Raw genomic sequence first — 125,997 nt, 5'->3', positions numbered from 1 at the left:
TACTGAGGCAAAAGACGAAACAGATGGGTGAAGGACCAGGAGGTGAGTGGGGAAAGATTCTTAGAGACCGTGCTCAACGGGCCTTTTAAGGAAATGTACACACAGCTGCAAGCCTCCATTTCATGTGGTACTTTGTGTACCCTTACCTGGTGTTGCAGAAGCAGAAACTGAGGCTCAGGGTAAGCCAGTCTCGGAAACAATTTGTCTCTTCTGAGGGGTTCTAGTAGAACCAGGAGACCTAGGAAGATGCCATGACAACCTGCACTGCCTGGCTGGTCTCCACCTACTACTCTCCTTTCAGTGTTTGGGCTCACCCACATACCATCCTCGAGCCACCCTGACCCTGTCAGGCTTCCAGACAGCTGAGTGGCCACACATGATCTGGAGAGTGAGAAATAGCTGGGTGAGGACCACACTGTTGCCCCTATGAGCCCTGTGGAGCCAGCAGGGCATGACAAGACAGGCTTGGGGTCATGTGGTATCTGCTCTCTCAGCCACTGTTCCAGAACACCTCACTGTGGGGACACCAGACCTTGAGCAGAAACCCACTTCCCCTTCGGCCTGGGAGCAGGCAGCTGTGAGATAATGTTTACTGAAAACAATTCAGTGCTATAAAGCTCTTGATAGGGCTCAGATAAGGGCTCGCTCACTGAGATACCATGACTTTCACACCCCCTATGGCTAGATGCCTCTTCCTGTTCCCCTGCTGTGTCTCCCGATTCTGGGGCCATTAAACCACCAGCCAGGAGGGTGAGAAGTCTAGAAAGAATTGTATGTAGATGGATGGCAGAAGTCCTTAAAAAGGGAAGCTCTTTTTTCTTGGAGAGACTTCTCCTGAGAGACTTCTCTCTCCTAAGCGGACTTGGAACCTCCTCCTAAGCTGACTTGGGAAGCATAAAGTTTTTCTTAAAGCAACCGACCGGTCTCTGTGTCATCTATCCCGACCACCTGGCTACATTCTCGGATGCAGGTCGCACAGCAGGTACGACACCTCACAACCTAGTGGGCTGGGTGGTGTTGCAATACTTCTTGGTCCCATAGTAGGCACAGGGCTCCACTCACTCTGGCTTTCAACCTCTTGATTTACCTCTGTCTCTGTCTTTGCCTCCTGTTTGTCGAATCTCTCCCAATCTCTAATGGCCTCTCTGTCTCTGTCTCCTCTCCTTCCCTGCCTCCTCTCTGTCTGTCTCCTCTCCTTCCCTGCCTCCTCTCTGTCTCTGTCTCCTCTCCTTCCCTCCCTCCTCTCTGTCTCTGTCTCCTCTCCCTCCCTCCCTTCTCCCCTCTGCCTTCCCTCCCCCCTCCCTCCTTTTATTTCAGTTTGTCTCTGGGTCTGTTCCTCTTCTTCTCTATTCTCTCTTCTGTTTGTCCCTGTCTCGGTCTGTCTCCCCACTTCTGCGCCCGTGGATCTTTCGCCCTCACTGTCCCTTTTCGTAGCTTTCTATCTTTGTCGTTTATCTTTTTGCCTATCTTTCTATCTTTTTTCTGTATCTCTGTCCCTTTATTTCTGTCTTCCTTTGCTCTGTGTCCTTGGCTCTGTACCCCTCCCATTCTCCCTCCCTCTCTCTCTCTCTCCCTCCCTCTCTCTCTCTCTCCATCCACTCTTGGACCCAGAGCAGGTTCTCAGGAACCCGGTGCTCAGGATTAGACACTGGGAAGTTCTGCCAGCCCAGTCGGTCCTCCAGTGAGTAGGTGGAGAGCATCAGGTTTCCAGTTTGCCTTCCTTTCCTATTAAGACCCAGGAGTATGGGTTGGGATCTTAGAGCCCTGGTAAAGTTCTGAGGGCTGGGAAGCCCTGAGAGGCCAGGCCAGGATCCAACCTGGAGGCCAACAGATGCTGGGAGAAGTGCAGCCTGCATCTCACCCAGCCCAGCGAGGGGATTGGGAAGGAATTCCGGGAATTCGCTAGGGGGGAGAGGGAGGGTTGCCAAGGCAGGCAGGGGGATGCCTGCAGGAGGGGCTGAGATCTCTCTTCTCCAGCTTTCTAGGGTTGACAGAACTGTTACATCTCAGACCAGCAGAGGCCATGATGGCTAATGTTCCCCAGAGGGACATTTTCTAGATGTTGGGCACTCCAGAACCTCACATTTGCAGCTATCTCAGGCCAGTCTCAGCCCCTCGCTTGTACTAGTGGACACAATCCCAGCTCTGCCTCTGGTCCTAGAATATCAAAGGTAAATGGGAGGTTCCCTTTCCAGGAGAGGTATTGGGCTCAGATATCAAATGAACCAGGTATCAAAGGGAGGTAAGACCCCCCCATCCCCAAGATCTGAGGAGGTCCTGGAGCAAGGCCTGGCCCTGGGCAAATTCCACAAGACCCTTGGGAGTAACCTGAAGGGAGCCGGCTAGATTACCCTGTGCCTGTGTCCAATGGGGAAGAGTGGAGGAGCTAGGGCCATACGGGTGCTTCAGTCCTACTGAGGAAGGGCTTCCAAGACTAGTTCCCTAGTATGCCTTCTAGGGGCTCACGAGAAAGGGCTGACTTCCTGGAGTAGGGACTATCTTCAGAGTCAGCATGGTTGTGGGACCTGCAGTCTACTTGAAAAGGGCTGACTTCCTGGAGTAGGGACTCTCTTCGGAGTCAGCATGGTTGTAGGACCAGCAGTCTACTTGAAAATTCCTTCCCCACTCCTCCATTGATAGTGGGAGTGCAAACTTGTACAGCTGCTTTGGAAATCAATATGGTGGTTTCTCAGAAAATCAGGAATCAATCCACCTCAAGATCCACCAATATCACTTTCTGGTATATACCCAAAGGACGCATACTCACAATACAAGGACATTTGCACAATTATGTTCATAGCAGCATTATTCATAATAGCCAGAACCTGTAAACAACTCAGATGCCCCTCAACAGAAGAACGGATAAAGAAAATATGGATAAAAAAACATTTACACAATGGAGTACTACTCAGTGATGAGAAATAATGACATCCTGAAACCTGCAGGCAAATGGACAGAACTAGAAAATACCATCGTGAGTGAGGTTACCCAGATCCAGAAAGACAAACGTAGTATTTACTCACTTATAATTGGATATTAGACATAAAGCAAAGGATAACTAGCATACAGCCCCAGAGAACCTAGGCAAAAAGAAGACCCTAAGAGAGACATACATGGATCTGCCTAGAAATTGGAAAAGATCTCCTAAGTAAATTGGGTCCATGAGGGGCATGGGGAGGTGGAAGGAGAGAGGGGAGGAGAGAAGGGGAGTAGGGAAAAATGTATAGTTCAATAAAAACAAGGCTTAAAGAAAAGAGAAAGAAGATACCTTCACTTTAATTGGAGAGTCCCAATCCCTGTCCTAGTTAGGGGTTAACCCCACTGACTGCAGGAAAGGGACGTATCTGTGTGCTCTTTCAGAGGGCCTTCACTCTCAACTCGGGGATTGCCCCTGGAGCTATCCTGGGCTAGTCTTTACCAACAGGCAGTGCTGGGCTGTGTTGAGCTGGGTCCTGAGCAGAGGCAGTCAGACGGAAGCAGGCATTGAGAAAGCCTGAAGATTCCGCCCATCCTCACCCCTTTCCTCCCCAGCAGACCTCTGATCATTCCAGGCTCTGCGTGAAGCCCACCCCTATGGGCTGAGGCCAAGGCTGCTCTGACCAATGTGTGTGTTCCTCAGCAACATAAAAGAGCTGTCTAGAAGAAGTAAAAGGACCCAGGCTGCACTATCAGAGACCTTGAGGAGGGTTCAGAAGGTGGAGGGTCTCGCCCAGGGGTTTCTGTATGATCTCTGAGCTCCCTAAGACCTTCTCTCCCCCACAGTGACCTCCACAAACCCAAAGGATTCTCATCTTGGCTCTGCTCTTGCAGGCCATGGACTAGCCCTCATCTCAGGTGTCACCGGGTGGGGTTCCCAGGACCTTCCAAACGGCACCCAGAGGGCAGGAACAGAAGGGGTCCCCAAGTGCCTGCTCTTTCTGATAGCCTGGAGCCCTCCTGCATGGGGCTGAAGTGGATCTGCTCCAGTGGCTCGCCTCTCCTCATCCCGCTCAACACTCAGTTTCTCTTGGAAACAGCAGAGATGAAACGGGAATGAGAAGGATGGCAGTGTCTTCTCCAGCATCTCATTGTCCTCAGAATCTCTGAAAGCTAAATCTGCCTCTTTGAGACACCACTCAAGGAGTGTGATCTATTGGATTATAGCAGACTTTTTTCCACTGGAGAATAAGCCAGACAGGGAAGCCACAGCTGTGGGGTGTGGCAGAGGGTGTACACAAACAGATGCACACATATATGTAGACAGGGTATCTATCCACAGCTCTGTGATTCTGCACACAGAATGAGTGTCCATCCCATACAGAAACACACAAGATCCACAAACTTGCACCCAGGGCATATGATGTCCCAGATGCATAGTACATGCAGATCACAGGTGTCCACCCTTAATGTGAGGTGTTTGTGAGGTTGGATATCTACACATCATGCTCAGTGTCTGCAGATGTACACCCAACACACAAGATGTCCGTGTATGAACCTGGGTTTCACAGCACCCAGGCTGCCTACTTTCAGCATCTTGTTGAATTGCTGGCAGAGTCTGGAGCTGGGTGGATGAGGCAGGCAAGCACAGGAAATAGTTTAGTAGCTCAAGACTCTATTTGACTTTGTTTATGCATACCTCCCTACTAATAATATACTTGACAGCCTAGTTCCTTTACTTGCGTGTACTGTGTACCTCTCTCTCTCTCTCTCTCTCTCTCTCTCTCTCTCTCTCTCTGTCTCTCTCTCTCTCTCAACAATGCATCTAGCAACCTAAAAAAAACCCCATCAGACATTCGCTTCTATAAGACTACATGTACATCCCTCTCTCAATAATAATGTAAGCTTCTTGGTCCCTGATAGCCATCAAATTTAGAGTCTCTATTCAAATGTATTCCCAGTGTATCCAGGTACTAAAAATGGAAAAGACGATCTGAACTGACTTGGAGCATATGAAAAACAAGGCAAACTGTGTCCTTTAAAGTGAAGTTTTAGGACTGACGACATGGCTCAGCAGCAGTGAACTCATTGTTCAGCCTGCAGGACCCACATGGTGGAAGGAAAAATCAACAACATGAGGTGTCCGCTGGTCCCGATATTCATTTGTGATTATGCATGTGTGCTTGTGAGCACACACATGTGTATACGTGTACACACACACACATAGAGTTAATAAAATTAAGCAACCAAATCAACAACAAAGTGAGCCAGATGTGGTAACATGTTCCTTCAAATAAGGAGGCAGAGGCAGAGGCAGGCAGACCTCTGAGTTTGAGGGCAGCTTGTGTGATCTATATAACGAGTTCCAGGCCAGGACTACAAAGTGAGATCCTATCTCAAGAAGAGAAGAAGAAGAAGAAGAAGAAGAAGAAGAAGAAGAAGAAGAAGAAGAAGAAGAAGAAGAAGAAGAAGAAGAAGAAGAAGAAGAAGAAGAAGAAGAAGAAGAAGAAGAAGAAGAAGAAGAAGAAGAAGAAGAAGAAGAAGAAGAAGAAGAAGAAGAAGAAGAAGAAGAAGAAGAAGAAGAAGAAGAAGAAGAAGAAGAAGAAGAAGAAGAAGAAGAAGAAGAAGAAGGAAGGAGGAAGAAGAAGGAAGGAGGAAGAAGAAGAAGAAGAAGAAAAGAAGAAGAAGAGGAGGAAGAGGAGGAGAGGAAGAAGAAGAAGAAGAAGTAGTGAAGGAAGGAAGAAAGAAAGAAAGCCAAAGAAACATGCTTTTAAGAAGAATTTCCTAGTTAACATTTTCTGTTTATGCTTAATTATGTATTCAGGTTATTAAAATTAGATGTATTATGGAAAGGGATATGTGCAATAGAAAAATGATTATATGACCTAATCTATCAGTCAAAATAGAGAACCATCCTCACTATGCCCCTAGTAACCAAATTCTTGGTTACTTCTCTTGAATCGCGTAGAAGAACTCACCAAACACTAACTAGTGCTTTACGTTTGAATAGTTATCTTGCTATGTTTGCAAGTCTCTGTGAACCCTTATTTTCAATTATTTGGATAAAAAGAACTGAAAACATTGACCCTGGCCCTGACCCTAACTACCAGCATCTCCACATGAACACCTTCTCATGGATTTGTCACACCTACACTCACATGCAGCACCTGGGCACATAGCACCTGGTGTACTCACCAGCAACTTCAGAGAAGTATCTGAAAGCTTGGAGCAGGGAAGACTTGGGTATGTTCAGGGAGGAAGATGGCCTCATCCCAAATGTGGGAGCCATGTCTTCTGGACTTCCAAAGCCTAGTGGCTGCCTAGTGCTATAGGTGTGGCATAGAGGCCACTCATGTTGTCCATAGAGACAACAGGGTTTTCATTTCCATCTGATGAACCCATGGGGACAAGGGACATTGCTTAGACTTGCTACCATGCTCTCTGGTAATGAAAAATGTACTCTTGACACTTGTTAAAGACAGACTTAGAGGGGGCATCCCAGTGGGTATAGGGCATCCTAACATGGCCTGGCAGTGGGAGAAAAGATGAAGCTGTACCTTGAGCACATTTAGGTAGCAAATTACATTCAGGAGCAGGGGAGGGAACTGGCTGGGGAATGACTAGGAGGGAACATCAAGTAAGGGGACCCTGGCCTAGCCCACCTGACAGGGTCTAACTAAGAACCTGTTGGTGAGCAGACAGCATCTGGGGCTGGGGATCAAGAAGCCAGTCATACATCCAGGCCACCAGATATCCAGGGTGGGGCTTCCAGCCTTGACAGGTTCTCAGTAAACCAGACATGCAACAGTGTATGCAGTAACATAAAACCAGCTCCAAATAACAAGAGTTCTTAAAGAATGTGGCCACCTCAGCATGCCTCTCCACCTGCAGATACCTCAGGCTGTGTGCCCTGGGCTGAGCAGCAGTTATCTGGGACTCCTGTGTCCAAACTTTCCTAGGCTCCACTGCTCTCTCCCAGAAGACACTAGCCCTGGAAGGACCCCCAGCTTGTGGAGAAACCCTGGAGCATGCCAGTCTCATGACCTGATGGTTGTCAACTCAGAAGTACAGAACAGAGGGCAACCGTCCAGTGGTTGCTGGGATGGCTGGTGACATCTATTCAGGGCATTTTCCTCAGTACTCCCTATGTGAGATCCCTCTGGGAATCTCCTTGGTCAGGGACTATCTCCCAGTATCTAGGCCTCAACTGCCCACCAGAGTAGGCTGAGAGACAGAGGGTTGTTTGTTCTCAGGAGGGCAGAGATGAGGGTTAGAGGCTTGAAACTCTTGGATTGCCTGGCCCCTCTGGGCTGCTGGGTCTGATACTGCTATGGCCCCCCCATCCTAGGCCTCAGTTTTCTCTTTCTGTCCTTTTGCCACTCATCTGCCCCATCTTTCTTTTGGGGGAGGGGTCATTTGATCTTGTGCAAGCCCCCTGGTTTGGGGCTGAATAGACACATGGATTAGCAGTTAAGAACACTTACTGCTAAGTTCCCAGGATCCACAAACACCTAGAAGTCCAGTTCCAGGTGATCCAAACACTGCCTCTGGCCTCCTCTTATGTACGTGTGGTATATACAGACTCATGAAAGCACAACATATACATATAATATAAATAAATGCACTTTTAAAAGACTCCTGGGTCTAGTAAAGTGGACACACAGAGCAGGCACAAGTGGGGAGCCTTGTGGGGGCCCAGGATGGAGAGGCCTCTGGGGGTGAGTGACCAGATGTCTTTCCAGGCAGTGCTACCAAAGGAGGAGCTCTGAGGTGTTCTTTGCATTGCAAGTAGGAACTGACAAACCACAAACAATACTTGGGCTAGGAAGCCAGAGGGCAGGAGGTCTGAGGTAGGCAGCTCTCAGTGGCTTGTGGTCCTAGGAACCCATGACTGAAGCAAGAATGCCATCAGATTTCTGAGAGTGGAGAATATTCTGGCCCTCCTGGAGTGCCTCCTGCACCTGTGTTTAGAAACAGTGGCCACTGAGTTTCCTTGAGTGTGCATCGGGCTAGGGAGAACATACTATGCTGCTCTAGGGGAACATCACTGGGCCTGGGACTGGTGGATCAAACTGTCTCTTGACTGAGGGCAGGGCCTCACAGGGCACACGTGGGAGGCCCCAGTGCTCCCACCTGCCCATCGCCAGACCACTGGTCGCAATGCCAGACCTCAAACTCTCCATCCCAGAGCTCAGTATCTGAACATGATCCTCTGGACCTCCTCACTCAACATCCAAGGTCCCCTCCTCAAGAGTTGTGACATATGCCATTTGTCACCTCACTATACTGCCTTGCTGCCTCCACCCAGTAAACATCAAGGTCATCTGGTACCACTAACATATGTGGTGGGTGTCATGGCCCAAGCTGGGGAAAGATGACCCAGAGAGTCACAGGCACTAGTGGAAGACAGGAAGACTATCTTCCCTGGTCCCTGGCACTGACCCAGGACAATGAGGAGCCTGGGACTTAGGAGCAAGTGCAACCCAAAGGTCAAGGGAAGTTCTTTAGCTACCCCAAGTAGCAGCCTGTCCCTTATCACCAGCTGTGCAGTGGGACTCTCCCTGGCACCTCCTTGACCCCAGGCTGCTGCTGGATCCCCTGTCCTCTCTGTCCCTGCTCCAGTCTCCACCTTTTCCCTTCTCCTCACAGTCCTCACAGCCTGTCTCTGTCACTCTTCTGCAGTGTCTCTCCCCCTCTGACTCTTCTACTCTGTCACTACTCTGGCTCTACCTCTGTCTTCCTCTGGCCTTCACATCAGGATACCCCAGGCTGTCCTGTAACTCATGACCACCCTTGTCCCTCAGCCTCTCCAGTGCTGGAACCGCAGGTGTGAGCCATCTGTCCCCTCTGTCCCCATCTCCTCCACTCTGTGTATCCCTGATCTCTCAGTGCTCAGGACCCTGGCTGTGACTCCCTCTTGATCTCCCAGTGTTTCTATGTCTTTATGGCCATCTGCCACACACACACACACACACACACACACACACACACACACACACACACACACACATGTCTCTCTCTCTCTCTCTGTCTCCTCTCCTGTGTTTCTGTTTGTCCCCCTTCTCTATCTGGGTCTTCCTGTCTCCCTCCCTGTTTCTTGGTATCCCTACCTCCCTTTTTGTCCCCATTTCTCATCTCCGCCTTTATGCTGGTCTTCTGTCTCTGTTGCCCTACACATCCCTCCCTGCTGGTTCCCAGATGGCCTCTGGGACGAGAGTGATGCGGGGGAGGGCAGTGCATAAGTGGTCCTGTTGTTGCAAAGCTGCCTTCATCTCTGGCCAGGAATTTGAGATCGCAGGGCAGAGGGGAGGTCATATCTATGCTGCCCACTAGGGGCACTGATAGAAGTGGCCTTCAGGTAGGTGGCAAGAGGTATCCAATTCCACAGTACCTGTGAGAGAGAGCATGGCCCCGCAGAGACCACATACCCTCCTCTTACTGCACAAGTAGACCATCCCTGTCCAGAGAGGGACTAAGAGCTAGGGTTGGAGCACAGTCACGAGGGACAATGTGCCATTAATCTTTCAGTTCTCCCACAGACACAGCAGGCCAGCACAGCAGAGCCAGCCACCTGATGCAGAGCCGCAAACGTCAACACTCACCAGAAACTCTATCCTGTCCCCATTCCTTCATCCTTGTTCTATGTACTGACCCCATCTACCCTCTCAGTGTCCCATCCCTCATGATCTGAGGTGAGCCTGCATGTCCTTTGGTGTCCCATTCCTCATGCTTTGAGGTGACTCAGTGTCCTTTTAATGTCCTGTCTCTCATTGTAGTGGTTTGATGAGAAGTCCCTCACAGTCTCGGATGTTTGAACACTTGGTTTCCAGTTGGTGGCACTGTTTGGGGGCACTTAGGAGGTGCAGCCTTGTTGGAGGAGGTTCCCATAAAGTCAGACTCGGGAATTTAAAGATTCCATGCAATTTCCAGGTCGATTTCTCTGCTTCCTGCTTATGATTCAAGATGTGAGTTCTCTAACCCTGCATGATAGCCTCATGCCCCTTGGGAACCATGCACCACAATAAATGCTTCTCTCTATAAATTGCCTTGGCCACGGAATTTCATCCCAGAACAAAGAGGTAACTAATACATTGTCTGAGGTGACCCCACATGTCCTCTTGGTGCTCTGTACCATGTGTTCTGTGTTCTCACAAGTCCTTTCAGTGTCCTGTCCCTCATCTCTGAGGTGAATCCACCCTCTTGGTGTCCTGTCCCTCATGCCCTGAGGTGACCCTAAATACTCTCATTGTCCACGCCTCCATAGCATACTCACACAAGGTAAACCTGAAAGAGTCTGGGCATCGGGACAAGCCTGGGTCTGCGCCCAACCCTCAGTGAGTGGGGTGTATAATGCTAGTGTCTTTGCTGGCTTCAAGGCCTCTCACCAGCTCCCTGGCTTCCGGGAGTTGACATTCTGGAAGATAAGTCAGCCATAGAGCTGCCCTGCGTCCTGGCACAGCTGAAGCTCTCTCTCTCTCTTCCACATCTCAGTCCATTGGAATGAATCCAAATCTCACAGGGATCTGGCTGTTTCAGGATGGTACCCAGACAGAGGGACCCCGACCCTTCTTTCTACAGGCCATGGAGCAAGAAGTCTAAATGTACCCTAAGCTCTCTGAGCCCTCTTGGGGAATCCCTCAGCTGTTCCTTCTGCAGCCCCAGAGATGGTTGTACCCCCGCAGCTGTGAGGCTCCAGTATCTCTCCTTGCTGAGTTCCCTCACTGAGGGCCTGGTGCAGCCCCAGGCCAACTCAGCCCTCCTGGCCAGCTCCCCAGACCCTGAGTCAAGCAGTGTGATTTCATCTTGGGAGAATCCAACAGCGTATGGCATTTACATAAATAGTCCTCGTGTGCCCTGCCCCCATAACCAGGCAAAAAGAAAGGCCTGAGCCCTGTGAGGCCAAGCCTCCCTCTGGGTTTCTCTTTGGCTCTTGGCAGCCAGCCCTTTCCATTGTCTCTCTCAGCCTGAAAAAAGGATGCATGACACTTCCCTCTGTGTCCAGGGACCCTCTCCCTGCAAGCAGCCTCCTTGAGGACATCAAGGAAGACCGAGTCCCAGCCCTCAGTCCTGACCAAGGCTACCTGCAGGTAGCACACTGGAGTCTGGGGAAATTGACAGGAGAACAAGAAGACCTGGGCCTCAGGAAGGTCCAGCTGGAACAGAGGAAGGGAACATAGGAGGATCCACTGAGAGGCTGATGCCCCAGGTTTCTTGACTGAACCTTCATGGAGAAGGCTTGATAGGAGTGGGAAGGTGGGTTGAGCCTCCAGGCACAGATGCACGGTGCAGCCCAGGCCTAATCCTTGCCCAGTGTGCCTAGAAATGGAAGGAGAGGTTGTGGGGGAAGAGAAATCACTGGATGGGCAGGGCCAGTTCACTTCTGAGTCTCTATCCCCAGGATCTCCCCCTGTCCCTCTCCCCCTCCCCTTCTCCTCCATCTTCCTCTCCCCCTTCTCTCTTCCTATTTCTGTCTGTCCATCTAGGTCTCCGTCTCCCCTTTCTCCCCTTCCCCCCCCCTCTCCGCTTATCTCCATCCCCCTGTCTGTTTTTCACTTTCCATCTCTATCTCTGTATCCATCTCTCTGTCTCTCTCTCTCTCTGTCTCTGTCCTCCATCTCTGTTTCTCTCTGTCTCTGCCTCTCCGAGCCATCTCTGTTTCTATCTTCCTGACTTTTACTGCCTCCCCATCTTTTCCTGACGGTCCCTGTATATCCATCTCTCTGAATCTCATTGTCTGTCTCTCTCTGATTCTCTGTCTCTATTGCTATGTTTCTGTATCTCTTTCCTACTGTCTGTCTCTCTCTGCATCTAGCTATTTCTCCATCTCTAGCTCCCCATCTCCCTGTCTCATCTCTCCCTGACCCTCACTATCTCTCTCCATCTCTCTATGTCTCTGGGTCAGTCTGCTGGACCTTTGGTTTAAATAGACATGCCTGGAGAGATGGAGCGGGAGGATAAAGGGAGGCTGGCCAGCCTGGGCTTGGAAGAGGCTTCAGTAGGATGGGGCTCTTAAGCTGGCTCTGGTCCCCAGGCTTCACTCCCAATCAATGAAATAAGTGCTTTCTTTAAGAACATTCATCCTAGCCGGGCGTTGGTGGCGCACGCCTTTAATCCCAGTACTCGGGAGGCAGAGGCAGGTGGATCTCTGTGAGTTCGAGGCCAGCCTGGTCTACAAGGTGAGTTCCAGGACAGCTTCCAAAGCCACAGAGAACCCCTGTCTCGAAAAACCAAAAAAAAACATTCATCCTGCAGGCCTGGGGACAGGTGCTGCCAGACAGTGCTCCACTGTCCCACTATGACCCGAGATGGGCACAGCCTCAGTCCAAGGCCCTAGAGGGTAGGGTAGGCGTGGGTGAGGTGAGGAGACTGCCCTGTAGAGAGATCCTGTGACCTCAGACTCATCTTGAAGGGTGATGAAGCAGTAGCTAAGGGGGGCCCCAGCAGAAAGGGCTCTGTCTGTCTTGTGACTCACAGGTCTCTGCTGTGACACTGAGACAAGGCTGTGGCAACCAGAAAGGGGTAAGCATGAGCCTCCATTTGAGGAGGTGCCTTAAAATTTCACTCCTACCATCTCGAAAGATTTCAGCTTCCCCTGGCAGAGCGGAGTTGTTACACTCGGCTCTCCACTCTCAGGAGCAGAGCTGAACTGTTGCGACGCGGGCAGAGCCGATACACTGGAGAAGCCTTTCCCTGAAGCAGGGCTGTAAGCTGCTATGCTTCCTGTGGCCTGTGGTGGTCCTTGGCTCCCGAGCTCCAGGATACCTTTCCACCTGAGCTGTGTAACACTCAGTATGACTCCTGAGCTCCAGGATACCTGTCCCGATCTGATCCAGCCTGAAATGCCTACACCTCTCCCATGCCTTAGGGGTAGCTTAGGTGGGGTGGGGTGGGGCCCTATTTTCATTTTGGGCACCTTCCACATGGAAGGATAGACACAAGGAGAAATGTCTGTCAGGGTGAGTAAGAATCCTCATTGTTAGAGGAGAGGATAAGGTAGCTGGGCCTGGAGGTTCTAGGGTCACATGTTCACGGCACTTGGCAAGGCAGTGTCTACCCAGACCCCAGGTGGGCCATGTCTCACAGGTCTCAGAATGAATCAGTTTTCACAGCTATTGCCAATAGAATGGACAGCAGCCCCTGTCTTTCTTGTGTCTCTGACATAAAAGCATGCATTGAACTACAAACTGGTAGAAAAACACAGGAAGATGCCACGTCTGCCCCACTGTCCCTAGCATAGCAAACAGGGAGTCATATACTTGGCTGCAATGGGTGGGTTACTGATGGGGACCATGTGGCCAGGCGCCCCACAATAAACCTTTACAACCCCCTCTGCCTTCCTGGGTTTCACACATTCACTCTCCATGTGTGAGCCCTGCTGAGTTATTTGGCATAGAAAATGTACCCAAGGGCACCATAAATGTCATCAGCAGTAGATGCTATCAATGACAGCTACCAACATCCAGAGCTGGCCACCCAGCCCACAGCCCTGTACTGGGGCCAACTGGGGGCTGGGTGGGGACAGCTCATCACTCTGCCCCTCTTGCTGTGAACCTTCATGAAGCTCTAACCATCTCTGGGCTGGCCTTGCCAATTCCCTTTACCCCCACGTGGGGATCCAGTCACCTTGGCCAGAGCCCAGCCACCACAGAGGGATACAGATCTATGTGGATGCTGGGTCACTGAGGACCTTGGGGCTCTTAAGAAATGAGTCCCAGACAACCACAGAGCTCTTGTTCCTGACCAGAACCACAGTTCCTTCCCCATGAAGCAAGGTCTCCTACCGGCCACAGACCAGCCCTCATAGTCCCGCCCCCCCTTGGGGTGCGTAGGGCAGAGTAGATAGGACAGAAGGGAAGTTCCTAGTCCAATTCCCAGAAGCTCCTGGACCCGACTCCAGGCAGCAGCATATACCCCAGGACACCTCTGACTAAACTCCAGGTAGCAGCATACCCCAGGACACCTCTGACTAAACTTGTAGCACTCAGCCCACACTCTACCAGCCTTCACTTCCTCATGGGACCCAAACTCCTGGCCTGGCTGGGCTCCCTTCAGCAACCAGCTGTAGACATCTGCCCAGCTTCCTCCACATCACTCCCGCCTCTCTCTCAGCCAGGCCCAGGCTGTGCATCCTAGCAGCCCACATTCCCAACTGCATGGGAGGCAGGTGGTACAGGGCTAGAGGGCTTGTTCCAGGCTTAATAGACACAAGGTCCTCACCTTGAGCCGGTGGTGTAGTCTGAAGGACACTCTGGCCAGTTGTGCAAGCAAGCAGTGTGAAGCTCCCACTGCTATCAGTGGACAGGAGTCTAACGTGCTCCTACACACTTCCAGGGGAGTCCAGGAGGCCGTATCTCAGCCTGCCTCTTAGATGCAGGTGTGTGCCTCTCGGGGTGAGCTTGCCTTCAGAAAAGGACCCCACCAGTGGGAGGAACAGGAGCCTGTGACCCTCCCTAGCTCTTACCCTAGGGTGAACCCCTCTTAACACAAGGCTATGGGCTCCCACAGCCAGCTGGCACCACCTCCTCCTCCTCCTTGGTCAGTCAGTGGCTCCTCAGCGGCACTATGCATGTGGCCACAGCCTTCAGCGTTCTGGCTGGAGCCCACGGGCCAAACCTCACCACAGCTGGGCTCTCAGCTAGGAAACCCTGTCACTGTTGTCAGCAGACCATACCTCCCCACAACAGATCCTTGTCCCCTGCCAGCCCCTTCCTCATCCTCGTCATGCCTCTCAACCCCACTGTCTCCACACCAGGCCTCCTCTGCAGCAAGGGTGGTCTCCTTCTCTCCGCACTCACGTCCCCAGATGGCCCTCCTCCAGGTATGACCTCTCACTTGTGTCCTCTCTTTCTTACTTACCTTGGGGCGGTTTATTTTTGTGTGTTTGTTTTTGCTTTTCAAGACAGAGTTTCTCTGTGTAGCCCTGGCTGTCCTGGAACTCACTCTGTAGACCAGGCTGGCCTTGCACTCAGAAATTAGCCTACCTCTGCCTCTTGAGTGCTGGGGACTAAGGGTGTGTGCCGCCACCACTCATCTGAATGTGGTTTACAAGCAGTGGAAGCATCTTGTCGTTGCTTTCTTGTTGCCTCCTGAGGGACTCTGCAGTGGACAGGATCTTCTGTTCTGCTTTGCTTTGTCCACCAAGGAGCTGATTCCTCAGGATCCTGATGTTAAGAGGTGGGCCCTTGATGATCCCAGTGGGAAGTGGCTGGCGTGCTGCCCTTGAATGAATTAAGGATGTTTTCATGGGATCCCAGTTTGTTGAAGCCAAACACTGTGTTGGGATAGAGTTATGACCCACCCTTCTCCCACTAGTTACCCTATCACCACTCTGGTGACCTCATGCTTGCCAAGCTTGGCCAATATGGCAGTTCATACCGAGGATCCATTCTCCCTATCAGCAGCTTCCCAGGCCTATGCCGTTCTGAGCTGACCCACGGTCTGTTGCTCTGACATGTTCACGACTCAGTGTGTTTCCATGCCATGACAGGGGCTCCATGTGTTGGGCTCACAGAACCTCTTCTCCGTGTGTCAGTGTAGGAGGGTCAGTAAGGCTCGGTTACCAGGAGGCTTGTGTGAAGATGCCTGGGGACAGCTGTTCCTCCTGTGGAACACACTTCCCTCCATGAAGTGCATGTTCTTAGTGTTAACACTGACATCCTTAATCTCAGTGTTTGCCCTAGGAAAATATGCAAGGTTCTTGATAAGTACTTAATGGATCCATGGATGGTGGATGGATGGAGAGAAAAGAAGGAAAAATACAAAGAAAAAGAAGTAAATACAAAAGAAGAGGGAAAATTAGAGAAAGAAGAAAAAAGAGAGGCCTATTAAAAAAAAGAAAAGGAGAAAGAGAAGAAGAAGGGATGGGAGGATGGCTCAAATCAATAGCTCTTGCTGACTGGCCAGTCAGCCTAGGTTCACTGGGAAGCAATGGAAAAAGACACCAGACGCTGACCTCTGGTCTCCACACACTGACGTGGGCAGTCACATCTGTACACAGATATGCAGCACTCAATACACTTTTGGGGGTGCCTGTCACTCAAATGAAAAAGAGGGAGAAGGGATGGAGAGGTGTCTCAGTGGTTAAGAGTGCTGGCTGCTCTTGCAGAGCAGCTGGCTGATTCCCAGCACCTACATGGTAACTCATAACCAGCTGTAATTCCAGTTCCAAGGGATCTGATTCCTTCTGCTTCTTCAAGCACCAGGCACACACAGTGCACGCAAACACCTGTGCACATAAAATTAAAGTACATTTTTAAAAAGAAGGGGCTAGAGAGATTGCCGATGGTTAAGAACACTTGTTACTCTTACAGAGGATTCCGGTTCAATCCCCAACATTCACGTAGTAGCTCACAACTGTCTGTAACTCTAGATACTCTCATCTGCTCTCCACAGGCACATACATATACATACATGCAGGCAAAACACTCATTCGTAAAAAAAATAAATCTTAAAAAGGAAAAAGAGAAAAATGGAACAGAGGGGAAAAGACAAAGGGAAAGCGAGTAGAGTGAGACGTGGGTGAGGGTGTCTCCTGGGCACGGGGTTCAGCTGCTGAGCCCAGCCATCTCTAGGAAGACATCCGGCAAGGACACAGTCACCATCTGTCCCAGCTCCCCGACCTCAGATGGGCCAGCGCTGCACACCAGCCTTCTGTCTACAGCCCAGATCTACTTTTTCCATGTATGTGTGTATGTGGCATGTGTGTGTGTTCTGACATAAAGGAGTGTACATGCATGATAGTGCTCATGCATGTGTATATGCATGGCCATGTGGAAGCCAGAGAGTGACAGTAGAGGAAACAACTTTGCCCACTACTTGGTGAAAAGAGCATCGCATGGCACCCCATGGTACCCATCAATATAAAATTAATGTTGTTTTCTGTTTTATAAAAAGCTATCTTCATAGGTGTGGCTGTCTGGGTAAATGGCTATTCCTTGAATTATCTAGGTTTGGTGGTATCTTGGTATGGGGGATTGAACCCAGAGTCTCACACGGACTAGACAAGCACTGTACAACAGAGCTACATCTCAACCCTCGTCTTTAAAAATTACTTATTTATTATTTTGAGACAAGGTCTCACTAAATTGTCCATGTCAGCCTCGAACTCTTGATCTTCCTGCCTCTGTTGTAGCTGGAATTACAGGCCAGCATCATCAACCTGCATACTGTGCCTCATGCCCAGAGCTTCAAGTAGCCATCATAGAGAAAGGTGGTTTTTGTTTTTCTCAACAAAGCCTACTCAAACAGATAATCTTTTTAAATTTTAAGAATCTGTTTATTTAGCCCGGCATTGGTGGCGCACGCCTTTAATCCCAGCACTCGGGAGGCAGATGCAGGCGGATCTCCCTGTGAGATGGAGACCAGCCTGGTCTACAAGAGCTAGTTCCAGGACAGCCTCCAAAGCCACAGAGAAACCCTGTCTCGGGGGGGGAAGACTCTGTTCATTTATTTGGGGGCTGGAGATAGTCCTGTACATGTAAGCACATGGTATGTCCCTGAGCCACACCCCCACCCCCAGCCAGTGTTCATTTGTTGTTAGTCACACATGCAACAGAAATAAAGGGTAGCGTTTGTTACATCAGCTTCAGTGTATGGCTTCCCTCCTCAGGACCTCAAGATAGCTGCCGTGACTCTGCCACCAGATCTGTTCCAGACAGAAAGTGGGTGAAGGGTGAAGTGCTCGGCACGAGGGTGGCCTCTTAGCATCTGCTCTTTGTCTGCTCATTAGAGAAGGGACTTTCAGACTCGTCATCCCTCAGTCAGAAAGGGGGCAGGTGGCCACTGAGGCTGGCAGGTGGCCAAGAGAAGTTGACCGAGTTGTTTTTCACTTTATCTGTGTGTGCTTCGGCATGCACACGGCATGCACACGTGCCACGGCACACGCATAGATGCCAAAGGACAATTTGGGAAAATTGGTTCTCCCTGTCCACCTTGTGGGTTCTGGGGATTCAACTCAGATCATCAGGCTTGGTGGAAAGCGCTGAGCCATCTTAGGGTCTGAAACTTTCCAAAGACTGTATGATGTTCAAAAGTTTTGGCCGTGGGAGCGCCTCAGATCTCCGGGTTTGGGATTTTCCGGGTAGGGATGTTTACCCTATCCATGAAATGTCCTCTAGTCCAAAACATGTCTAACCTCTGAAAGTCCCTTTAGTCCCAAGGTCTCCAGGTGAGGCGTGCTCAGTCTGTGCAGCATCCTGAATGAACTGATCATTAGTGACACTAAAAACCACAAACACACAGGGTCCTCGAACAACAGCATCTGGTCCTGGAGATGACAGAATCGGGCTTCCTAGTGTATGATCTTACCTTTACCAGAGCAGAAGGCCCCAGAGGAGAGGGACTTCCTTATCAGGTCCTCCATCCCACGACCAGAGAAGAACAAGAGGAACATGACAGTTACCCTCATGCCAGTGGAACAGGAGCAAACAGGGACATAGCGCCTAGATCTCCAACTTCTCTAAGATGGACAGAAAAATGGTAGATCTGTGTGTGTTCTGAGAGCAGAGAAGACCCCACTGTGGCCCAGCTTGGAGGATTTGGTCCTGGAAAGGTGGGTCCTCCATGGAGTGCTGCATTCATGCTGCTCTGTCTTCTCCCACAAGGAGGATCTGGGTCTATAAAGTTGGAGGAGTCAGGCAGTGATGGCACATGCCTTTAATCCCAGCTCAGGAGGCAGAGGCAGAGGCAGGGGCAGGGGCAGGGGCAGGGGCAGGGGCAGGGGCAGGGGCAGGGGCAGGGGCAGGGGCAGGGGCAGGGGCAGGGGCAGATGAATCTCTGAGTTTGAGGACAAACTGGTCTACAGAGAGAGTTCTAGGACAGCTAAGGCTACACAACGAAACCCTGTTTTGAAAAACCAAAAAAAAAAAAAAAATTGGAGGAGAGTCTCGTGAGGGAGTTGCCATCCTATGCCAGTCACATACCCCAAGGTCCTGTGCCTAGACCCTTGCTTTACCCCAACCCAACTACCCTCAGCTCCCACAGGGCTCTTCTTATACCCCAGGGCATGCTTCCAGGGGTCCTCTCTGAGCCCCCCACCCTGCCAAGCTCAATGTCTCTCTACACCCCAGTGCAGACCTCTGCCCTCCCTGCCTCCCCTCTCTCTGTTCCTCCCTGGAATGCCCTCTTCTCCTTCTGCTTCCCTTCCTCTCCTCTTTTCTCTGCCTTCTCATTTTTCCTCCCCTCTCTTTTTCTTACTCCTGCCACCTACTGACAGACGGCAGCAGGAACAGCCCTGCACCCCTACCTAGCCCTAGCCGTTTCCATGGATCTGGGCCCAATACAAACAGCCCAGGACCCCCCACCTTCAGCCTGGCCTTGGGAGTAGGGTTGGGTGGGCAGATGAGGTCATTGCCACAGGCCCCCCAGCAGGCCAGCAGGCCTGTGAGGGGAGGAAGTGTTTGTTTGCTCATGTTTCCCTGGTAACTTGTTGGACCCCTCCCCCACTCCCATCCCTGAGCAGGCCAGCAAAGCTGCGGACAGGACCACTGCCCTTTTCCAGGCCATACCTTGCTGTGCTGAGACCACAGGTCGTAACTCTGAGCTGCCAGGAAGGGCCTGTAACCCTTAACCCTACTTCCAGAGGCAGAGTTTGGAAAATGGAGACAAGACCATCCCTGCCCAGGGCTGAAGATCAGCCTAAAGCTCCACCTGCTGTCGCTGGGTGACAGCACCTCCCTGGGGCAACAGGTTGGGGTCAGCTCCAACCTTCCAGGAACAGAGCCCAGCCATCCCTGGCAGGCAGTGGATGGAGGACTGGGCAGAACAGTGCCCCAGTGTGGCTAGTCTCCAAGCAGTTCCAGGGTCTAGGGCATCTGCAGGTCCCATCTCCAGTCCCACAGTCAGCAGCAAGTCCCTTCGTGGTTCTCTTGTGTGCTGAGGGATTATGGAGAGCCCCACAGATAGAGGGGTCTCCCAGGTTGGACCAGGTCAACCCAGTCTCCAGTATTCTCGGGGAGATGCACGGGGCTTGTGTGTGTGTGCATATGCAGACAGGCTAGACCCCTGATGCCACCTAACCTGCTCACAGCCTTCTACTGTCAACACCTCCCACCCTAACCTCCCCTGACACGCTGCCTTACCATGAGCAACCTGGGCCAGGAACTGGGGACAGTAAGGACCCCTCCTGGGGTCCTCATGCTCAACACATCCCAGGTAACCAAGGACTTATGCAGGTCATATGGACTCCAGGGTCCAACCTACTCTTTTCCCTTTTCCAAATCTGTCCTTTATCTGCCTCTTATTCCTCCCTTTCCCCCTGCTCCTCCTCTCTCTCCTCCCCATATCTTCCCTTTCTCTCTCCCCTCCTCCATTTCATCCCCTCAGTCCCTCCTCCTCTCCACCTTCATCTTTGGTGTCTGAAGTCAGTCTTACAGGCAAGGCGGGATCCAACCCAATACCTTCCCACTACTGCACACTCAAGCCTTTCTGAGACATTACCTAAGTGCCTTCTTACCTAATCCTCCAGCCATCTCCCACACCAGCCAGCCCCGCTGGGAGGAGAGCCAGATGCTTGCCCCGGCCCCAGTCCTAGCTCAGGGAGTTGCCTGGTTGGTTTCTGGCTGGCCCCTAGTACCTGCATGTCCTGTGTCTCTACGAAGGACCCTGGGGCCATACCATTGAAGATCCCCGTCTCCTGGGACCCACCCTTGTCTGTGCTCACTTGCTAGCGCTCATGGTCAGATACCCTGCCCTGTAAGGATTGCTGGGGAACCTCTTCTCCAACCAAGAGTAGGAAGTACCTTTCAGGATTCAGGGTGTCTTATCCACTTGAGGAAGTAACTCAATGGGAGAGGTCTTTCTTCCTGCCCCAGTGGCCAATGGGAGCCCATCCACTGAGAAAGGCAGATGGAGGTGGGTCTAGACCTCACGGTGGTGGATGGCTGTGCAAGGCAAAGCCTGTATAGGCAAAGCCTGGGCCAGGAGGTGAGCTTCAGCCAGCACTGTGCCTTCTTTACCCATACGCACACAAGCTAACATGCACCCAGACACACTGTACACGCAGACACAATGTACCACACATACATCCACACACATACATGTAAGATGGAACAAACCTATGGATGCAGCCGTGTACAGTCACAAGATACAGATATATGTGGACACAGGACATGGCTGCCATGTGTACATGCAAAAACACATACAGACAGATCTATGGATACAGCCCCTCTGAACACATGAGACATCTGTGGGGCGCACAGACCTGAGCATACTTTTTATCGCAGGGTCATGTTCATATATCCTGAAAGAATAGCTAAATACCCAAAGGGCATTATACCAAAGGATATGACCTTTATAGCTGGCAGCCAAGACTCCAAGAGATTGATCAGGACCTCCCCAGGGGGGGTGGACAGTCTACACGCCCAGGTACAAACAGATCAGATTGACACAGTGACTGATCCTGCCTGTCTAGCAACTTTGTGCAGATGGGATTCAGCCAGTGCTCACAGTACCAACCCAGAAAAATGGCCCCATGAAGTTCCCCCAAGCCCCAGGAAGGAACCGTGACCTCCAACCCATTTGTCAGTTACGGGTCCTGAAGAACTGAAGGGGAACACAACTGGTGGGTCTCAGTCTGTGATGAGAGGCTCAGTGAGGGTCCCGCATGGGCGTGGTCTTCGTCTTCTTGGATGCAGGGCTATAGATCTGGACATCTTATCAAGTAGATGTTCCACAGTCCTCAGAGGGCAGCCCCTCCCTGGTGCTTAAGGGTGCAAACCGTGGAGCAGGGTAGCAAGCAGAACATGGATAGGCGCCAGAGGAGCCACTAGGAGCCCAAGCAAGGAAGGTTGCAGCAGCGGGGGGGGGGAATGGGAGAAGGGCTGAGGGTGGGGCTTTACTGACGGCACCCCAGACAAAGCGCAGGAGATCCCCTGCCATAGAACACAGAAAAGGCTGCGGGAACCAAGCTGGAGAAGAGTGGTAGGAACTCTGGTGGAGGTTCTGACAGGAGGGTCCCTTCTTAGGCCACAGGATTAGAGAAGGCTTCCTTGAAGCGCCTCAACTCCCCATCTCCAGGTCTTCCTGTCCCTCCTCCTCCCCCACCACCGCAGGCTTTCCCCACATCCCCCCCCCCCATCCTTTCAGGTTCCCCAACACGTCTACAAAAGCAGCAGACTTGGGTTGTCTATAATTTAAAATACATTTATTTAGTGTTTCCATTTGTTTCTGGTTTTGTTACACAAAGCTGTTAAATAAATACATTCTCTGCAGTCACTCAGGTTCACACCTACTCGCCACACAGATGAGGTAGAGAAATCACAGGCTGCACAAGACTCCACACAAAGACAGCGCTCCCTTGTGGGTCCATTGCCCTGCCAGGCGGGCCAGCAGTGAGCCTCAGAGCCAGCATACCCTGGGTGGCCGGCGGGAGCAGGGCAGCCGCTCACTCTACTGCCCATAGAAGAGAAGAAGATCAAAGAGGCTCCGGCCTGTGGGAGTTGCTTCATCCAGAAAGACATTCTAGTATATATTTATACAGAAACAAACCAGCCGGCAGACATTCTCATTCCGCCTTGTTTTAAAAAATCCTTTTCTGAATACTGAGGACATAGAGCTAAATGTGGTATTTGGTAAAAATATTCCTCCTCTGAGCTGGTAGGCTCCTTTCCCCAGACCCTACAGAGATGAAGCTCCAGTCTGTGGTGACACTGTGACTGGACACAGCTGAGAAGCGCTGGCTGCACGCAGCCCCAGCCGCCAGCCGCTGCATACTGCCACTCAGACGCTCATCCTGGAAACGTGGCAGTCATTGGTGGGCTATCATGAACCACAGGAGAATACACATTGCTATTTACACATCCAATAGGGACCAGCGGCCCTCATCCACATAAATAGGTTTCCTTTTAAGACACAGTCCTGCCATCACCCCACACTGGGCATTCTGGACCCCTGGAGCTCCAAGGGAGTCACTCCTTTCTCAGTAGTTCCTGCCTCCACGACTGCCACCTGCCCACACTCTAGCCTATGGAGCCACGGGATTCCCACACAAAGCTAAGGCTGGGCTTTCTGGGAGCTAACAAGTCACCATATTGCAGAGGGGCACAGGCTAGCTGGATGCCCATCATGACAGCTCAGAGTACACACACTCGCACACTCACACACCCATGCACACACACTCACCAGCTCAGTGTAGCCACCTTTCCCCTGCAAAGACATCAGCATGACCTGATGACAGCAAGTGTGTCTGTCCCTCCATACCTCTCTTGGTGACACAGAGCAAGTGTGGCTTTCTGAGATGGACATTCGAAAGCTAATCCTGCCTCTGCCACCAGGCCCATGCCTCCAGCACCCTAGACTCCACAATCCATATCCGACAACCTGGTCACCTGCAGGGTACAGAGCAGGGACCACACCAAGGGTCTCTGGCCCCCAGGTAAGAAGGGGGGAGTGGGGTTCCAGAAGCTCTGAGGGCCATGGCTAGGCTCCATTGCTTTATTTCTTTCCAAGCATGACCTTGATTTAGTGGTTTCAAACTAGAGCAAGCAGGAGAAGAGAGTACAGAGGAACAGGAAGGCAGGGCCTCCCAGATTGGCTTGGCTGGGCCTGGGGCAGGTCAGAGGAAAAAGTCACAGATTGGGAGTCAAGGGTATAGAGAAAATAATAATTACTATATTAGTTAAATAATAATAATTTAAAAGTCACTGATACTCCAAAGAAGTGCTCAGGGTCAGAGAGCCGGAGGCTGGGCCCTGGAGTCAGAGTGGCTGCTCTCTCCTAGTGGTTTGACTTTCTGAAGACAGTGCTGGCATCAGGCTGCTGGGCCAGAATGGCAGCCATGTGATTATGAAGGTGCACCTGCCCTCCAAGCCTCAGAAGACGTCAAGAGGCAGGGAGGGCCAGTCAACACACTGGTCCCTCAAAGGGCTATACTCGGGACTGATGTGTCTGGGATGGAGGCAACTGGGAAAGCATTACTGCAACGCTCTCGGGTCAAGGGGAGGAAGCTCAGGCCCAAGGCATAAGCAAAAGTGTTGAGGAAGCCAGACAGGGGCCAGCCCCGCCCTCTGGGCCTTTGAGAAGTTAGACAGCCAACCAGCTGTCCACATACCAGGGCCCAAGTGTGCTAGGGGCACCTCTCCTTCCTTGCAGACCTTCTGTGTTGTTGTGACACGAGTGCCCCACACAGCAGGATAGGCTGGACCCGCAGGGCTCACTCTATGCAGGTTAAGACCCCTTGCACTATGTGCAACGCCTACACCCCTGCAGAAGGGCTGGGCAGAGCCCAGGGGTCAGCTCCTACAGGTGTAGAACTCTTCTGGTACTGTGTGCAAAGCCCGTATCCCTTATGGCAGGGCCCCTGGGCCTCAGGTCAGCCCTTGCAGGTGTAGACCTCCTCTCGCTGTGTACACTGCCTGCACTCCACATAGCAGCACCAGCGCACCTGGCATTGGCAGGGCCTTGTCACCACACGGCTCTGTGTGTTGTGGCCACGGCCACAACAGATACTCTCACAGTTCTTCTCACGGTGGCACCTGCGGCCTGCAGTGCCAGGGGAAAAGCGGCCAGCCAGGCAGAAGCTGGGAGAGTCATCCAGGTGCACCAGCTCTGGTGTTCGGGGCAGTGGGTCACCACCTCCTGACCCAGAGGCCCTGCCCCGTGGTGGGGAGATGGCACCAGCCTCGCCGGTGGCTTCATTGGTAGTGCTGCCCACCTTGAGCGCTGTCTCATATTTGTGTTTCAGGTGCTTGCCCACCTCGTGGAAGGGTGCGAGCTGCCGCCAACAGGTGCGCACCGTGCAGGAGCCAGATACGCCATGGCATTTGCAGGTGGTCTCTACTCCGGCCTTTATTACCTGCAGAGGGGAGCAGGAGCATAAGGAGCATGCCAGGAAGACCCAGAAACATCAGAGAGGCTGGAACCTTAGACCACCCTTATTGCCCACTGTGCAACCCTCACAGAGACCTAGACAGAGCCTGGCCAGCAGGGGTCAGCACTGTGCAACACACAGGACGTCCAGCAAACAGATTCATTGGCTGGCTCTGTCCCCAGGAATGCCAGGGGACAGAGGCCCTAAGGCCAGTACCTTGACTTCCAGGATGGACCTCTGTGAGCACAGGCTGGCCCACACTCCCTTTGAGACACTTCCTACCTGATCTTATAAGCATCCCTGTCCTGCCACCAACAATTACAGCCTTGTCAGGGTCTCCTGGTTCTGGTCTCAGCACACTCATTGGTAGATGAAGACAAGGATCCCCCAGGCAGGGCTCTCTGTCTAGACTGACCACACCCCTCCTGAGTACCGAGCTCTAGGTGGATATAACTCAAGCCCTACCCACTTAAGGGTCAGCCTGTGATAGGGCGGGAGGAGATGCACAAAAAATGAGAAATAAAGGGAACTTCTTAAGAAAACGCTGCACCTAGGAGACCTTCCAAGGCCAATTCCCCAGGAGAGGCTACATCCCTCGCTCTGCTCCGTGACCATAGGTTGAAGCAGGTGGAGCCAGGTCTGGTGAGATGCCAGGGAACCCTGGCCAGGCCCATCCCTTCTCAGGACTTAGGGCTTCGCCTGAAGGATCTTCTGCCTGACCTCTCATGCCCAGGGTCCCTCCAAATGCTGTTTCAAATATTAGAGAGTTGTGGGATGGAGGGGGAAACCTCTTCCCAGGTGGGCCCTAGGCCACTGTGAGCTCCCAAGCTGGCCCCCAGGAGTGTCCATTGGAGGGGGATTAAGAAGTGTAGCTACTTCCTCCCTCTCCTGCCAGGCAAACACAGAGTCCCACTTAACCAGGCTCTCCTGAGAAACCAGGACAGATTTAATTAAAGTGTGACTGCCTGGGAGCAGTAGCTGACGGAGCACACTCACACATTCTGACTTTTCATTAATAGCTCAAAAGGGGAAGGTGGAGAGGGAGGGCCCAGCAGGAAAGAAAAGAACAGCCTGGCCTTGGAGATTGAATCTGCCCTCCTGGGCTTCCCTCCCCACTAGCCTGGGCCTGGGAAGGCACTGGTTGGAAAGGAGGCAGACCAATCCTTTAATAAGTGGGAAACTCAGAACTCTGATTACTCAATAACAAGGAGCTCAGGGCGGGACGGGCTCTAATTACCTTGCTGTCCTCCCCAGGCTGGAGATGCAAAGCCAGGCAAGGGGAGGAAGACAGACCCCCAGCTCCTGAGGGAGGTACGGACCCTGCTTTCCCAAGCCCAGGCTAGAGTTTGGAATTTGGGTCATTCAAAGATGAGGTGGGTGGTGATGGTGGTGCATGCCTTATATTCCAGCATTCAGGAGGCAGAGGCAGGTGGATTTCTGTGAGTTTGAGGACAGCCTGGTCTACAAAGCCAGTGCCAGGACATGCTCTAAGGCTACATAGAGAAACTCTGTCCCCCCCCCAAAAAGGATGAGGTGGGGTGGGGGTGCACAGGGTTCTATCTTGGTCCCATTCTGCAACAGATAAACCAGGAGCTTCAAGCTGCAAGTGACCTTAAAGACATTCAAGAGTCTAGACAACTCCAGAGCTTGGCCATGCCTGAAGCCACAGCACCTCAAAGGCCTACTAGAGAGATAATAAATCCCCCTTTTGCTTGTTTTTAGAGTTGTATTTCTGCCTTCCAGAACAGACTCTTGGCCACAAACAACACTGGGAACCCTGGGCAAATGTGTCCTGTACCCTCAGCTCTTCCTTGGAGCCTCCCGTATACTATACTGCTCTCTACTTCTGGGGTGACACTGCAGGTCACCTTGGCACACAGGATACAAACCACCAGCTTCTGGGGCAGTGTAGTGATATTTTATTTATGCTTTATTAAAGCTTCCTGAGGACTGAGAAAGCAAAGTCAGCCACAAGCCATAGAAGCCAGAAGCCAGGCACACACCTTTAACCCCAGCAGTCAGAAGCTAGGAGTCGGTGGTGGTACACACCTTTAACCCTAGGACTCAAGATTAAGAGATAGACATTTCTGTGAGTCCAAGGCCACCCAGATCTACATAAGACTGAGTCTAAAAGAGAAATATAGCTCACACTTTTAATTCCAGGACTCATGAAAGGTATATAAGACAGCATATAAGTATATGTTATATATAAAGGTGTATAAGTCAGGAGGCATTCATTCTCCAGCCAGGCTGAGAACAGGAATGTCCCAGTCCTGTTAAAGGTAAGAGCTCTCTGGTAGCTCGGCTGCTTTGTTTTTCTTCAGGCAAGCTTTTTTTTTTTTTTTTTTGGTTTTTACGAGACAGGGCTTCTCTGTTTTGGAGGCTGTCGGTCCAGCCTGGCCTCGAACTCACAGAGATCCGCCTGCCTCTGCCTCCCGAGTACTGGGATTAAAGGCGTGCGCCACCAACGCCCGGCTCAGGCAAGCTTTAATAAATCATAAATAATATATCACCACAGGGCAGACTGTCCAGAGAGATGATCTCCAGATCCTTGACTTGCCAGGAACAGGTGCAGAAAGTGACAAAGACCCTTCCCTAGACCACCATGAGGCACCTCCATGCCTAGTGACAGCATCTGTCCCACAGCTAAGCAGGATTCCAGGACTCTGGCTGGAACCGCATGGCTAGAAAAGCAGCTCCTGGGGGTTGGAGGGATGGCTCAGTGGTTAAGAGCACTGCTGCTCTTCCAGAGGACCTGGGTTTAATTCCCAGGATCCACATGGTAGCTCACAACTGTCTGTAACTCCAATTCCAGGGTATCTGACACCCACATATAGAGTATATAAAAGCAAAACAACAGTGTACATTAAATAAATAAATAAATAAATAAATAAATAAATAAATAAATAAATAAACATTAAAAAAGAAAAAGAAAAGCAGCCCCTGCCTCCTCCCAGTCCTTTCTCCTCTTGGGTCCTACCCACTGACACTATGTTCCTCAGCCTATTCAGTCTTACTCCATCCACGCCATGCCCAGCCCCAGCTTCCCTGTACCCAAGCCTCTCTCCCGGTCCTATATACTTAGTGCCCAACCTTAAAATACTCACTGGGTCCCAGCTCCTGTCAGACACAGCAATCCCCCCACCCCGATCCTGCCCTGTGCCCCGCCCAGCTTGCCTTCACACCCACGAGGTTGTTGTGGAAGTCCACTCGGGCTCGCAGATCCTTGCTAGACCGCCGGCCCAGGAACTCCTTGACAAACTTGCTGCTGTACTTGAGGTTGTCCCCACAGCCTCCCCACTGCCAGGCCTCACGGTTTTCCAGGTCAGGAGCCTCATCACAGGTACAGCGCTCCATGCGTCCTGCACTGCATGCCTTGGCCAGTGCATGGGTCAGGCCCGCAGAAGAAATGGCATAGAGGAAGGCAGTCTCCTTGAAGCCTGGGGACAGCAGTAGAGTTAGTGAGGCCCAATTACACATGCGTGCTAGCTAGGTAGGGATTAGGGTACTGTGCCTTTGAGGGCCTTTGGCAGGCACCTGGAGAGAGAGCCAAGATTTCAGTAGTGTAGGACAGGCTAGGATTAAGACTTCAGAGTCTAATGTGGTACCTCTGGCTTGGTGGTCACAGATCTCATCCAGGTCCCCAGTGTCTTGGCCTGACTCTAGGGTCCTTGACAAATACAGTCTTAGACCTCAGGTCCTCTACTAACCTGTGTATCATCTGTCATCTATCTATCTATCTATCTATCTATCTATCTATCTATCTATCTATCTATCCATCCACCTATTTTCATTATGCTCATCATCTATCAATCATTTATCTGTGCATTTCCTATTGTCTAACCATGTCTATATATCATCTATTTATTATCAATCATCTGTTATCTTTCTATGCACAAATATTGGCAAGTACTCTACCACTGAATTAACCCCTGTTCCTTCAGGTCTTCAGTTTTTAAGGTTATGAAGAGACTCCCATGAGCTCCTGTGCCCAGTGGAAGGAGGGGAGGGGTAAGGAGGGTTTGGTCTGGGCCTGACGCTTTCAGTCAACACTGATGGTATGCTGTCACCTGTACACACATGGCAGGGAGAGACGGGAGGGTGTGGCTGAAGGGAAGCAAGCGAGAGCTTACCTCGCTTGAGCAGGCTAGCTCGGTAGCGGCCCTCCAGGGTGCAGTTCCAACGCTCGAAGCGGAACTGGTACTGGCACTCCAGTGCACTCATGCTCACAGCCTCCACCAGTGTCTCGGCCACACCTGGGTCCCTGCGGCACATGCGACGCTGTTTGCGTTCCAGCTTCAGCCTGTCACAGGCCTTGTAGTGTGCTTGGGCTGCGGCCTCAGTCTCCAGGGTCAGAGGGAGGATAGTCAGGGGTTCACTGCCTGTTAGCCTAAGGACAGAGAGAAGAGAGTGAGCCCCTGTCATAGGGTGGGGAGAACTGTCTGGGCTGAAGTGTCTGAGAGTCTCCCTGGGAACAGAGGAACCAGCACACTATGCTAAGTAAGAGGACAGGAGTGGTAAGACGGGAGCATCCAGCCCTAGGGAGCCCAGAAAGCATCAGGCAGTGCACAGGGATCACCCCTGAACCTGCCTGCTCTCATACCTATCAGCACTGCCCTGTTCCCTACAGAATGCCGGAGAGGCTCCCAGGTAATCCAAGGCCCTCGCAGCTGCCCAGGCACAGCCTCCAACAGCTATGTAGTTGTCCTAACAGTTCCAGTTGATATCAGCATTGATGGATAAGGACCAATCCCCAGTCACACTCTCAACAGCACAGCAGTGTGGGACTAACTACAGTAAGAAAGGAACTCGGACCGCAGGCTATGTCCATACTGTCTTCCTCCCTAGCTTGGAGACCCAACCCTGTGCTATTACCAGGCAGGAGCATCCTGCGCTCCCTTCTTCTCCCTGATCCCCTGAAGTCTGTTTTGGATGCCATGTGGTCTGGCCATGGTAGTGTCAGCCTCAGGAGTGTGGGCACACTGGCCCCCGGAGAAGCACGCTCCAAACCTTCACCTCTAGCTTCTAAGAGCTCTTTCATGGACAGGGAAAGGGGAAAAAAGGAGAAAAGAGGTAGAAACAGGAATGCTGAAAGGGACTGTGTAGCATCCTCTGATACCTCGATAGCCTGGGCATGTCCAGACAACATCAGTTCATGCTCCGGCCGAGGGGACTGAAGACAGGGTGCCCCTGAATTCTTGAGCAAACATGTATCACCATGTAAGCAGGGACTTGAAGAGACCAGGGTCCCTGTCTGGGCCAGCTGTCCCTACTGTCCTACTGGAGCTGACTTTGTCTCAGAATCCTTTTTGGCTCTGGATGAACTCAGTGCAGATATCTTGAAGGCACGTTATCAGAATGACAACATTCAGGGGCACAGAAACAGGGCTAGAATTTGGGGGTCTGGAGTGCCTGACTGAGAGGGCTGGGACCGCCTAGCCAGAGCAAGGTTCCCAGAGGACCAGCATCAAATGCAAAACAGCCCATATAAGGGTTAGAAGAAAAGACATAGGGTCATAAAATAACCAGGATGAAGTATGTCCTTCCTTGCGACTGAGTACTGGTATTAGGGGTGAATGTATCTGAATACCTGGACTAAAAACCTTCAGGGTGCTACAAAGGTCAAGGAAATAAAAGGGCAGTAGACAATCTTGGAAGCTGTCTGCAGTTTATTTCCCAGCATAAACCCAACTCTGTGAGTGTGTGAGTGCACGCACGTGTGTGTGTGTGTGTGTGTGTGTGCGTGCACATGTGTGACTGTGGACATAGATCTTCCTATAAATGTGTGTGTGTGTGTGTGTGTGTGTACATGTGTGACTATGGACATAGATCTTCCTATAAATGAATAGCCACAAGAAGAGACAGCAGTAAGAGGTTCTGGTGTTGTGTCATCTGAGAGTGACTGCATACTGCTGTACCTTGTGTGTGAAATGCCCTCCCTGGGCCCATGCTTTGGTCTCCAGGTGGTGGCATTATTTTGGGAGCCTTCAGGAAGTGTGGAAATGTGGCATGACTGGTAGATGTGGGCCATAGGGGTGGGTCTTAGATAGCTACACTCAGCCCTTGGTTCTAGTCACATCCTTGGCTTCCTGGTCCAGAGTAAGGTAAACAACCTCTGCCTCACTGCCCCACCCTGCCTCACCCACCATGATGGACTGAAACTCTCTAAAACAGTGAACCTGAACACACCCTCCCTTAAGTTGTTTCTGCTGGATATTTTAGTTATGGGGATGCAAAAGTTACTAACATAATAGATGACAATAATGTACTATGTGTCCCAAAAATCTAGAAAGATTTTGAAAATTAGAGAACTGAGGTATATTAGGAGACAGTGCTTACTCTAACTTCAAAACCAAAGAACACCTGCACAGAGCCGGGCGGTGGTGGCACACGCCTTTAATCCCAGCACTCGGGAGGCAGAGGCAGGCGGATCTCTGTGAGTTCGAGGCCAGGCTGGACCGACAGCCTCCAAAACAATACAGAGAAACCCTGTCTCGTAAAAAAAAAAAAAAAAAAAAAAAAAGAACACCTGCACATATGAAAACATCACTGACTCCCCTTTAATATGCACATTTTTTATATATCAGTTAAAAATGAAGAAAATAGCTGGGCAGTGGTAGCACACACATTTAATCCCTGCACTCAGGAAGCAGAGGCAGGCAGATCTCTGTGAGTTCGTGGATAGCCTAGTCTACAAAGTGAGTTCAGGACATCCAGAGCAAAGAGATCCTGTCAAAAACACAATTCACAAGAGAGGACTGCTGCAGGGATCAATGCAGGGCTCAGCAGGTTAAGAGTCCTGCTAGCAAGCCTGCCAACCTAAGTCTGATACCCAGAACCCATGTGGTGGGAGGAGAGAACCAATTCCTGAGAGCTGTCATGTGACATCACATGCATTTCGTGGCACACATGCACACTCCCCAACCCCCAACGCAGACTTTTTTAAAAAAGAAAATACAACTGCTCTTAGAACTCAGGCACTCATCTCTACTGGAAACACACACACACACACACACACACACACACACACACACACACACACACACAATGGCTCAGGCATGCCATCCCAGCCACTCAGGAGGCTGAGGAAGGAGGAATGTGAGTTCAATGTCATCTTGGGCCAAAAAGTGAGACCCAGACAGAAAAGCAGAAAGAGGGAAAGGAGAGGAGAAGAGAAGAAAACAGGCGATGAGAAGTTTGAGCTACAGAAGGTCTGTTCCTGCTAGTTTTTTGTCAACTTGACACAAACTAAGATCACTGGAGAAGAGGGATCTCAAATGAGGAAATACCTCCATAAGCTCAACTGCATTTTCTTAATTAGTTATTGACGTGGGAGGACCCAAGCCATTGTGGGCGGGGCCATCCCTGGGGGTGGTTCTGGGTTCTATAAGAAAGCAGACTGAGCAAACCATAGGGAATAAGCCAGTTAGCAGTACTCTTCTGTGGGTTCTGCATCAGCTCCTGCCTCCAGGTTCCTGCCCTGTTTGAGTTCCTGTCCTGACTTCCTGACGAACAGTGATGAGGAAGCATGTAAGACTAATAAGTCTTCTTCCCAAGCTGCTTTGGTCATGGTGTTCCATCACAGCAATAGTAGCCCTTACCAAGATGTTCTCATTTATAAAAGTTTGACTTTACAATGGCAGGAAAGTGACAGGAATCCAGTAGAAATGGCACTTGGATTTGCTTTCTGCTCCTTCCTGTGCATTGTTCAGCATGAAGCTCCTTGCAGCTGGCCCCAGGACCCTCAGAGGAGCACCAATGCTCAGAAGTGACATGGGTGGTCAGCCTATGATGAAACAGGCTTGGTGTTGATTATGCCCCCACACTCTGAGTGTGTGCAGTGGGCTGGCCTGAGCTTGGGATGTGGGGGGTGGAAATAGTGCATCTGTTTTTTTACTTACAACATGCCATAGGTTTCTCAAGACGTAACCTATCTTAAGTCACTATGCCACATAGCCCTTACACAGTAGGACACAGTGCTGGAGGGCATTGAGAAAGAAGTAGGGTCTGCTTGATCCACTGTGCCTTGAGTGAGCAACAGCCCTGTGCCAGCGCGGAGCCTACCCCACAGAAGGCATGCCCAGCAGCCTGCAGACAGGCTTGGAGACAGAGGACAGGCCACCTGGGGGGAGCACCTTCTTTTCTGCACAGCTGTGTGCATCTCTGGACACAGATGGCTTCTTCACAAACATGTGGCAAGTGCCTTCCTATATGGCTCTCCACCCAGAGGTTGTGGCCCTGAAGTCTGGATAGCATCTCCTGTATCCTGTCCTGGCATAGTATAGGCCCTGCCCACCGGACCAGCTGCCTGCCACACACAGAGCACCTGCTGCCAGGCTCAACGCAGCTGCCGCCCAGCCCTGGTGGTGTCTGGCCTAACATGGCAGACAGAGCCAGCTGCACAGCTCAGCACAGCCACCCAGCTGGGCACACACATCTTTCCAGGCAGAAGTGTGCATTTCTCCTGAGTCCAGGGGCCTCATGCACTCTACATGGACTTCTGGAAACTGAAGTCTGTAATTCAATCACATACCATGTCGGTTTCTCTGATTCTGTATCTATCTATACATAGACCCCTCATCCTGACACACACACACACACACACACACACACACACACACACACACACACACATATACACACACAGACACAGACACACACAAACACACCAATTCCAGTGGGTTACACAGGGGACTGAAGATGCAGTTCCATTGGCAGAGTGCATTCCAGAACCTGGGCAGTAGTGGCAGGAGGATCTGATCTCAAGTCTACCCTTGGCTACATAGTGAGACTGAGACCGGTCTGAGTGACATGAGACCCTGACTCAAAAGACATGGTTCAATGGTTTAAGAGCACACATTGCACTTGCAGAGGACTGGGATTCAATTCCCAGAATGAATATAGTGACTTACAATCATCCATAAATGATCTGATACCCTCTTCTGACCTCCATGGGCACTAGACATGTGTGGTATACATACCCTCATGCAGACAAAACACTAATACATATAAAATGAAATAAATCAAGAAGAAGGAGAAGATGACGATGACCAAAAGTGGATTATAATTATCTAAATCTTAGTCTAAACTAACTTCTAAAATACAGTGGAAATGACTGATCTTGGTAGTTTTGTTGTTTTAACATAACTCTAAGAGCACACTGAATGAAGCAAAAACAGAAAACAGGACTGCACAAAGTTAAGATGCTTCTACAGGGCAAGGAAGCATCAACAGAGAGACGCTGCAGAGCAGGAGGTGACTCTCTGAGAAGGGGCTAGCATCCAATTCAGTAGCAAAAAATAACCCCTTGAATGGCTCAGTGATTAAGAACACTCTGCTCTTCCAGAGGACCTGGGTTCAATTCCCATCCGTCTGAAACTCATCTCAAGGGACCAGTGCTCTCCTCTGGCCTCTGTGGGCACAGTATACACATGGTCCACAAACATACTTGCAGACAAAACACCAGTACACATTAAAACAAAAATAAATGAACAAACAAACAAAAAACAACAATAGCAACTAACCAAGAGCATGACTCCAAAACATACATACAAGGAAAATATTCCTTGCTTCTAATCATTAGGGAAATGCCAATCAAAACCTCAGTAAGATATCACCTAACCACAAGCATGTGGCTCTGACTGACACTGGAAGGGATGGAAATTAGGGCAGCCACTGTGGAAGGAAGTAGGGAGGATCCTGAAGCCAAAACAAAACTAGAACTACAATATGATCACCGTCTTAGTTACTTTTCTGTTGCCATGATAAAACACCATGACCAATGCAATTTATAGAAGGGTTTATTGAAGGCTCACAGTTCCAGGGGGTGACTCCATGATCATTAATGTCAGGGAGCATAGCAGCAGGTAAGCAGGCATGGCGGTAGAGCAGTAGCTGAGGGCTTATATCTTGAGACACAATCATGAGGCAGAGAGCTAACTGGAAGTGGCATGGGGTTTTAAAACCTCAAAGCCCACTTGCAGTGACACACCTACTTCCAACAAAGCCATGCCTCCTAATCCTTCTCAAACAGTTCCAACTGGGGACTGAGTATTCAAACATATGAGCCTCACGGGCCATTGTCATTCAGACCACCACTCCAGCTACCCTACTCCTAGGCATATCTCTAGAGGAAACGAAGTCACTATGTTGGAAACACCTGCACCTCTGTGTTTACATCACCTTCACAAGAACAGACAAATGGAAACATCCTTGTGTCCATCAACTTATATATAGATAGCAAAGGCACAGCACACCACATCATGGAAGAAATCATGTCATTTATGGTAATTCATGAGGAACTAGAGATCATTATGCTAGGTGAAGTTAGCCAAACACAGAAAGACAAGTACACGCAAAAGAGCAAGGTGAGAAAGCTCAACTCAGAAGTAGTGGACAGTGGTGACCAGGTGAGCTGGGGAGGTGTTGGTAAGAAGATACAAAATCTCAATGAAGCAGGAGGAGGCGGCTCAAGAGGCCCATCTACAGCATGGGGACTACTGGAGCAGTCTGTGCACCGCCAGGGAGGTCAGCATAGAACACAGCTTGACCGCGCCCACCCTCATACAGCATGTGGGAATCTGGGCTCTTGAACACACTGAGTTCACTTCTTTGATAGCATGGCTGTTTCGATTTTTAATTTCCTGAGGAATGGCCTGACTATTTTATGCTTCCACTAACTGTGCAAGAATACCTTTTCCACCCTGAACTGGTCCTTGGAACAGTTCTCACTCCACTCTGCTACCTCTTGTCTTGTAACACCCTTATTGGGACTAAATCACCTGCCACTAAACCCACACATTTAAAGACTGTTGATGTATTATTCACAGACACATATAACAATAGTCAGCATTAAATTTAGGACTTCTTCCATAGCTGGCTGTGGTGGTACACAGCTTTAATTCCAGGGTTTGGGAGACAGGAGGGAGGCCGATCTCTGAGACAAGGCTAGCCTGGTCTATAGATGTAGCTCCAGGATAAACAGGGCTACACAGTGAGACCCTGTCTCAAAACAAAGTAACATAAACATTTATTTAGGGGGCCGGAGTGATGGCTCAGTTGCTAAAAGCACTCATTACTCTTACACATAACCCAGGTTAAGTTCCTAGCACCTGCCTGGCGGCTCACAATTGTCTGTAACTCCACTTTCAGGGGACCTGACACCCTCTTCTGGCTTCCATGGGCACTTTTATGTATGTGGTACACATATATGCATGCAGACAAGATAGTAATAAAAATGAATTTAAATTTTTAATTTCTCTGTGTGGCGGTGTTTGTGTGCCATGGTGCATATGTGGAGATCAGAGGGATAACTTGCACATGTAGGTTTTTTCTTTCCACTATGTGGGTCTTGGGGTTCAAACTCGGTTTATCAGATTTGGCAGCAAGTACCCTTACCTGATGAATCATCTTGCCAGCCCTCCACCTTATTTTTTGAGACAGGGCCTCTCACTGAATCTAGAGTTTGTCAATGAGGGCAGGCTGCATAGCCAGCAAGCACTCGGGACCCTCCAGTCTGTATCCCCAACCCTGGGGTGACGGGCAGACATCGCACCTTCACACCTGTACTTTTACATGGGTCCTAGGGGGTCGTGGTCCCTGTGCTTGCATAGCAAGCACTTCACCAACTGAGCCACTCTGAGTGCTTCATTTGAATGGAGCCAGGCAACAGCTGTCTTTCGTAGCTGGTTTGTTTCGCTAAGTCACACTCTCCTGGCTCATCCACGGTAAAGAATATTAAGAGTCCTTTACTTTAGTTGGAAACATTCCCTTGTGTGGAAGGACATGTTGCTTGTTTATTCACTGATGGATGGGCGCTTGGATTGTTTCTGCCTTTGAATTCATGTGGACCTGTTCTGTTTCTTGTGGGTGTCTCTGGGATGAAACTGCTGGGTCAGGGACCCTCCAGGAACTGTCAGCGTGTTCTTCAAAGCAGCTGCCCCACTCCACATCACCAGAGTTTCCTGGCCCTTCATCAGGGTGCAGCATGCTGCAGCGCTCCGACTTTAGGCACATGGCACTGCCACTGTCAACTGTCTTCCCATGGCTGCCTTTGTGTTTGGCTTTAAAAGGCTTTCATTCCTTGTGATGGAATTCTGCTCGGCACTTCCAAGCCTCACTCCATCTCAGACTTAAGCAAGGAAGGCATCAACTGTCACCATTCCAGTCACTGCTAACCTGCAGCTGCATCCCTAGTGCCAGAAGGCCACACAGAGCCCAAGTCACAGCCTGAGTCGGAAGCACACACAGATCAACACAGAATCCAACTCAGCCTGAGTTCATCCTACAGAGCCCAAGCCACTACTTCAGGAAACTACACAGAGCCTGAGTCACTGCCTCAGGTTTCCATACAGAACCCCGCTCCCAAGCTCATCAGCAGGCTAGCTAGGTCCCCTTTGTCTCTCTAGATGCCCCACCGTCTGCACCTGAGTCTGTATGTTTCTTCTCATGCACTCAACTCCCGAATCCTCGTGTTTTGATGGGGTCTCACCAGGAGCCTTCATCACCATGCACTGGATCACTCGCTCTTTGGTCAACCTTACCATGGAGTGCTGACCTATTAGGTCAAGGGCTTGGTTTGCAGTTTTCTTTCATCAAGTCTGTGGAAGGTATCTGCCCACTTTAAATCTTCTCTTTATTTCACCTTAGGGATACCCCAACTCCCCCTCTACTCATTACTATTTAGTATTTAATACTCCTACCATTTTCTCGGCTCTCCTTGACAGGAGATTGTCACTGGCCCAAGACCAATGCAAGTTCACCATTCTTGCCACCAATGAAATCTATTATGTACTTTAGATCCAGCTTGTTACCGACATCACCGTCTCACCTGTCACCTCACAGAGGCCATTCTCTCTGTACTTCTAGGGATGGGGTGGGCAAGCTGCCAAAGTGAGTGTCAGCCCCCTGGCTCCCATGAACATCATGTCATCTGTGTCTTGTTCTTCCTGGCTCCTCTCACAACTGTCTTCAGTATCCACAGATGTTCCATGGTTGAATAAATTCCTGTGACATTCACTCTCATTCTCTGTCTGGCTTTTACCCATCCACTGTTTCTTGAATTGTCTGTATTGCTTTATTTTGGAAAGTGCTTGCCCTCTCCCTCAGAATAGCAGCCCTGTCCCATCCAGCTCCCTCTCCTGCGCTGGACCTTCCCAGTAGGGAGGTAGCGTCTCTGTCCCACATCTGTCTGCCTCTCCACCACCCTTGGTAATTTCTTCTGACCGGCGCCCAGTGTGCTAATTCCCTTCAGCTGTTTTGAATCTGCTTCTCAATCCATCTGTCACTGGCACTTTTCCCCTGGTTGTTTGGTGTTCCCAAACTGCTGGGTCAGTCTTTTTGTGGGTTCTTTCTGTACAGAGATTCCTAGTCTATCTCCTCTCATCATGACTCCCCACCCTCCAGGTAAAGCGCAGCAAGCATGAACGTGATGCTGGAGAGCCTGGTGTGGCTGTGGCTGCTTCTCCATCCATGTCTGGTTACCCTAGACGGCAAGCTGCTCGCTGTCTTTGCCATGAACAAGTTGAAATAAAGTAAAAAACATGGAGATGGGGGTAAATGGTGACCCCACAAGATAGACATCTACCCAGAGCCTCAAGAAGCAGTCATATGGAAACTTTGCAGATATCATGAAGGTCAGAGTCCTGAAATCCAGGCCCCTGAAATGAGCAGCGGATGCCCTTGTAAGAAAAAGTGGTGCAGCCCCGGAGAGATGACTCAGTAGGCCAAAGACTTACTGTAGAAGCATGAGGACCTACGTTCAGAGCTCCAGCACTCATGTAAAGGCCTGGTATGGGTGCCCTGCATCTGCAATGCCGGTGCTGAGTGGGCACGGTCGAGATAGGTGGATGGATCCCTAGGTCCTGATGGCCAATCTAGCTTAGCTGGTGGGCTGCAGGTTCAGCAAGAGACCCTGTTTTAAAACATAATGTGGAGGAAGATATCTGGTGTGGACATGTGGACACATACACATTCACATGTACACATGCATGCATGTGTGCACATGCACAAAGACACTCCATAAAAAAATAGTGAGGGTCCCAGGAGTTGGAGGAGACAGGAAGGATTTGCACAGGAGTTTCAGGAAGAGCCAATACCTTGAATTCAGACTTTGAGTCTCTAGGACAGACAGAAAACAAATTCTTGCTGCTTTAACATACCACACTGGTGTGTAGTCACTTGTACAGAGCAGGATCCAACAACAGCCCCTTACCTAGCCCACAGAAATTGTTCCCATATCGGGTAGTCAGGCTGTTGTAGCCATGATAGTCCCAAACTCAGAATAAGTTAAGTCCAAGCAAAGCTGGACCCTGGATGGTGCTAGAGACCAGGCCATCATCAGGTGTCCTACAAGTTTGGGGGTCCTGATGGCTGTTGGAAAGTCTCCACTGAGCGTTCCCTGCTGTAGCAGACACTGGCCTCTGCTGTCCTTTCTCCCGTGAGAGGTTCCAAGACAACCTTGTCATCTCTATGGATCTATATCTATGGGCTTCACCTTATTGGTGAAGTTTCAACATTAACCATCTTCATACACACATATGCACATACACCCCCATATACATAGGCAACCCCTACAGAAACATGCACACAGGCGCATTCACGCACATACCAAGACACATACAACACAAACACATTCACACAGATACACATACGCTCACACACATTCACATATGCCCATAGACACACACACACACACACACACACACACACACACACACACACACACAAATCCAGCTTCAACTGTTTTCAACAAGATGACGTGGCCATCATGACTAAAACTAAGGTACTTATACCCTCAGATGTTCTCATCTTGATGGGTTTGGTAGGTATTTTCACTCCATATACAGGCAGGACTCTAAAGGGCAGAGGCTAAAGTGACATGGCCAAGCCTGCACTATCTAGAAGAAGCCAGAGAAGACCAGGATCCAACAGCAGCCCCCAATCTAGCCCACAAACGGGCCTAACTTAAGATTGCTTCCTTGGCAAGAAGCCCAACACAGTCTCCAGGGGATGCCCACACCCTCCCAGTAACCCAAGCATCCCAAGCACTCACACCTTCTCCATCATTCAAGTTGCAGCTACTCCAGAAGATGTAAGGCCAGCTGGAGAGAAGGAAGAAGTTGTGGCACACTGAACCACATGTGACAGAACTGCCATTCCAACCCACAAAGTCCCCTGGAGTAGAAATGACTTAAGACTGCTGACCCCCGAGAATGCTGAGAGGTGGTCCACCAAGAACCCCATGCCCTCACTGATCTTCAGGAACTTAGCAGAGATCCTTTTAGGCCTCTAGAGAGATAAGAGCCGGTGACTGCTCCTGAGTCCCGGACAGGCTGGAGGCTGTGACTGCTTAGGGACCCAGATGCCTCCTTGGAGCACTAGCTAGGTGATCAAGAGCTAAGGATAGCTCAAGATGGGAGAGTACCCCCAGTCCTGCAGCCCAAGCTGTTCCCCCACACAGGCAGGCAGACGGGCAGTCCTTATACAGCAGGCCCCCAGAGTTGCTCTCACAGTACTCCATCCCACCAACAAGCTAGGCCACCCCCGGGGCCACCCTGCCAGGGAACCAGCTCTCCCCTGGGCTAGGGTGGAGGGAGCCAAGGGTGCAGTTCCAGAAGCCACAGCGCCCAGCCGAGGAAACCTCAGCTCCGCCAGACAGCATTTAATTTCTGTGTGAAACAAAATCAAAACAAATTCCAGCACTGAGAGACGGAACTGAGATTAACCCTCCGCCCTCCCGCAGTTCCTCTTCCAACCCGAGTACCTCCATGTCCCTGGGGGTGGCAATGCGCCCAGGACAAGGCCAGGGATGTTCTCCACAGAGACACTGGTCAAAGGCTACAAATGGGCAGCCATTCAGTCTCCCTCCCTCACTGCCCACTGCCCCGGAGGAGCCAAGCTCCTGGGGACTGTGGGAGAAACAAGCACCATCTAGCTACCACTCCAGGATCCAAGGTGCTGTCCAGCAGACCCCATCCATCACAGGCAAGCATGTTTTGGTGCCACAGTGCTGCACTGGATCCCTGGGAAGAAGATGGGAGCAGAACTTCCCAGAAGAGCCACCTCTGTGTCCAGCAGCAGCCTTCCCATAGGCCTGCGACACTGAAAGCAGGCAGAGCTGTGGGACCCTCAGCAGCCACGAGCGTGACCGCACACAGCAATCCTCTCTAAAGGACTATCCCCCTAGCTACCCAGTCTTGTGACTAGGGGGTTCCCATCTCCACATCCCCATCTGCCAGGATGCAGATGGCCCCAATGTCCTCAGGCTGTGGAAGCTTCTAGCAAGCATCGTGTCCTGGGCCAGACCTCCAGCCCACTTCCCCTAGCTGCTCCGACCTCAGGTATTGAGATGAAAAACAAATGCAGCTTGCGGCTTGCCTTTTCCATCGCCTCGTCTGGCTGCCTGACCCAAGGTGCTTAGGCTGCCAGCTGGGCAGCTGGGTTTCCTCCTGTGGGTAGGGGCATAGGGCCAGCAGGGACCTTGCCAGAGGGGCCAGGCCTGTGGGTCACAGGGGCAGGGCAGTCTGGAGCCACCCAGATCGGCGAGTATGGTGAGCCTGTCCCCAGACACCTGCCATGGGGGCAGTCAGCCATGGGTAGTTTCTGAATTTCCCATGAGTGTTCATCCACATGCACAGGCCCCTTCCTCATAATGATCTCAGACATGCCAGAAGGTAGGATGGCATGCCAGCTGGGCAGCCATAAGCTTGGAACTACACCTCTTCTAAGACACATCTAGTAGGTGAAGTCAGGTTGACTCCAGTCAGGGTAGTATACCAGGCTAGACTATCAGATCAATAAGAAATGCAGACACCCCCAGGGGAACAGAGGGTCCTCCAATGGCCTTAGGCTGGTAGTAGCCTTGAACTAGGGGTCATAGTGCATAGCTAAGAAGAAGCTCATAAGGGACCATCCTATATGCCCAGAGCTGAATTAGGGAAAGATTGACACATTTGGACTGTTGTAGAGGCAGTAAGCCAGGCTAATGCTGATTTCACCCCCAACTTCCCAGCAGGAATCTCCCCCAAAACAGTCCACTTAAGTGCTTCAGGAGGCCTGGTTTCATCCACAGGGCTCTAAGTCTCACGCCAGAAGCTTCTCTGACTACTCAGACAACTGTGCCTTGTCCAGAGCTTGCTGCAGCCAGCCGGGCACCAGCAGGGCACCCGCCACACGGCACAATACACAAAGGCAGCGGGTGCCCGGCAGGCTGGACTCAGAGGGCAAGTGCAGGGAGCCTGTCAACAGGTGTCGTCTTTCTAGCGAGGAGCCAGGCGGGCCTGGCTGCCCCCCTCCACCTACCCCTTATCAGCTCATCACTCTCCAGGGTTCAGGGCCTCCCTGGGAGGAATCTATCCTTGTACATTCTTTCCTAGGGTACAAATTACCTGCACACCTTACCCATGATGGCCAAACCTGGGGGTTGGCAGAGAGGCAAAGGCAGAGGCAAAAGGTGCCTGGGGCCTTAGGCCACCTAGATGCTCCCTGGCACCTACCAGGTCCTGCCCAGGACAAGGCAGGAGGCAGAGCGTATGGTGAGGACAGGAGCAAGATTAGGCCAGCTGTCTCCCCGTCCAGACTGCTGCCGGCTGTGAGCAGGACATCTGCTCACACAGCTGAGGGGGGCCAGGTGGCCCCGGGCTGGCCTTCCCTTAAATCCCACCACACTGCTGCAGAACACCACTTCCCATTCCCTCAAGGCACATGAGGGCACTGTGCACCCTAGACCGGGGGTCTGGGCTTGACCAGGGTGAGGGAGTCCAAGGCAAAGCCCTCCCCCACCTGCCAATTCCAGGAACTTGCAGATGGAAACTCAAGGGCAGCTGGAGGGGAGGGGATAAGTGGTTGCTAATGCAGAATGAAGGTAACCAGCTCCTACCTGGGGCTCATGCCACACCTGCCATACAGCCTAGCTGGGAAGCCTAGCAACTCCAACTTCAGCTGGTCACTTGGGGGGGTTATTGGGGAGATGCAAAGGAATGCTGGCTCTACCTCCACCTGAGCAGGCCCCAGGGAGCCCTCCTCCCCTCACCCACTTCTTGGTTTCTCCTAATCCTCTGCCAAAAGGTCTTCCCCACTGAGCCCCTTGGCAGAGGCCTCCAAGGCCAGTCTGTCTGCTCCCATTGCTGCCCTGCAAAGCCCCAATACTTGGGTGCCACACTCTGTTGACCTCCCAAAGGCCTGTGAGCATCCTAGGGTGTTCTGAACCCAGCAGCTCCATGGATACACCTGATCCCAACTTCAGCGGCCACTCCTGACCTAGGCCTGACCTTCCAGTGTGTCCCTAAGCCCCCAGAGATGCTGCAGCTCATACCTACTCAGCTCCTGGATGGACCCAGACTCCTGACTTCTTGGAACCTCTCTTGTACCGCAACACATAGAGTGAACACTCCATATAGCTTAGAGTGAGTGTCTGTGCTCGCAGATCCAGCATCCTGCCTGGAACCCTTCCCAGCCTTCTCTGACTCTAGGAGCTACTTGGGTCCCCTTGTCCAAAGAGCCATTAGACTTGGACAAATGACCACAGGGTCTTCCCACCCAGGCTCTAGAGTAAGAATGACGGATGGGACAGTCTCCTGCCCTTTTGACCTGGGAGGATCTTCCTCGTCTAGTTTCTCTAGTACCCAGAAGTTTCATAAATAAAGGATGCCCCTGCACCCTTACAGTCAGGTTGGGGCAGGCACAAGAAAGGCAGCTAGCTACCTGTGTGTATGGGATGAAAGAAATAAAACTTCTCTATCTAGGAGAGATCCAGAATATGTAAAGAGCTCTCACACATAACAACAAACCAAATAACCCAACTTTTAAAAGGGCAAAAGGACTGAACAGATGGTTCTCTAAAGGAGGTATACTATTGGTCAAGAAGCCTGCGAACCGTGGCCTTCAATTCCTTTAATCTCAGCACTCCAGAGACACAGTCAAGCATATCTGTCTAAGTTGAAAGTTAGCCTGGTCTACATTAGTGAGTTCTAGGATAGCCAGGGCAATATATTGAAGAGACCCTGTCTCAAAAAAAAAATCCCAAACCAATCAAACAAGAAGCCTACAAAAGGCTACCAGTACCACCAGCCACCAAACCCACAAGGACACATGCTTCACACCCACTAGGATGGCTAGAATTAAAAACAACAATGAAAAAAACCAGAATGTGTTTGGTGATGACATGGAGAAATTGGACCCCTGTACTTTTATGGGAGGGATATAAAATATTGTAACTACTTGGGACAACATTTTGGCAGTTCCTCAAGAAGTGTAAAGTAGAATTGCCTGAGGACCTGGCAATTCTACTTCTAGATAGGAGCTCCCCAAGAACCACAAACACAGATATGGGGGGTACTGACATTCACAGCAACATTAGGAGAAATAACCAAATGGTGAAACGACCCAAATAGTCATCAACTGACAAACAGGGCTGTTTTCTAACTGTTGTATAATCGATTCGGTCATAAAAAGGAGTGAAACACTGATTCACGCTACAACATGGATGAGCCTCCAATAACATGACACCGAATGAAAGAAGCCAGACACAAAGGCCGCAGAGCGTATGTCCCACTTCTACAAGGAGTCCAGAATAGGAAAATCCATGGAGACAGAAAGATTAGTGGTTGCCAGGGGCTGGAGGGAGGGGAGCGGGGAGTGCCTGCTGAGTGGGTATGAGGTTTCTGGGGTGAGGAAAATGTTCTGGAATTAGACAGTTGTGATGGCTGACAGTTTTGTGAATATACCCCAAACCGCGGAGCTGGGGGAGTTTCTCGGGATGTGAGTTATACTCAATAACAGAAAGAGGACCTTGGTAGGCCCTGATACCACTGAGCCACAAATAGTCCACAGAGGTCCCAAGTGAGAGTGTCTTTCAGAAGGAGACATATAGGCATCCATATTAGAAAACGGATGCCTATGGCCAGAACAGAGAAATGAAAGGGAATTGTAAGGTTTATAATGCACCTTCCTAGTTCTTTTCAAGAAAACAGGGTGAAAGTCTCTGAACTCCCAAAGGCCTCTGCTGGGAGTTCTTAATCCTGATCTCCACTTAGTCTGGGACCTCATTTCTAGATTCCCTGCAATCTAGCAGGGGAAAGGAGTCACAGGTCTGTTCCAGGTTTGATCACACCAATCCTCTCACCTGTCAATTCCCAGCAAGATACAGGAGGTGAGGGAAGCAAAGCCTCTAGAGGCTCTGTGTCTGTGTCCCCAACCCACATGTGACCTCCGACTGGCCTCAGGAACTCGGGCCTGCAGCAGGCAGCAGCTCTACAAGAAGCTAATGGAATTGCCACCTGCTGATCTGCTGAACTGACTGGGATGCAAAGCTGGGCCAAGGGAGGAAGAGAGGGGAGCCCCTTCCCCATGGCTGGTGGCCAGCCTGGAGGGGTCCAGCAGCAGGGTGGCCAGAGGCCTCTAGAAGGGAAGGGCAGCCAGAGCTGCAGGGTTGGGTTGCAGCTCAGGGAGGGGGTGGGGAGGGCTCCTGTAGCCACGTGACCCTCCCCCGGGCCAGCCTCTCCTCTCTGGGTTCCTGGGCTGTAACTGGAGCCGTGTTCCTGCCTGGGAGCCTCCGTGCCAGGCAGAGCTTTGGAGAGGGGGAAGGGAGAGGAGAGCCCCAGATTCCAACTCCTTCTCCCTACTCTCCACTCCCTCTCCAGTTGGGAAGGGACACAAGCACACCACATTCTCATGGGCACACCCTCAGGCTCCCCCTCCAGCTCTAAGCCTGCTAGGCCTTTCAGGGTTCCCAGACTCATCTCCTCCCTTGGTTGAGGCAGGGGTGGGACCTCTAGACACATCTTGTGCCCCCAACATACATAATACAACAATAACAACAGCTACATACATTCATATATACTCATCAGAAATCAACTCTCAGAGAAACCCAAGTCAGCTAGCCTGTCCTCCCAGGTTTCCCCTGGCTCTTGGTTCAACAGGTATCCACTCTGTGCATCTTTAGTTTATTAGAGCTCTTCCTCTAAACCAAGTTGGTCTCCAGGGCAGCTGGGAGAGGAGCACTCATAGTCATGCTGGGCTTTCCTTGAGGTGCCCTTTGGGACAGAGAGCTAGGAAGGGGGTTGACCCAAGCCATAACAATACTAATGTCTTCAGTACCTGCTTGGAAGCCAGCTATCCTGTGCTTAAACCCTGCCATAGAATCAAAGGGTACCAACACCCCTAGAGAGAGAACTTTCCCGAGACGCAAGGCATAGAGACAGCAAAGAGAGGATAACAAAGAATTGGATGAGGGCAGTGCAGCCAGCCAGTACTCCAACCCCATCATCAGTAAGTTCTGGGTCCTGGGGCCACAAGACCTGCAGCAGAGGTCCCAGAAGGAGCAAAGTGACCGCCCATGCAAGCCCAGGGTGTGTCAGAAGCCCGGCTGGGCCAGAAGAGAGGAAGGCACAGCTGGCTGATGAGCTGCTGTGACTCACCGCGGACCTGCGGCCAGACGGCCATCCTCAGCCCTCCCTCTTGCCCGCGGGTGAGGCTTAGGGCTGCACAGATGGTGTGCAGGGGCGTGCCAGGCTAAGGCCCAGGGGCTGGATCCACAGTGGAAGCCAGGGGAACCAGGGTGGGGGAGACCCTGGGAACCGAGACGTGGAACTGACCCTGGAAGACAACCCAGAAGAAATGGACAGATGAGGAGAAAGGAGGAGAAAGAAAAACACAAAGGGAAATTTTCCCATGAAAATATTTTATTTTCTTTGAGAACAGGATACACCTGCAGGGCTCCTTAGCCCAGCCGCCTCTCCCTGCCCTGGCGGGTGCCAGATTCCTGGACCAACGGGGCCCTCTGCCGGCCACACCGCTGCGAGCGGGCACCGCAGCCAGGGGCGAGGGAACAGGTGACCGGCGAAGGGCGGCGGCCCAAGAGCAGTCCAGGGCACCCAGGACGGGGGCTGCGACCCGAGGGGCCAACCATAGCTCCCAGAGGATCAGTGCGGGGATGAGAAGCAGGGAGGGAGGAGAAGGCTGGGACGCTGCCTCTCATGGTTACCACCTAGGACCTCGGCGAACTCAAAGTGCATAGGGTGTCCCTCTAAAGATCGCTGGGTTCAGGCATCCCAGACCTGGGAAGGGGAGTAGAAAGGGAGGGACGAAAGGAGCTAAAGGCGAAGAAACGCGCCCAGCAACGCGGCAAAACTGCTAGTGCAGAGACAAGCGAGTGCAGGCGGCGACCCCGCGGGACAGCGGCGGCGTTCACTCCCCGGGCCAGGTCTCCCAGACGTGTTCCCGAGGGCCGAGGTCGGGGCCGGGCTCGGGCGGGCGCCAGAAGAAAGCGCAAGAAAAATAAATTTCTCCAGCTTGGAGGGTTTTTTCTCCCCTTTGGGGCTCTGTGCAAGGAACATCTGGATTTTGTACGTGTTTTTTTGTTGTTGTTAAATTAACTTTTCCAGGAGAGAAGGGGGGTAGTGGGCAGGGGCCAGGGAGGCTCCAGCCTTTTGGCAAGAACACCGCGGCCTAAGGCGGCCGCGGCGACTCCGGAGTCACCGCGGACCGCGGCCCCGCGCAAGCCCGTCGGGGACACCCGCCCCTCTATCTCTAGGGCGCACGGCGGGCAACGACCTGCGGACCAAGAGGCGCGCTCGCTGCCAACTAACAACTCCAAGCCACCCGTGTACCCCGCCGAGCACCTGGCGGGTGCTGCCCCGGGCTCGATGCCCCTGTCCGGCCCCGCCGCCCTCGCCCGCCCTCGCGCGGCCGCCCGCCGCGGGCACCTACCCGAAGTAGGCGGCCGAAGGGCGCAGCGCGGCGAGCAGCAGCGTCAGCCCGAAGGCCGCGGCCAGCCAGCGCGCCAGAAGGGACCCATCCAGCATCTTGCCGCGCTGCGGCGGCTGACCATCGCGCTCCGGGCTCCGCGCAGGGCGCGCCGCGACCGCCGCCCTCTTATAGCGTCCGCAACCGCGGCCGCGGGGCGGGGCGCCGGCCAGCTGGGCCTGGCCCGCTCGCGCCCCAGAGGAGGGGTCACGCCGGCGCCGGGGGCGGGCCGAAACCCGAGCTGCGCGCCCGCCGCCGCCGAGCCGCTCGGCTCGCGGGGCGGGCCTGGGGCGCGCCGTGGGGAGGGCTGGGCACGTGGCTCGGTGGGAACCCGGGCCGAGTAACGGGGCCAGAAGGAGCGGCCGAGCGGGAACCGGGAGACCGAACAAGGGTAGACTCCGGGCTAGGCGTGTGCAACTGGGACACAAGTGCGAGCTCCAGGGAGTCTCCCGACTGTTGGGGCCGGCTGTTGGCCACCGGGAAAAGCATCCGAAAGCCGGGAAAATGTAGACGACTGTGCTTGAGGGGTGGTGACTAGATGTCTTGGCGACGTTAGCCTCCGGATTACAGCGCGGGGGCGCGAATCCTCTCGCCGGAGATTTTGCCAAGAGGGAGCCTCTGCTGAAAGTTGGGGTGCTGTGCCTGGAGGAATGGAAAGGCGATCCCTCGAAGGGAGACCAAAAGGGCATTTCTGCATAGCGGGCGCTGTGGCTAACTTAGACCAAAGAATGGGGCGATACGGTCCTTAGGACCCCTCTGACTACCAGCTATAGATATCACTGACACCCAGGAACCTCACCCCCCAAACAGGGTGGAAGATGAAGGGGGCTGCTGGCCAGGATGCTGACTGGTGTTTGTGAAAGCTCAAAGCTGTGACTCATCTTCGTGGACTGCATTGTCTGATAAGTCAGACCTGAACTAAGATGCAGAGGAACACAAGACCAGAACACCCAGGAGACTGCTTACAAGTTCCTTGAGGGGGGGGCAATTAGGGCTTATGCAGGGACATACAAAGTGATGAAGAACAGGACTAAAGGGTTGGGTCCTGTAGGTGCCCATGTGTCAGCCTTCTATGCTAGAGATGCACTTCTGTGCAAGACAGCGACCCCACACACACCAGAGCCAGGCTGACAAAACTCAGGGGCGGCTAACACTAGTGAGCCTCCTTGACCTGAGGCTTTCCACTCGGGAGGAAGGTAGACTTCTCTACAGGCCCGCACCTTCTGAACTTAAAGGGCTGATGCTGGATGAAGAGATTTCCAAGTCTAAGGATTGGAGCTCCTCTGGGAAGCTGGACTATCTAGCTGTGTGTGGCTGCGCAGTCACCTGTCACAGGAAGGGTGCTCCTGTGGAAAACAAAAGAGGAAATGAGAGAAAAAAATTACATCAGTCTCCACAGTGGTCAGAGCCAAGCAGGTTACTCCTGTGGGCGTGGACCACCCAAGCGAATATGCCGTGTCCTGACAGAAAAGCTTCCAGATGTGGTGGGTGTGTAGCTGAGTGATGGGTGGGGCGAGCCCATCACTTCCTCTCTGAGCCTTGGTTTCCCCATCGAAGGCCCTCTTAACTCCAGTGAGCGGTGTCTTTAACTTGTGATATTCTGTTGTAGCCTATGAGCTGCCTTCCTAGTGGGTGTGGCTGACTCATAACACTCCCTTTGCTGGGAACCCTCCTGCACCCCACTTAGCTGTCCAATGGTGCTTCTGCAGCAAAATGAATCCAGAAGGCAGTCCCAGCCACCCCAGCTTTGGGGGGGGGCGGTGGTCAGCATCAGGGAGACTTCCACCTGGAGGCCTGGCTCCTGCTCCTGGGAAGAGGCAGGGGACTGGAGACCCTGAGCGATGACATATTTAAAGGCATGAGATTGCTTCCAAGAAAAATGATGTGTGAGATTGTAAACGAGTGTCGCCAGGCACTGTGGGCCATACAGACTCAGTGAGAGAGGAGCTGGCACCTCGGCCACCCAGCAAGTGCTGAGGAAGCAGGCAGCAGCTGGGCAGCCCAGGCACAGAGAGGTCTGGCTTTAACCCTGGCCATCTGTGGAGATGGGGCGCTAATGAGGATGAACCACCGTTTAAATACTGGGGAGGGTTCTGCTTTCTTTGGTTTTGGTTAGGTCCGATCATCACAATGGGAGGTAGAGGTAGCCTCTCTCTGAGGGACCTGTCAAACTCAGAGCCCCGGCTCACCTCCGGGCCAGGGCATGGGCGTGGCAGGATGCATGCCCGACATAAGGTAATGCCAGATCTGTGTCTGAGGGCTACCCCAGCCTTCCATTCCCACAGAGGGAGATGGCAGTGGATGGTGGAGATACTACAGCTGACCTACCTTCAACAGAACTCCAGGAGACACGCACCCCTCCCCCCATACACTCTTACCTGCATGCAACCTCACCCAGGGCTAGTGCAGCCTTGTTCCATAGCATAGCGAAGCCAAGGTGATTTCTCTGTGTCTCACAGATCTTTGAGGTGCTTCTTCTTTATATAGCGCTCTGCCCTGCTACGCTCTTCCAAAGGAGCACCCTAGCCTTCCAGTCTCCCTACATCTGCCCAAACAGCCACCAGCCAGCCCAGCACCAGGGTGGAGAGAGCACCTGCCCTGTGGAGGTTCCGCCCCACGTGTCAGTGTCCCTGCTGAAGACAGCAGAAAGGAGACAGAAGCTCCGTGGAGGGGTCACTGAGGAAGAGCATGAAAGGTTCAGGAAACAGAAGGCTCTGGTGCTGGTCCAAAGGCAATGCCCAAAGGAGCCAGGAAGCAGGTAGAGGGCACATCCCTATAGAAGAGCTACTGACAAGCAGTGGGTGGTAAACTGAGCCCACTGAGTTTGACAGCACTCACCTGCCTAAGGACATGCAGCGGGCTAGGAAGGGAACTCCCTGCCCCCTTCCTGCTTCCCTCCCATCTCCATGCTCAGTATTTACTACCGTCTTCCCTTCTCTAGTGTAGATGAGCTCTTGGCTTTGCAGACTGTAGGAAGGGATTTCTACTGGGGAAGTCTCCCAAATACTGTGCTCTGGCACATCACCAAGTGGCTCTCTGGCTGCATTTTGGGTACAGGGCTAGAGAGCTCTTTGTCATCTTCCTCAATGACCACCTAGGCCTGTGCAGCCATCCAAATACAGGGCAGGGGCCAGATGCCATTGTGTTCACAATCGAGAGCAAAAGTCTAACTGAAATTCTAAGCCGAGTCAGCTCTTTGATGGGTCCTCCCGCTTGCGCCCATTTACAGGCCGGGAACCCTCAAGTTAAGGGAAGGTCGGGTCCCCTTAAGGAAGGACTCTGCTAGTTGGCCAGCCTGTCTCTAGCCCTTTTTCAAGGTAACCATCCATAAAGAGAAAGGGAATGACCAGATCTTCTTGAGAATCACTGGGCTCAGTTTCTGAACTCACATGGATTCCCAGGGACCTGAGGTGTCACTGCCCTCAACTGAAAATACAGGCGTAAGAGGGACAAGTGACAATGTTGTCTTAGCTCCACCACGTTTCATAGAGGGTTCTATGGACCCCAAGGCCATCCTGCTGCAGGGTTGCATAATGTGAGTAGACAGTCAACAGCAGGAAGGTAGGCAGGAAGAGGTTAAAGTGGTGGGATTTGTCCTCGTCCTGTATTTGGAACCAGGGGAGCCCGTCTCAGGTGGTCTGTGAGGAGTGGGGCAAGGGGCCACTTATCAGGAAACACTTCCTAATTGAGAAGGTTGGGCAGGGGTCTCCCTAGGGGAGAACGCAAAACCATGCATGAGTCATTTGAAATGAAGCTGGACAGAGTGTGAGGAGAAATGAACCCACCCAGATTGCCAGACACGGACAGAATGAGCTCATGGCTGTGATAGTGTGTGGTGGTGGTGGTGGTGGTGGTGGTGGTGGTGGTGTGTGTGTGTGTGTGTGTGTGTGTGTGAGAGAGAGAGAGAGAGAGAGAGAGAGAGAGAGAGAGAGAGAGAGAGAGAGAGAGAGAGAGAGAGAGAGAGAGAGAGGAGCCACACATGGGAAAGTTAAACTGCAAGTCCAGACTGCCCCCTGCCGATCAGTGAGAGAATGACCAATGCCCCAGCCCCAGTTCTGGTTACCACCCTAGCCTCTATGTGCATACCTACTGGCTTGGGACAGATGCCAGGCAAAAGGCAGACTTGTTGAGAAAAATATTTATCCACATTACTATATCCTCTGGGAGACGAGTGTGAGAAATTTGTTGCTTTTTTTCTTTCGTGCAAGACTTTTACTAAATTGTCTTTACAAAGCAATATTCAGACTCCAGATATAACTCCCAGGTTCTGTTTTGCTGTGGGTATTGGATAAGGTCCAGAAAGGGGTTTCCAACTTTTGTTGTGAAGGTGGGGATTTCATTGCTGGGTTCCACAATGCTTATGCTGCCTGGCAGGAGCTTCTCAGTCTTATGTCATACATCCCAGGAATTGATGTCCAGTACACCTGGCTGAGCACACGGTAATAGTAGTGTTGACAGGATCAGATTTCCACTGTGGATCACCAGCCTACCCACACACTTCATGGCCTCTCTCCTCGGTGTTCCCCTTACCCCAACCTTAAAGCTCTTGGTTCTGACCTCTTTGGTGAACCATAAAACACCACAACCCAAAAAGCCCCTCCCATGAGCTTCTTTTCCTTCTGTGTCTCTTTCCTTCCTTCCTTCCTTCCTTCCTTCCTTCCTTCCTTCCTTCCTTCCTTCCTTCCTATAGTTGTTACTGTTTTTGCTGACCTTGAACTCACTATGTAGCTAAGGATGATCTTAAACTTTTCATCTTCCTGACTCTCTTCACAAATGCTGGGATTAGTTGGGCATCATGCCAATTTATGCAGCAGTAAGCACTGAGTCCAAGGCTTTGTACATGCTTGGAAAGCACTCTGCCAGTAAATTCCTATATCCTCCTCCAGCCCCATCTCTTTCTTCTTCCTCCTCCTCCTCCACTTCTTCGTGTTTTTTTTTTAAATCAGGGTCCTGTATATCCTAGGCTGACCTTGAACTCCTAGACCTCCTGCTCCTGCCTCCTCCTCAAAGTCAGAGATTACAGCTTTGCACCATTCCACTCAATTTCATCCCAAGAGTTTCTAACCGTGGGGCAGCGGTGGTGCACGCCTTTAATCCCAGCACTCGAGAGACAGAGGCAGGAGGATCTCTGTGAGTTTGAGGCCAGCCTGATCTACAGAGTAAGTTTCAGGACAGTCAGGGCTACACAGAGAAACCCTGTCTCGAAAAAACAAAGCAAAATAAAACACAAGTTCTGTCTAAATAATGCACACATCCTTGCCATGGCTACCCTTTCAGCATGAAGCTCCATAGACACTCAAAAATGCTGCCCATTTTATCAAGTTTCTTTGTTTTAACTTTTCACTGCTTCGTAAGTTGTCCTTCAATGTCTGAAGGAGAGAGAGACAATGGAGAGAAAGAGACGAACAGAGGGGAGAGGAGAATATGAATCCAGCAGATCTTCTGAGCGTCACCCTGGAAAAGTCAGTGGGGAGTAAGACTGGAACAGAACGCATGAAACCCACAGAGTAGAACAAGCCTGTAGTCCCAGTGCTCAAGGATAAGGCATGAGACCTCAAGTTCGTCACCAGACCCCGAACATAGCAAGACTGTCTTTTAAAAAAATCAAGAGAGGCCGGGTGGTGGTGGCGCATGCCTTTAATCCCAGCACTCGGGAGGCAGAGGCAAGCGGATCTCTGTGAGTTCGAGGCCAGCCTGGTCTACAAAGTGAGTTCCAGGACAGCATCCAAAGCCACAGAGAAACCCTGTCTCGAAAAACCAAAAAAAAAAAAAATCAAGAGAGGATAGAGAAATGCCTCAGCAGTTAGGAGCACTTGCTGCGCTTCCAGAGGAGCGAGTTAGATTCTCAGTAGTCACATAGTGACCCACAACCAAGGACCCCAGGGACTTGGATGCCCTCTTTGGGTTTCCCAGGGTACCAGGCATACAGTAGTACACAGACATACATGTAGAAAAAAAACCACACACACACTTAAATAAATTGGGTTTGAGTGGGGGCAATTGTGGCACATGTCTTTAATACCAGCACCTCAGAGGCAGAGGCAGGAGGATCTCTACGAGCTCAAGGCCAACCTGGTCTACAGAATGAGTTCCAAGACAGTCAGGTCTACATAGAGAAACCATTTCTCAAAAAACAAAGTAAACTAACGAAGTGGGCTGAGTGAGATGGCTCCATGGTTAAGAGACACTGGATGCTTGTCCAGGGACCACGGCTGGATTTCCAGACACACGTGGAAGCTCATAATCATCTTTAACTCCAGTCCCAGGGAATCCGACACTCTCTTTTGTTCTCCTTGGACACCAGGCACACACCTGGCGTACAGTCAAATATACAGGCAAACACACATAAGATAAAGAGTAACTTTTCATTTTAAAAACCAAGAAATTCAACAAGCTGCCAGTGGAAAGAAACACAGAAAAGACCACACCATGATGTGAGGGTGACCTTGCAGTCACATCTGTCACCTTTTGACTATCAGGGTTGATCTGGCTGATCTGGCTGTTGTGGAAGACCAAGGTCACCCTCCCCTCAGGTGTCATTCCTCAGAACTTTTTTTTAAAGATTTATTTATTTTGACTTTCCAGATATAAGTGTTTTGCTTGCATGTGTGTGTTTGATGTCCTTGGAGGCTAGAAGAGGCCCTGGAATAACAAACTGTCATAAGCTGCAGGTGGATGCTGAGAGCCAAACCTGTGTTCTTTGCAAAAGCAAAAAGCATTCTTTATGGCTGACCATCTCTCCAGTCCAACCGTCCATCTGTCTTTTGTTCTAATGATCTGTCTGTCCCTGTCTTCGGTGTCTCCCTGGAACCCGAATTATTAATTTGTGCCACCTGTCTGCTTGTTTGGACCAAAGGATACTGACCTTTGGTCCCCGTGCCTGCAGAACAGGCACTTCACTGACCGAGTCAGCCCCTCAAGCCCTCGCTGTGCTCATTTTGTCTTCTCTGGGAGGGCCCATGAGGCACATAAGAAGGAAGGTCCTTGAAAAGATGTGCTGAATTGGATATGGGGTGAGTGTGTCCCCCAGGTTCATGTGTTGGGAACTTGGCCCTCTGTGTAGCATTATTGGAGACCATTAAGAAATGGTTCCTAGGGGCTGAATGGTTGTTGCTTTCGCAGAGGACCCAGTATGGACTTCTAGTATGTCTTTAACTCCAGTTCCAGGAGAGCTAATGCCCTCTTCTGGCCTCTGTGGGCACTGCACAAATGTGGTGCACTGACTTTTAAAAATAAATAAATCTATAAAATAAATAAATCTAAGAGGAAAAAGAAAGAAAGGATGTTTAAGCCAGGCTTGGGGGAGGTCACTTTTACAATCCCAGCACGTGTGTTTTTTCTGACCACAGTAACATAAAATGATAAATAAATAAGTGTTGGTTGGGAAACATTCCTATAAATACAGTATTCAGAAGATAGGAGCAGAAAGATTGAATAATTTGGGGCCAGCCTGGACTTACAGAGTGGGACCCTGTCTCAAAAAATAATTTTGTTTTGTTTTGTTTTGCCAGCCATGGTGGCATAAGCCTTTAATCCAGTACTCAGGAAGCAAACTCAGCCAAGTCTACATAGTGAGTTCCATGCCAGCAGGGCTGCACGAAAGTAGAAAGTGACTGATTCACTAGTGCTCTGAGAGATGTTCATGGTCCTACTTGGTGCCCAAGAGCGTTGTTTTTAAATGCCTCAAGCTCCCCAGCCTCCTGCTTTTCAACAAGGCCTCTTCTGCATGTACACACTGTCATGATATCATCTTCCGTCTCCAGAGACCAGATAGGCTTCTGGATGCTGGACAGTCAGCCTCCCAAACTGTTTCTAAATAAACCTCTCTCCTTTGGTGTTCTCTATGGAAGGATGGGCTAATTCAAAAGGGAGGGGAAGGATGGAGAAGGCATAACCCTCTTGAAAGAGAGAAACAGATTGCAGAGAAATGAGACAGAATGGGAGGAGATGAAGTGTCTGGAGGTACCAAGCGCTCAAGTTCAGATCACACTGTGTGTGTGTGTGTGTGTGTGTGTGTGTGTGTGTGTGTGTGTGTGTGGGGGGGTCAGGTGAAGGCTACATTGGTAGACAAGAGCAGAGCCTTTCTGGGATGTAGTGTGCAAACAGCAAGTGCTAATGGGGGGATATTTGGGAAGTCTCTATCCCGTGGCACTGTCCTACCTTCTGCGGACATGAAGTTTGAGTTGTGTCGCCCCACCCCCACCCCCACCCCTGTGTCTTGATCTTTCCCCTGGGTTTAGCTCTGGGATGGAACTGAGAACGTTTCCATTGCAACAAGAGACAACACAGCCCCTGCAGATCCTGGCTTGTACCTGCCCTCGACAAAGCTTACCTTGGCCAGGTGAGGTCCCCAGCTTAGTTTTTGTTCTGACCAAAACAAGCTGGGCCTACACCCAGCTTGTTTGCAGGCAATGGAAACAGAAGGGTCTCAAAGCTGAGCTCACATCCTAAGGGCATGTCTGGCTCTCTCCCTGCTCTTGAATGGCTGGTCCACAGGCTGAAGATGGAGGGGTGAGGTCGTGATACCTTAGACTCCCTCCACCAAGAGAGATGATAGCCCGAGGATAATTCAGTTGTCCAGTGACTTTCCCTCTTCTGTCTGACCCTTGCCCCACATTCCTGTTCTCTAGGGTCCACATAATCAACTTGTGTGGGGGAACCTCAGCTTCAGGCTCTGATGCTGTGCCCTCTCAGGCAGGTCTGGCCTTTCAACAGTGGGGCTAGGAGAAAATCAGAATGGAAGGGGACTTGTCCAGTGTTGTTCACTCCTGATTTAAGAGAAACTGTCTTAGTTTCCCAATATCGTGTAAGACATGCAGCACTTGTCTTTCTGTGCCTGGCTTAACTCCTCTATTTACCATCTTCTAATCCAATTCATATCACAAAAGATACCAATTTTTACGGCCAACAAATAGGGTTTATTGTACCACATTTCTCTTACCATTCATCAATCATGGACACTTGTGGCTTCTGTTTCTTGGCCATTGTAAATGGTGCTGTGGTAAACATGAGTCTGTTGACGCCTCTTTGGAAGATTGGCTCCAATTGCACACATACATACACACACACATTCACACACACACACACACACACACACACACACACACACACACACACAACTAGTCTAGGGCAGGAATGTCAGCTATATCTACCAAGGAGACTAACCTGGTTCGCACAGAGCCAGGCACACAGCAGGGAAGAGTTTTGGTTGCCACTGTCATGAGATGTAGCATCTACACAATGCAAACCCTGACTTAGGCTACGGGAATGTTGAGAGTACTAGCAGAAGACACCACCAAATTCACCCATAATTAAAGGGATGGATTACGTGCAAAGGGATGCTGAGTGCCCTTTCCAAGCTGCTTTGCCCTGAGCATCTCCACGTGGTGGCAGTATTTGCTGAAAAGCAGAACTGTAGGGAAAAAGGGTCCAGCCAAAGAAACACACCCTGAGCAGAGCCAAAGAAACACACTTTGACCCTGCAACCAGAACTAAAAAAATGCACCCTGACCCTGAAATCAGTGCCAAAAGAACACACTTTGTCCCGGGAATCAGAGTCAGTGAAAGAAATACACCCTGGTCCTAAAATTAGAGCCAAAAGGCTAAAAAGGACCAGTACAAGAAACACACTTTAGCCCTGAAACCAGAGACAAATCTGACCCTAATCCTGTGTAGAAAACTAACCAATCCTTGATCAGGAGCTCTAGCCAATCTGAGCTCAGCATTAAAATCTGACCAATCCCCACTCTGGAAGCCCTATATAAACCCTGTGTCTGTTCAGCTTGTGGTTGTTCCTGCTACCAGAACCACCTGTCCTCTGCCACTCTGGCAGAGGGCAGCCACTCCTGGATTCTTCCCTCCCAATAAACCCCTTGGATGAACTTTGGATGAAGATTTCCTTTTGCGGCTGCTAGGCAGAGCAGAGCAAACAGGGCTGTAACACTTTTGCCGGAGAAACCTTCCCTTGGCAGAGCTGAGTCAGTTCTTCTGGAGCAGAGCTGAACTGTAGCAACTTTGCTGGAGAAACCTTTTGTGCCGGAGCAGAGCAATACACTGGGGAAGCCTTTCTCTGAGGCAGGGCTGTAAGCTGCTAAGCTTACTGCAACCTGTGGTGGTCCTTGGCTCCCGAGCTCCAGGATACCTTTCCATCTGAGCTGTGTAACACTCAGTATTCTGTGGCTCCCAAGTGCCAGAATATCTGTCCCATCCCAATCTGACTGAAATGCCTATAAGAATCCTGTCACTAAAAAGTCTGAGTGGTCTAATGCCTTCAACTTCTTGCTGCAGCCTGGGAACCAGAACTGAGACTGGAGTGTACAGTCTGTGACCCACTGTGACAGAAGTGTAGGATTCTACACTTTAATTCCATTTTTAAAAATCATTCTGCAGTGATCCAACTATGGCCCTTGGTTTCGAAAACCATGAAATCCCAGGATTTAAGGGCTCTATCTACCCAGCTGCTTGGGCCCCAGGATCTTGAAGCTCACCCCACCCACAAGGGATTTGATGCTAATTCCACAAGTGAGCTGGAGTCTGGTGTCCTGCACCAATAGAGCTGAGATTCCATCTGGTTTTTATCATGGAGGTCCTCCATACCACACATCTGCAGGGAGGGCCCAAGCAACTCACAGTGAGGGCAGTACTGGGCTTTCTCACAGAGAAGAAGGTTGCAAAACACCCAGAAGCCCAGCAGACAGAAGGAAGAGGGTAGGGACTGTGGGGTAGGGACCCCCAGACTAGGATCTAGACTGTTTCTTCTCACTCTTCCATTCCACTGTAAGCCTGATTTTCCTATATGAGGAGGTGCTAACCTGAGCTTCTGGTGACTTCCATGGTATCGGAGATATCTTCAATATGACTTGAGTGTGTTGCCCAAGGCTTCATAGGTTGAAATTGAGTCCTCATTTGGGGTTCTAAGAGGGTAAAAATCTAATTGACTGTGGCATTCAGAGTGACCATTGTAAGCATTTCGGGCTGGATGGGTATGGAACAGGAGTGGGTCAGGTATTCTGGCACTCGGGAGCCACACAATACTGAGTGTTACACAGCTCAGGTGGAAAGGTATCCTGGAGCTTGGGAGCCAAGGACCACCACAGGTTGCAGTAAGCTTAGCAGCTTACAGCCTTGCCTCAGAGAAAGGCTTTCCCAATGTATCAGCTCCGCTCCGAAGGACAGGGTCTTCCTGGGGATGTTCACCCAGTGTAGCAGTTTTGCTTGGCAGGAGGTTTCTTGGGAGAAATTGCTACAGTTCAGCTCTGTGAGCGGAGAGCTGAGAGCTGGGAGCATCGTGTAACAACAACTCAGCTCTACCAAGGGAAGGTTTCCCAGGCAAGTGTTTCAGCCCTGCTCACTGTGCTCTGCTTTGCTCTGCTCTGCCCAGGGTCACCCCTACTCTGTCGCCACCACAAAAGAAGATCTTCACCCAAAGCTCATCCAAGGGGTTTATTGGAAGGGAAGGATCCAGGAGAGTGGCTGCCCTCTGCCAGAGTGGCAGACGACCGGTGGTTCTGGTAGCAGGAACAGCCACAAGCTGGACAGACACAGGGTTTATATAGGACTTCCAGGGTGGGGATTGGTCAGATTTCAGTGCTGAGCTCAGATTGGCTAGAGCTCTGCTCAGGGATTGGTTAGTTTTCTACACAGGATTAGGGTCAGATTTGGCTCTGGTTTCAGAGCCAAAGTGTGTTTCTTGTGCTAGTCCTTTTTAGCCTTTTGGCTCTAATTTTAGAGCCACGGTGCATTTCTTTCACTGACTCTGATTCCCGGGACAAAGTGTGTTCTTTTGGCACTGGTTTCAGGGTCAGGGTACATTTCTTTAGGTCTGGTTGCAGGGCCAAAGTGTGTTTCTTTGGCTCTGCTCAGAGTGTGTTTCTTTGACTGGCCCCTTTTCCCTACAACCATGGTTAAATAAGATCCAGAGTGGGCCCTGTGAATGATGAGCAGTGAATTTATAGGAATAGGGGGAGAGGCTTGAAGAGACAAATAAGTACATTAATTTAAAAAAATTACTAGAGGCTGTAGGCAATCCGGGCTGGATGGGGATGGGATGGGTATTCTAATGTAAGGGTTTCGGTCAATGGGATGGATCAGGTATTCTGGCACTCGGTGTAGGGAAAAGGGGCCAGTCAAAGAAACACACCCTGAGCAGAGCCAAAGAAACACACTTTGTCCCTGAAACAAGAACCAAAGAAATGTTCCCTGACCCTGAAACCAGTGCCAAAGGAACACACTCTGTCCCTGGAATCAGAGTCAGCGAAAGAAATGCACCCTGGCCCTAAAATTGGAGCCAAAAGGCTAAAAAGGACCAGAGAAAGAAACACACTTTGGCCCTGGAACCAGAGCCAAATCTGACTCTAATCCTGTGCAGAAAACTAACCAATCCTTGAGCAGAGCTCTAGCCAATCTGAGCTCAGCACTGAAATCGGACCAATCCCTACCGTGGAAAAACTTCCCGGCCCCCAAGAATCCCTATATAAACCCTGTGTGTGTGCAGCTTGGCTGGTCCAGCTGCCTTCCAATAAACCCCTTCGGATGAGCATTGGGGACGGTGGCTATGGAGCAGAGGTGACCCTGGGCAGAGCAGAGCAGAGCAAGCAGGGCTGTAACACTTGCCTGGAAAACCTTCCCTTGGCAGAGCGGAGTTGTTACACTGGATCTCCCTTCCGGCTCTCAGCTCTCTGCTCTCCTGGAGCAGAGCTGAACTGTAGCAACTTCGACCAAGAAACCTCCTGCAGAGCTAAACTGCTACACTAGGCGAACATCCCTAGCTGGATGACCCTGTCCTGCCGGAGCGGAGCCAATGTAAGCAGCTAAGCTTACCACAACCTGTGGTGGTCCTTGGCTCCCGAGCTCCAGGATACCTTTCCACCTGAGCTGTGTAACACTCAGTATTCTGTGACTCCTGAGTGCCAGAATACCAGGCCTACTCCTGTTCCACCCATCTGGAAACACTTACACTCAGGAGTCACAGGATACTGAGTGTTACACAGCTCAGGTGGAAAGGTATCCTGGAGCTTGGGAGCCAAGGACCACCACAGGTTGCAGTAAGCTTAGCAGCTTACAGCCCAGCCTCAGGCAAAGGCTTCCCCAGTGTATCTGCTCCACTCTGGCAGGACGGGGTCTTCCAGCTGGGGATGTTCGCCTAGTGTAGCAGTTTTACTCGGCGAAGTTGCTACAGTTCAGCTCTGCACCCAGGGAGCAGAGTGTAACAACTCTGCTCTGCCAAGGGAAGGTTTCCCAGCCAAGTGTTACAGCCCTGCTCGCTCTGCCCAGGATCGCCTCTGCTCCATCGCTGCTGCAAAAAAAAGATCTTCACCCAAAGCTCATTGAAGGGGTTTATTGGGAGGGAAGGATCCAGGAGAGTGGCTGCCCTCTGCCAGAGTGGCAGAGGACAGCCAGGTAGCATAAGCAGACACAAGCTGAACAGACACAGGGTTTATATAGGGCTTCCAGGGTGGGGATTGGTCAGATTTCAGTGCTGAGCTCAGATTGGCTAGAGCTCTGCTCAGGGATTGGTTAGTTTTCTGCACAGGATTAGGGTCAGATTTGGCTCTGGTTCCAGGGCCAAAGTGTGTTTCTTTCTCTGGTCCTTTTTAGCCTTTTGGCTCCAATTTTAGGGCCAGGGTGCATTTCTTTCGCTGACTCTGATTCCAGGGACAAAGTGTGTTCTTTTGCCACTGGTTTCAGGGTCAGGGTACATTTCTTTAGTTCTGGTTGCAGGGCCAAAGTGTGTTTCTTTGGCTCTGCTCAGGGTGTGTTTCTTTGGCTAGTCCCTTTTCCCTACAGAGGCACCTCTCACCGACAAACCTCCAGAACCATGGTCCTTTGTAAACCTTTTTTTTTCCTTCCAAGTTAGCCAGCTGGTGTTACGATGTTATAACAGAAATCAGACTAATACAGGGTCTAAGCTGATAAGGCTAAAATAGTATTCCAAAGGGAACATTTGGAGATGTGAACATTCTCTTGGAGAAAGCTCATGCTGAGGCAAAACTGAGAAAGAGAAGCTTCATTCTCCTCCACAGTCTCTCCAGGAACAGCAATGGAGAAGCCAGGCGCTGGGCACTGCATCTACCATTGTAATTTGGAAATGAGTATGTCAGGGGCCATCTCAGAAAAACGGTCATGCATGGTATGGGCTCACATCAGCTCATCAGGCGTGTTAGTTAACTTTCTCATTGTTTGACTTACAGTTTGAGGTTTGGGTCCATCATGGCAGGGAAGGCATAATGGCAGGAGCTCAAGGCAGCTGTTCACAGAGCAGGAGCAGCCAGGAAGCAATGAGTGAACACTTAGCTCAATGTCTCCTTGCTGTGCAGTCTAGGACCCCGTGGAATGGCACTGCTCACACTTAAGGCGGGCCTCCCTATTTCCACTAACCTAACCTAGAGACTCCCTCACAGATATACCCAGAAGTCTGTCTTCATGGTGACTCTAGTTCCTGTTCAGTCAGCTTAACCACCACAGCAGCTTCTCCTCACCAGAAAAACCCCACAGACACATAATCCATCGGGCACATCTCACCATGCAACCCAGATAACAGGCTTATCTTTTGAACCCGACTGTCTGTATTCCCACCTTAGAGGGATGGAGCATAACTCTCAAACAGTTTGAGATCCAAAAAGACAGGATCAGCCTCTGGGCATTGGATAGCTGCTGCCCTGGAGCCTTGACAGAAGTGTGGTTGCTGTTCTCATACTGCTACGGCCTTGGAGAAATCTTCTCACCGGAAAGCTGTATTGCACTAAGAATTTTCCCAAGAACCACAAGAACATAGGGTTGGAACTATAGGAGGGTAATATACAGTAGCCCCTGGTAACCTTGGGGAACTCTTTAAGAAAAACAAACAAACAAACAAACAGGAATGCATGGAACCAATAACAACCACCAAATCCTACATATACTAGTTCCCTCTCACATACCTGTGATGAATTTGAGTTTATAAATGGGGCATACTGGGAGCTAAACAACCAAACTGAGAATAAACAGAACTGTTTCCACCTCACAGCTCTGAAGACAGAAGCCAGTCTTATATAACTCTAGGAAGCTCAGCATAGTATCTTTTTTTTTTCTTTCCTTATTGCTTACCTTTACCATTTCAATCAAAGGAAGCACTTTCTAACTTCTCTTGTACATACTTGAATTCCAGCATCACTGCTCTTTTTGGCTGTTGAGAAAAGAAAGGGTCACTTAAATGGAAGTACATTGGTATGGACACTGTCCATCTCATAACAGACTTAAAGAGTGGGCAGAGTCCAGTGTGGGGATGTTAATGAGGTGATGCCCATTCCACAGGAGTTGGAGTCAGATATTATCACACAGCACACAATGGAGTGAAGTTTAAAGTTCATTGTTTATTTTTGGGATTTTCCCAAAGCGTTTCTGGACTGTTGTTAACTGAGGGTGACTGAAGCCACAGAAAGTAAAACTTTGGATAAAGGTTAGGGGGAGGTGACTGTAAATATTACTATAAACTAGGAAAATAAGGCACTCAGATGCAGAGGCATCACCATCAAGATCAGCCTTGGATACAGGAGCTCCCTATCTCAAAACAAATAAGAAAGAATGGAAGGAATGAAAGAATGAAGGAAGGAAGGAAGGAAGGAAGGAAGGAAGAATGGGCGGGCCAATGTAAGAAACAGTCTGTTAGGAGAAATACACTGAGATAAGTCAGTAGGAGGAGATGCTCAGCAATGGGAATAGTTGAGGAAGCAGAACACCCAGATAGCTCTTGGGCACAACATTACAAGTGGAACAGCTACTAGGCCTGCACCTGCCAGGCACAAAACCAGACAGCAAGCACGAGTCCAGTCTGGATAAAGCTGGGGACAACCACAATGCATGCTGGAGAAGAGTTATAGACTAGATACAGCTGGAGAAGGGTTATAGACTAGACACAGATCATGCAAGCAGCCTCACACAGAAGGCAACGTGAAGTGACCCTCAAAGATCAGACCATCCCAAGCTGGAAGCCTTGCTTGCAAAGGCCCTGCAAAGACACACCCATGTTGATGATTGCCACAGATACGGCTGCAGAACTGGCAATACTTCTGGTTCTGGTTCCTAAGAAGATGTGGGATGGTGTGTGGGTGGACAAGGATATGGGGAGGAGGTGCAACAAGAAAAAGCAGTCCCAGATAAGCGGGAAGCTCACTAGCTATGAAGAAAAGAACACACCATCAACAGGACAGAACAATCCACACAGTCAGGCTAAGTGGCTTAACTGGAGGGTAGAAGTGGGTAGAGGGAGCGCAGAGTCCAAGGTCAGGAAAGTTCAGTCTTCAAGGACAGATTCAGGAGCAGCTGTGGCTGAATCATTTCCTTCCTCCTGTCAGCCCCACCCACCCACGCATCTGGGGCACAGTCCCACCTGCTTGCTTTAGTGCCATCTTTCTCGAAGAGTGTGCCAAGGCAGCCCAGGATGCCCCAGAAAGCTCCCAGTGTGGTGTAGAATGTTTTCTCTTGTCCAGGGTGGTTTATCTCTGTTAGATACAGGTGTGTTTCATTTTGGTGCAGATGGCTCCAAATTCCTCTCAAAGATTTTGTCTCGGTGAGGTTGGGCTTGCAGGTGGTTGCTATGATTAAAAGCAGAGATGGTGTGCACAGCAGCCTGTAGACTTTACAGTATGATTTTCTTGTTTTTGTTTTTCATTTTGGTTTGTTTTGGTTTAGTGTTGGCTTTGGTTTCTTGAGGCAGGGTTTCTCTGTGTAACTTTGGAGCCTGTTCTGGAACTCATTCTGTAGACCAGGCTGGCCTCGAACTCACAGTGATCCACCTAGCTCTGCCTCCCAAGTGCTGGGGTTAAAGGTATGCACCCCCACCGCCATTGAAGGTGCTGTTTTTGGTTGGTGGAGAATTACAGCTATTGGAGGATGAAATTAGCCAGGTGTAGTGGTACGTACATTACCTAGAATTCAGGTGGCAGAGATAGGCAGATATCTTCGAGTTAGAGGCCACCCTAGTCTACACAGCAAGTTCCAGGGTAACCAGGATTACATAGAGACCCTGTCTCAAACAACAACAAAAGATGAACTTAAAGTGGCATGTGTGGCTGAAGAGATGGCTAAGTGGTTAAGAACACTTCCCAAGGACCCAGGTTCTATTCTCAGCATCCACGTGGTGGCTTGCAACACCTGTAATTCCAGTTCCAGATCTGACACCTTCTGGCTTCCTTCAGTATCCTTCACATGGTGTACAAACAAAATACCCATACACATAAAATAATAAAAAAGGATGCTCAGGGCTGGAGAGATAGTTCAGGGGTTCAGAGCACTGGATACTCTTCCAAAGGACCTGGGTTCAATTCCCAGCATCCACAAGGTGGTTCACAACTATCTGTAACTTTAGTTTCAGGAGGCCTGACACCCTCTTTCTAGCCTCTACAGACACTGCATATACATGATACATGAACACACACACACACACACACACACACACACACACACACACATAGGCAAACTCCCATACATGTTAAATAAAATATAAAAATTAGGAGGTTCCTATGAACCGAATTGAACTCCTGGAACCCACTTGCAAAGAGGAGTGATGACCAAGGGAATCGGGATAGGGCTGGCGAGGCCCACAGGGGCAGCTGACCTAAACAAGGGGCATCACATGGACCCCAGACTGATGACTGGGGGGCCAGCATGGGACTGATCCAAACATCCTCCCACCGAACCTGGGTGACAGAGAGGAGGCCTTGGCAATCTGTGGGACCTGGGAGAGTGGAGCAGTATTTATCCTGGCATACAGAGGGACTCTGGGAGTCCATGTGGAGGGATGCTCTCTCAACCTGGACACATGGGGAAGAACCTGAGCCATTCCCGGGATGATGTGACGGACTCTGGAAATCCCTCATGGAGGCCCTTGCCCTCCCTGGGGAACGGAGGGGGGGTGGAGTGGGGGTGAGGGGTTGGGAAGATTGGGGGAGGAGGGGAGAGAGAGGGAACTGAAAGTGACATGCTTAGAAAGTTAAATAAAAATATGGAAAAAATAATAAATAATAAATAAATAAATAAAATTAGGAGGCTCAAAAGATTGCTCAACAACTAAGAGTGCTTGCTGCTCTTGCATAGCCCCCAGGTTCAGTACACAGCACCCATATAGTGATTTACAAACATCTGTAACTTCAGTTCCAGGGAATCTGATACCCACTTCTAACCTCTTTGGGTACTAGGCACAAATGTGATTTAATATACATACATACATACATACATACATACATACATACATACAGGGAAACACTTTATATACATAAAAAGTATAAAGTAATAAAATAAAAATATTAAAATAGCATCTATTGGCTGTGGGTGTGCTCCAGTGTCAGAGTGCTTGCTACTGAGTTTGGTCCCCAACACCACACACGTATACACACATATACACACAATACACAAACACACACACGTGTACACACACAGGAGTCAGTGTGCATTTCTTTCTATCTATGTGGATTTTTGAATGTAACTTCTAAATATTGTTTGGATCTAATTTCTTAGTTCACAAAGCCATTGTGCATTTCTTTTAGCCTGGATATAGAGAAAACTGCAACTTTCTTTGAACTTAGAGGACCCATGCCTTTGAAAAGGTCGTGAGAAGGACCCCATAGGATCAGTGAAGGGAGTTCCTGGAAGGAACTGAGCACCTGCAGGCTGCAGGGTAGGGGTTGGAAGGGGCTGCCTCTTCTGCTCTTGGAATCCCACACTGCCTGCTCACTAATCCCTGTTGGGACAAAAATGATTTTTCCTCTAGGGCCACTCATATGTAGTGGCATCTTGTCTCATCAGAGCCACTGTCAGTCCCTTGAAGCTCAGCTCCGAAGTGGTTTCCATAGAAAACCCTCAAATGTCCTCAGTCACCCCAAAGCATTTGCAATACTGGCGTGTCCTCACTCATCTCTGTCCCACCCTAGTTCAGCTCTCTCAGTTGTGCCCAGTGAGAAAGCCTGTGGTTAAAGAGACTTGGTCTCACCTTCCACAATCCACCATGTTGTATTCACCAAATGCCCACCCTTGTGACAGTGGTACAGAGGCTGTCCTATCCCCCCTGCATTATGTGGTTTGGCAGCACACTGGCTGGTAAGGGACAGCTCCTTCTGAGACAGCAGAGGGCGCTCCTAGAAACAACCTAATCCCTGGACAAGAAGGAAACCACAGGCAACACGAGTGCTCCCAGTAAGAGAGACAAAATGCAGGTGTCCTCAAAAGCCAGACTGCTAGTCAGAGAGCAAGAAGGAAACACTGAGTTATAGCACATAGCTCCTGCAAGACAGAAGCTAAGGCAAGTGGATAACAAGTCCACGGCCAGACTGAGTTCTAGGCCCCAACGGAAGTTAGGCAGGCAGAAAGAGAAGTGATGAGCCATGGAAAGAGGAATACAAAAAGGGAGGGATGGAAGAGAGAATCCCAGAGGTCCTGGTGTACAGAAAATCCCTCTGCTGCAATCGTCCACACCAAATGAGAAGCCATCTCCCAGGCTCCATGGAGGCTGCCCAGAACAGGGCAGGGTCTCTTATATCTTGGTGGTTGCATACAAACTTTGAGAAAACCTGGCACAGAGTCCTTGGAGAGCTAATGACCCCTCAAACTTGTCCCCGACTCAGGGAGCCAAGGCACTCTGGCTCCCTCCTCTCTGTTCTCTCCCTCCCTCTAAGGCCTGGTGTGATCACTCAAGTCTCCAGTGAAAGTGCGGCAGGACAGAGCCGGGCCTGCAAACCGTGGTGGGGGCAGAGATCCATTCTCACACAAGCTCTCAGTTCTGGCTCTTTCCGTACCAACAGGGTGGTGGGGTACTGGCACTTTGCTGCCCACCACCCACAGGACGATGGAAGAAACTAAGAGACCAGAGAAACACTTGTAGACAAATAGAGTAGGAGGGGTGGTCTGAGGAAACAGCACCCCCGTGCCTCGTTTGGTGGAATCTGAAAAGGTTCTGTGGGGAAGAAGGATGTGCCTTGCTGGTGGGTACTTAGGGTCACTCTCCTTTTTGTCTGGAGAGCCATCAGCCATGGAGTGCTTCTCACCAGTTCCGCTAATCCCCAGACTACAGCACCCGGAAGGTGGAGATGCTGGGAGCTTTCCTGCTGGGCTCAGGTCATGCATAGCTGAGGTTCTCCCGGCAATTGATAATTGGGTGAGATGTTCACTGAGAGAGGGACAGTCCAAAGTACCCATGAACCAGCTCTCCTCCCTGCCTGCCTCATTCTGGGAGTCCTCCCCTCCTTCCTTCTGAGGGTGGGGGTCTAGTAGTGACTCAGACCAGGAAGGGTGGACAAAGGCCAGCCTTACCTCGACTAAGCAGCTTCACAACGGTGGTGCAGAAGAGAAAGAATGGTTCCCGCTCTAAAGTTGGGTCTCCTGATGCCATCTCCAGGTGACTCCTGGAGCCAGGGTCTATAAAACCTGATGGCATCCTCAACATCATGAACTCGATTTACTGATGGTAACCAAATATGGAATTGGGTGGGAGGAGTAATGCTACAGGGAACGGCATGACCCTGTTTCTCCAGTCTATACTAAACTTACCGAAACAACTGGCCATCTCCTGCTGAGAGGCAGCACTGCACAGGGCGCCCCACTGTCTAGAAGTGGACAGTGCCCCACTAACAAGCTCAAAACTTGCTCTGCCATGGTGGCTTTCTTCAATCCAAAATTCCCCCAAATTCCCACCGAGCTTCCTTTACAGCCTCAAGTGTTGACGACCAATCCCCCTGGTGGGAGATGTCTCCTACCTGTTATGCCTTTAGGTGCCCCAGGGAGAAGCTGGGCACATCTAAACTTGTACCTTATCCTCAAATTACAGAACTCCCTAAGGTCTTTCCCTGGGCTACAGAATTCTGCAAATGGCCTCAGTCAGGAAGAATCAACATATGTAACTTTGAAAAATTCTCTTTGCCTGTCCAATCCGCAAAATAATAGGGTTGGTTGAAGTCGTCAGCTTGTTTTTTTTGTTTTTTTTTTTCCTGAATAGGCTGCTACTGCCATGAACAGAACTAGAAGTGGTGTTTCCAGAGTCTGAGCCCAGAAACTGCAATGGGCTTCAGTGTTCTCTTCCTTGGTTGGATATGAGGGAGAGAGTAGTGGGAGCGATTTTTGTGCTTGGAGTCCCTCCTGCTACCTGCCCAGAAGGTCCCATAATGATCCCTGCTCGGGGGCGGGGTGTGGCTACAAACCGACTCCTGAGGCTAGGTAATGGACAAGAAGAGCTTCAACGCTGCCAAGAGCAAGAGACAGGATGTGACAGGACATTAAAAATAAATAAATAAATAAATAAATAAATAAATAAATAAAAGCGCTGGAGTCGGGGCTGTGTGTCTTTCTTGCCCTGAGCTCAGGGTGCCCAGAGCTGGAGACCCAGGACCTGGCACAGTGACCCTGATGGTTAAGATTCAGGAATAAACAAAACGGAGCTTGAGGACTACGCAGTGAGATTCCCAGCTGGCAGAGCGCGACCCTGGAAGGCCACTAACCCCATGCACAAGAACACCCTATGCACACCTGGGCTGATTTAACACCCCGTGCACCCCGGCGCGCATTGTACACTGGCACATACCTGCAGTTTTCCAGCACCCCGCACGCACCCCAGCACCCCGCGCGCCCCAGCACCCCTCCATGAACACCGACGCACTCTGGCAAGCTTCACACACCTTCAACACCTCAGTGCCAGGCGCGCTCTCACTCACCCTAGCACCCTGCGCACCCACGGCCGCGGGAGGGGCCAACGCCACGAGGCTCCAAACCCCCAGGGCCCCGCCCGCCCCCCGCCCGCCCCGCCCCGGCCCCAGCCCCAGCCCCGGCGGGCGCCCCCCGCGGCGCTGCCCCGCCCCCGCCGCCCCGCGCCGCCCAGGGCCTCGGCCCGCCGCCCGGCAGCCGGCCCACCTGGCGCAGCGCCGCCCTCTGAGCCCGCGTACCGGTGCACACCCGGGAACCCCGCGCACCCTGCTGCCACAGAGGGCCCCGCGCCACTGCAGCGGAGCCACTTCCAAGGGCCGGGCCAGCCCCGGCGCCCGCGCTATCGGGGCGGACTCCCCGCCTGCGCGCTCAAGCCTGCGATGGCTCCTCTCGGATACCTCTTAATGCTCTGCAGCCTGAAACAGGCGCTGGGCAGCTACCCGATCTGGTGGTAAGTGAGTCTACTTGCATTCGTCCCGGCCCCAGTGCCACCCTAGGGCAGCTGCCCCCTGGGGTAGGGTCCCCACCGTTGATCTGCGCACTGGCTGCGGACGGGTTGTTTTCCTTGGCCGCCACTTGGACCTGTTCGGGCCGCTGCTGGGACGCGGGTGGCGGAGCTTCCGGGGACATTGATTCCCCTGGCAGGCGGGGAGGGAGGGCAGTGAAGGTCCATGCTGTCCCTGGCGTCGAACAAGAATGGCAGAAAGCGGGTCAGCACATGACACTAACGCCTCGGCGGTAGTCGAGGAAAGAGTGTAAAAGGGAAGCTGCGCGAGGAAGAGGGAGAAACTTCTTAGGGACGGTATCTTACACACACACACACACACACACACACACACACACACACACACACACACACACACACTTTAAAACAAAGTCGCGAGACAAGACCGAACAGCTCGGGGCAGCGCAGTTACGTAAAGACAGTCCGAGACCGGGCGGGGAGTGGCACGGAGCCTGCGGCAAGGCGCACCGGGGCGAGCCGGGAGCCCTGCGCGCTTCCCTAACGCTGTCGCTGTCGCTTCTTCGTGGCTGTCGGGGTGTAGGGGTCAGTCTGCTGTCCACAGCCTGTGCCTTCCTGACAAGGAAACGCTGCTGCGGGGAGGGATGAGCAGTAGGTAAAGTAAGGGATTTGAGTTTTCCGGAGTGAGAGGCTTCGGGGACCTGTCCTGGAGAGGCTGGATAGCATCCTCTACTTCAGACAGGGCAGACCCTTCTCGGTTTGGGGATGGAGTGAGGTTGGGCAAAGGAAAGGTCCTCCGCACATACCCTGAGAGGAGGAGAAATTGGGGCGCCCCTTTCTCGGAGTGTGTGACAACCCTCCTCCCTGCATGGAGCTCAGCCTTAAGGCCACGATCAGATGCGCAGGTCTCTCGAACACAAGCAAGAGGAATGCGGGCGCCAAGGGGCCGGGGCGCGCCGCTGGTGGAGACTCAGTTGGACAGAAACCTCCCCACAAACATGCACGCCACCCCCCCCCCAGGAACACTCTCCGACAGCCTGCCTGGAATTATAATAATTATGCCGAGGGGAAGGGGGGGTACCCAGCGAGCCGAAGTACATCTAATCCGATAATCATTTTTCTCTTCGAGATGCTTCAGGAGAGGAGTTGAAGAGCCTGGGGTGGGGATGCAGGGCCTGCGCCGCTGCAGGGATGGAGGGTGAGCATCCGGGAGTCGGCTAGAGGCTGGAGAGGGTGCTGGGGCAGCGGACGCACTCTACAGGGATCTAGCTGAGCCTTGGCTCCCTTGACTTTTTACGACCCGGAGCAGCACCTGTGGCGCCCTGTGGCCTCCAGGAGCGCGGGCTGCGACCGGCGCATCTATGAGCGCGGACAAATTGAGGCGCGTTCCGCGGGTCTCTGGGAGCCAGGGGCAGCGCGTCCGAGAGAGCCCCGTGGGCTGCCCGCTCCTGCGCCAGGCTTCTAATTAGAACCCGCCGCCGCTGAATTCCTGGGTTCAAGAGGAAGCGCCTTCGCCCCCGCTCTACTCCCATAAAGAAAGGCCTTGTCGCCAGCCTCCTGGCTACCCTGGGATTTTTGTCCCTAAGGTCGTGGGGGGTCTCTAGTCGGGTCCACCCAGTCCAACAGAAGTATAGCTTCCTTTTCACCTGGGCTGTTAGACCCCCCTCGGGTGCACCCGGCATTCTCCAGGTGAGAGGGGAGGGGTGTGAAAAAAGTGAGGCCCTAGCCTTCCCACCCCTTCCCTCAAAGGACTGGGGCAACCCTTTGGCCTCAGAAAGCGATACGGAAGTCCACCTGGTATTCATAGGGGTGGGTGACAAGAGTCACCTCTCCGCCCACCCCCTACACCCACTTTGTTCTCTGTAGGATTCTCACACTTAACAATTCTGCTTCCTGAGAAGCCGTCCCCTACCCCCTCACTCTGGGATGCTGGCTTCCTGGGGACAAGACCGAGTTCCCCTCTGACCTCCTCTATTCCCTCTCTGCCCCGGCAGGGTGAAAAAGTGTCAGCTGGATCGGGCGTGCTGACAGAATGGAGAGGAGTCCCCTAAAAAAAAGAATAGTGACTGCGGTCACTTTATAGGACATGATAACTGACTTTTTAATAAAGGTTGCTTTGCATTTTCTCCCTACTTCAAGTGTCTCCTCCTTTCTCCTGTCTACATCTGGGTCTAGAGGAGACAAATCCCCTGAAGTGTGTGTGTGGGGGGATCATGGCCGCTGCTGGGTGGGGTACTAGTGGGCTCCACACAGAGGCAAACAGAGGACTTGAGAACCTTTGTTTTTTTAAATCCCCACTATGATTTCTTACATTTAGTCAGCCGACTTCCCTTTCTGCCCAGCCTGTGCCGTCCTCCCCTTTTCTGGTCCCCAGCTCCCTTCACCTGTGAAAGTGAAAGTGAATGGCAGAGAATCTCCTCACTTGGAGGAGCAAACCAGGAAATCTCCAATCAGGAGTAATTAGGCTTTTGAAGTTCGTGTGACTCTTAGGGGGAAGGAGGGAGAGAGGAGAGAGTTAGCTCTGCCCTGCTCCCCGTGGGACAATGAATGTTCATCACCTCCCCAGGACCTGCTCCGAGGGATGGTGTGTTCAACCCCAAGGCCAGTTCTGATACTGCAGAGAGACAGGCCCATCAAGTAAGACCCCCAAGAGTGTCTCTTCTGGGATCTCCAGGTGCTGGGGCAAAGGACAGGCGAGTAGACCAGGTCCCACAGGACCTTTCCCACCCTTCTTGCCAGCTCCTCTTCTCACGATATTAGAACTGGAAAGAGCCCAAGGGAAGGCTAAAAGAATGCGGATTCCTTCAGAGGACAGACCCCATAGACACATCTAAGATGTGCCTGTACTCCCTACCCAACCCCACCACCTCCCTCCTGCTCTCTTCTTATCATCCCTTGTCCAAGAGGTCAACCTTGTGGCTCTCCTCTTCTCCCCAGACTCTGAGCTAATCTCATGGCGGGGAACTGACTTTTTTCAAACTTTAAAATTCCTCTGTGCCCACCCCCACCCACAAGGGCCACATTGCTGCTTTCCCACCCTCAGGGGTCACTTCTTGCCCTCATTCTGAGGTCTCAGCCCACGCTTACCCCATGCCCTCCGAGCCTCCTGGACTTCCTGTTTAGGTAGCTGCTTCTCTGCTCCTTGCTCCTTTACTTGTGGGAGAGCCTGTGTCCCAGCTCCCCCTTCCCCTTTCTCCATCAGGGCTCCTCTCCTATGGGCAAGTTCCTATTGGACCATGGGCTCCTGCGTATGGAAGCCACTGTAGAGCAGGTGAGGCAGTGCCCGGCTAGCTCTCTCACGGTTCCTCAGTAACTTCTAACAGTCTCCTTTCTGGGGTTCTCCCTGGTGCCCATGGGGCTGTATGCTGTGTCCCAACGACATTTCCTTAGGACCAACTCTAGTTCCTCTTCTCAGCACACAGGTCCCTCTGGCTTCTCAGGCTTCTGCAGCCTTGCCCCCATACACTGCTGGGCTAACAGACTCCTAGGAGTCAGCTCTTAGCCCTCTTCCCATCCCCTTGTGGCCTGGTGATGGCTGTCAGCAGTCTGCCCCACAGCAGGGACAAAATCTCCTGGTGGAACACACACGGGGTGGGTGAGAGAGGAAGTTCGGGGAGGGGGCACTGTGGCCCTGGGAGTGGGTATAAGGTGGAGGGAGGGCTACAGATGAGGTGGGGGTGCGTGTAGAATCATCAGGTTACCATGGTGAGCACACACCTGTGTGGCGTAGACAAAGATGAGAGAGACCAGCTGGGCAAAGACAGGTAGACAGAGGAAGAGTCAAGCTCAATTTCTTGCCTTGTTACAGGCAGGTCTGCAGACCTTACTCCCAGACTCTCATTTCTGAGTCTTCAGCCCAGTCTAGTCCAGGAAGCCTGGCCTCTCCCTCATCTTCTTGTTACTCCCCCCTTTTCCCACCTCTGTCTCTCTGTTCTCTGTGTTTCTGTTCTCTCCATCCCCACCTCCCCTTTTCCTTCTCTTCACCTCTCTTGGTCAGTGACTAACGTAAAACTCGAAAAGCAAGAGAAAGCAAGACATTAAGCAAATCACCACTACCACTAGTATTGTAACTGCTAGGTCACTAGACTAGGTGTTGTTTCTCCAGAACTGCCAATCATCACATGTTCTTCATTAGCCACAAAAGGAATATTCAAGGCCAGCCCTTTCCAGAGCCCAGCTTGCCCAGCTCCTCCAGACCCTGGTGCTGAACCCCTCCAAATGCTGGGTCTCCAAGGCTGGGTATCTTTCTTTCACTTGGTTTCATGCCCCCCTTAAAATTATGTTTTATCTCACTTGCATAAAGCTTCCCAGACCCCTTTGTGACCAGAGCAGAGGGTGGATCAATACAGTAGCAGTTAGTATATGCTTAGGCGATGTTTAATGGCTTGATACCCCCCCACAGGGTACAGGAGACCAAATCTCTCTCTCTCTCTCTCTCTCTCTCTCTCTCTCTCTCTCTCTCTCTCTCTCTCTCTCTCTCTCTCTCTCTGTGTGTGTGTGTGTGTGTGTGTGTGTGGTGGAGGGAGAGGTTCATGATATCACAGCAGCTTAATGATAGTGCACCGACAGGTTCTCCTATGGTTGGTCTAGGAGGCATCTAACCCTGTGTGCCAGCCTGAAATCACTCATGAGCAGAGTTCTTCCCCACCTATACCCCAGGGCACAACCCTGGGGGGGGGTTCTGTATGTGCTTCTTTTCTGGGAAGCTGAAGAATTAGGCTATTTGGCTGAGAGGCTTCAGGGAGGACCATTGGATCTCTAATGGTCCTCTGGAGGAGGGGGATTCTTCTCCAGCCTGGCTCCAGGAGCTGCAGCAAAGGGTATAGCTAACTGGCAGGAGGCTGGCATGGGTTCAGGGTGTAAAAAGGCTTCCTGAAGGTTTGACCTGGTACCAATGTTTCGATTTGGGAGCTGATGAGCTGCAGAATCCAAGGCTGAGGAAGGAAGCTGGCCACTTCCCTTCACTTCCAAAGGCTGAAACTTCCAGGAGTGTGTTAACAGCACAAGGGCTACATAGCCCAGTCCTCCTGAGAGTCTACAAAGCCTTCAACTCCACCATGTGCACCTGAAGGAACTATGTCCTGTGGTAAACTGATGGACACACACTGTATTTGTAGAGAGTTCTAGAACTAAATCTCAGAGAAGCACAGGCCATGACTAGAGAGGCCTCAACCATATGGGCCACCTGTACCCAGGAGCATCCCTCTTCCTTTGGAAATAGCACACTCTGTACACCTATCATCAGGGTTGTGACACCACCCAGCAGACTCACTGGCCACACTGCCAGGATGGCTTCCTTTCTCCTTCTTGGCCTTGCTTTTTGCTCTCTTCAGCCAATCAGTTAGGTTGTGTTGAATGGACAGAGTCCTTCCTGAGAAAAACGAATGCTGCACCTGAGCATGGAGGACACAGTGACACGTTTTAATATCTCTCATACCTTCCCCTAACCCACCACATGACAACGTTCCAGCCCTGAGACCTAGGGGTACCTGGCCTTTGCCTCTGCCAAGGTCTCCCTCCAGGGCTCCTCAGGTGACACCCTGGAGGTGTCTGATACATTGGTGCTTCCACATTCCTTCAGCAGCAGAACGTGCCGCTGCCGCCCAGGGAGGCTGGCAAACACATGGCCGCCGGCGCGGGAGCCTCCCGCCTGCCAGGACTCGCTCAAAGTATGTGTCAGTAATCCTGCTGGCCCGGCGGGGCAGGACAGGCACTGGCTGGGAAGGCTTCAGGCAGGGCCCTGTGCAGTCTGGAGTGAGGACTTGGGACCCCTCCCCAGCTTGGAGTGTGCTGGAATCTGAGGGAGGGCTTCTACTTTCTGGGGATGCTGTGCATTTGTGAGAAGACAGCTGGTCCTTGAGGATCTCAGGAGCACAGTTACCCTGGGGGCAGCTTTCCATCCATCTGGTTGGTTCTTGGGCAGCTCATTCAAGAGAGGAGAGTGTGTGTTGGTTGTCCATGAGAGAGTGAGCCCCATTCCCTGGGTCTCAGGTATGAGAGTGGAAGCCTGGTGACACTACCGTGAGACCCAGCTCTCCAGAGAGAAAGGCCCAAGTAGCATGGATACTCCATCAACCACAGCACACTGGCCCAGGACCCTTACCAGCAGAGATCTCTCTACCAGCGGTCTTCCTTGTTCCCTCTGGGAGGGGCAGAGCCTTGGGAATCCCACCTGCCAGGATCCAGCTTAGTGTTTGCTGTGCCCGACTCTGTTCCAGCAGAGGACAAGAGAAGTCAGGCAAGTGAGGAATCTCCTGCACCAATACAGATGCAGGGAGAGCTGGGCAATCCCAGACAGGTGGCAGCAGGGCCACCAGTGTACAGTGCTCACCAGGGAGAGAGGCCTCAGAGGCCCTGTCCATGGGATGTGGCTCAACCCTCTAAAGTTAGAAAAGCAATGGAGACTTTGGAGTAGACAGCTTATATGTCTACTTCTCTATTTTAAAGCCACAGTTAGAATAAAGTCTGACCACCTCATTGGAGAGATAAGGAAACCGAGGCTCAGGACAGTAAAGGCATCACAGTAAGCAAGTGAATCATAAGCACTGTTGTCTGGGTCCCTCACCTATGCCTGTCCAAATGCAATAACCCTCAGCACCCATGCCAAGTTTCCTCACACAGCCCCTCGCTGTCTGCCCATAAGCTTCCATCGTAAATGGCAGTGGGTCCCTGCTTGCTCCTGGAGCCTCAGCATTAGCTAACCATGGAACCAGTGCCATGACTCAGGGATGGGAAAATTCACTTGAGACCAAATAGAAGCTGGAGACCCTTGGCTCAGGGAGGCTAGTGCTGGCCCGGGCTAGGCTGGCCTACTGCCCATCTCACAGTCCTGGACCAACCTCCTTCCTCCCCTGCATGTCACAGCCAGCGTCTCTGCTATATCCCTGGCCAGGTGCCCGGCCTTTCAATAGGAGCAAGGGAAGGAGGAGGGAGAAAAACCATTAGTGTTTGCCGGCTGCAGGCGTGGCTCACGTGGCTGCAGCCACAGGATGAAACCCTGAGTCTAGGGATGGGGCTGTATTCCAAAACGGCGTTCTGCATGCTCTGAGTGGAAGGCGATGCCTACTCCTTTCAAAACAAACTATGATTAAGTAATAATAAAAAATTAACAGCATTAATGACAGTGAAGGCGAGAGGAGTCTGTGATCTGATTGGCATGACATAGGTATTTTCATTGGTGTGGGTTGCTCTTGCTTGACCCACAGATACATGTAAGGTTAAAAAGTTTCACTCCTGTTTCCTAAGGCTTAGTTTACACATCTACATTTTGGGAACTTTTTGATGGTGGCCTTGGCAGTGGCATGGGCTCTGTGGTGCTCAGTGGCCCCAGTCCACTGCCTCACTGTGGCTGCAGTCCTTCTGCTGAGGTCCAGGGAAAGGCTTGGGGGGTGAGATGGCCAGACCTCTCAGAGGAGTGGGGGCACTCGGACTTGGGGCGGGGTGCCCAGAGGACCTTGCACTGTGACATCCCGTTGGGCAGTTCGAATTCTAGCTGGAAGTAGAGATTGTAGCCTCTCCCAAGAGGCTGTCCTCCACCCTGGTTGGCAGAGAGAGGGGAAATGGAATGAATTCCTCCTGCAGTGAATCACAAAGGCCAGGTGCAGAGAAATGGGTGCAGTGAGGGTGTGCCGGCCTCCCAACTTCTCCCCAGGCCCAGGCAGGGCCCTCCTGCCCTGCTGTTTCCATCACCCCAAGGCAGGGTTCAGACCTTACAGTGACCTCCCAGCGGGAGGAGCTGGATATGGAATGAGGATGACTGATTACAGGATCTCCTAGTCTCGATACTCTCCTGGGCCAAAGGTGGGGACTCGGGGTCCTCTGAGTACCCTTGAATGAGGGCTCTCTGTCTCCGTCTGGACACTGGTTTACACATGTCAGAAGCATCCCTGTGAAAGGGCCTGGGGTCTCAAGGTGGGCTCTAGGGTCTTAATAAAGACTGGGTTCACACTGGACAGGATAAAGGCCACCCGTTTGTCTGTCTGGCTTGTGGCCATCTCTTGGGGGCTTCTAAGCAGGCAAGCGTGACTGGCTTCCTGCTGGGACTCAGGTTCCACTAGTTCCTGTCTCTTTTTCAACCCCTGGCATCTCTTGCGGGTTTAGACCTGATATGTCTTGGCCTTTAAGGAGGATCAAGGGCTCCAGAGAGACCAGTGGGATTCCAGATGTAGATGTCTAGGGGATATTATGTCCATGGCTAACTCCTGGAGAATGGGGTGGAGAAAGCAGGTGGTAAAGGCACTTCCGACCCCACGAAGATACTCAGATGCTTTGCATTTGGACTCAAGCCTTAGAAAATGCCTTGTCTATGGAGTGTCTTTAGAGCTGTGGAACATCAAGCTAGAAGAAGCCTCAGATGAGCAGTTCAAAAACTATGTTTCTGGCTGGGTCGCGGTGGTGCACACCTTCAATTCCAGCACTCGGGAGTCAGAGGCAGGCTGATCTCTTTGAGTTTGAGGCCAGCCTGGTCTACAGAGTGAGTTCCAGAATAGTCAGGGCTATATTTCTGGCACTGGGCCCACCATGCTCTAACCCAGTCACCTCTCATTCAGCTATGGCAACTGAGGCTCCAACAGTCTCAAAGGGCAAGCCAGGACAGACCAGCACAGTGTGTGAGAGAACACCTAATGGCTGTGGTCACCCCACTCATCTTCCTTGATGACTCTCCCTTGACGGAAGTAGTGTCATCTTTATAATTCTGTGTTACTATGATGTGGTGGCTATACATGGGCTCTGCTTGATACATTTTTTGTTTTCTGAAACGGGTTTATCTGTGTAAAAGCCCTACCTAGCTGTCCTGGAGCTCACTCTGTAAAACAGGCTGACTTCAAATTCACAGAGATCCACCTGTCTCTGCCTCCCAAGTGCTGAGATTAAATGTATGTGCCACCACTGCCTGGTGATGCATTTCTTTATATTGAATTTATTCATAAATGTTATTTTTCTTGGACCAGAGCTTAATACATGTTTAAGAGTGTCATAGTGTGTTGGGGCCAAGATGATGGCTCAGTCAATAAATGAAGTGCCTGCTACACAAGCATGACGATCCTCAGGACACACATAAAATGTGGAATATGGTGGCATGGCTTTGAAATATCAGTGTTGAGGAGGTAAAGACAAGCAGCCTAGCCTAATCAGTGTGCCAGAAGTTCCAAGGAGAGACCCTGTAACAAAATACAGAGCACATAGCTCCTAAGGAATAACACCCAAGATCGACCCCTGACCTCTAATGCATATGTACACATCTGAACATGAATACATAAAGGGGTGTCCTTGGGAATCAATGTACTGGAACTGCTGTTTTTGCCACATTAACTTGAAATCTTGGCAAGAGTTCTACTCACCAAGCTTTGGTTTCTTGTTCCAGGCGGCCTTGGGTTATACCTGTCCTAGTTTATCTAATTGGAAGGAGTCACATCCAGGGTCTATGAAGACATCATTCATGAGCTCCACCCAGTGGTCCCAGGGGAATTGGAGCAGAGGGCAGGGAGATACAGGGCAGGTTCGAAGGAACAAGTACAGTGTGATATAATCTGTGGAAAGAAAGGTCCTTTGAAGCAGCAGGAAGGGGCAGCTATCCACAGGCTAAGCCAATGAGGTAGTGGCATGTGCCCCTAGAGCTTGGGCACAAGGTGCTCTAGAAGGTGGCATCTCTTAAAGATGCCTTTCTTTCTTTCTTTCTCTCTTCCTTCCTTCCTTTCTCTTTTTCTTTCTTCTTTCCTTCCTTTCTTTCTTTTTTTGTTGTTATCATTTAGTTTTATTTTGGGATTCAGGGGAGGGTAGGCGAATCTACTACAAATGAGAAGGACAGTGATGTACTCTTTGGTTCTTGTCATAGTAAAACAGATGCCCACAGAATTACGGAACTTTTGCAGCTCACAGGTGTCAGCCAGACTGGGGAAGACACTCTAACCTCACTCATAATGTTGAGGGTTATTTTATGTGTTTATAGGACTGAGTTCTCCAGGACTGGTTGGCTGTAGCTTGGGGCAGCTCCTGACAGCCCTTCTCTAGTCTTGGAACATGATCCCTCAGTCTCAGAGCCAAAACTTCGAGGCAAACTCCATGCTTCAGACCCAACTTCTGAAAGCATGCATAGTTAGGCAAACATGGACCTCCAGACCTCAGTGTATGCCTCCAAAGCCCTGATAGGAGGTTCTGGGCATAACTATGGACCTTGGAACTATGGGCCACCTCAGAGCTTGGATGCTGCCTGATTCTGGGCTCGGAGAGGTTCTGGAGATGAGAACTGAAGCAGGAAACTATTTGTCCTACTGAGCATCTGCCTCCACTGGGTGTAGAGTGGTCCAGCCTATAGTGGTAGAGATCATGTGTCATATTCCAGTGCAGCCTCTGGGTATTAAGTGGGCTCCTATGCCCATGTTCCAAATGGGATGAGAAATGGAATTCTCATTCCCAGCTCTGCTAATTGCAGTGGGACCTCACCTTCAATTATGAAAGGAGGCTACATGCTGCTGTAACAGCCACAGTTTCTAACATCATGAAAGGAAGGTAGATATCTTCGTGGTGGGTGATGATAGCTGGAGAAGAAGTTACAGATGCTGTTTATAGTATGCAGATATGTAGTGCACACCATAGCATGAACCCTACAACTCCTTCCTGTAAGTCAATTGGTTTTGTTCCTCATAGCTGTATTGTCTCCACTTTCCTTCTGGGCTATTTCTTTTAGTTCTTAATTTTTATTATATTTTATTTATTGATTATGTGTATCTACTTGTACTTGTGCACATACCACAGCACGGTAATGGGGGTAACTTCAGGAATCTGTTCTCTCTTTTCACAGTGTGGATTCTACTGATCAAACTGAAGTTTGTCAGGCATGGCAATAGGCACCTTTATCCACTGGAATATCTCTCCCACCCTGGAGTGTGTCTTCATGAGAGTACAAAGAGCTCTTAGCACTTATGTTGTAGTCAGTTTCCCCTCGTGCTGGTGTAAAGAAAGAGAAACCAGGTGTGGTGGTATGCCCTTGGGATCCCAGGTTAGAGAGGCTGAGTCTAGAGAATCATGCATTTGATGCTAGCCTGGGCTATCTAGAAAAAGCTTGTTGCTTGATAGTGGTTGCCGGTCAGGGGCCAGTCTCGTTAGCTGAGAAGCAGATGGAGGAGAGAGACACTCAGAAAATGGTAAATTGGTCAAATGTCTGGGAGGACACTTGAAATAGTGCTGGAGAGGATCAGAAGTTCAAGATCATCCTTGGAGTAGGAGACAGTCTGGAATACATGAGACCTTGTCTCAAAAACATAAAGAAAAAATAAATCAGTAAATTGTTGTTTAACTGTACTAATCCCAGTACTCAGGAGGCAGAGGCAGGTGGATCTCTGTGAGTTTGAGGCCAGCCTGGTCTACAGAGTGAGTTCCAGGATGTAGTTTAGTTAGTAGAGTGCTTGCTAGTACATACATAGTTCACACCTGTGATCTCAGCACTCAGCGGGTAGAGGCAGGAGGATGAAGATTTCAGGTCATCCTTAGCAACTTAACAAATTGGAAGTTAGCTTAAGACCTGATCAAAAGACAAAAACAGGAAGAAAGAGAGGAAGCAAGCAAGAAAGAAAGAAAGAAAGAAAAGAAGGAAGGAAGGAAGGAAAAAAGCTGGGCCATGGTGGCACATACATTTAGAGGCAAAGGCAGGCAGATCTCTGTGAGTTCAAGGCCAGCCTGGTCTACAAGAGCTAGTTCCAGGACAGCCTCCAAAGCCACAGAGAAACCCTGTCTTGAAAAACCAAAAAAAAAAAAACTAGATTGACTATCACAGTCCAGTTGAACTCCAGATGCTGAATGATCCTCCTTGACCCTGCCCTGCCTTCTCCATCATAACAGGTACTACTGCTCAGCCCTCAGCTTCTATGCCTGGGCTTTCCTGATGGTCTACCTCTCAGGAAACGAGAAATGATCCAGGCTGTGATTCAAGGGACTTAAGGGTCCAGAGAAGGCACTCTTCTACCTCCCTAAATCCATGAGGGAGAGCAGGAGAATCCTGCTGGAACTGCTCACACTGTGACCTCCTAGGGACCTGCCCAGAGGAGGGGAAACAGAGCAGGCTGACTCAGTATCCCCAGGAAGGGGGCTGGGAGAAACCCTTGACCTGGGAATCCCCTCTCTGCCTTCCCTGGGGGTGAGAAGAGAGGTCTGACAACTCCATGCCACCTGCAGCAGAGTCACCGCTATGCAACTCTGCAGCATCCTGTTCTGCAGCTCATCTCCTAACCCAGAATGGGCCCTTGCTTCTGACATCTAACAAAGGAGGATACCCACTATTGGGAACTGGCCACTGGCCCTGGACATTTCCTATTGTGAAGACAGACATGACCAGGCTCTTGTTTTCTGCTATTTAAGAAACTCTTACTCTAAGTCTCCTAGTTAACTGTATCCCGAAGTGAAGGTTGTTCCTCGTTTGGATGGATAGGCAGATGCCTTTATCCCTTCTCTGGGAGCCATGGACGTAGCTCAGTGGGTAGAATGAATACCCAGCACATATGAAGCCCTGTGTTTGATCCCCTGCACTGCAGAAACAAGTGTGGTGATGCACAAACACACAGGCAAAACACCCATGCTATTAAATTAAATAATGGGGTTTTTTTGTTGTTGTTGTTGTTGTTGTTTTTGAGACAGGGTTTCTCTGTGGCTTTGGAGCCTATCCTGGCACTCACTTTGTAGACCAAGCTGGCCTCAAACTCACAGAGATCCACCTGCCTCTGCCTCCCAAGTGCTGGGACTAAAGGCGTGTGCCACCAACACCCGGCAGAATACTTTTTTTAGAAGAAAGAAGCAGCACTCGGGAGGCAGAAGCAGATAGATCTCTGAGGGTTTTAGGCCAGCCTGGTCTATGTAGTGAGTTCCAAGACAGCTGGGGATCTGTAGAGAGACCCTGTCTCAAAAACCAAACCAAACCAAGCAAAAAAAAAAAAAAAAGGAAAGAAGAAAAAGAACGAAAAGTACTGCCCAGGCCAAGGGGAAATTCTGCTTCCTCACAGGTGGGAGAGTCTCAGGGTGAGTGTGGGTGCATCATGGGTGGTGGAAGGGTGCAGAGGAGAGTTGAGGAGAGATAAAGTCCTCCCGGAAGACAGCCGATGGCCTGAGAAGACATGCTGGGACCTTCTGGTTTTATGGTGGTCAGCCGCTTTTGGCACAGCAGTGGCTTTCCTCCTTGGTTTAGTCTCTCGTTCTCTCTACTCTGGGAACCTGACCAGGCCCTTCCTCTTTCCCATCCTTGAGGACAAGGAGCACAGATCCCAGTGTTCTCCATATGCTGGCATCTTGGCCCTCAAGCCAGGACCTTGGACAGTGATCTTTTTTTTTTTTTTCTTTTTGCCAAGCATCTGCTCACCCCTTTCTTAAAGGTGCTCTTATGGTCCATGTATGCTAGCAGGGGCATACAGACAGCCAAGATGGTCTGCACCTGAGAGGAGAACACAAGCTGATTCTACTGCAGGCAGGGAAGAGGGCCCCTTTGAGCTAGACTAAACGCAGAGGGAGTCCAGGGGCCTGGAGACTAAAGACAGCTACTGAGAGCAGATGCAGGCCCCAGCTGCACCAGGACTGGCCTTCCAACGAATGTGGGCCTATCATAAACAGGTGTGCATGTAAGAAATCTACCCATCCAGCCCATAAGAGCAGGCCCTCCCTGTCATGGGGTGCACACAGGAATGCAGACTGCACTAAGGGCAGGCATGTGGCAATGTGTGACACGGGTTTCTTGAGTGTTTCAGGAGATAGGAGAGACCTGCTCTATGGAGAGTAGAGCCCAGGGATGGATGTGTTGGGGACCTGGAAACTGTGAGTTGGGACTGGAGGTGCTTGATGGCATGTAAGCATCATTTGTGACAGCCGTAGCCATTGTGGCAGCCGTAGCCATGAGAAGACTCTGTTCTTCCTGCATCATCAGTCCCCAAGGGTCTAGCAGGTCTTTCTTTTAAGTTGTGGTTCAAAAGAGCTGGCTGTGGTGATGCCTGTGATTCCAGCAGTAGGAGTCTAAGGATCATTAAGTTCCAGCCTGAACTACAAAGCCAGTCCCAGGCTAGTCTCAGCTACAGAATGAGCCCTAATAGTGAATGTTTCTAAAAATGATGATGATAACTGGGTGTGGTGGCCCACAGCTTTAATTCTAGCACTGGGCGGGGGGCAGAGGCAGGTGGAATCTGTGAGTTCAGGGCCAGCATGATCTACAGAGAGAGTTCCAAGACAGCTAAGCCTACACAGAGAAACCCTGTCTTGAAAAATGAAACAAACAAGCAACAAAACAAAACCAAAAAACAAACTACAAAAAAATAGGAAAAAAGGAAATCTTTGGAAAAATCACTGCATGTGTGCTGAACGTGTGTGGACTTCCTGCATCAGCCCTCCCTGAAGTACAGTGTGACACTGTATTGTGTTGGTATCATTATCATCTAGGTTTGGCATGTACAGAAGGGTATGTAGACTGAGTGTAAATACCATGCTATTTCATACAAAAGATCTGAATATATGCTGTGTGTGCATGAGTGTGTGTGTGTGTGTGTGTGTGTGTGTGTGTGTGTGTGTGTGTGTAGGCCAAAAGTTGATGTTGGATGTCTTTCTCTGTCAGTCTCCACCTTTGTTTTCAGGACAGGGTCTGTCACTGACTTCAGAGCTCACTGTCTAGACTGGCTGTCTCTTTGCCCCCTTACCCTCAGTGCTATGGTTGCAGATGTGTGCCAACCTGGTTTGTGCATGGGTGCTAAGGATCCTATCTCAGGACTCATGCTTACCTGGCAGGCACTTCACCAACAGCTTCTCCCCATCCCCTACTCACACTTTGAGGACATCTGCTTTTATATTTTGGGGTGAATAGTCCAAGGTTGGAAGGAATTAATTTGGTACAAATTTCATACCCTGCCTTGGGTGCTAGTGTCTCTCCCTCCCCTGGGTCTGGCTGTACCCCTCCTCAGGGAAGACCCTGAGCCAGTCAGTGCCATCTGCTCTGACATCCATTGAGTCCCCTTAGCAACCATCCTCATTCTATGCTCTCCATTGGTCTCTGTATCCTCCAGTGCCTTCAGAAGCTTGAGCCACTGGCTGAGGGTTTCCGAACCTCTACAGAGCAGGATGCTGAGCTGGTTTTTGCACACAGCCAATTGTAATAGTTTGACATCTAATCCTCATCTTAGGTACATGTGTAAGCATTTGGACAGATCAAGTGGGATGATGGTGATGACACTTGGGAGTCAAAGGATACTGAGTGTTATAGCTCAGATGGAAAAGTATTCTGGTAATCCGGAGCCAAGGAATACTATAGGTCACAGTAAGCGTAGCAGCTTATAGCCCTGCTTCAGGGAAAGACTTCGGCAGTGTATCAGCTCTGCTGCGACAGGAGAGGGTTTCCTTAGCAAAGTTGTTATAGTTCGGCTCTGGTCTCTGGGAAAGCAGAGTGTAACAACTTCACTTGTCAGGGGAAAGTTTCCCCAGTGAAGTGGCACAGCCCTGCTCTACTGTGCTCCACCCAGGGTCATCTCTGCTCCAGTGAAAGAAGGTTTCACCCAAACCTCATTCAAGAGATTTATTGGGAGGGAAGAATCCAGGAGAGTGGCTGCCCTCTGGCAGCTGGGCTGACACACCCACAAGCTAAACAGACACAGGGTTTATATAGGGATTCATAGGGGGCAGAGTTTTTCCAGGGAGGGGATTGGTCAGATTTCAATCCCTGAGCTCAGACTGGCTAGATCTCCTGCTCAGGGGTTGGTTAGTTTTCTGCACAGGTTTATGGTCAGATTTGGCTCTGGTTTCAGGGCCAAAGTGTGTTTCTTTTACTGATCCTTCTTAGCCTTTTGGCTCTAATTTTAGGGCTAGGGTGTATTTCTTTCACTGACTCTGATTCCAGGGACAAAGTGTGTTCCTTTGGCACTGGTTTCAGGGTCAGGGTGCATTTCTTTGGTTCTGGTTGCAGGGACAAAGTGTGTTTCTTTGGCTCTGCTCAGGGTGTGTTTCTTTGGCTGGCTCTTTTTCCTTACAACATGGTCAACAACACCATGTCTCTACGTGTCCTTCATGGCAGAAGCAGCAACAGGCCCAGCACATGTACATAGCAAAGTGTCTGTCTCCAGAGATGGTCTCTAATCTCCATGTCTTCCCACCAGGTCTTTGGCTGTGGGACCCCAGTACTCCTCCCTGAGCACTCAGCCCATCCTCTGTGCCAGCATCCCAGGCCTGGTGCCCAAGCAACTGCGCTTCTGCAGGAACTATGTGGAGATCATGCCCAGCGTGGCTGAAGGCGTCAAGGCTGGCATCCAGGAGTGCCAGCACCAGTTCCGAGGCCGGCGTTGGAACTGTACGACTGTCAGCAACAGCCTGGCAATCTTTGGCCCTGTTCTGGACAAAGGTAGCATGGGCAGTTAAGATCATCTCTATGTGGGCATCACAAGGGCTTCCAAACTCCACCTGATTCCTCCCAACTAATGCTTCAGAAGGGCCTCTGGGCGGGCAGGGCGGGAGGGGGGACCCAGAGGGTGGGAGAGGCTTGGAGAGTGTTGGGGAGGCAGAGCTTGGGGCTCCTGTGCTGGTTTGGAAAGGAGAAAAAACAGCAGGAGGGCTGGGTGTTGGTTAGCAGCTAGCAAAGAGCAAATTATCCTAAAGTGTAGTGGTTAAGGCAATAATTACCATGTGTTGACCTCCTGCTGCTGGGGGTCAGGGGCTGGGCTGGCTCTGCTTCATGGTGCATCCCATCCACATGTAGGTCCACGTGAGGCTGGCTCAGCACCAGGTGCAAGAGAGGTGCTGACTTCTTTCTGTGGCCTCTGGGACTCAGGATAGAGACAGAGAGGTAGCATCAGAGAGACAAAGACATGGAGGAGAAAGGGGGACAGAAGGAGAGAGAACACACACCAAATGAGAGCTTTCATGCCTAAAAAAAAAAAGAAAGAAGGGAAAATCATATAATTTACATCATTTTAAAACATACAATCTCAGCACACTTAGCACACCCACAGAATTGTGACACCACCACTTCTAATTCCAAAATATTTTCATCATCTCAAAAGGAAACCCCAAACCCATTACGTGGTGCCCCTGGCAACCACTGGTTTGCTTCCTACCCCTGTGGTTTTCTTATTCTGGACATTTCCTCTCTGTGTAATTATGCACTCTGTGGCCCTTTGTAGCTGGCTCCTTTCACTGAGTGTGAGGTTTACAAAGTTCGTTTACGTTGCCACACGCATCAATGCTTCATCCCTTTTAATGGCTGAATACTATTCCATTACATGGTGTGTGTGCACACTTTAGAATTTTATATGTAAATTTAAAAATGTATAGGATGATGCTGTCTGTGAATTTTTCTTTTTCCTTTATTCATTAGGCATACATTCTCTCTCTCTCTCTCTCTCTCTCTCTCTCTCTCTCTCTCTCTCTCTCTCTCTCTCTCTTGTTTGTTTTTTTTGAGACAGGGTTTCTCTGTGAGAGGCCTGTCCTGGAACTCACTCTGTACACCAGGCTGGCCTCAAACTCACAGAGATCCACCTGCCTCTACCTGCCAAGTGCTGGGGTTAAAGGCATGTGCCACCACTGCCCAGTAAGAGAACATTTTCATACACATATAGAATGCATTTTGGCCTAATTCTGTGGAAGCAAAGTGGAGTGGGTAGGCCAAAACTGTGAGCAATGGCTGCATGTGGTTTGTGAGCCACTCAGACTCAGGCTGCAAAGGCAAAAATGCACTCATCTCCTCTACGAACCCCCCCAACCTTTTGCATCTGCTGGCTGTTCCCACACTTGAGGTATAGAAGTCTGGGTTGGAAGCATGGACACTGGACACTGTCTTTAAGGACAGCAGCATTGTAGAGAGGGGGCTGGGGCACCTGTGGCAGTCTCCCTGTGACCATGAAGGTGTTTAAATTCTTTCTTCCAGTCAGGTCAAGCAGACAACAGTGCCAGGGGCCTTTGGGGTGCAGTTACTCTGCCCCTGAAGTCTGACCCCCTGCCTTTCACTTCCAGCAGTCTGTTGTCAAGGTGGTTCCATTCGGTTCCATCAACCTCCATTCTCAAGCTAGTTGTGCACCTCTTATAATGACATCGTGTCACCAGCCCTGACCCTATGGCTGCTCTGACCCCCTTTCACCCAACATCATGACCCACCATTGGTTGTCTCACCCATCAGCTCACTCCCAGGAGTGTTAGCGTCCCTAACTATAAAATGGGAAAGTAATTGCAGCTTGCAACTTCAGAGCTTCGAGTCAGGCTAATTATACAGTTATCACAGGACCCACAGGAACAGTCACTGCTGTATACAGGGGAAATTAGGGTTCCAAGAGTGATATGGTTTACCAAAAATGGCTTGTAGTATGTGTATATGTGTATATATAGTCCATCCTGTGTATTCATGGAAATGTGATACACATATAGCAATACAAATACTAGTGTGTACACGTCTTCCTACCTCACTGTGTACAAGTAACACATGTGTATTTTGTTGGTTTGGGTTTTGTTTGTTTGTTTTGTTTTTTGGAGTTTTTTGTTTGTTTTTGTTTTGCTATGACAATGTGCCCTATGCAAACAATTTGAAGAAGAAAGATCTATTTTGGCTCATGGTTTCAGAGGGCTTAGTCCATGGTTACGTGGCTCATTGCCTCAGGCAAGGCAGTCAGGAGGTGGTTGGAATGTGTTACAAATGGCTTCTTACTTCACTACAACCAGGAAGCAGAGAAAGCAACAGAAAGGGGTCAGGGATGAACAATATCTTTCCAGGGCATGCCTCATGCATGCCTCTACACTCTTTCCCCAACTAGGCCCTGTCTCTTAAAAATACCATGATATTATGACTCTGTCGAGTCTGCTAATTAGTTCCCAGCCCAGGATCTGATCACCTCTCATCAGCTCTTCAGCAGGCAACATGTCATTTCAAAACATCACAGTATAGTGACAGTGGTGCGTACATGCATGTGCACACATGGCTTCAGTATGGGGCTACACTCATCTGTGGCTGCACACAGTGGTGCCTGGAGTTTGATGCACATGTATGTGGAGCATGCACATGTGGGTGTTCAGTGTGCGGGAAGAGCAGCTGCTTCTTACATGGGTCTTAGTGCCTTGTCATGGCCATGGTGCCCAGGCAGGAGACATGTGTATCACATACAGGGACCCCCAAACCCAACATGGGGTTCTCAGGACCTTGCTTCTCCAGATAAGAAGAAAGAAGAAGGAACTTTGGGGAGAAATGGGAAGCTGTCCCACTTGAAGCCACAGCAGTTGATAAAGGATGGCTGTGTTGAATGGGTGAGGACTGATGTCCTACATTTCCTAATACCTGTGGTTTGAGTTTGGAGTATCCTCCACAGGCTCATGTTTTGAACACTCAGTCTCCAGCTTGTGACTTTAGTTTGGAGGCACTGGAGCCCTTAGAACTTGAGGTCTGGCCTGCAGAGTATAGGTTCCGGCCTGTAGCCTGTGCTACAGTGAACAAGCCTGGCTCCTGTTACCACAAACAGCCTTGCATCCTCCTGCTTCTCTGTGATGGACTGAAACAACTGGAATGCTGAGCCATAAAATTCCAAAAACATTTTTCCCATGATACTTTATCACAGCAATAGTAACTAATACATCCACCACCAAGAGGGAACACTCTACCAGTCCCATAATGCTAAGGTGGATCTTTTACAAGAACAAGGAGGGCACCCACATGGCCCACCAACTCTGTTTTAACCCTGAGGAGGTGACAAACCCTTATATTCCCATAGCTGGCAGACAGTTGTTTAAGATTCAATTCCTCCATTTCACCATCTTTAATACGGTTGTTTGTAGTTGGTTTTGGGTTATTTGTGGATTTTTTTTAATCACAGTTCTAGTTTTGTTCTCTCTTCCTATGATGTGGGTCCCAGGGATTGAACTCAGATCATCAGCCTTGGTGACAAGCTCCTTTACCCATTGAACCATCTTGCTGCCCCTGGCTATTTGATTTTAAGAGTCCTTTATGTCAGGCTTGGTGGCACATGCCTTTAATCCAGCACTCAGGAGGCAGAGGCAGGCAGATCTCTGTGAGTTCAAGGTCTGGTCTACAAAGGGAGTTCCAGGACAGGCTCCAAAGCTACACAGAGAAACCCTATCTTGGGGGAAAAAGAGTCCTTTATATATCTTATGAAGGATATAATATATAATATAATATAAAGGGCTCATACCTACACATATACAGACATGTATACATATATGCATACTATATAATCACCAATCACCTGTCAACAGCCTTTCAGAAAGCAACACTTCATTGCGAGTCCTTCACCTATTGTATAACCTGCAAATATTCTCTGTCATTCTATGGGCTGTCTCTATCCTTGGCACTGCATTTCATGTATCCCAGGCTGGCCTTAGGTTCCTGATCTTCTTACCTCTACCTCCTGAGTGCTGAAATTAGTAAACGTGTGTTCCCATGTTTGGCTTTCTTTCTAGTTCTCTTGAAGGTGTCTTTTGAAACACAAAGGTTTGATTTTTTAAGGTCAATTTTGGGGAGCTGGAATGATGGCCCAGTTGTTGCAAGCACTGGTTGCTCTTCCAGAGGACTTGTGATTGTAATGGCATCTAGCCCCTGCCTTCATGGTATCAGTTCTCAGCATCCGCATGGAGGTTCACAATCATCTGTAACTCCCATCTCATAGAATTCCACTCTCTTCTAGCCTCTACAACATGGAGACAAAACACCATGTATAGATATTATGCTTTTGTTTATTTATTTATTTTAGTGTCTAGCATGTGTGTCTGTGTATAGGTTTGGGCACCCACTGTGGGAGCGTGCCCTTGGAAGCCAGAACAGGGTTCAGATCCCCCTGAGCTGCCCAATATGTGTGCTGGGAACTAGACTTAGGTTCTCTGCAAGAGTAATGCATGCTGTCAACTGCTGAGCCATCTCTCCATCCTCCTACATGAGTCTTTGATGACAACTCTCCAACTTGTTCTTTGGCTTTCGATCACTAAGAAAACTTTGCTGAACCTGAGGTCACCAGTGTTTGTATTTTTTGTTTATTTTGTTTTTTTTAAGAAAGGGTTTCTCTGTGCAGCTCTGGATATCATGAAATTCATTATGTAGAACAGGCCGGTCTTGAAGGCAGACATCCACCTGCCTCTACCTTCTGAGTGCTGGGATTAAAGGTATGCACCACTGATATGCTGGCTACAGAAGCTTGCTTTTACTATGTTTTCTTGTAAGAGTCTTATGGTTTCAAGGCAGATGTGATGGCATGTGACTTTATTCCCAGAACTTTGGAGGCAGTGATCTCTGTAAATTCAGAAATAGCCTTGTCTACATAGTGAGTTCCAGGTCAGTCAAGGCTACACAGTGAGATTCTATATCAAAAAGAAAAAAAGCAGAGTCCCATGGCTTTAATTCTGGCATTTAGGTCTATGATTAGAAATTAAACCCAGGTCCTCTGGGAGAGCAGCCCATGTTCTCGAATACTGAACCACCTCTCCAGCCCTATTTAATATTTTTGAGTTATTATTTTTATTTATGGTGTCAGAATGGGATCCAACTTTATTCTTTTCCATATGGAAATGTAGTTATTCAAACACCATTTGTTGCAAAGAGCATTGTTCCCTCATTGAATGGTCTTGGTTCACTCATTGAAAGTCAACTGGCCCTTAGCCGGCTGATGGTGGTGCAAGCCTTCTGTACCAACACTTGGGAGGTAGAGACAGGTGGATCTTTATGACTTTAAGGACAGCCTGGTATACAGAGTGAGTTCCAGGACAGGCTCCAAAGCTACAGAGAAACACTGTCTAGAAACAGCAAAAAAAAATCCAATTGACTCTATATTCATGAATTTATGTATAGGTTGTCTGCTCTATTCCATTGGTCTTTATGGCCATCTTCACATCAGTGCCATGCTGTTTTCATGTCTATAGCTTTGTAGTGTTTTCTTTTTTTACTCAAGATTGTTTTGGTTATTTGAAGCCATTTATATTCCATATGCATGGTAGGATCCACTTATAATTTTTTTAGATTTAATTATTATTTTTTATGAATGACTATTTTGCCTGCATGCATATATGTATATCATGTGTGTTCTTGGTGCCCACAGTGGTCAAAAGAGAACATCAGATCCCCTAGAACTAAAGTTATAGACAGTTGTGAGCAGCTGTGTGGTGCTGAGAACTGAACCAGTATCTTCTGAAAGAACAACCAGAACTCTTAACTCATAAACCATCTCTAGCTCCCACTTGTAAAAATGCTTAGGGTCTGTAGGGATTGTGTGGGTCCCGGAGGAGGAGGAATACTGCCACACTAACAATGTTAAGTCTCCTGACCTGTGAACAAGGGATATCTTCATGGTCCTGCTTCCCTCAGTGACCCTTGATAGTTTCCATCTGTATCTTTACACTGCCTGTTAAATTGTTCCTAAGCATTTCTTCCATCCTTGTTCTATTGTAAATCTCTCTCTCTCTCTCTCTCTCTCTCTCTCTCTCTCTCTCTCTCTCTCTCTCTCTCTCTTTCTGATTTTGGTTTGATTTTTCAGGATTTCTCTGTGTAGCCCTGGCTACCCTAGAATGATGACAGAGTTTCTGTCCCTCCTGGTCCCACAGCTGTTTAGTCCCAAATAAACACACAGAGGTTTATATTATAAACTGTTTGGCCAATGGTTCAGGCTTCTTATTGACTAACTCTCTCTTTTTTTCCTTCTTTTTTTTGTTTTTAGAGACAAGGTTTCTCTGTATTGTTTTGGAGGCTGTCCTGGAACTCGCTCTGTAGGCCAGGCTGGCCTCGAACTCATAGAGATCCGCCTGCCTCTGCCTCCTGAGTGCTGGGAGTAAAGGTGTGTGCCACCAACGCCCAGCTTTTTTTTTCTTTTTCTTTTTTAATTTAAATTGGGCACAAGCTTGTTGTTTTACATGTCAATCCCAGTTCCCTCTCCTTCTCTCCTTCCCCTCCTCCCATGCCCCCCCACCAACTCCCTATCCCATCCCCTTTCTGCTTCCCAGGGAGGATGAGTCCTTCCATGAGGGATCTTCAAGTCTGTCATATCATTTGGAGTAGGACCTAAGCTCTCCCCATGTGTCTAGGCTGAGAGAGTATTCCTCTATATGGAATGGGCTCCCAAAGTCCATTCATATACTAGGGATAAATACTGATCTACTACTAGAGGCTCCATAGATTGCCCAGGCCTCCTAACTGACATCCATGTTCAGGGTATCTGGCTTGCTCTCTCTTAACTATTAACACATTTCTATTAAACAATGTATTGCCACAAACTGTGGTTTACCCATAATGGTTCAGCATGGTACTTCTTTGGCGGCCACATACCATGTCTGTCTCTGTGTCCTTCTCCCAGAATTCCTAGTCTGGTAGCCCCGCCTATACTTCTGGCCAATCCCCATTTATTCACCAACCAATAAGAGAAACAAGTTCACGCCGGGCGTTGGTGGAGCACGCCTTTAATCCCAGCACTTGGGAGGCAGAGGCAGGTGGATCTCTGTGAGTTCGAGGCCAGCCTGGTCTACAGAGTGAGTTCCAGGCCAGCCAGGGCTACATAGTGAGACCTTGTCTTAAAAAAAAAGTTTTCTAAATTCATGAGCACACAACTCAATTTTATTTTTTAATCAATTTATTTATTTTGAATTACCATCTTACCATGACATCCAGGCTCTTCTCGAATGCCCAGTTCAGGCAATCCTACTGCCTAAACCTTTCAAGTAGCTGAGACTACTCTTCCTTCCTTAAGTTTTATGGAAAACAGAACTGGAAGAGACCAGAATTCCACAAGGAGCTGCAGCTAGTGGTGTTGCCCCTTTCTTAATTTCTAGGACAAATTCTCCAGGGCTGAGCACATTTTAGAAAGATCCGGAAATCTTCTAGAACCAGAGCTGGGATGTGGGTGTAGTATATGATAGTAATCCCTCATCGCACACTGCAGGCAGATTAAAGGTGTGCCCCACCACTGCCTGGCTATCTGAGTGTATCTTAGAGGGCTTCCCTGGGGAGATGACTCTTTATCTGGATCACGAGGGTCTTTCTGCTTTCCTCACTTTCTTTGAGGATTCAACATACAAGTAGTTGGTTGAATCCTAAGACTTACCTGAGGCCAGCGTTGTGGTGCATCTGTTTTACGAGCCAGGAAACTGAGGCAAAATGGGGAGCTCACCCTGGGGAGGCCCAGGGGTGAGAGGAGAAGGACCGGGAAGGCAGCAGAGCTCAGCAGTGCGACTGACTTGTTTCTGGCATGGCGGGAGCAGTGAGGGGGATAGGAACAAGGGTGGAGAGAAGAGACAGGCTGTCCCTGAGGCTAGCATCCCATCACATTTGTATTGCTGGGTGAGGGTAGGGGAGTTGCAGAGTGTTGACGATCTCCCCAGGAGGCTCTTGGACAAACTACCAGGCTGTCTAGGGACAAGCAGCCGCCACAGGTACTTGGTCCTGCCCTAGAGAACAGATAGCCACATCGGTTTTGGGGCCGAGGGCTGCACTGCCCACATTCCTCTGCCTACCTCACCTCCTGGACCCCATCTGTAGTATAGAGCCTAGGCTGTCTGGCTTTAGGATTCCATCCACTTTCTCCCAGCAGCACTGAAGGATTTCCTGCTGGAGAGCAGCCTGCACCCCTGCACTTGCACTGCCCTCTCTGCAGCCCCTCTCGGTGCTGCTTCCTCCTTTCACTCTATCCCCTCCACTCCCCAAAGCCCCATCCTCCCCCTCCTCTTGTACCCTCCCCCCTCTCTGGTTCTTGTTCTCTTCTCTTCCAGGGGATGAAGGAACCCTCCATGTGCCCCAAAAAGGGCTGGCTCCAGAAGCCCTTGTGCCCCCCACCCCCTGCCTGCCCGCTGGCCTCAAAGTAATCAATCTGATTGGATTAGGGTCAGGGCAACCCTAATCATGTCAAAGGTTACCCTAGGCTTTGTGGCAGGGACCACAGGGGTGCCTGGCCACCCCTGCCGAGGTGGCCTCTGTTGAACAGAGTTTAACATCTACCAGCCGGCCGTGAGTAAAAGAGTCAGCTTCTTGCATGCATGTATGTGAGATTGTGCACCCATGTGTTACATACAAATGTGTGCACATGCATTTTATATATGCATGTGTGCGTGAGTGTCTTAGGTGGGCATGTGCATTTGTGAATGTGTTTAGTGTGCATGTTAGTTAATATGTGTGCATGGGCATGTGTCCGTGTGCATCTGTGTGGATGTGCCTTACATATGTGTGTCAGTAGATGAATGTGTGTGCTATGTATAAATGTGTGCAGATGTGTGCATATGCCAGTGTGCACATACATTTGTGCACCTGTGTGTGCATGCATGTGTATTGCATGTATGTGTGTTGATGTGTGAATGGGAGTTACATGCAAATATACATATATGTGTGCTCACATGCATTATATATACACATGTAGGTGCCCAAGCATCTCTGGGTGGGTGTGTCCATGTACATTGTGCACGTGTTTGCACTGAGCATGCATGTGTGAATGGGGCCCTGTGTATGCACATGACAAAGTGTGTGCTCACACCTTACCCCTTACCATCCACCATTTAGCTGTCAGGCCTTAGTCCCAGGGTGCTACGCTGAGCCTGAGGAAGCTCCAGCCCCTGGATGCTGAGCTGGGTTCTAGATTGCTCTGCTCTTGTTCCTCCTGCCTTGGGTCAGGAAGCATTTGAAGAATTCTGACTACAGGATGACTATGAGCAGTTTATACGTCCCTTGGGGCAGGCCCCGGACTTGGAGGCAGGCCCTAGGTGACTCCTTGTCTTGACCTCTGGCAAGGTGAAATGGGTGGGATGGTTGCAGCAAAAGCTGGTCAGGGTGAGCCTGTCCAGAGGCAAGGTTCACAGGATGGAGGTCAATAAAACAGCTGGGCCGGCTAGGAGACTAGTGGGAGGTACGGAGGACATGGGGCCCGGAGTTCGGGAAGCAGGCTCTTGCACAACACGTGGCCTTGTAAGGACACAGATTCTTCTGGCAGAGTGGGACATTTGCATCTAGGACATAAAGGAGCATGGTATGGAGCCTGGAGCCCACAGCCATGGAAACTGGGGTCTCTATCTGCCTGCATACTGAGATGGCCATGCCTAGGGGTCCTCAGAAGTTCCTGGGTCTAAATGGCTCCATATGAAGGAAAGGCCTAACCTACCCGTGGTTGCATGCCTAGTGGGTGTGGTCTCCACTGGTAAGGGCTCCCGGGGCCTGCTTTGCCTGTACAGGCAACCCTTATTCACTGTGAAGCCTTCATTTGGACCTCACTGACCTGGACAGTGTCCCCAGCATGAGCCTCTTACCTTGTGTTGGGTCTGGTCCACCCCTCCCTCCTGAGATATACCTCCAGGATAGCCATACTCACAGCACATAGTGACTGGACTTCTGGAGTCACAACAAGTGACAGAGGAAGGCGCTTATGGACAGTAGACTCAGTGTCTGCTGGGTACTTAGGTCCCTGCCCATGGCCAACCCAGGGAGGAACTTAATTTCTTCCCAACTTACTCCCTGCTCTACTTGGGGTCTGAGCAGGGAATGGCAGCCTGGCCTCTTCCCCTCCCCCAGACAAGCCCCCTTCCTGATGACTGGCCTCAGCATCGTGGCCCCTCAGGGGGTGGTCCTCCACCTTTCTGTGTGCTCAGCCTATGGAAGGACCAGCTCCAATGGGGCCAGCCCGTGAGATACCCGGAGTCTAGGGCTCTGGAGGGACAGAAAGGGCAGCTTTTTAGGGAAGCAGAGTCCCCAAATCCAGGTTGCGACCCTTGAACCCCCCATCCGAAAGTGTAACCATTTACGATGCATTGGGGGTGGGGGCTCCCCTGGCTCTGGGGGCCTCTCCGGTATATCATTAACTCTCCGCTGTGGGAGGGGGGACCCCGGCCGACATCCCACTGAGCTCGGCTCGGAGCACAATGTCCCTGCGAGGACGACAAGATTAAGCACAAGGGAAAAGTGAAAATGCTGTTGGCGATTCACACGCCCTTCGGGGTGTTGAATTAAAGCGTCTGAAAGAGGATTTCCCCTCGCGCCCGACGGCGCGGCGGGCAGCGCATACTTCCAGGTTGCTATGACTGGCCGGCGATCGCCTAATCACCGGCCAGGGGGAAATTCATATAAAATATCGCTGGCCATTGTGGGGCTAACGCGGCGTGACAGTGTCGCACAAAGCTGGATTCATCAGCCCCAGCAGGTCAGCCAGGCGCCCGGCCGCGCGGGCCCGGGCGGTGTCAGGGGCCGCGGCCACGGTGGGGCTCCGGCGCATTCCGCTCTCAGGTGGCTCCGGGGCCTTTTGTGCCTCCGTGTGATTACCAAATGCCACCGCGACACCCCCTCCGGGCCGCCCGGCTCCTCGAGGCCAGGAAAAGGGCCTGGGGAAGGAGGGACGGTGGGCAGCCTCGGAGGGGAGGCGCCAGGGCGGGGTCTGGGGTTGCAAGCTACCAGCTGGGGCTGCACCGATCCTCCTGTCTGCCCTCAGCCTGCTGTGCTGAACGCTGGAGGGGGAAGGGGTGCCCACCCACCGAATGCTCTAGAAGCACTTTCAGACATCAGAATGGAAAGGATGGTTTGTCCTTCCTCGAGGTGACAGGAGATTGACACTCCCAAGCAAGGTGGTGCTCCCATACCTGCAGGGTCTTGCCAGTCTGAGCAATTATGGTTGTGTCATAGTTGGACTGTAAGGGACTTGGCCTTCTTTCTTCCCACCTGTGGGCAGCGGAGTGATCTCTCATTTGGAGTCTGGAAATTAAGGGGACGGGGCACCATCTGGAGGGAGATGCCTGACACACTCAGGCTAACCTTTCTGTGTGTCTTCGGAGGGGTGTGGCAGGCGTATGGTGCAGTGTGCAATAGGTAATCCTAAAATTCCCTGGTTCTGGCTCTGTGCAGGGTAGGTTCAACAGGGGTAGCTAACTGGTCCCGGAACGTATATATTACATAACATAACATACTATCCTAAACATATAAGCACCAAACTTTGGTGCACCCAATTTCATAAAAAAAATTTACTACTTGATTTAAGACACAGATTAACATGAAACCACTAATAGTAGGTGCTTTCAATAAACATACACACGCACAGAGGATGACTTTAAGCTGGTCCTACTGCTTCCACCTTCCAAATGCTGGGATTAAGAATATACCACCATTGGGGTTTGGATAGATGACTCAGTGGTTAAGAGCACTGGCTGCTCTTCCAGAGGACCTAGGTTCAATTCCCAGCAGCCACGTGGCATCTGGGGCTACACCGATCCTCAGTAACTCCAGTTCTAGGGGACTCAACACCTCACGCAGACAAGCACCAATGTACATAACCCTAAAATAAGTAAAAATAAAATACCAAAAGAACATACCACCATGCTCTGCTCATCCCCGGCTCTTGAGAGCAAACATCTTGTGTGTTACTCACTTGGCATGTCCAGTTCTGAGCCTAGTGCCTAGCTCTTCGTGGACTCTCATATTCTGAATAGTTGGGTAGATGGATGGTAGGTGGCTGGAGGGACAGAGGAGAATGGATGGGTGAAAAGATGGTTGGATAGTAGGTGGATAATGAGTATATGATAGGTAGATAGCAGGCAGATGACAGAATGGATGGCATTTGGTGGAGGATGGATGAATGATAAATAATGAAGCAGATGAATGGAAATGAAGCCTAGATAAGTGATACTTTGCTTAAACCCAGTAAAACCACAGCAAGGCTAGCCTCTGGGATTGTTTCTGGAGAATTCACTCCCCACCTCCCAGGATCTGACTGAAGAGACACTGGCCTCAATTCATAATCCTCCCACCTCAGCCTTCCTGATGCTGGGATTATGGGCATGAGCTATGACACCTGCCTTCGAATTTGCTTCCCCTTTTCTTCACCTTTACCTGTACCTGATGGACAGGCAGTCTTGGGTCTGAAGATCTCACCTCTGTCCCACAGGCAGCAGTTGTCTGTAGGAGTCCTGGGCTCAGTAGCCCATGGGAACCCACCTCTTCTTCATCTGACATCTAACACCCGTTTGAAACCAGGCATCTGGCTACTGCCTGGACTGATTCACTTGTTTTCCAGAGTGAGGTACACTTCCCTCACCTGGAAGTCTTCACCTTTTTGCTGATCACCTCTGCTGAGTCAACAGAAACGGAAGCCTCTAACAGGTGTTGCCGTGACAGAATACTTTGCTGGGGTGACTAAGCTGCTGCGTCTTCCCCCAGGGGTCTTGGGAGAGCCCTATTCCCATCTCTGCAAGGGAGATAGCTCTGGGACAGTGGTTCATTCTCAATGCTTGTTCTAAAACCCTATGGGAATCTGATGAAAGCAATGGATTTCCTATCTGAGAGAATGTGGCTGTTCCCAAGATCCTTGGAAGTATATGAATCTTGAGTCTTGCCCATACCTCCTGGGTAAAACCAATCTTGCTGGATTAATATCCTTGACATCGTAGGACATCCCCTGAGCATTCTGGAACCTTTTTTCTGGGTATACTGCAGACATGTTCTTGATTATTATTAAATACCTGAAGCATAGAGAAGCATTGCAGGAGTGGTATAGAAATCTCAGGTCCCCTCACGCAGCCTTCCATACTGCTGTGGTACAAGGTCATACCGAATCCATCAAAACTGTGATCTTGGGGCTGGAGAGATGGCTCAGAGGTTAAGAGCACTGACTACTCCTCCAGAGGACCCGAGTTCAATTCCCAGCAACCACATGGTGGCTCACAACCATCTGTAATGAGATCTGGCACCCTCTTCTGGGATGCAGATATGAATGCAGGCAGAATACTGTATACATAATAAATAAATCTTTAAAAAAAAAAACGTGATCTTGTTAGGCGGTAGTAGCGCACACCTTTAATCCCAGCACTGGAGAGGCAGAGGCAGACAGATCCCTGTGAGTCTGAGGACAGCCTGGTGTACAGAGTGAGTTCCAGGACAGCTAGGAATACATGAAGAAACATTGTCTTGAAAAAAAAAAACAAAGCAAAGTGCAAAAAAAACCCAAAAAAACAAAAAAACCCTGAAAGCCAAAGCCAACCTGACTTGGATGACCCACTTTTGTCTCCATGTCCCTTGAACTCCACTATCCTTCCCTTCTTTGCTGCCAAGATCACCATTTTGTATGAAGGACCTTAATCTGGCTTTAGCAGTTGTCTCCAAACCATGAAGTGCAAATTATACATTTATAGCAAGAAAATCTTGGAAACAATGCAGTCCTTCTTGGGAGGCAGATGGTATCTACTCACTGCTAGGAATGTAAACTCCATTCCTTGCTGAAATTAAGATGGTGTCTACCAGATGGGTGTGGTGGTTCACTTCTGTAATCCAAGTGCATAAAAGGGAGGCAGGAGGATCACACGTTTGAGGCCAGTCTGGGCTATGAAAACCTGTATCCAAAAAAACAAGAAACAAGGTATGTGCCAGATTTCTCCAACACAGAGTCAAACATTTCCCCTCATAATTAACTGACCAGTATCTTGGGTGGGGGAGGGGCTGCTGAGAACCTTCCCTGCAGCTTTCATTCGGCCTTCTTTTACCATAATGTACCAATTCCCATCCATCTGGCCTGCGGGCTTGCAGCCTGCAGTTCCTCTTGGGCTCCTTGAATGGAGTTTCTGGACCGATCTGTAGAGGCTTCTGGTCTTAATTTCTTCCCCAGTCAATTGAAAGTCAGCTCCAGAACCTGCCTTGCCCTGCCTTGACTTGATCAGGAGCCTCTCCTCCTCATTTGACACCAGGGGAAACTGAGGCTCAATGAAAAGGGAGCACTTTCCAGCTTGCTGGTGACAGAGCTGACCAAGAATGAGCTATTGTCCATTTCAAGTTTAAGCTCTGTGCTGCTCTGTCGTCTCCTGAGTGCCCTTCCCCTCAAGTGTGTCTACCTGCTCCAGGCTGTTTACTTGGGTCCTGATAAGCAGGGAGCCTGAAGCCCTTGTTCTGGGCAGGGCAAGGGCAAGGCCCAAAGTGCTGGCCCCCTTATCTTTTAAAGCCAAGAAGGGAGGGGGAGGGGCATTTGGGTGACACTTGGGCCGTATAAGGTAACCCAGAGTTGCCTCCAGACTTGGAATGTGTGGGTGCAGACAGAGGGATTCTGAGTCACACCCAGGAGGAGGTAGCTCTAGGCCCCTGGCCCAGACTCAGGCTCTGTGCAGAAAGACAGAGGAGGCCAAAGACTTAGAGGCACCAGGAAGAGCGACTTGGCTCCTTCAGAGATAAAATAGGAGCTGGAGATGAAGCTCAGTTGGTAGTCTTTGCCTAGCACGGACAAATCCCCAGGTTCCATTTCCAGCACCACTTAAAACTAGGTGTGGTAGCACACAGCTGTAATTCCAGCACCTGGTAGAGCTCAGGGTCATCCTAGGCTACACAGTAAGCTGCAGGCAAGCAAGTCCCTGCCTAAAAAAAGAAATAGAAAAAATAAGGCTAGGGCTTTGCTAAGTGGACGGCAGGAGGGCAGGTGGGTGTGTCTAGTGGGGCTGGTGCTTACCCACGGGCACCTCGGCCCTAGGTCATCCCTGGGTTGCACGCTTGTACTGGGAAAGGAAAGCAGGATGGAAGGCTTTTCAAGAATGCTGGGGCTGGCTGGGTGTTGGTGGCGAACGCCTTTAACCCCAGCACTCGGGAGGCAGAGGCAGGCTGATCTCTGTGAATTCGAGGTCACTCTGGTCTACAAAGTGAGTTCCAGGACAGCCAGAGCTGTTACACAGAGAACTGTCCTGAAAACTACACCCCTCCCCCCGAAAAAAATACTGGGAAAGAGTGAAGAGTCTATTCTGGTTCCATTCAAGAACACACATTGCAGTAGGGTCTCAGCTGGGGTCCGCCTCCCCAGGGTAGACTTACCGCCCTTTACAGTCCAGGACTTCTGCCCTTTCCCCCAGTACGGATATCTAAGAGGTAGCCTGTGTTCTGGAATGGAAGTAAACAGTGGGCAAGATACAGATCCCACCCTTGGGGAGGCTCTGAGCTGGCAATTAATTCCAGCAGGCTGAACACCTGTTGAGGAATAGCCACAGCTGGCATTCCAGGGAGCCAGAAGCCACATGTTGGGTAGACAGTGCCCAGGACCTTGGTTGCCATGCTACAGAGCCGAACAGTGGCAGCCCGAACCTAGGGAAGAACAAGGCTGACTATGGCTAGAGGCCAGTGAGTGGCTGAGAAGAGGAACACAAGACTGGCAGTGAACAAGTTTTAAATAACTTCAGGAGGGCCGTATGTCACACTGGCAGTGGGCATGCAGCTAGGCAACTGTGTGCATGGCTAATGGAGGTAACTAAAGGCTGGGTGACAGTCCAAGTGATTCTGGTAGAAGATAGACTCTGTGTCCATCTTCTAGAATCCAGAGTGGCTGTTTCTGGCCAGCCAACTTCCTGTGGGAAGTAGTGGGAAGAGACTGGACTTCTACATGGCTATCCAGGCTCTGGCAGTGCCCCAGGTTGGGGACAGAGCAACTGTCTGGAGTCTGCAGGGCCATCCAGGGAGAGGCACGAGTCCATAGAGAGGGCCAACAGCTCCGTGAGGTCTTTGCCAGCCAGCAAGGGGTAACCATGACTCACACTGTGTTCTTAGTATGTCTCCCAGAATGACAGCTCCCTATGTGTGGAGGAGTTGAGGAGGCCACAACTCTCTGTGAAGAGTCTCATAATCCCAAGAGGTGATTGGGAGTTTCTGCCCAGGAGCTCAGTGACACCACCCCACTTGTAGTAGAGAGTCCCCAGCCCAAGAGATCCTGTGTATAGCTCCTCTTGCAGGCCTGTGGGGTATTCAGTCTGGAATGGTTTCTAGATAGGTTTGTAAAATCTTTGCTAGTCAGTGTGTCAGATGCATATCCTTATTGCTTGGAACGCCAGGTTTATCATGCAACAAGCACCAGGCACACCTGTTATCTGGTGACAGAGGAGAACATGCTTTATCTCTGTAAGGAACACTTATTCACGGTTGGGGGAGGTGCAAATTAATACAGCCATTATAGAAATCAGTTTGGGGATTCTCAAAAAATGAAAATTAGAACTACCATGTGACTCCACTTTTTCCCTCATGGACATAGAGAACTCCAAACTCTACCATAAGAATAGTTGCATCCCAAAAGTTTATTGCTGCTTAATCACTATAGCATAGAATTGCAATTAACCTAGTTGTCTATCAACAGATGAATGGATAATGAAATTTTTGTGTATATAAAAAATGGAATACTATTCACCTGTGATTTGTTTTCTGCCTTTTTAGTCAATATGATCTGATTGATCATTTCATGATCCATCCATGTGATTTGCCTGCTCAATCTGAGGCCTCTGGTCTAGACCTGCAGTGGATGCCTGCAGTCAGGATAATACCAAAGTCTAGACTGTTGTTTTTCCTGTATGTGCAGACCTGTGATAAAACTTCATATATGTTAGACACAGTGAGATTTAATGGCCAATCTAAACAGAACAGTTATATCAAAGCTTTGGTTAGGTTACATGGAACCTCATTGCTAAGAATCTCATTGCTAAGTTTTCTTTATGAGTTGCTTGTGTGTTTTGTAGCTGGATGATAACAAAACTGGTGTGAGTTTCTTCTCCTCCTCCTCCTGAGTTCCATGGGTATTTGTTCTTACTAGTCTTTATAGCTTCAGCATGTGGTTGCTCTTCACTTTTATTAAGTTGAGAACTTTCTCTTACTCTGTGGCTTTCCTTGGGCATATCCAGATGCCAGTTTTACCACTCTTGATTTCAGAGCCACCATTAGGTCAAACAAGAATGGCTTAGCCACAAGCATTATGACGTTGAAACTGCAACTGTCTGTCTGATCCCCAGACAACGACTGAGAGACTATCTGGATACTTTGCACAGTTAGGTATGTCTCAGGAAGGATCAGCACAGGACAGCCTGAAACTTCACCACACGGCTCAGAACATGCAATTTAAAAACTTATTTCTGGAATTTTCCTTGTGTATATGTGGTACTGGGGATAAAACTAGGGCCTCATGAATGCTAGATAAGCAACCTTCCACTAGCCATCTCTCTAGGCACCCAAATGTGACAAGCTAAGGTAACTGAAGCCTCTGGTAAGGGGGAGACCTGTATTGCCAAACTGACTCTCACATGGTGAACATTTTCCATGCGCCAATCTCCTTTGCAAGGCTGTCTTTTCTTCACAGCTTTACTAACCCTCACTCTCCTGACTGTCCCGTGTTTGCATGAGATAGCCCCTTATTGGTTTGCATTGCACCCTGAGTAGAGGTACTGGGCATCAGGCTGTGTACTTTCTGGATCCCTAGTGGGATTTATCAGAGTGGCTTACAGGCTGTGTTCTGGCTAGTACAATGACTGTCTTCTAACACAAAGTCCAAGAATCCAGTATTTGTCTGGTCTAAAAGGCTGTATGTCTCAGTGGGCCTTCAGTATACATCAGAATCCCAAAGAAGTAGGTTCTAATACCAGTGAAGGAATGGACTTACCAATGAGAGTGAGGGCAAGCAGGCAAAAAGCAAAGCAAAATGAATACTCAGAGACGTATATTAATTTAAAACTGTTGATCGGTGACTAGGGCTTCTTATTGGCCAGCTATGTTTTATTAACCCATTTCTATTAATCTAAGTATTTCCATACGGTCTCATCTTATTAGAGAACACTTTGTGCGACCTCTCTTCCTAGACTCTATATGACAACTCCTGTCTGCCTACACTTCCCAGAATTCTCCTCCTCTGGTAGCCCCGCCTATTCTTCCTTCCTGGTCACTAGCCACACAGTATTTTATTCATCAACCAATAAAAGAAACATATACACAGAAGACAACCCCATCAGGCAGGTGGATCTCTGTGCATTCTAGGACAGCTTGGTCTACACAGTGAGTTCCAGGACAGCCCAGGGTTGTGTAGGGACCTTGTCTTAAAAAAAAAAAGCCATACAGTGGTGGTACATGCCTTTTATCACAGCCCTCAGGAGGCAGAGGTAAGTGGATCTCTGAGTTCAAGGCCACCTGGTCTACAGAGCAAATTCCAGGGCAGGCAGCCAGAGCTACACAGAGGAACCCTGACTTGAAAAACAAAAAGAAAAAAAATCTCTCACAGGTGTACCCAGCAGCTTCAGTTTTGGTTTGGTTTGGTTTGGTTTTTGGTTTTTCGAGACCGGGTTTCTCTGTGTTGTTTTGGAGGCTATCCTGGAACTTGCTCTGTAGACCAGGCTGGTCTCAAACTCACAGAGGTCCGCCTGCCTCTGCCTCACAAGTGCTGGGATTAAAGGCATGCACCACCATTGCCTGGCTGGCAGCTTCAGCTTTAGTTAATTCCAGATCTAGTTAAGTAGACAACCAAGAAGAGCTGTCCTGGTTGGCCATGAACTCAAAGTAATCCTCCTGCCTCAGTCTTCCAAGTGCAGGCATTACAGGTGTGTAACAAGTTCTGCTCTAAAAATCTTTTATTACCTTTAATTGTTTATTTTTAATGTTATAGTGTTAAAGATCTAATTTTTCTTGTTTTTCTGAGACAGGGTCTCATATAGCCCAAGTAAGCCTTGAACTATCTGAGTTAGGGATGAGCCTGAAGCTCTGTTCTTTAGTTCCCACCTCTGGAGTGATTGGGATTCCACTACAGGTCCATGTGCCTTCACACACACACACACACACACACACACACACACACACACACACAGAGAGAGAGAGAGAGAGAGAGAGAGAGAGAGAGAGAGAGAGAGAGAGAGAGAGAGGTGCACACTTAAGGAAAACACTTGGAACACTGGTGATTATGGTCAATGTTCTTCAGAGAAGAGCCCTAGAAGCACAATGGTAAGGTACTGTGTGTACCAAGTCCTGTCTCAGCCCTGGTTTTTGATTCCTGTCTTTAGGACTGAAGCCCTCCTCATCTGACCTTCATAACCGCTATCTCCTTCCTCTGCAGCCACTCGGGAGTCAGCCTTTGTTCATGCCATTGCCTCTGCTGGAGTGGCCTTTGCAGTGACCCGCTCCTGTGCAGAGGGCTCAGCCGCCATCTGTGGGTGCAGTAGCCGCCTCCAGGGCTCCCCAGGCGAGGGCTGGAAGTGGGGCGGTTGTAGCGAGGACATTGAATTTGGCGGAATGGTGTCTCGGGAGTTTGCTGATGCCAGGGAGAACAGGCCAGATGCCCGCTCTGCCATGAACCGTCACAACAACGAGGCTGGGCGCCAGGTATGTACACAGAACCCTAGGGTTCCAAAAGCAAGAGCTGCTTGTTCACTGGGGTGCCCAGAGGGAGGAAGAGAGAAAGAGGAGGGGAGGGAGGGAGGGAAGGAGGGAGGGAATGATGAGAACACAAGAATCTGGAACAGAACAGGGATAACAGAGCATTGTTGAAGGTCCCTTCCTCTGGCTATACCTGGGTATAGCCTTTTATTTGCCTTCCTTTGGGTATCCCTGGTCTTCGGGGGCTGATGCTGAGATTTCAGAAGAAGGTGAAGGTCTGTACTTTCATACACAGACAAGCTTTACTGCAGCAGCTCACCCTCAAATATGCTTAGTGTCACCTCACACACAGAGCCCTGCTTCCTTCCCAGAGACGAGACTCCAGATGCGTAGAGTTCAGTGGTATATCAGAGCCGAGAACTGAGTCATCAACGGGAGAGGGACCTTACACCACCCAGGAATGTCTGTCATGAGCAACAGAGCCAACTATGGTGGTGAAAACAGAGACATTTATTCAAAGTGTATTTTACAGGCATTTAAAACCAGGAATGGTGGTACAGACCTGTAATCCCAACACTCAGTCACTACAAGGCAGGAGGATCAGACGTTCAAGGTTAGCTTCTATTACATAATGTTTGAGGCCAACCTTGTACAAGACCCTGTCTCCAAAAGCAAGCAAGCATTTCATAACTGTTGGCTCCTCTGCCAAGCTCCTGTGGCTAGGTACCTGCCTGTCCTTCACTGTAGCAGACATTTGGAAATGCCAAGCATGCCCAAGGACAAGCTGTCACAGTGAAACTTACTCTGTACATCATACTCTACCTATTCCTAAAGTTAAACACTAGCTCAAATCCACATATCCTTCAGACAAAGGATAGGATGGTCTCCTCTGGGGATCCCAGGTCTCCCAGAATAAATGGAGGGGGTTCCTAAAACATGGCAGTTGGATCACCTTATAGTGAGTGTTGTGATAATTGCCTCCCACCTGCAGGAATTTCCAGAAAGCAGCAGGGGTGGGGGTGAGCAGTGGTGCAGGTTTTTAATCTTAGCAGAGATGAGTGGGTCTCTGAGTTCTGAGGCCAGCCTGGCTTACATAGAGAGTTCCAGGCCAGCTGGGGCTACAAATCAAGACCCTGACTCTCCACCCCACCCTCCCCCTCAAAAAAAGAAAGAAAACACAAAAAGCAGAATTTTCAGGAATTATACAATAAAACAAACAAAAACCAAGAGTTTAACTAGATGTGATGATTCAGGTCAGCAATGACAGCACTTGGGAGGCTGAGGCAATAGGGTAATGAGTTTGAGCCTGTGCTATATTGTGAGTTTGAGGCTATATAGTGAGACCTTGTCTCAAAAAGCAAACAAATCTTTTTATTTAAAAAACAAACAGAATGTGCATAAAATAAGCACTGTAAGAAAAAAACAAACTGCCGGGTGGTGGTGGCACACGCCTTTAATCCCAGCACTCGGGAGGCAGAGGCAGGCGGATCTCTGTGAGTTCGAGGCGGGCTGGACCGATAGCCTCCAAAACAATACAGAGAACCCTGTCTCATAAAAACCAAAAAAAAAAAAAAAAAACTATCAGTGTCCTCGGAGAGATCACTGTCCCTGTGACATTGGAACAATATGTTAATTTTAAAAAGGAATGAGAAAGAGCTCTTAGAAATTAAAAATACTGGGCCTAAAAGATGACACAGTTAGCCAGACGTTGGTGGCACATGCCTTTAATCCCAGCACTTGAGAGACAGAGGCAAGCAGATCTCTGTGAGTTCGAGGCCAGCCTGGTCTACAGAGCGAGTTCCAGGATAGCCTCCAAAACAATACAGAGAAACCCGGTCTCATAAAAAAAAAAAAAAAAGACTAGTATTTGGGCCTTGGCACCTACATAGGGTGGCTCATAACTGGCTGTAACTCCAGCTCCAAGACACCTGCTACCCTCTTCTGACACCTGAACACACATGCAAGCAAACACACACATACACATTTTAACCTTTAAAAAATGGAGAAAGCCAACCAGGCAATAATGAGGCACACCTTTTTAGTTTCAGCACTTGGGAGGCAGAGGCAGGCGGATCTCTGTGAGTTCGAGGCCAGCCTAGTCTACAGAGTGAGTTCCAGAACAGACTCCAAAGCTACAGAGAAATCCTGTCTCGAAAAACAAAATGGGGAAGTTCAGAACCTGTAACCTAGAGAAACCCTCCAAGCTTCAAAGAGAATACCTCGTGTTCTTGCCAAGGATGGGGTATCAAAAGACATTATTGGAAACTAGAAGAAAATAGAGCAACACTTTGAGAATTCTGAGTGACAAAATGATTTTAAATTAATAATTTCATTCCCAGCTGCACTATGAAGGGGATAGTACAATAGAATAGATTGTGTTCAGACAGTACCATTTCACAAAATTTACCAGATGGCAAAAGGATGTCTTGAAGGTGAAATGAGAAAATATCTTTTGGGGGTTTTAATGTTTTTATTAAAGGTGTGTGTGTGTGTGTGTGTGTGTGTGTGTGTGTGTGTGTGTAGATGTGTGTTTCACAGTGTGTGTGTAGAAGTTAGGGGACAACTTCAAGAGTCGGTTTTCTCATGCCACCATGTAGTTCCCTGTCATGAAACGTGCAACTAACTTAGTGGCCAGACCTTTACCTGCTACCTCACCAGCCCTTTTTGGTTTTTGATGCAAACTTCATGTATTCCAAGCTGGCACTGAATTCTCTATGTAGCTAAGAATGACCGTCTTCCAAACTCCTGCTTCCACCTCCCATGTGCTGGGACTGGGGACACACACTACCACATTCAGTTTATGAGATGCTAGGGATCAAATCCAGGGCTTCATGCCCAGCATTCTAGGCAGATGCCATACCAACCAAGTTTCATCCCTAGCCCTGATGTTTGGACATCTCAAGAGGATGTTTGGAGATGAGAAAACACAGGGCTGACCTATGACAGGTGTGTTAATCACATAACAGAAAGTTGTATGGGAAAGAAAATGTCACCTTTGCATACGCCTGCTGACACAGCCAGTGCCATCAGCAGTGAGTATTGAAGGGAGAGATCATCCTATGGTGTTTAGGGCAGAAAACAGGGAGGGTGTAGGTGTGTAGTGAGAGGTGAGAGAGAGTAGTAAATTTCAACACTTCATGGTAAGAAAGCAACAGACAATACCTTCCATTCAAAAATGAAGAAGAAAGACAAGTGCCATGACAGCCCTGCTTACTGGAAGGCACTGTCTTGCATGGCCAGGAACTATGCCACACAGGTGAGCACTGGCCAGGATCCCTGCTTTAACCAGCAGGTCTCAGCTGCTATTGAGATATTTGGCCAAGTAAAACAAAAACAAGAGAGACAGAGAAAGGAGAGATGGAAAGAGTCTCTCTCAGAAGTCTGGCGGCAAAAGAGAGGAATGTGGGTATTAGGCAAGCTGGACAAGCCAGGCGGGGCGTTATTCTACCACGCCCATGGGCCAGTTCGATAGGAAGGATGAAGCAGCAGCTGAGAGTTAGATGAGGTGCAAGCAGATCTGAACCCAGAATGATTGAAGCCTTAAGCCGATGCTTTCTAATACAAATCCTTGCAAGCCGCACTCAGAGCTGCTTGGGTAGTTTAGCTTTCAGGTAGTTATATTGAAAGAATACCCAGTTAAATACACTTGGAGCCTTTTGAAAGAGTCTTACAGTGTAGCTCAGACTAGCCTCCAACTCTCAATTCACTTAGATTATAGTCATGTACCATCATGATGGGCTGGTCTTCCTCTATACAGGGGAATTATGGAGAGAGAGAGAGAGAGAGAGAGAGAGAGAGAGAGAGAGAGAGAGAGAGAGAGAGAGAGAGAGAGAGAGAGAGAGAGAGAGATTCCCAGATCCTAGACTCTTGACTTCTGCTTTCTGACAGGTGAACTATCACTTTTGGGAAGGTAGGGGCCAAGGAATACATGGAGATGGCCTGTGTCTCAGACTCTCAGACTTCTTCTGGTAGTTTTCCAGAGCAAGTGGGCAGCAGGCAAGGTCCTTGAGAGTGAAGCTTCTAACATAAGTTTCCTGACTCCATTTAAAATATTTTAACTACCATCATTATAGATCACACTTAAGGGCTGCAATGAGACCTTTCAATATGTGACTATAAAACATCATGATCAGATCAGGGTAGGAAGCGTTCCTATCACCTGAAAAATTATTTCAACCAGGCACTGTAGTGCATATCTGTAATTCCAGCACTTGGAGGCACAGGCAACATTGTCACAAGTTCAAGGCTAGCATGGGCTATGTACTAAGTGAGAAAGAAGTGTGTGCATAGTGAGAAAGAACCTGTCTCAAAATGAAAAAAATATTTTTCTGTTTGAACATTAAAAACCTCCCACATCATTTGAAGCAGTTCTTTGTCTGCTGTGGTGTTCCCTTTGTACTATAGACTATCAAGGGGTACATATTCTTCCCTTTCAACGAAGACCTCTTCAAGTTCTTAGCATCACCACCCTTGGGGCTGAGCATCCAGCATGAGAACCTGGACCACAGCCAGATCTAAACAGAAGCTACCCCCAGGGCCAGCTTGTTATTTCAGTAGCACAGTGGATGTTGAAATTATGAATGCAACATCCTGCATGCTTTTCTCAAGCTAAGGCTTAGAGACTCAGTGTGTGTGTTTGCACAGAAAGGAAAGACGCAAGGAGGTGTTGAAGTCTGGAGCAGAGACACAGGGAGTAACCCCTGTATGTAGTAGGGAGGGTCACTGGAGACTGTTCTGATGATTGTATGCCCCCTTGTCCCCACCCCTTTCCCTAAGGAAAGGGAGGCAGGATTCTTGAAGCACCTCTACCTCTTCCCCATGAGGAGGAGCAAGGTCTCTGTTGTCCATAGGGAAAACTTCTGTTCATCCAGGGCCCTGTGAGTATAAGGACCAGTCTAAGAGCCCCTGCTCTGTACTCCTAGTTTTTACACCAAGCCCATAGCTCTGGCCAGCTCCCCACATCTTCCCTCCAGCATCCTCACACTGCCTGAAGCTCCGTGCTTCCTGCACTCTGTCTCAAACACCCCTGGAAAGAGGATTAGCTGGGTCTATATAGAGAAAGCAGCTCCCAGGCCACTGAAGCCTTGGACCTGGCTGGGTCACCACAGGGAAGGTATGGCACTCGGTGCCATAGAGAGGAGTCTCAGGGGCTTTTTGGAGTAGGTGGGCTGAATGCAAAGAGCAGGCCCCCTGGTTGAGCCGCACCAGGAGTAGACACAGGCTTATGTGCTTGCCTCCTCAGGCCATCGCCAGTCACATGCACCTCAAGTGTAAATGCCACGGACTATCCGGCAGCTGCGAAGTGAAGACGTGCTGGTGGTCGCAGCCCGACTTCCGCACTGTCGGGGATTTCCTCAAAGACAAGTATGACAGCGCTTCCGAGATGGTGGTGGAGAAACACCGTGAGTCTCGTGGCTGGGTGGAGACCCTGAGGCCACGTTACACATACTTCAAGGTGCCCACAGAGCGCGACCTGGTCTACTACGAGGCCTCGCCCAACTTCTGTGAACCGAACCCTGAAACCGGCTCCTTCGGGACGCGCGACCGCACCTGCAACGTGAGCTCCCACGGCATAGACGGGTGTGACCTGCTCTGCTGCGGGCGCGGCCATAACGCGCGCACTGAGCGAAGAAGGGAGAAGTGCCACTGTGTTTTCCACTGGTGCTGCTACGTCAGTTGCCAGGAGTGCACACGCGTCTATGACGTACACACCTGCAAGTAGGAGGGTTCCTAACGGAGGAAGCAAGGTTCATATTTAGGGGCAGGGTTCCTACCTGGGGGCGGGGTTCCTACTTGAAGGGGTCTCATACCTGAGGATCCAGTTTCTACTTGAGGGTAGGGCTCCTGCCTGTGAGGGGCTCCTACCTAGAGACCCAGTTTCTGCCTTCAGCCGGAGCTCTTACTTGGGGTCTGGGTTCCTTTTTAGCGGAGAGGCTCCTGCCTGGGATTCGGGATTTCTACCCAGGATGGGGCTCTACCTAGGGGTGGAATTCCAATCTGGGACGGGGAGGGTTGGGCTCTTCCCTTGACCCTACAGGGTTCAAACCAGGACAGGTGAGCAACTCCTTAACTAGATGGGGTTCGTGGATGGGCGGGTGTCTCTCCTCCCAGAGGCCCTGCTCTAGATAGATTGAGAAGATGCTTCAGGATGGGCCCTACTAGGCTTGGGGATCCAGTGGGGGTGGGACTTCACCCTGAATTGGTGGAATGTCTGAGCAAGAAGAAAGGAAGGAGACCCTCTTCTGTTGGGGTGAGGCAAGGCATCACTAAGGACTCCTGGGACAGAGCTCCAGGGAAGGAGGAGCTCCTGAGTAAGCTTAGGCTCTGAGCAGGTGATTCAGCCACCATATGGCTCCTTTTCAGTCTCCGTGTACGGTTCCACCTGCAAGCCTCATCTGTGCATGGCAGGATCTCCTGGCAGAATGAGCCATGAAGAACTCAGGGGTGACGCCAGATCCTGCCCCCATGCCTGGAAACCCTTTTCCAAGCCCTGCACTCCTTCTGCCTGTGTGTTCCTATCCTCCTTACTAGATCTCTCCTGAGGAAGATTTGCAGTCCCCTCAGAGTTCAAGTGACCAAGTATGGAACAGAGCTCTATCCTGAGTAGAGAGGGTACTTGGGGTTGGGGCTGCTAGGAAGGATCCTAGAGCCTGGCATCTTCCCACCATCGCCTGTCTCTGCTCTGACATCCAACACTCAGATCTACTCGCAGGAAACCTTTCCAGCTCATCTGGTCAGTGATGTCCAGGACCCAAAGGTGCTCAGAGATACTGGCCTCACTTTGAGTTGTAGGAACTTCAGGGACATTAGGGCACAGACTGCAGAGACAAGGTGTCTCCTGGAGGCCCCCATGTTCAGGACTGATCCCCAGAACCTGCTGTTTAGGCAATGGTCACCAGATCTGTTGGCCACTAGCCTGTTCTCTTGAGTCTTGTCTGGCCTGGAAGAGAGACATTGCAGGCCATCTGCCACAAGAGCTTCCTGAATCACTGCTACTGTGAATTGTCCCCACCTCCAGGCAGGGGAGGGGATGTGGCCACATAGGAGTGTGCCCCAAGAGCACCGAAGAGAGGCCACACATGGTGACTGTCTTCTGCACGGTGACTGTCTTCTGCCTGGAACTTTGCGTTTGGAGTTGTAATTTTATTTCCAATGCTGCTATATCCACCATCACTGGAACTGGACAAACGTGACTCTTTTCTTTTTTTCTTTCTATGAAAGAAATTATTTTAGTTTATAGGATGTTTGTTTCAAATAATGGGGAAAGTAAAAAAGAGAGAGAAAAAAACCCCCAAGTCTGTGGTTTGCACTAGATTTTCCCTTTTATTAACATGTCTGAGCCGCACATATTGATGGGGTTTGATATGGCGTTCTGTGCTGATCTACCAAGGGTAATTCACATTTCCCTGTCTTTATCATTTGTGGTGGGTCTGCACTATCTTGGTGACCTGAAGATGCCAGCTCAGGGACTGGGTCTCAGAACCAAGCAGAGGGCATCAGCAAGCCTCCAGGGAAGTCTGTGGGCCCAGACACTCCAAGAAGAAAGACTAGAAATAGCTAAGTCGGGAAAGGAGCTAGTCAACTGTAGCAACCTGTGGTATAGAGCAGATCTGAGAGCTCAGAGAGGTGCAGATGGGGTTTTAAGAAAGCTAGGGAGCCATCCAGTAAATAATTAGGATACTGTGGTAGCCCCAGTGAACAGATGAGGAGCTTGGGTCACTGGAGAAGAAGCTCGACCAAGACCCCTCACACATCAGCGACTTAGAAACATGGGACAAACCATCTCCCCATGAATCCAAAGTCACAGCTGATATCCCAAGATCACTGTATTCGGATATGGCAACCATTGGGATGTGAGGACAGTGGTCTGGCTTGCTGCTGGTGGCCTTTAAGTACAGGGTCAACTGAATCCTAGGAGCATTCTCAAGTCCTCAGATGGGGCTGGACACCAGAAACATCTCATATTCCCACCCAGAGAAGTCGTGCTCCCATTTGCCTTCACAAGGGGCCCAAAGCCTCAGCCAAGTCAGATAGGGTTAGTCATCCTGTCAGTGAGCCAAGTGATCAGGGGTGGGCTTTAGGGACACCATGGAAGTGAAGGCTGGAGGCCTCAAAACCACAGATCTCTCAAGGCCACAGCTCTGTCTAAGCAAGCTCTACCATGTCTCCGCTCCTTTTCCTGCTCCCCCATACCCGTCCCTACACTGTCCCATGTCTGGGTCCTGTCCTGATGTCCAGATACCAGAGCAATGGATGTCCTGAGAAAGCTGAAAGCAGCAGGTGCTACCTCTCAAAAACCCAAGTTGGCTGGGTGTGGTGGCGCATACCTTTAATCCCAGCCCTTGGGAGGCAGAGGCAGATGGATCTCTCTGAGTTCAAGGCCAGCCTGATTTACAAAGGGAGTTCCAGGACATAGAAGATGGTTACACAGAGAAACCCTGCCTCAAAAAAACCAAACCAAAACAAAACAAAACAAAAACCGGGGAAGAAAGTCTGTGGGGGTGAGAGGAGATATAGGCAGGGCCTTCCAGGCCCATTTGACCCAGCATTATAGCTGAATCTGTGAGGTTGGTCCATGTTGACCACTAAAAGCCAAGGCTGCTGCCCACATGCCACATGAACTTGTCCATAGCCTGGCAGCCCAACATTATGTCACATTGGCTGAAATTACACTCTGAATGTCATTTGCCAGAGCAGCCTGCCACTGGCTTTGTGGCAAGGCCTCTTAAGGAGGTCCTTAAGTCTTCAAAGTAGTCACAAGTAGTCCTAAGACCCTACTGGAATCTCCTGTATTCTTAAAGTGCATCGGGAAGGAGCCCCCATGTCATGTGCCTGGTCTGTATTGTACATGGCTCCCACTGCATGCCCCAGATACATCTTTGGTCCACATAACCTGCTAGCTAATCCTTGTGCTACTCTGTGAACTCACCCCTTCCAGGGCTCAGATTTAACCTGTAGGCTGCTGATCCATGGCCTGAGCCATCTTGGTCCACTGTGCTGAGAATACAGGCCCTCGTTGGTCACATTGTCATACCTAAACACCAAGGTACTCAGAGTCCCGGTAGGGTACAAAAGGAATAGCCAGCCTGGCCTGACAATATAGGCCTGTAATCCCAGCTGCCACAGTAGCTAAGGCAGAAGAATCACAAATTCAGGACTGCCTGGGATACAGAGCAAGGTGTCTCAAAATGTAAATAAAGGGCTGGAATGTACCTCCGTGGCAGAATGCTTTCCTAACATGACAGCTGAGTGGTTTTGGGAAAGGAGTACTGTGCTGGAGCTCTCTAGCCCCTGGAGAACTGGCCAGGTCTGTTCAGGACTTGTGTAGGAACATGGCGCAGGCCCAGGTTCTGAACGCTCAGTGAGTGCCCCTTCTTTAGCCTTCTGATTTCCTGCATCTTGGCAGGTAGGCACCCTAATGTCATTTATGTCTACATACAGCTCCCTCTCCTCAGCCTCAGGGCTTGCTGTACCCCTGTTGGTGCATTCTAGGCAGGCCACCCTCTCTCATGGCTGCAGGTGTAGTAGGCCCTGACCTACTATTGACAGGACTACCTAGGAATTCCCAGGAAGGCCAAGGGTCAGTGGGGCCAGCCAGCTGCGAATGAACAGGTTGTAAATAGGATGCCATGTTCAGGGCCAGTCAAAGCAGAAGGACAGGCGCCCATTCTCCCCTCGGGGGAGTGAGTCACTAGCAGGCAAGGGGGCAGGTTCCGGAAGAGTCCACTCAGCCTGCTGGGCCATCTTGGGTGCTAACAATAATAAAGCCATCAGTCCCTAGGGCGGTGATGAGAGTCCTTAGTTAAGCCTGTCTGACAGATGAGTAGCTGCTCTGGCTGGCACCCTGGGCAGGAGCCACCCTAATTGGTACCTGCTGACCTAGTGCCCAGATGAAAGGGACAGACTCGACTGGAGGTGGCAGGACAGTGGTACAACCAACAGGTCACTGGGACCTGAGAAGTTGGAGTTCAATGAGGATTGAGGTTGTCTCAAGAGCCTAGCAGGGTTCAGGTGCCACACAGCTTTTGGGAATGCAGAGCCTAGGCAGAAGACAGACCACTTTAAAGGGTTAAAGAGCTCACATACATCCAGATAATAAGTCTGGGAAGTTTGGAGCACCTAGGCCTAGAGAGGAAGCAGCATTGGCCTGAGACTATGCCAGGGACCCAGGTGGTCTCTGGAGTCCTAGGTGCAAGTTTCTGAGCAGCAGGCCCAGCAGGCCCAGCATGAGAGACTACCATGAAGATAGTCTTGGCTGTCCAGAGACACACAAGGCTGTGGTCTTAATGGCTGTGGTGTGAGAAGAAAGGGAGAAAGCCCATGAAAAGAGCATCCACAGCTCATGGGAACATGAGACAGACCCCAGATGCTGGCCTGGTCATGGTGAACTAGGAAGTGAAACCCTGAACTCATTGCTTGGCAAGAGCAAGCTTCACTCCTCTCTGAGCCTCAGTTTCTCTCCTTGCAGAAGGAAGTGGAATGAACTGCAACCCCCAGTCCTAGGTGGTGGGAAGTCCTTGGTCCCACTCAGATTCAAGCTTGCAGCTGTGGGCCTCAGAAGCTGCCTCTCTGGTGAATTTACAGCCCCTCCCGCTGCCCTGGAGAAGGAGGAAATGAGCTGGGGGCCTGTTCACAGGTAGTTGAGACAGCCCCCGAATAACCATATAAAAGGGCCGGAGGCTGGGGGCCCCACCCAGCCAGGACAAGCTTGGCCATCCCTTTGCAAATCTCACACTCAGTAGCTTTGAAGTACTGGAAAGGGTGTGGCCAACCCCCACCTTGGGGCCCCACTGACCCTCCCTCTTTCTGTCACCCCCTCCCCTGGACGCCCACTTTCTGGGTCCTGGGGCTCAGTTTCCTCTCTTCAGAGACAGACTGGAGGTTGTCACCATGGCCTGACCTCCAAGAAAACCTACTCTCAGGACAGCTGGGGTGCAGCCAGCTTGGTTTCCACACCTGGTTTGGAACTGAGAAAACAGACCTGAGAACTAGCTTTCCACGAATAATTGACGATGATGCGGGCAAGTGTATAGCAAGAATCTGGAGTCCTCAATCCAAGCAGTCTTGGTTGTGTAGTGTCTGCACCTGGGGACAAACAGGCAGTCAGGAGGAAATTCCGGGATGTCTCTAGGGCCTTCCTGAAAGGGACCACTCACGGTTGGAGTGAGAGAAAACTAAGGTGTAGGGGTAGCACAGCCCCAGGAACCCCTCCCAGACCTGACAGGTCACACAAATGATGCCAAGCCTCCCTGGCTTGCTGTATGGGTCCTAGTTGACCTGATGTCTGTGCAGCTCTGCCGCTGTGTGGCTGAGGTGACTGGTTCTTACAGCTGACCCAACCCTGAGTCCTGCCCAGCCTGCCCCAACCATAAGGATCTGCCCAGAAGGAACTTTGGGACACAGTACTTCCCTGGAGTCCTGCTCATGGCCTGGAACAGATTCTCTCCCTCTGTCTCTACCCTGCAGCATGCCATAGGCCCAGGTCCCACCTCCCCCGACCAGTCATTCACCTTTACACAGCCTGGTCCCTGGAGTCCCCCATTTCCCTTTCAGAAACCCTCCCCACCAGGTACCCAAGAACAACACACTCTGAGAGCAGAGCCTTTTAGGGTCATCATCTCTTCAATGACCTCCGACTTCCAGAGCCAGAGTAGAAACCAGGTACATGCACCTACTGCCCCTGAAGCCCTAGAGGACCAGCATGCCATCCTACTGCAGGCCAGCATTAGAGACAGGTATGAGTCCTGCATAGCCCAGTTGGCTACTGTCTCTCACTAGAGTTGAGTTAGACTACACTCTCGTTACTATTCTTGGGCCATGTGGGAAGACTTCCAAGAGAAGGCCAGCAAGGTGCCTCCTGATGTTCTTTAATTCTGAGATGCCATGACAAGGAGTAGTGACTGGGGCAGCAAGGAAGCCCTAGGAAGGTCCCCAACTCCAGGAGCCTGGGGGCTGCCTACCCTTCCTGCCCTGCTCTGCTCTGCCTGGCCAGGCAGCTGGGATGGAGCTGCAAGCTGTCAGAAGGTGCTAATTGTTGTTTAGCTCTGAGCCAGCTCCTTGCTCTGGTCTTTTTTTCCACCCTCTCTCTCTTTTTTATTTGAGTGTCTAGAACTCATGGTAAATAGTCATTTGGCTCTCAGAGCCCTGCAAATTGGTGTTTATGGTGTGAAGATGAGGAGGACCCAAGACTAGTCCACCCAAACACAGGCCAGCAAGGAGGGAGGAGAGAGTGAAGGAGACATGGGCCCAGCAGGGCCTGGGCACCCTCTATGTCCTATCCAGGCCAGTTCTGCTGGTTGATCCAGGAGAGCTTCCAGGAAGAGGCTCCTTAATCCTTAGCAGTGGGGAGACTGGAAGTTGCAGGAACTGGGATAGAGCCCATATTTAGCATGCAGGATACACTGAAGGATAGGAGAGAGATGAGGGAGGGATGAAAAAAGAGAGGGAAAGAGGGAGGGAGAGAGACGGGGAGGGAGGGAGGAAGAGAGGGGGGGAGGGAAGGAGGAAGGGGAAATCCATGTGCATAGGCCCTTCTCACCCAGTGGCCTCACAGATTGAGACAGGAATGTATGACTTCTGTATGGTGCTTGTGGGGTGCAGGGTGTGGAAGGCAGGTGCCAGAGGAATTCCAAGCCTGAGCAGATGGCTGGGAGGGCTTCTTGGGAGAAGGGGACTTCCCCAGTTGTTCGCCTCACACTGTGGAGAGCAGGCAGGCCTGTGCAGAACCCTCAGGCTCCCTAGCAGTGGTGGTTCAGCAAGTTCCCTTCACCCCAAGTTCCTCAGCTCCCTCTGCTGCAGGAAGCCTGGATGCTACCGCAGCTTCCCTCTGTCCCATCTCCATTCCTGGCATAGACGTGAGATACTCTGCTACCCCACAATGCCAGTCTTTATAAAGCAAGCTGACCCTTGACCAGCCCACCTGACACACAGCTCTGGAAGGGCGAGTCCCAAAACTCAAAGAAGGCCATTTGACGTCTGTAGTTTGGAGTAGCCCCTGGGAGTTAGGCATGCTTCTCCCCGACTGTTTTTATTGTTCGGGTCTGGGTTGGAGCAATAAAGTTAAGTGTCAGCTTGCACCTCAGGGACCAGGGACTAATCTTGTGGGTGTCATGACCCAGGCAACATTCCATATGCCATGGACCTGATCCTATGTGTCCCTCTGCTCAAGGATATTCCATGGCTCCCTAGTGTCCACCAGATGACATTAGACTCCACGGCTTATCCACCTCACAGTCTGGTCCTTTAAATGAGTCCTTGATCTATGGAGTGAGAGACTGTCCTACCCAGGAGCTGTTACATTCGTCTGTCTTCTAACTGCAGTGGACCCCACGTGCAACCTTCAATCCCTCAGGTGCTCCCTGACCCCTGCACCGGAAAGTCTTGGGTCTCTTAACCTTTTCTCTCCTGGATCCTAAACTTTCAATGGCTCCTACTGACTCTGGAAATGATTCCCACCCCTTGTTCCTCCCCTGCCCATTCAGGAGCCCATCACTGTCCTTGGGGACATCCTAAGTAATAGCTTGATCTCAGGGACCTGTGTGGCAATAGAAGGGGGCATTCTGATGTCACTGTACCCTTGCTCATTCCTAGCTGAAGTAAGGGCCTGCATTTCCAAGTGATCCATCTGCCAGAGGAACCCACTCACCTGAGGTTAGGAAGGGGCTGCCTCAAAACGAAGGCCCTGCTGGGTCCTTGTAATCATACACTAGAAGGTTGCTGGACAGATACACTGGGTGTGCAATGCATGCGGCAAATGTGGAAGGGAGGATCCACAACCGAGGACAGCGCAGGTGAGGATAATGCAGGTGGAGGGGGGCGGACAGTGCAGGTGGAGAGGGGCGGGCAGTGCAGGTGGAGAGGGGCGGGCAGTGCAGGTGGAGAGGGCGGGCAGTGCAGGTGGAGAGGGCGGACAGTGCAGGTGGAGAGGAGAGGACAGTGCAGGTGGAGGGGGGCGGACAGTGCAGGTGGAGAGGGGGCAGACAGTGCAGGTGGAGGGGGGCGGGCACGGACAGTGCAGGTGGAGGGGGGCGGGCACGGACAGTGCAGGTGGAGAGGTGGCTATGAAGATTGTGCAGGTGGAGGAGGCACAAGAGAGGACCTTGCAGGTGAGGACGATGTGAATGGAGATGGTGCAGGAGAGGACCCGACAGGCGGAGAAGGTGCAGATGAGGAGATGTAAATCAAGAAGAGGCAGTGAGGAAGGTGCGGGGATGACAGTGAGGCTGGAGAAGGCACAGGTGGGGAAGGGGCAGATGAGGACCCTGCAAATGTCATCAGGCAGGTGGAATGAACAGTGGGCCTGACCATGGTCTGTGCGAGACAATGCACTCTGGGAATGGTACAGGTAGGGTACTGAAAGCACAGACTTTCCCTCTCACCGCCCGTCCTGACTGGCAGTCATCAATGTAAAGAAGCAAGTTTTTACTCCTTCTCTCATAGTTCTCCTGTGCTTTAACCACAGGCAAGTCTTGTGACCCTGTCCAACCCTGCACCCCAATGAACCTCTGAGACAAAAGTAGAAAGCACTGTCCATTCTAACCTGTTCCATGAGCCAGCCAGTTCAGAACCAAAGGTCATTACATAACTTTGTCAAAGTTAATACTTGAGTGTTGGACCCCAGGCCCCAAGGGGTCTCTGTGAGTTGCTTATCAGTCAACAACCACAGGTGCATCCTGTTTTCTAGTCCTGGCTCACAGTCCCGGCCTTGCCCCACTGGCATCAACCTCTAATTATGAAAACACGAGCTCTTACACATAGGGTTTTTCCACTGTGCTGTAAGTCTGTATATGAGGCTGCTCCCTCCTTTCAATAAACACACACGCACGCACGCGCATTCTCTTAGCACAGTCGGAAGTCTTGTCTTTCATTTAAATCTCCAGGCTTTTGCCCGATATGTTAGACTTGCTTGTGGCATAGGCGTCACACTTGAATAGCCCTGACTGGAGGAGCTTCTGAACCCCACACTCCTGGTGCAGCCCAGCATTACCTGGAGTCAGGTGTCCTCCGTAGGCAGCTGCAGTCCCAGCCAGGTTGAACTTGACACCCAGCAGCACTGCAAGTTCAGCCTGCAAGCATCCTTCCCAGGGACAATGTGGTCTGCAGTCTAGCTCCTGTCACTTGGGGATCTTTTTCAGCATTTCCCTTCTGTTTAGGAAGATTCATTTTCTTCAGGGACAGAAGTAACCCTGAGAGAGGTGCTGGTATCACTAGACCTTCCCACACAACCCACCCCTCTGCTCTACCTACCTTATCCCTAGCCCACAACAGCTCTGCCAGGGGTTCTGGCCTGACTGGCAGCCCACAGACTGCCCAGACCAGTGTGTTGGCTCTGGGTGGGAAGGCATCCTGCCGAGTCTAGCAAATCTTTTGCTGTCACCTCTGTCAACTGAAGTGGTTACCAGCCTGTGTCTCTCCCTCTGCCTCCTTTCCCTCCTGTTTTTGTTTCCCTCACTGCAACCAAATTCAGGGGATCATGGGCCCCTTGAGCCCTTGGGCTACAGCACTGTTCGGGGTAGCAAGCCTCCTCCTTTCCCTTCCCTTCCATGCTTGCCTCCCTTCCACATGTGGCTGTCCATCCCTGCCTCTGCGATACCCTCTGGGGCTCTGACTACTGCCCCTCTGACAGCTCTAACCACCGTGGGCTGGCACACAGTGGCCAATACAAGTAAATGCTGGAAACCCCTCTCATAATAGAGACCACAGGTGTGGAGGCTCAGGAGAGCCTGAAGATGGAGGGCGGAGTAGTGATGACCCAAAAGCCACATCCATCACCTCTAATGGTGAGAGTCAGTACCTCTCTGGTGTTCCCAGAGCCAGACCTGCAAGCCACAGTGGGGAAACTGAGACAATTAGAACATCAGAGTATCTTAGGACAAGAGCTTCCTCAAGACTCCCAACATGTGAATATGATGTTGCTATTGCTGCCAAGGCTATTGGACAGCTCCAAACTTGGGGACCACCTGAGGAGACTTGGAAGGGCCAGCCCCTGGGCACAGTCCAGACTTCACCACAGACCCAGCCTGGGGCACAGGTGTTAGGGGTGGGGTTCACGTTGGCGGGAGTGCTGGGTGCAGATGCCTCAGCTGGGCTTTTTAATTAACCTCTGCAGGCTGCTCAGAAGGGCCCCAATTAAGTGCAGAATGCGATGGCAGAGTGGGGTCACAGAGAGGAGCTGCTTTTAATTAAAGTGCAGTGGCCTGGGCAGGAGCGCCCCCGCCTGACCGCCTCCTCAACAGGTCCTGTTCAGCTCAAAGGCAGTCACGTGATGGGTAGATACCAGAGAACTCTGCAGTCTTGTCTGGCTGAGATCCCACTACATAACAACAGAACCAAGGGCTGCCTTGTCTAGCCTGTGTGGCCACTGCCAGGCAGCCCCTCTCCCAGCCACCTTGTCCCCTCTGACCTCTTTTCATTTGTCACCTGACCTGGGATAATCATCTGCTACCCATTCAATAAGCAGGTCCCTGGTATAATAAGCATCTGTGGTATGTCTACTTCAGAAGCAGCAAGAAGAATAAAACAAATAATTACATCAAATGTGCATGGGCAATGGAATTAAGCAAGATGGGGAGGGGTGGAAGCTGCCTTGCAAAGGAACAGGAAGCAGAAGAAAGGGGAGGGAGCTCCCTTGGAGAGGGAAGAGCCTGGTAAAAACCCAGAGCAGTATCTGAGCAGGGCTGAGTGACTGAAGTACCTAGCAAGGCCAAAGTCTGCAAGCAAAAGTAAAAGGGAAAGGCAGACTTTTTTCCAAGTGGCCAGAAGGCTGTCAAGGACTCTCAATATAATCAGCTCTCCAGGACAAACCATGGGAGAGTACTGGTGAGACAGCTCAGCAGGTAGAAAGATGCTCTGCCACCAGGTCTTGAAAAGCTGGCACCCACATAGTGAGAGAGATGACTTCCCCCAGTTATCTTCTGATTTCTGCATGCGAAATGCTTGCACATGCTTATACACACATGCACACCTGCACACAATCAATCATATTTAAAAATGAGGCAATACCATCTCTTGCCTCCTAGGATGCCTGATACACCAGCAAAGCAGCAGGGGATGGTTGCACAGACCTGTGATCCCAGCCATTGGAAGTGGAGGCAGGAGCATTAGAAGAAGTTCAAGGTTATCCTCAGATACATAGGGATTTGGGGCTTGCCTGAGCTGTATGAGATCTTGTTTCAAAACAACAGCAGCAACACAAAATTGGATAATGAAAGCAGAGTTCTAGCCTCCTTCCTGATGCAAATTCCAGGCAGTCGTCCCCTCACTTATTACAATGGTCTTAATTGATCTATCTTATCATTCTTTTTATGAAAAAATAGCTGACATAAAAATTTTATGAGTATTTTACTACACATACACACACACCCAGAGAGAGAGAGAGGGAGAGGGAGAGAGAGAGAGAGACACTGATAAAGACTTTTGAGTTTCACTTTGAAGAACAACAGTTTTTGGGGGGTTTTCCCCAAGAAGAAACATTTGCCAGGCATCTCTGACCCTCTACTAAGCTCACTGGCAAGGAAAACAGGAAGTCCTCCTGGCCCAAGCACACGTCCTGAGCATCAGTATGTCCTGATGCAATTGACCCTAACCATGCCTCTGAGAGCGCTCTCAGGCTGGGGGCTACTAGGTAGGTATGCGTGTTCTGCCCCACAGCCTCCCATATTTCTTCCAACAGCTTTGAATAACTGCAGCTGTGGGCCAACATTCTCCACGCCTGGCTTCCTCCAGACATGGGACTTTAGGAAGTGATGAATGAGGAATGAGGAATGTGGGGGGGGGGCTTCTCCAGGGCCATCATGAGCCCCTCTCACCTGCCTGAGAGACTCAGGCTCCCCAATCCAGCCCTGCCAAACCTGAGTGCCCAAGTCCTAGTCACCAAAAAACCCTGTGTCAGTTGACAGTCCTTTGGTTCATCTGGGGTTCCAGGTTGGAGTTCCCCAGAAGAAATCTGCTTTGACCTCTTTCACTAGTCACTAAAGCAACAGCTCACATTGAGAATGGAGCTCCCGGCTGCCCAGTTAATGGATAATGCCCAGTCCAGCAGGCCAGATGGCTATCTGTGAGCAAACTGCTACTCTGTGACTACTGTGGGTAAGGGACACATGGAAAAGCAAGAAGTATGCTACTGCTGGGTGGTGGTGGCGGTGCACACTTTTAATCTCAGCACTCGGAGGCAGAGGCAGGCAGATCTCTGTGAGTTCCAGGCCAGCCTGGTCTACAAGATCTAGTTCCAGGACAGTCCCCAAAGCCACAGGAAAACCCTGTCTCAAAAATAACAAAAAGTATGCTACTGAGATACCCCAAGGCCTTGACTCCAAAGACAGGATATAGGGGACAAGCATGATTGTCTTTTTTTTTTTTTTTTTTTTTTTTTTTTAGTTTTTCAAGACAGGGTTTCTCTGTGGCTTTGGAGGCTGTCCTGGAACTCACTCTGTAGACCAGGCTGGTCTCGAACTCACAGAGATCCGACGGCTTCTGCCTCCCGAATGCTGTGCTGGGATTAAAGGCGTGCGCCACCACCACCCAGCCATGATTGTCATTTTAAGCCCTGAGGATTGCAGGTACCTGTCAGTAAGCAGTGGGAACCAGACAAGAACAGATGTGGTTTGGAACTACGCTGGAAACCTGCCCCTCAAATCATATATTGATAGAGTTTGAAGGCAGTGTGTTGGGAAGGTTATTTGGGTCAGGAGAGGTCATGAGGATGGGGACACATGGCAGTGTGAGCTGCTTCATCAGGAGAGGAAGAGAGAGGCCCAAGTTTACTTGCTCTGTGTCTCTTGGGTACCCTGCAAGTGACTGAGGAACTACCAGCCCTGTATCAAGTTGGTGTCTTTATGGAATCTGAGTGAGTGTTCTGACTTCTGAAGGTCCTGGCTAGTAGACATCTGCCCTAGAAAAAGACTAAGGTCCCTTTTTCACCCTAGCTCCCAAAGTTCCAGAAGTCCAGGTTGGCTAGCCCTGGTCCACCCAGAAGGAAAACCAGATATACAGAGCTAGAGGTGGTGGCTCATGCCTGTAATCTCCACACTTAGGAGGTGGAGACAGGAGGACCAGGAGTTCAAGGTCATCCTTGGCTCCATAGTAAGTTCTGGGCTAGCCTGGGTTACGTGAGACCATATTAAACAAACTGAATTACTGCAAGTAAAAGGACAGTTGGGGATCACAGGGGAAGAACCAGAATCAGCTGCCCCTGAGTAGTAATTCAGGGACAGGAAAGGTACCCTTGTAGACAATAGAACTAGACTGAGGCTTGAAGAACAGGGTCCTCCTGAGGTGCAGGGTGAAGTTTAAGAGATGTTTTAAATATTTCTTGGGCCCAGTAGGATTACATATATATAAGTTCACTGTTTCACACACTTGATATACCGTAATGCATGTGTTATGTGTACACACATGCATTTCTTTATGAGGAAATGAGCATCTTTGTCCCTCCCTTTATAAAAGAAACCCCTCCTGGGGACTCTGGTTACACAGTCAGCTTCCTTTGCCCTCTGGCCTTAGTTTCCTCCTTTAGGGGATAGTTGGCCCTAGCACTCTAGGAAGATTGACTGTCCCCAACTGGACAGGAATTAGGAGGGATTGCTCCTGTTCTACAGTGAGACTGTTAGTATATGACTTCCCAGAGGATGCACTCCGAGAGGCCTGGACTGAAGACAGTGGCTGAACTACAGGTGAAGGCTACTTTCTATGGAGAGAGCTGGCTATCCAAAGTGGAGCCCGTACTGCCTCTTGTGGAGTCAAATCTGAGCTGGGTTCTAGTGAGCCTAGGTTCAAATGTTGATGGGTACATCACAGAGTCTACCCTGTTCCTCTGCAGCCTGCGCATATGCTCCTCAGGTCCATAATTCCACTGCCTCACATGCTTGGGTCCTCTCTGGCCAGAAACTGGTTTTGTTTGTTTGTTTTGGTTTTGGTTTTCGAGACAAGGTTTCTCTGTGACTTTGGAGGCTGTCCTGGAACCAGCTTTTGTAGACTGGTTGGCCTCGAACTCACAGAGATCCTCCTGCTTCTACCTTCTGAGTGCTGGGATTGAAGGCATGGGCCACCACCGCCTGGCGACACTAGGATTCTGGAATGCTAGGTCTCAGATCTGAAAGACAGCTACTAGCCGCAGGCTGTCCACCAGGAACATTCCCTGGAGTGGGGAACGTCCTCATCACCCCAGAATAGTCTAGAATTGCAGGTTCCTGATCTGATGAACAGGATGCTCCAGGTTTGAGGCCCAGAGTTTCAGCAGGCTCCAAGGTACCAGGGTGCAGACCAGCTCCAGATTGAAGCTGGAACACACACCACCAATCGCCGTCCTGGCAGGAAGCCCATGGTTGGCTACTGTCTATATTCAGATCAGGGTTGAAGCTTGTCTACACACAGCAAGAACCTCTCCAGCTTGCTAAG

General features: G+C 50.5%; 2 protein-coding genes and 2 long non-coding RNA genes across 5 annotated transcripts; 2 read left to right on the top strand and 2 right to left on the bottom strand.

Annotated features, from left to right (window-relative positions):
* Positions 1–17,357: 17,357 nt before the first annotated feature.
* LOC121141148 lies at positions 17,358–19,290 on the bottom strand. Its single transcript, XR_005878046.1, has 3 exons — positions 19,218–19,290; positions 18,050–18,373; positions 17,358–17,560 (listed from the first exon to the last, which is right to left on the bottom strand). It is a non-coding gene; the product is annotated as an uncharacterized LOC121141148 (long non-coding RNA).
* Positions 19,291–22,040: 2,750 nt separating this feature from the next.
* Wnt9a (Wnt family member 9A) lies at positions 22,041–47,590 on the bottom strand. Its single transcript, XM_040748734.1, has 4 exons — positions 47,429–47,590; positions 28,855–29,111; positions 27,899–28,161; positions 22,041–24,706 (listed from the first exon to the last, which is right to left on the bottom strand). The coding sequence occupies exons 1-4, from the start codon at positions 47,521–47,523 to the stop codon at positions 24,224–24,226; spliced, it is 1,098 nt and encodes a 365-aa protein (XP_040604668.1). The 5' UTR covers positions 47,524–47,590; the 3' UTR covers positions 22,041–24,223.
* Positions 47,591–69,358: 21,768 nt separating this feature from the next.
* Positions 69,359–112,893, top strand: Wnt3a (Wnt family member 3A). Of its 2 annotated transcripts, XM_040748733.1 has the most exons (5): positions 69,359–69,578; positions 85,700–85,941; positions 105,344–105,609; positions 110,846–111,350; positions 111,967–112,893. In XM_040748733.1, the coding sequence occupies exons 1-4, from the start codon at positions 69,508–69,510 to the stop codon at positions 111,323–111,325; spliced, it is 1,059 nt and encodes a 352-aa protein (XP_040604667.1). In that variant the 5' UTR covers positions 69,359–69,507; the 3' UTR covers positions 111,326–111,350; positions 111,967–112,893. The 2 variants fall into 2 exon arrangements, with proteins under 2 accessions (XP_040604667.1, XP_005067756.1); XM_005067699.4 differs by having other exon boundaries at positions 69,360–69,578; positions 110,846–112,893.
* Positions 70,089–71,722, top strand: LOC121141344. Its single transcript, XR_005878226.1, has 3 exons — positions 70,089–70,245; positions 70,720–70,788; positions 71,585–71,722. It is a non-coding gene; the product is annotated as an uncharacterized LOC121141344 (long non-coding RNA).
* Positions 112,894–125,997: the final 13,104 nt, after the last annotated feature.

Source organism: Mesocricetus auratus, unplaced genomic scaffold (assembly GCF_017639785.1).
Source record: "Mesocricetus auratus isolate SY011 unplaced genomic scaffold, BCM_Maur_2.0 Super-Scaffold_100007, whole genome shotgun sequence".
In the NCBI taxonomy this organism is placed as follows: Eukaryota; Metazoa; Chordata; class Mammalia; order Rodentia; family Cricetidae; genus Mesocricetus; species Mesocricetus auratus.
The sequence above is the reverse complement of the archived record's forward strand: the minus strand, read 5'-3'. Positions and strand labels throughout refer to the sequence as shown.

Excerpts from the sequence above, each read along its gene's own strand:
- Wnt9a (XM_040748734.1), bottom strand. The coding sequence starts at position 47,523 with ATGCTGGATGGGTCCCTTCTGGCGCGCTGGCTGGCCGCGGCCTTCGGG. Across the intron at positions 28,162-28,854 it reads AGCTAGCCTGCTCAAGCGAG|GCTTCAAGGAGACTGCCTTC; the intron begins GTAAGCTCTCGC and ends TGCTGTCCCCAG. Across the intron at positions 24,707-27,898 it reads ACAACCTCGTGGGTGTGAAG|GTAATAAAGGCCGGAGTAGA; the intron begins GCAAGCTGGGCG and ends TCCCCTCTGCAG.
- Wnt3a (XM_040748733.1), top strand. The coding sequence starts at position 69,508 with ATGGCTCCTCTCGGATACCTCTTAATGCTCTGCAGCCTGAAACAGGCG. Across the intron at positions 85,942-105,343 it reads TGGCCCTGTTCTGGACAAAG|CCACTCGGGAGTCAGCCTTT; the intron begins GTAGCATGGGCA and ends CTTCCTCTGCAG. Across the intron at positions 105,610-110,845 it reads ACAACGAGGCTGGGCGCCAG|GCCATCGCCAGTCACATGCA; the intron begins GTATGTACACAG and ends TTGCCTCCTCAG.